Here is a 131,005-nt window from a genome sequence, read left to right as displayed (position 1 = left end):
ACAGTTCAGCACAACCAGTAAGTAAACTGTACATTTAGCCTGTCTATAAACAGATCAAAGAAAATAAAACCCTACACACATCTTGCTACAGTCTAAACACATGTAGTAGTTTAACCTCCTCCGAGCGCTCTGATAATCTTAACCAGCCAGCAGCAGCAAGCCATCTTTATCCAGCTGAGGCCTCGCGAGCTGCTCAGCCAGCTTATGAGAAGTTATGACAATGTCGCGCTCACATCGGGCTTTGATCCTGCTTTATGGGACAGCGTGGGCCTTTGATCTGGGATGGCCATCTTTATGGGCTTTGCTTCGTACTAAGGGACTGTACCGTAAGACTGAGGGGGGTACAGACAGAAATAAAAATGGCTGCAAGAAAGAAAGAAAGAAACATGAGAAAGGAAGATGGTGTAAACAGAAAGAAGAAAGAACGCTGCAAAAAGAGTCGGAGACACCAGGTAAACAGGGCCAGCCTAAAGACAAAGTACCAGAAAAGTCTTCACTGAGGTTTGTTGAGTACAAGCTGTGCTCAAGAACAACCCTCTTATGGGTTTTTATTTTGTTTGTATGACATGTAAGCATGTATAAACACAATACACATTCCTGTAGATGGTTTCTCCAATGATAAGAAATTATTTGCAAAGGGTTTGTAAAAAGCAAAAAGCCTGACAAAAACAGCCACAATGGATTTTGGTACAGACAGAACTTTCTTTGTTTACAAGGAAACTTTAAAGGGTAAAAACAACTTTGTGTAGCTTCTGTGGAGCATCAGAACGATAAATTTACAAAAAATGCTGCACATTCAACTACAGTGTTTGAAACAAGTATTAGAAATAAGTATAATTATGGCAGAGGGGCAGCCAAAAAGACAAAAAATATGAGGTTAGTCAGTCAGCAATGGCTCTCTTTCTTTATCACTCTTCATAAAGCACCAAGATGCCTGTTTTCTTGTCATCTCACAATTCTCTTCTTCGCTTTCCATGAACAGCTTAAGCACAAAATAATTATGAGTGAGGGGTTTTTTGGGCCATCTAATGGGAATTTTCCTTTTTTTTTTTATTTCAATACATCATATTTTTCAACATAAAATACTGCATTACTGAATTAAAACAATACTTTTTCATGTCCTTTGGAAAATGCTGTAATTTTTAACCACTATGTTATAATTCAAACAAAATGATCAATACTGAGGGCCTGTGGTGCTGTTAGGGGTGAAACCAATATCAATTATCAGTAATCAAGGAGAGCAAAAATGAATATTTGGAACCGGCAAAAAAATAAAAATAAAAATCTTGGTGTCAAAATTTAGAGTCTCCAAACAAACCTGTTGAAATGCCTTTGTCATGTTTTACAGCAATTAATTAAAAGAGAACATTTCAACATTTAACCTTCACAGTTTATAGGTTAGAATTCCTGATCAAACCCAGTGTATCGAGTTTTTAGATAAATTGGGTGATTGTAAAAACAAACAAACAAAAAAAAACAATGCCAATACTCCTAAGAACACAGAATATCTAATCATCTTGACCCTTGATGTATATATTTATTTACGATGTTGTTTATTTGGACAAAAATCAGAATGCTTATGCAGCATCGAGGACATCTGAGCTAGTGAGCTGGTAAATACATGAGCTTACTAGACTGTACATACGGTATGAACTCCTATAAAGCAGGAAAAAGCACCTGTAGCTGCCATTACAACAGCCCATCTGAAGCTGGGTTTACATTTATAACGTTATTTTTTCCCCTCGGTGCCACAGACCACAGTCTTCTTACATAGTCCCGCAGACTTCAAACTGTGAGCTGATGTTAGTCAGTAACAGGAAACACAGGCCTTTGTGCATAAAAACGCAGAGGGAGACTATAAAACGCAGACCGTCTCTCCAGACCAAACTTAAATTATGGAGTAGAGGCAGAGAAATGACACGTGTGTTGGACAGCATTAAAATCACTAACCGGTGCAGGACTACAATCGCTCAATCCTCCTCGGAGAAAGTGGACGTTTCATCTGCAAAGTGAAAACTACTAGATGTTTCCCTCTTTATTTTATAAAAGAAACTCACGCATGCAGATCTTTGGCTTTGTAGTGAAAATGCCTGCATGTATGTATCCTGGACTAACCTTGTAGCTCAATGTGCTGCTACAGTACAGAGAGGATTAGACATGCAGGATGTTAGCAAATCTCCCCCATCCATCACAGAGCTTTCACACAAAATACACCCATACATACCAGCATGCAATCCTCTCATTGGAGTTGAGTTGAACATGCAACTCAAGCTAATAGGGGGATAGTTTCTGAATACGAAAAAAAGTACAAGTTCAGACCCAGACTTGGTGCAAAAAACTCCTACAGTCTTTGTGTTGAATCCTATATTTATATAAAGTCTATCTGACAGTATTCACACACATCTGTGGAGGAAATGTTCTTTAGAAAAGAGCACGGCTCATCGGAAACCGCAACAGGCCTTATGTGGACGAGACAATTGACAAAGCTCTCCAATATCCCCGCCCCAAAGGCCTTGCAAACAGTTGTTATTCTTGATAATGCGCAAAGCCTCGTCAAGCTGACACCCTGAAATACAGAGCACACAGATCACTTTCAGACATATTCATGCCGGTTGAGGCTTGCAGCTGTCTGGCAGAGAGCAAAAAGACAGAGGAAGGTAAAAGAGACGGAGGAATATAAGATGTAACAGAAAGAAAATATTTTGTCAAGAACTGCAGAGAAATTTAAAAAAAAAAACAGCCCAACACTGTGCAGACACGCACGGTTCACCAAAAATGACAGCTAACTGATAAAAAGTTGCAAAATAACACAAGATGGACTGCTCTACACTTTGGAGTTGTCATGTTTTCATACAGTTTTTGCCATGTGTCATAGCAACCGCAGCACCTGCCGCTCGCTGCAAAATTCGAACTTGCTCGAGATGATGAAAGCTGACCTTTCCGAGGAACGGCGTCGGAGGGAGTGAGAGGCAGGAATTTTCGCTATCTGACAAGGCATGAATCTAAACCAAACTGGTGGTTGCCATAAACAACAGGAGCCGTTGCGAGAGAGAGAGGCGTCGGTGAGGAGGGCAGGAACATTTAGCTGCAGGAGAGCAGAGTGCGAGCCGGGGAGAGGTTAAATACTCGACGTGACCCTGGATGCTTGAGTGCCGGTGAGCTGTTCGATGGCTGTTGCGGGGGTCGTCGATGCAGGTAGAAGCAGGTCGGCTGAAGCTCAGCTGCCCTGAAGCTACGCATAATGTGTTTAACGCTTATTCTCTCATGACACAGCTCTCAGTCTACCGTCAGCGTGCACTTATACAGCTCTAGTAAAGCCTTCAAACTGCGGCTGTGGTCTAAGTGTGCATTCTTATCTGCAGATTAACACTCGTATTTCATGCCTCAGGCCTCGGGCTCAATGGCAAATTAATGATTGTGCTCCAAAAACAAATTGATTCTAATTGGCCAGTGTTGGGCGTGCTACATGCTATCATTCAAAAAACAAACATTAGGCACATTTACAGGGTTGTCGTTATACTTTCGGGGTTCGACAAGAAAATGTTTACCGCAATTTTCGGACTATGGAGCGCAGCTGAATATAAGATGCACCCACGAACTTTAAAAAGGAAAAAAAATGTGTACATATGCAGGCCGTACTGGTCTATAAGCCGCAGGTAACATGAGCTATTTACACAAAACAATTTTTTTAAACTTTTAATTAAATACATACCGGTAACACACAAATACGTATCATAAATGCTTTTTTCTGAACAGTGCCTGTAACAAGGCTGGTTTAAAAAACATTTTAAAATACAGTAACCTACCAGGAAAAGTCATTTATGGCTATCTTCATCTTCCTCCTGCGCACTACAACCACTAAAGTCGTCTTCTTCAGTGTCGGAATTGAAAGGCCTCAGAATTACTTCGTCACACTTCCTCCGTCTCTCTTTCGTTGTCGCTCTCAGTGTCACTTTCGTCTTGAGGCAAAATCCATAAATGAGTCGCATCCTTGTATCAGCCGCAGTGTTCAAAGCGTGTCAGAAAAGTTGCGGCTTATAGTCTGGAGATGACGTTACATGCTCTAATGTTCAAAAAGCACAAAATTCAACCCGATTGTGCCTCGTCTTTAGGAATACGTCTATTTTGACGGTTTTAGTCTTTAAAAGTCTGTCTGTCCTAAAAATGTAAGCTCCCAACTAACACCTTATTAAAAAAATTTGTCATGACTCAGTCTCCTCACACATATCATATCCACATTATTTGGCTGAACGTTTTGCTTTTAGGTAGTTTTTGGCTACTCAGGGACACCGTAGAGACTCGTTATACCTGAGAATGTGCCCTGCGACAAAACTCAGAGGACGGAAAACTGGACCCTAATGACCACAGATGGAGAAGTGGCCTCTTCTAAACCCGGCAGAACAAACCGTTCGCTGCCAGAACATGCGTACATTCAACAGGTGCTTTGTAGATGAGCTCAGTTTTTTGCTTTATTAGGTGTAGTTGTCTTGATGGCTGCTCTGTGGCGCTACTTCCACCAGAAACCTGCGCTTGATATTTCCTACAGGTCACTTCTCCAGAGGTAATGGCTTTCTAGGGGGACCTTTACCATGAGTGCCTGTGGCCCCCAACTAAAACAGATCCTTAACAGCTATATATATCCTTTCATGATGTTTATGAAGTGAAATTTCAACTAACTCGACAGAAGTGGGGTAACTTTGATTTAATACCGTAACGCGAGTAGAATCGACGGATAATGGCGGATGGCGAGGAAGCTACTCTTTCTTTGTTTTAAGGCGAACCAAGCTGGAAGATAAGTAACAGAAGAAACGCCTGAATTTACCAATCTTTGGTGTGGGCTTCCTCATTTTGTAGATTTTTTAAACAAAGAGCTGCGACAATTACTTTATTCTTCTATTAGTTGTCAATTATTACATTAGTTATGAACTATTCTGATCATCAATTTGAGGACTTTATTTGAAGGAAAAAAACGTTGAAACTCTCTATTTTTCTCTGCTTTCCTGTGACAGTAAACTGAATATCTTTGGGTTGGGAACAAAAACTAATTTTAAGACGTCATTTTGTGCTTTGGGAACCGCTGAGTGACCTTTCTCAACATTTTCTGACATTTCACAGGCCAAAAAAATTAATTGACAAAATAGTCAAAGGATTAATCAACAATGAAAATAACCATTAGTTGCAGCCTTATTTACGTGCTATAAATGAAGCAAACTAAAGGAAAGGGAAAAAACTCAATGGGTAACGATGTGGGCTTTCTTTAACGACTACCTGCTCTACCTCAGTGTCGAAACAAACAGCTTACAAGCTAATAAGCTACAATCAGAGGCAAACTGGGGTTCAACCAGTTTCCTTTAAACCGGCTGGCGCTGAACTGACGGAGGCCAAACAGCAGCAGACATCCCAAGGACGCTCCGTTTCCGACCAACTTTAAACACATATAAAATGGCTGTGATAGATAATCTTACATCGCAGACGCAAACTTGTTCCTAATGAGTCTAACAGACCAGAGAGAGAGAAGAAAAAAAATTACACAACGGATGGATGATTCTGTACTTTTTCTATATTTTTTTGCAGCGTTTTACAAAACTGCTGAGTTGTGCTTCGACCTTTCCAAAGATTTCATACGTGGATAAAGACCCCGGCGGCTTTTGATCGTTTCTCAAAATAGAAACATTAGGAAACAAAGCGCCGGGCTAATCTCGGTAAATGGATTAATGTTTTGTGAAGCCGAGAACAGGGGCATAAAAATCCCCTGTTGTGAAACGCACATAAAAAGGTCTCCCCGAAGAGCTAATGTTACGACTTATCAGTGTGTGAGAGAGTGTGAGCGAGACGCGAGTGTGCTGTGATCACAGATGTAATCCCTCAGCTAATCTGGCAGATCACAGCCCCGAGGCAGATCAAACTGATATTCGACACCATCTTGTCTGACTTCATACCCTCAAATTATCGAGGGTATTAGGAATATGCAGTGTATTGGGTTTACGGGCAAATGTGAATGTGTGTGTGTGTGGATCTTTAACTGCCGCTGAACTCCAGCAGCCCTCAGCAAAACTGGACGGGCGAAAAAGGAGACAAGGTCTGAGGGTTTTGGGTTGCTTTTTTTTTTTAGGGCAAAACTACACAATCGAGACAGGTATATGATTTCCTACATCTAATCTCCCCATCTGAGACACACACACACACACACAAAACACCACTGTACAGGAAAGGAGGTGGGGAGTCGGGGATGCAGTTTTGGAACCAACTCAAGCCCTGTAATTCAAACCTGTCATCGCCGAACAAGAGGGACCTGTTTGGTAAATAAGAGAGTGGTTCAACATTAGAGACGTCCCACGCCACATCTGCTCTCCATTCTGATGTGGAAAGAGAGACGACGGAGGCGGGAGGGACGACGAAGAGAGGGGGGGAACGAAGACAGAATGAGAGTGTTAATAGAGTGAGAGAAAAACTGAGAAAGAAAAAAAAAAAGAAAAATGAAAGTACCAGCAAGCGAGGAGGGGAGGAAGAAAAACCGCAGAGGGGGCTGGTGGATGCGTCTAAATGCCAGCAACACAATCCTATTTTGCTTCCCTTCTGCCCACCCAGGGTTTAATGTGTGCACACCGAGTTTTGGTGTACGTACCCGCTGCGGCTGCACAAACCTCATCTTTCAACGCCACCCACAACGCCCCTAATGAAACTTATGAGGAGGCAGCCAAACTTTACTCGAGTGAGGAAAATTCCATGTTTGAGAAGCAAGAAGAAATAAAGTCTCATGCAAATCAGATTCACCCGCGACGATGTGCTACCATAAAAAGGAGCTGACATGAGTAAATAATTACTTCTGCGAAAAAAGAAGAAAAAAAAAAATGCACCTCCTGCCGCCTCCCCTTCTCTGCGGAGATGGTAAATATAGGATTATGCAAATGATTATGCAAGGCATTAAATGGTTCCAGTTTCAAATGCGGTGAAAAGCCTGCGGTTTGGGAGCAAAAGGGAAAGAACCAACTCACTAAATATGGATCAGTTGAGGAAAGGTCTGCCAACAAATGAGCTGAAGTTCTGCTTCAGCTGGGGAAGGCATGGCCACCACGTGTGCACATACGCTTGCATGTGTGTGTGCTCGCATGCAGGTTCCATTTAATTAAGAAAATCTTGCTAAATTCCCGTCTCATCTTTGCTTTGGCAGTTTGTATCCCAACAGTCTGGAGGGTCTGGCAAACGCGAGCTGATGAAAAACTTTTCAAAATACGACCGAGTACGCTTGAATAAGCACAGCAATTACCATCTGAACCAGCTTTTAGACGCAGGCATGCACATGCCGAAGATGTCAACGACGGGCTAAAACCTCGCCTACTGTGTGTCACCGATCTGCAGCTAACTTCTACATGTAGGAGCTGACAGGAGCTGTGTTCAAGGAGAAAATCTCACCATGTATCAAAGGCTATGAAGGGTCAAAAAGATGGCTTAGAGAGTCATATTCTTTTATATGTTGAAGTGGACAAACAGTGAGCAAAATTACTGGGCTGACCTGTCACAAACTGTTAGAAGAAAAAATCTTGTCATTTTTACAAGGCGTCAATAAAGCAGAAGTTGTGCTAAAGTTGTAGTCCGTCATTTCTATGGTCAAGTTATTTGTCATATTGATTTTAGGCTAAGGCTTGGTATGGAACTTTTTCAACAGTGCCAAATGCTGAAACTAATTTTTTGTCTACTTGGTTAGGTCTGCTTGTTTTTAATCAGTTTCCACTAAAAATCAAGTTTTCTATCATGTTAACATGTCTACACAGTGTTTTTTATACACTAGTAGACACATCATGGGGAATGAACAGTTAACACCGTGACTGAGCAGTTCCATCTTGGAACTGCAGCGTACCAATGATGGTCTGAAAAACAAAGATTCTGACTTCCAGAGTTTCATACATATAAAACCCAGTGACAAAATCCTGTCAACTTGCAGGGTGAAGCTTTCTGTATCATTCTTCGTCTTCTTCAGAATCAGTGCCTGGTTCATTGGTCATTTTAAGGTAATACTGGATTGTTTTAATGCAAAACCTTTCTAAACATGTACCTTTGACACACAGATGAGTTTATAGGGGCTCAATCGATGACTTTGTGGTATGTTCCAGCAAAATTAAACAGTGACGTATTTGAGATGTTTTGAAGTTAAAAATGTTTGTGAGAAATCCTAAAAAATATTAGAAACACAAGCATCGCATGGGAACCAGTATTCAAGGTTGAAAAGGATCACAGAACTAAAATTTTGCGTCACGGATCGGATCATTTTTCAGATTTAGGGGGAAAAAGGAATAAGAAAAAATGGAGACAAATAGCACCGTGACTAACAGCTGCTTTTAACATGCCCTCTTCATGTGAATACACAACTGCTTTGTATCTTGTGACTGCATTGAGGTTCAGGGAATTATCCCTCACCGAGGCATGTTTTCAGTGGTGTTTCTTTGTCTGTAAACAAGCTTACGCAAAAAACTATTATGAACCTTGGTGGAGACACGAAGCATGACCAATTCAATTTGGTGTGGTTAAAAATCCCTTTCTTTTAAAGTTGCGAAACACTACACTGGCCTTAATGGAGGACTGTGCTCTCCAAGTGCCCTGCTAGTTATGTTAGAAAGTAGCAGTAACATATGGTACAACTGTATTTCACTCTATGATGCTGGAAACATGCAAATTAATCCACTGATCACATGCATGTCCAACACCTATGCCTATTGTGGGTACTACCAACACTTTTGCCTAAACTATGAAATTTCCACAATTCTATCTATTCCACAACAAAACTAAATGTTGTTGCTTTAAACATAAAACATTTTTGGACGGGAAAAACACTTGACTCGAGGCACAAAGCGCTCATTATGGAGTTACATCAGTCAAAGACAATGAAAAATTTTTACTTGCTTTCATTCTTTTAATATGGCTCTTTGTTCTCTGTAACATATTGGCGGTGACATTGTGTAATGGGCTTCTATTTGGGAAAAACTCTTGGTAAAATTACCCCCTGCATTGCTCCAAAACACTGGTCCCCAACAGCAGGAAACGCCTCCAACTGCATTCCAGACAAACACGACCCCTGGATGTGACATGTTATTAAGCACCGCGGCACAAGGAGGCGGTTACTGGAGACTATTAGAGACCCTCTGTTGGGCAAATTGTGGGTGTGTTTGAGGTAAATAAACACACAGTCAAACATAATAACACACTTGAGCGACAACAATTTGTATGCGCGGTGCAGAAAACACTCTCTGGAGCAGGAGCTAAAAAAAAGCCACCACACGATGATGGTGCCTCAATCAGTTTAGTTGAATAATCTGAGATAAAGTCTGTTAAGGTAAAAATTAAAAAAAATTTAAAAACGTACCTGATCCCGGCTGCATGCGTCTGACTCTGGAGGTGCTCCTGCCAGCGCTGGTGATGGTGGTGATGGAGAGCGAGGGGGGAGGATGGGTGAGGAGGGTGGGGGTATGTGCAGGCGGAGAGGCAGCAGGGGCAGGACGAAGCGGCCCCCGGGTGGGGAACAGAGCCGGGCCCTGGTCCTGTGGCGGGGTTCTGGAAGAGGGGGCACTCCTGCTGTCCACAGGGGCAGCACAGGGTGGAGTGGAAGTGACAGTGCTGGCAGCAGAGCGGCGGCGGCGGCTGGAGGGGAGGCGAGGAGGAGGACAGCGTGGAGGGGAGGTGGCGTCTGGCCAGCCTCTGAGAGTCTGTGACGGCAGCAGAGGAGGATGAAGAGGAAGAGGAGGAGGAGGAGGAGGACGTGGCGGCGGACGACGGGTGAAGATTCCTCAGGGAGCCGTTCTGTTTGACCACGCTGCCGTTCTGGCTCGGCCTGTTCGCTCTCTGGATGACGTGTGATCTCTGCTGCGTTTTGGACGCTCCGTTCTTAACCGCAGCGTCTTCATCTCCGTCTGCTGAGAGGCAGTCGCTGCTGGAGGCGGCGGTAAGGGGGTCCTGGCCGCCGCCGACAGGTGTACTGGTGTTTGAAGGCGTGTTTCCATTGGCACTGAGAGGATGGTGGCCTCCTTTGCTGAGGGCCAGAGGGTCGCCGCTCGCATCGCTCAGGGCCATGGTCCTCTCCCAGTGGGCCTGGCACAGACGCTGTCACTCCTCTGGGGAAGGAGAGAATAAATATTAGGGCCTTTTCTTTCTTTTTTTCTTTTTACAGCTGTGAATGTGCTAACCAACAGGCTAAAAAAATGACCCCATTTATCAGAGCAGAAACTGTAAAAACAGAGAGAATCGTTGCGGAAATTTAACCTAATCTGACCGTAAGAACTGCAATATTTCATCAAAATGACTTTCACTCTACGGTCTTACTTTAAAAAATAAATAAATAAAATGCTCACTCAAGCCAGATTCTGTAAAAAACAAAAAATTCTCCCCTCCTCATTGCAACCATGAAGCATGAAGCCATTAGGGATGCAACCAACAATCCTGTGACAAAAATTCTGCGACTTTTTGGCAGAACTGGGCTGAACTGCAGGATGTGTCAACACAGAGCAGGGAGGAGACAAGTAAGGAAACAAATTAAAAATACAAATAGTAAAATAACTCCAGTACACAGCCACCTTTGTTTTGGTTTTTTCTTATATTGCTAACAGCAGCTGATCATTTTAGTTTTGTTAAAAAAATCATCAAGAAGTTTAACATTCGATTTTTCTCCTTTTATGATTAATGGTATTCGTTACAGTGTATGAAGTTCATTGAGTTCTCTCCGCTTCTAGCCATGGTTGTGCTCTTTCCACAAAAAGAGAAACGGGGTTGATTCAATCTTCTGTCTCGAGAATTTCTTAATTAGATTTCATCAATGGACTTTTTCGCTTTTTGATTATGAACCATAAACTGTTGCTTAAGTTCCAAGTGCTGTCAATAAGATGCATTATCATTCATCTTAGACTTGCCAGTTTCACATTAAAGGAACAGTTCGATGTTATGGAAAATATGCTGAATCCTCTTTCAGTCCATTTAATACAAACTGAGAGGAGACAGCTAACTTTGCATAAAAACTGGAAGAAAGGAGGAAACGCTATCCCTGTCCAAAGGTTAACGAATCCTTCTTCTTGTTTGTTTAATCTATATAAAACCAAAGCATAAACAAGTTGTGCTGCATGCGTGCAGTTAAGTGCTGGAGTATTTCTTGGCCAGGAGCAGCGACTTTGTGGACCATCGTCGTCACAGTGACAGTCTCAGCAGAGACCGGCGGCTCCAGGAAATCACCATTCCTTGGCAAAGAAATAGTCCGCAAATAACAACCACACAGTCACTCCTACTTTGGTGTTTGTGCAGATTACAGAAATGAGAATTAACACATTAAATAATGAGCTCTGGAGGCCACTGCAAGAAGCTCTCCTCTTGTTTACATTTTTGATGCTAAAGTAACTTAACTTTGACTCCATCCAGGAAAGCAGATTACACATTACCACAATTTGGGTCGAATGTGATCTATTTTTTTTTTCCATTCTGCCTCTGCTATTTGGCACGGAAAGCTGCTGATTTAAAACAAATGAGTATTCGTGATGAGACTGGGCCTACTGGGTCCTTATGTACAGTAAGTTAGATAACAGTCCAACTTATTTATAACCGCAGCAAATGTTGATTTATCATTGTTTTTTTTTGACTGCAAAGTTCCTTCAGGCTGGAAAAGAGATAAACAAGTGATAAAGACATTGTGTTTTGCGTTTTTTTTATTCCTTTTGACTTTTTTAAAATATATTTTTTACATTTTTTGTAAAGATGTCATGTGCAAAACTGGTTCCAAAAGAATCTGGTCTTTATTTTCAATGGGATTTCGTGTCAAAGCTGCATTTTCTCAAAAAATTCTGACAGTTTTCAATCAGAATTGATTTTGACCATAGACTTATAAGAAAAACAGTTCAATAAATGTATTAAAAAGTTCAAGTTTATCATTAGCATCTCCAACATAATGACTGTCTTTTTTCACTTTCAGCCATTTGTCCCAAAAAATTTGGCGTGGGTATGAATAATTTCGGCCTTAACTGTATGCGCCTCCAAAAATTGCAAGGTCAGAAAGCAAATAATGGCAGAAAAGCTCTGAAAGTTAGCAGAGACGGCGAGCAATAAAGAAAACAACAACATGTGATTAATCTCAGCTTTTAGTGTTGCTCAACTGATTCTATTTCGTCACAGATTGGAGCTGGACGGAGCACTGAGAGGACATTTGGGTAAGATGCCGTGTACATGTGTGATCGGTTCATTTGTATTTAAGAAGAATAAACAACTGGGATTGATTCGAATACAACAGGCTTGTGTGTATTTTTTTTTTTTTTAAAGACTGGACAATCTCTTAAAAACCCCCCAAACAACCATTCTTCAGAAACTGAGCTGCAGAGCTTTTTCCGTTCAGAATGAGGGGCGCCAAGTAAGGAAAGAGAGGGGACGGAGAGTGTAGCTGGAAACACTATAACCATGGACTCAGCAAAAATAACCCAGGGAGCACACTAATGACATTACAGATGCAAAAACATTCACGCTAACTTCTCAGAAGTGGCCTTTTCGACTGCGATTTGTCAACACATAAATTAGAGATTAATACTGGTTGCACAGGGTCCACTTTGGCACTGAATCACCACAAACCTAATGAAAAGATGGCTTTCAAGAGGGCTAAACATGCACTTCACCAAGCAGGCTCAGCAGAAAAGCCTCAAATTTATTTCACCGTGTAAAGAACAAGGTGACTTTCAGCAGTCGCTAGATGGAGATAAAAGCTCTTCAGTGAGTTGGAGAAGATCTACAAAAAAAAGAGGTCAAGTAAATGATTAAAAAAAGGTGATTCAGGTTCTATCATCTGTAAAAAAAACAGCATGTAAAGGTTGTCGTGCAAATCAAAGAAAAACATCTTCAGACACCTGCCCAATAAAGTTAAATAGGGAGGAGTGTTTTTGATGATCAGCTGAATCACTGTTGAAATTCTTGGCAAACTGAACAAATTTTTCTGTCTTTTTATTGGAGTCACAGCAGCCACATCAAATACAGGCCGTTTCAGATCAATATGATTTACGGAGCGTGAATTGGCAGCGTTTGCATGGATTACAAAGCATGAGGCTCTCTTTATTAGGAGGCAAAAGAAAGAGGGTTCCAACAGAGAAAGAAAGGAAAAAAAAACCCAGAAGGTTCACGTTATATTCTACAGTTTCAGCCCCTGTGTTTCAGCTTAAATTACAAAAATATTCACAGGAGACCGCAATGTGAAAATGTGATTCTGTGGTAGCGTAGCGGGGTGGAGGGAAGAGAAAAAAGAAGAAAAAAAAAAGATGTGTTTGCAGTTTTGGGCCATGATATGCTTGACACACTTCAAAAGAGTCGTGTTTCACAGGTAATGCAGGGTCGAGGTGAGCCGTGTTGTTGGAACTGAGCCCGAACTACAAACCCCACAGTGGAGGGAAACCTGACGAGAGCCGGGTGAAACAACTGTACTACCAGGCTTTAGTGTCTGCGGGAGATGAAGAAAGGGGGAGACGGACTCCCGCGAGAAGGGGGTGTTTCCATTCGACAAATATCCCGAAGTTGTAGAGAAGGCTGAGAGGAAAAACAAGACGAGCTTAGTGATAAAACTAACTTTTTGCGTTATATAAAACACTGGGGCTGGATCAGTGTTTTCATGAATGCGTGACTGTAGCATCCTGGTGTATTTCATATATAATAACTACAACATCTCTTTAATTAGCTGTGGGACACACATCATCTCTTTTCACCCTGCTTCTTGTCAACATCAAAAAAATTAACACAAGGTAGGTACAGTTTTGGAGAAATATCCAATTAGATGAGTGTGAAGTTACTTTAAATGCACTTCAAATAATATTTGTTTGCCTCCAAATGCTTTTGTCAGACCAACAGTCAAAAACTTGGTCATATGATATCAATACACAATGATCTAAAACTGAAGAAAACAACAAATGGTTATATTTAAAGCTGAAACAATTGAATCTTGCTCACTTTTGCCTGATTTAATGATTAAAACAATTCAGTCTACATTTTTTTTTATGTTTACTTTTTCTGAATATTGGTCACTTAACCATTACTCTTGGCATAACTCAGCTTTGTCATGAACCGAGCTGCACGATTAATTGATTAGTTGTCAGCTACTGAATTGACTTCTAACTATTTTGGTAGTCGATCAATTGGTTTAAATGATGTTTCTGGCTTCTTAAAATAGCGTTTTGTTTCTTGTTTCTTTCCTCCTATATGACAGTAAACTCTGTTTGGGTTGTGGATGAAACAAGAGATTTGAAGATGCCATTTTTGGCTTTGGGAAACACTGATTGATAATTTTCTCAATTTTCTGACATTTTAGAGATCAAACAACTAAACAATTAAGCTCTTTGTGGTCTGATTAACAACCAAAAGGGCCACCGCTCCTTCTCCATAAGATGTGATGTCTCACATTCTAAATATGCAGCAAACATTACTGCATTTTCACATTTCCACACAGTGTAGAACTTTTAAACGAGTTTGCATCAGCGTATATTGTGAATAACTCACTCGTGATGCATGAAGAATCTGCTATCTGTGATGCCATCGAGAGATAAAACCCTGAACTCGAGGCTGATGACGTGGAAAACAGTTTCAGAGGCTGCAGACCTAAACTGATTAATGCAGTGCTTCAATAACGCAGCCACACTCCGGCACGGTGCCACTCAGAGTCACTGAGGCCATTTCAAAACTACTTTGAAGTCTCTTATTTATGAAATTTAAACATATCTTTAAAGAATTTGGACTCTTTTAATATGATTTGGGATGAAATGATCTGAAATCCTAAAAACTATTTACGCTCCCACACAGGTTTCCATTTCACTTGAACCTTGACCCCCGGAGAAATATTTTGCGTCGCTTGCATTTGAGCGCCAAAGCGATACATCACGTCGGCCTGTTTTTCCCATCCGACACTGAGCGCGAGACATGCGGCGTATGCGGCCGATGCGCTCTGTGACACCTCAACATGAGTGAGTGGCGAAACATGAGCGTGACAGCCCCGTCGGGTCATGAGGGGGAGGCCGGGAGGAAAAGGGGAGGAGAGGAAGAATAACTCCGGAGCCCAGAGAGCTCAGAATAGCAGAGTGCTGAGGGAAACCCAGATGAAGTCATTAGTCTGGCTCCCACAGCTGTCAAAAGCCTGTAATGACTTAAAAAGGCTGGATGGAAGCGGGAGAGTTTAACGGAGATTAAATGGAGGGGAGGGGGGGAAGAAGGAGAATATGGTTCAGTGTTACATCAGTCTGTGTGCTGTTTGTTTCTGAAGGAATTCAGCCTCAGCACTGACAGGCAGGTGAGACATCCAGGCCAGACTGTGCGGACACAAGCGAGGTCTTGTGTCTCTCTTTCAAAATAAAAGCTGACAGCTGGACCACGAACAACTGGGAGCAAAGGCTTCAGAAATGGAGCTACGGTTCTTGATCAAAGAGACGCCACAAGAACTGAATGAAAGCAAATTAGCTTTGTGACAAGTGTAGCCTGCTGTTAATCAGGTGTTACAGAAAAGAAGACGACAAAGAGAGGGACGAAATAACAGTGTGTTAGGTAGAGAAAATAAAATTCATGACCGGTTGGCAGCATGAAATAAAACGACCTTGAATCCTCAACTCCTACTGTCTAGACTCAAAGTGATGAAGTGCCATTTCCCTGCTCGTTTTCACTATAAAACCTGCAGCTTTGAGGGATTTACTTGTGCCAGTGGGGATAAAGCTACACTCCAAACCCCTCAGGTCGGTGATCAGGAGAATCATTTAGCACATTTAACCTTCAAAAATCCCCCCCAAAAATAAGAGGATGAAGCAAATACGTGCAATGGTTCCCAGTGCAAAGCGGGTCGGGAATAACGCAGGTGATGACGAAGCCGTCTTTCATGTGAAGTTTATGATTATGGGGTGTGAGAGAGACGGAGAGACCTTGGGCGACAGGCAGCTACGCAGCACAAGGCAAGGCATCCCGCATCCCTTTAATTAAAGCTAATAGGCGGCAATTACCAGGAATCAGTCAAGAGACGCTTAATAACAACACAGCTCCTAATAATAATAACATCAACAGCAGGCAGTCGTCCCTGCGAGGTGCCTGACATGTCTTCAGGACACATATTCTTTGACATGTTTCTGGTTGTCAGGAGAGATTTTGGACATATATGACTCCCCCTCTCCCCTCCTCTCCCCTTCCCTCAGGGCAGCGTACTCACAGCTGGGCTGTTAAACATACCAGTTGGACGGGAGAGGGGGGGGTTTGGCTGGCGGCTACGGTGCAAGGTAAATTAGGTGAACACGGCGAGTCAGCCTGCCGTTTCTGTCATTCCATCAACTCAAACAATCCTTAACATGACAACTGAGTAAAGAAAATTAGGAATTAACATTAAACAACGACAGAAATGAACTTCTTCGTGCACTAAAGAGTTAAAAATGAAGCGTGCATGAGTCCACATAGGTAGAAGTTACAGTAGGAGTTTAAAGTTCCACTAAAAATGTAAAGCAAGCATCTTCCTCCCTCAATATTTGCATCAGATTCTGACTAAAACAATGAAAACATAAGAAAGTAGATGATGAATGTATTCTTCTGTGTGATTCCAGGTTGGCATATGTGCACTTAAATTGAGTTTTGCTGCTTTCTAAGGGGCTCACATAAATCTTGCTGATAGTGAGGGGAGCCATACATCATGGTAACTGTGTCAAAGTGAGCTTACATTAGGGCTGAGTTATTCTGTGGGACACGAGCGATAAGGGAGGATCAGTGCAAACACGCTCATGACAGCTACATTCATAATCTTTGGAGGGCAAAAACATAAAGCTGCTGATTGGAGTTGACACCGATCAGTTCTTTCATGTACACTGGTTTGGATGCTTATTCCAGTGGTAACATCAAAACGCTGGAGGGGGAAACGTTGCCATCCGTCTGCTCTGCTTCCAGCCAGATCTCTTGGACAGACACACTGACGCTCAACAAACGGAGACGCATGGACCCAAAGAAACTGCACACAACTCCCAACTTCTACTCTCCCACCGCTTCTGATCACACCGAGGCTGAAACATGCGCGCTTCCTCGCCAGGAAAGCTCTCCAAAGTCCGGATAAAAGCGCAACAAACATCGCAGCAGACAACAACTGTCTGAGGAGTGCTCGTAGTATCCTACCGTGTTTTTGTGTCTCCCGGTGCTTTGGGGGATCCGCAACACGCGGCGCTTCGTTACCACCGAGAGGATTTAAATCAAACTAAATCTTGGTCCGGTTTGCGTAAAAGAGAAAAAAAAATATCCGCAAGCGCCGTTAAACGAACAATACGAGTCCGAAAAGGCAGCAACAAGTCTCGGGGAGAGCGGGCTGTTTCTCAGGGGAGTGTGTCCTGCCAGAATGACAAACAGCCACACACACACAAGCCCCGGCTCTCTGCTCTCCCCGGAGGGCCGGAGGAGGCAGGAGGCGGTGGGCTGGGACTGCGCCGAGCACCACTGATAGGACGGTCACAGCGTCTGCGTTAACCCGCTCGCTGCCGCGCCGCCGGCACGCGTCATGGCACCGCTGCTGCGCAGAAACTCAGCGTTTCACAGAGAAAACTTACAAATGTCTGCCTAAGGAGAAAGTTAGCACGATGGAAAAAGATAAAAAAAAAAACAAACACTGGAGTGATTGAGATGAAACGTTGCTATGTGTGGAGATGGGGTGGGACATTCACATTTCAGATGTTTGCTTGGATGATAGTGGATTTGCCAACAGTTCAATAGCATTTAAATTATTTTACTGATGAAAGGGAATCAGAAAAAAGTGGTTTTGAGGTTTTGATAATGCAGAGATCACACAGAAACAGACTTTTGATGGTTAACATGACGATCATAAGGATGGTTGTTCATTACTTTCATGAAAATAAATGATAGATAGATAGATAGATAGATAGATAGATAGATAGATAGATAGATAGATAGATCGTACGCATTTTACATTTAAAATAGATAGTAAGGGAACAATTTACAAAAGACTGTGCAATTAATTTGCAAATTGGGCCTAAAATGCTGGTATTTACAAAAATTGTAGGTGAATCGTAGGTGAGCTGGTGTGCTCGAGTTGCAGTTAGTTGCCAGAAAACAGAGGTGGTGACTTTAGATCTTTACATGACGTCACGTGTAGTTTCTAGGTTTTTAATACGTAATGAGGGATATTCACAAGTGTAAAAAAAATGAAGTTATCTATAATATACAGCCAGCAGGGGGCGGTTGCAGAAAGAAGTCTGATTGTATTGAAGTCTGTGAGAAAATGTCCCCTCTTTTACTTGATCTGTTATCTCAGAAAACATTTTCCTAATGAGTTCATGATTTCACTCGCAAGTTTCAAGACTTTGATCACCGTTGTTATGTTCACCCTTTACAGAAAGACACTTAGACACTGTCTAAGTTAGGTAGTAGCAAAATGACATATTTTATGAGATAGTTAGCACTTTTGGGCAGTAACGGGCTACAAATAATTAGGATAATGTAATCAAATTACAAAAAATAAGTAAATATTATGAGCCCAGATTGCATTAGAAAAAAATAGTGATTAGAATATAGATGTATTGTCAAGAATTACTTGATTGCAGTTTGACTACAACAACAAAATATGAATTTTCTAAAATTAGGAAACTTGCAAGAAAGTGCCAGTTTTGTCAATGACTTATCCCAGCTGAGTAAGGGTGAAGGCAGGGGACACCCTGGACAGGTCACCAGTCTATCACAGGGCTACACTTAGAGACAGACAACCAAGCACACTCACATTCACACCTACGGACAATTTAGAATCACCAATTAACCTCAGCATGTTTTTGGACTGTGTGGGAGGAAGCCGGAGAACCTGGAGAGAACCCACACTGCACGGGGAGAACATGCAAACTCCACGCAGAAAGATCCTGGTGTCCTCACTGGGATGTGAACCAACGACCTTCTTGCTGCGAGGCAACAGTGCTAACCACCGCTTCACCTTGCAGCTTAACTAATATTCCTTTTTTTAAAATTAAAATTCATACATAACAGAGTTTTTATTTACAATAAAAAGATTAACTTTTTTTAGTGAGTGCGTCTCTTCCGTGACCTTTCATTAAAAAACAACAGCAACAAAAACATACGCAAAAGCAAACAGCATCCCACATACTGTAGAACACACACAGTCCACCTTTAGTTTGTGCCAGTACAGTTTTTATCAAGTTAACTTGATTTGACCAACTGTAAATGCAATTTTAAGAGAAAGAGAATGATTTATGGAACTCAAAACGTTGTCACTGCGTCCATTCTCTTAGTATGAGGTATAATAGTTTCCATGTTTGATTTTGAAGTTACCCAGATTGGACTACATTCTTATGTTACACAATGGATTGCATTACTAATTACAAAAGTTGGCTTCTAACACTAACATTACAGAGATTAAACAATAGTTTTAACATTAAATGTGCTTTTATAAATCGAATGGCCAAAGTGAGCTTTCATCAGCCTCACTCACACAGACAGCGAGCAGCCTTTAATTATCTGAAATCCTACCACATAATTCCTTAATAAGGTCGCACCCATTCTTAACGCATCAGTTTACTTAAATTATAGATTACTGTTCAGATGTGTTGGCTGCTCTTCTAGGTTTAGTTTAATAGCTACTTTAGAAAGACTCTCCTTCCTCTCTGCCTCCCCACCCAAAGCTACAAAAGCACAGAGTATCTGTGGTTACACTGAAACCTCAGAGGGAGGAGGACTGCTCACATCAATACATCCTCCAATTCACATTTTCATTTTTACAATATACGACCACCTTTCTGATTCAGGTTAAAGACCTATTCTTCAGTCATGTTCTAAAGGAACTAGTTTAACCTAGTCATAAAGTATGAAGCAGTTTTGTGTTTACTTGCTAGATTGTTCAGGGCAGAAAATATTAATTGAAAGAAAACTTTAGCCTCTATGCAGGGAAGATAAATGTGTTTTCATTTTATGTTTCATTGCTCCTTTTGGAATTATGATATAAACCGTGTAGTTTAAATTAACGTATAATTAAAGATGATTTATGCAGCAGATGAAGTGGAGTCGACATGGTTGCAAAGCCAGTCAACATGCTCGATACAACGCATGACTTTATTTAAAACCAAATTTGGCACACACAAATTGGAAGCTCATACTGGGCACGATGCAGGAAATCAAATCAGAATTAACTGGCGCATGTAATCTCCATCTTTTCATTCGATCTGCGGTCTCTGATTTGCTTAAAAGATGCCTGTTCTTTACAAATCCTTCTAGAAAAGCATTTTTTCTTTGCTCACAAACAAGTGATTCTTCTCAGCAGGGGAGGAGGTTTATCACAGGGAATGCTGGGAAGGCAAAGGGCCGTACCTGGCTTTAATTTCAGCTGTCCGCCAGGATTAGGACACAGTTCATATAGAAGGCTGTAATCATCTGCAGTAGTGAGACGCTTGTTCACAGCTGGCCCCGAGGCCAGTCGAAGCCTCGGCCATTCAGCTGCTTCGTAGTTGTCTCTAATAATAATAATAATACTAATAATAACCTGGTACTAATAAGTCTGTTCATTATATTTTACCGAGCTTTTGCTTGAAAGAAAGTGCATTTAGCTCTCAATTTGTCTGCACTACACTTTGATTTGTGGTATTTTTCACTTTGTGTTGGCTGATTGCTTCCTTGTTATTCAAGAGTCAACACACCAACCTTATCTTCAGAACACAGGCTCAAAAAGACAACTTTAGCCTGTTGTTTTCAAATCCCCAGCGCACTTCAAACCATGCTGCTGAGGATCTCAACCAACAGCATTGTGAATCACCACACAACCCGTCGCCAACCCGCTGACGGTGGTCGAGCAGACGGTCATCTCAAGACAATGACGCATCCCTCTAAAATAAAAGGCGTTTCGGCGCCAACGCCCCTTTTTCTAGCTTTCTACGTCCACCAAGATCAACATGCAGTTGATATGTGGCGTTAAAAAGCATGATGGAAAGCTGGGGTTGGGTTTAGGCAGGCAAGGCCATGGTCTGCCCACATGGAGCTAAAGAAGGAGCTACTTCAAAGGCTGCACTGTCCCAGGAAGGACGGAGGCCCTGGTGAAAGCATAACGGCCCCCGAGAAGATTGCACACAACTCATCAAAGTGACAGGTTTAGCGGACAACAACAAAAAAAAAATGTAGAGGGGAGTAGGTAAAGGAGAAGGATGGGAAAGAGCAGGATGTTTCTAAACCACTTAAGGCTTCTGGTGTTGCATGTCAAAAATAATTTTTAATATGTCTTCAGACTCGCTTTTAAAATCATTTTTCCAGGAAGTAAGTCAAAATTTTGGGGTTAGAATAACGACCGTTTCCTTTCATTGTGGATTTGTAAAGTGAAGCGAATGTGGTACACTGAGCAGACATGCAGCCCAAACAGCAAATTGTTGTTTTCTCTCTGTGCCCGACGTAGAGAGAGAAAGGCATAAAACCTCAAACAGCTGCAAAAAAACAAGAAGAAAACAGGGAAGGGCACAAAAAAGAAAAAGAAAAGGAAAAAAAAAAACGAAGCTCTCCGCAAGGCTTTTGTCCTGTAACTTTAAACATGATCCGACTCGTAGTGTGATTTGGAAGCACATTAAGGGTGATCTAATAGCAGAGCGTTCAGATGCTGGGCTGTAATGTGCTTCGACGTATACGCAGGAAGGCGGCAGGTAATCCTAGAAGCCCCCTGAGCATTGCAGCGACCTCTGCATGTGATAACGTCTGGCTGACAGGAAAGGAGAGGGCGAGAGGCAGATGATGAAAGACAAAATTAAGAAATTGAGAGAGTGCTTTAGAAGCCTGGGTTGGACTGTGGATAATAGAATGAACAAAAACAAAAAGAAAAAGGTGCGACTGTAATTGAATGGATGCGTAGGAGACTGAAGGGGATGAAAAGCCTGGAGCCGCTCTCAGCGTGGATTTCTCACATCGCTCGCTGGCTTCTGAAGGTGTGAGTTTCGAAAACCGGGGGGAAACCCAATCCCTTCCACACCTTGGCTGTGCGGATGGACATCTCACACCCGATTAGCACACTGTAAAAAGTGTTTTTGAGCTGCATTGAAGTGAAGTGCTGCTCTAGTGATGGCAGTTTAGGTTTGTGGAGTTCATCAAGTTGAAATGACGGCTTTCACCTTTAAACTGTTGCTCCTATTTTAGCAAAAGTGTAAAAATTAGTTTTACTGCTGCTTTAGTGTTGTGCGTCCACTTTTCTTCACCCTTTTTCCTGCAACTTAAGGCTGTTTTCTTAAAGTAGCATCACAACAATGTGTGTAATATCAGCTTTTTTATACTTAGGGAAGAATTGTGCACTATAGATAACGTTTTCTTTCATAAGTCAGTACTTTTATTTATGGATGAATCTCTGCTATACCATTTATACCATGTTTCACATCCACAGTGATTTCTTCTGTACAATACATGAATATCCACACATGACAGAATTAGTACTTCAGTGTATTTTTGGTTTATTTTTAATTTCTACTGATATTTTTGTATGATCGCCTTGCTGCTGTAACACTGCAAAGTCCCCCACTGTGGGATAAATAAAGGCTTATTACAGAGGAACATTAAGTGTATTGACAAAATCATGTTTTACGTTTGGGTGAAACGAACACTTAAGTTGAAAAATTGGAAACTTCAAGATGACTTTACTTAAAACAAAGTAGTAGCAACGCAAACTGTTCACGTAAGAGAGCTCAAATGATTATGTATGTTTACCCTGAACAAGCCACATTCATATTACGTGTTAACTCAATCTGGACAAACTTAATTCAACTGCATGTTAGCAGTTGAAACAATTTGTTTAAATCGATCCAACAACTCTTTTGTCTGAGCACTGAGCCCCCTGAAAACACAAAAAAGGCCAGAGGAATGACTGAAGCTCAATTCAAAGCTAGCAGCAGATTTACAGTATCCTGCTCTTGCTAAACCAACATATTCAAATTTCGGGCTGTGAGTATGATTTGATTTGATTTCTGCTTCTCTGCCATGAACTGTAAAGTTGAACAATTTATTACATATAAAATGCATGAGGAAAGCTTGAGTTAGCGCTGAGGAAGAGCCATGTGTCTCACACATGTGCACATGTTTGTTGTAAGGAGAAGGTCTTTGGCAAACTACTGTACATTTCTTTGTAATGTTTCCAAGCAGAGAAGCCACTGTAGCTTTATATATATATATATATGTGTGCGTATACACTGGATAATGTATGGTGTTTTTAGATAAAGATGTACGGTACAGCTGTGGAGTCGGCTTGTCTTTCAGCTCGTTTTCCAGATGTGGATGAAGCCTGAGAAACAAGCTGAAAGACTAATTTATCATCTTTTGATCAAAAAATAAAAGAATTTCTTCGTCTAGCACTATGCTTAGTCCTTTGCAAGTCTTTAGGTTTGGGATTTAAAGTTGACATCGACGCTGAAAATCATCAACATCGATATATTAAACCAGCACATTTTTTAATTTGTTTCTAAAATGCCTCAATTCATCAATAAATGTTTTTGGGTTTTTTTCCCCTCAGTATCATTACGTATCTCGTTTGTCATGTCATTTTTACCGCCATTCATTAAGTCTAATTCATGCTTTCTGCATCTGCAGAGGTACGCATGACGTAAATTTCATGATCCACCTAAAACTCATGGCTGCGCCCAAGACTTGTGATGGCACCATGCCTACTGCGCATATGCCGGGAAAACAACCGGTGTTCAAAACAAATGTTTGGCACGAGGAGAAACTGTCCCAGATGAATCTCTGTAACCAACACCTTTATAATTTATTACTAAAAGAGTGGTCATTGTAGAAGCTGCCTCCGAACTTTGGAGGTGCTTCGATTTGTCCGTGCTTTCCATCAACAGAGCCCAAAAACAGCAGCAAGTTCTAAATTCTCCAGATATCCTGTGCTAGAGTACTTTTCTCCGGCACGGGAATCCTCACACTAACATGGTGCAACAGCGTAATCTGTGTTTTTCTGTGTTTGATACGAGCGGCTTTGTAGCAGAGCGATGCGTACCTATTGCAGGATGAGTAGCACCGTGCCCTCAAAGACAGCATTGGTCTGACACAGAAAGCATGAATTGGCCGTTAGGTGGCTGCAGCGGAGACCAACTTTCAGTGTAAAAGAGTCCACAGGTGGAAGGTTTTGAAAGTATGGGAACACATCACATTTGTACGCTGTGCATGTTTGATTGCATACAACCACAACAGTAGCTAAATGAACAACCACCTGAGGCACTACGCCGCAAGAAAAAGCATTTTCTATTCATTAGTAGCAAGAGCTTTTTAATATCATTTGTCTCTGAAACTTCTGAATACACTCCGAAAATAAACCTGAATAAAATGGGCAATTTGATTTTTTGGGGGGAGAATAATTAACTGTTTATTCGACTCATAGTAAAACAGTTGATTGATTTATTCATTTTTAGTTGCGTTTCACTGAAAAGGCACAAACTGTCTGTGGATTGACCCCTGCCCTGCGTTAAACTGTGGCCTCATGTAAAGAATTGTGCCTGATCTGATGTGGAAGCTGGGTGCACAACAAGTGAGCGAAGCTGCCATGTTGTTGTGGTTGAGTAGAGACATGCTGCATCCAGATGACCTATCTTGTCTGTTTCTTATCATTTCCCTTCATACGCAAGAAAGAGATGAAAAGAAAAGGAAAGAGACATGAGTTGGGGGGGAAAGAAAAAAAAGGATAAGCAGTTGGCTGGAACTATAAGAGATTGGCAGGGCGGTTTCGCTGCACTTCTAGTCAACATTCTTCTCCGAGGTGTTGACTGGCAGCTCCGAGGTGTGAATGACATCACATGCACATGTTTGACTTGCGCTGGTTGGCAGGTGCAAAACCCCGAAGGCAACAAAAGCTGATGATTTGTGAGTGCTGAAATAATTTTAATATGCCATGATTTCAAAATTATTTAAGAATATTGTGTTGTTTCGCCAAGCCAAAATGCTTCCCCTTCAAACGATGAGCTTCCAGTTGACAGACTGCTGAAAACCCACCGAGCTGCTTTGCTGTTGTGTGCAGCATCTAGAGGACGTGCTGCCCAACAGGAAAGAAAGAACCTGAGTAGAAAGTAAGGCGGTAAATATATAAGAATTTGAAAAAACCTCTCCGATTCTGGGTGTGGAGCCCCTTTTTTCTGGGCTTCTTTAATCTTTTCAGCCTCTTGGTCATAAAATATATTTTTGATCACAGCTTGACTGTTGTGAGAATGTTTCCATCAGTGCAAAATAAAGGATTGTAAAATCGCCTAAAGGCCCTAATGTGCACAGTTTATGTTTCCACAGTAAATAGGTGAGTACTCAAGTGGTTTTAGTTGCATTTACTATAAAGGAGTAGGTCCTAACTTGGTAAAAAGGACCTCTTTATGCAACCTAGTCTTCACAAAATTACATTTAAATAAAACTAAACTGCTTTAACGGTCACATATTTTTTGCCGGATTATGTTTGTCTGTATCTTATCACAACTATGTTTCTAATTAAGGTTTCCTTGACATTTATTTGTTTATTTCCAATCATATATTAGACAAGATAGGACTTGTTACCATGGTAACCCAGAAAATGGAGGAGATGTTTCAAACATGTCATGAAAGGGTCTTCTTTAGGCTCTACTTTAACCCACACCATGACATTTTTCCGCACAAAGTACATTTTTAAAGCCTAACCTCGGATTCTAACACTTCTTAAACTGAACCACATCAGTTTTGTGCCTAAACTTAATCGGAACGCAAGTGGAAACCGAAACTAAGGATGCAGAGACTGGGTTGGCTCTACAGTTTGATTGTTGCTAATTGATTTTGATCGATTATTATGTTTGATTTTTACTTCTGAAATGATGCAAATAAAAAAACCATAGATAAGAATGAATCCTCGATTAATAACCGATTGACATGTGTCATTTGTGAAGTTGTGACGGCTGTGTTGTTTGAGGACGTTATAAGCCAGAAAGGTTGGGAAACACTGGCCTACAGCTGCATGTTAGCTTTAGATGTAAAATCAGGGATAGCAGTGATTAAAAAAAAAAAAAAGATGAAATGACATGAAGTTTCTCTGGGTAGTTTTCTCCGAAAGATAAAATCGTTAGAGGACAGAAGATGAAAGGTTTGTGTGAAGTTAATTTTTTAACATATGCTGTGATGGAGCAGCAGTCGAAGCACAGCAGTACCGTCCGGTTTTCAAACTGCATGCAGAATCAATACCGGCCAGGTTCTACTTGGCCCAAGAACAAGACAATGTTTAGAAAAGAGAAACAGAGGCTTGTTGTTGATTTAATGCATTCAAATATGCACACTTTTGGCCCAAAACTAAGCCCAGCCTTCTAATTACGTCTGTTTTTCCTGAGGATCTCACATGGTGTCGGGGCCTTCGAGGCAGCCTTTGTCCTGCTTTAACACACATCTAGCCTCGTCTTTTTTCCCCCCAGCTCCTCTTCACCTCGCCCTCTTCCCTTCTTTCAAGAGCCTGAGCTACTTCCTAGTCTGGGAAAAGGCGCAGTTCAATCAAAACTCCTCTTTCTGTTGTCTTTCAGAGGGAGAGCGGCGGGGAGGAGGGGTGGGACGGATCGAGAGAGAGGGGAAAGTAAAGAGGGGAGAGTGGCGGTGTGCAAATGAAAAGTGCTTATGACGAAGGGAGGAAGCAGCGGAAGAAGACGAGGCCGGCAAATGAGGAGTGTCTGCAAAATAGAGCAGAGAGGGAGAAAAGAGATCTTAATTCGTCTGAACAATCGCAGTTTGATCTCGGACACAATGGAGGCGACGGGGAGGTTCTGCAGAACGGAAAGAGGGAAAGTCCGACGAAGGGAAGGACAAGAGGCAGACGGACAGACTGCAATTCACACAAAGGGCTGTGCAGGAGGAATTTGGTAGACAGATGTTTGTGTGCGTGAATTAATGGAAGAGAGTTCCTCTTTGAGGAGACCAAAGTTAGCGTTTGCTCATCAGGAGGAGAACAGCCTTTGAGGATCTGCCCAGACATCCACACAGCCAGTTTTTACACTCAGCTCCCCCTCAAAGCCCCTTCTCAACAAACACTATATAGAACCGTGCGTGTGTGTGTGTGTGTGTCGTCCAGCCTCCCAAAACGGAGCAGCAGTATTTTTGTGAAATTGTGTGTGTTTATGCCAGTGCAGTCAATGAGAGACTTCTGCGACGCAATCAGATTCTTTCATTCACTGTAATGAAGAGCAGCAATCACAGTAAGGAGGACGACTGCAGCGGAGATGTGTTTCCAAGATGTGCCTTTTCTGAAAAGTAGATGATTACGGAGGCTTTCTGTTGTCGTTATGCTCAAAAATTTCTACTGGCATCGCAAATTGCAAAAGAAAACACGACTGAACCCTCTGAACCCTGAGCACGTTCTGGGCGTTTTTGGCTCTGGTTATATTTTTACTCACTGTAGACTCATTTTGCACTCTGATATCAAGTGCTGCACCTCAATGGAAGCAGATCAATCATGAGTAGAAGAGGAGAGGAATGAAAAATTGTGTTTTGTGAAGTACAACAAAAGTTATGCTGCCATAAATTAGAATAAAGAAAATTAAGCGAAAGTTGAATTTACCAAAAAATGAAAACACCTGGAATCAACATATCAACATTTTTTATATTCTAGGGAAAAAATGGTGGCTCTAAGGTAGATACTTTATTTTTAATTTGTTTCCTATATTTATCCTATCTGCTCTGTGTAAACACAGCCTGCAGTTCAGCCCACGTCAGCAGAAAGGTCCATGAATGTTAAAGGTAACCGAGTCACTCTTGGCTTCAAGATAGCGCAGAATGTTTTTTTTACTTTTTGCAGAATCTGGTTGAAGCCAGTGGCACATTTTTGCCAAATTTTGAAACAACACTTGTAGAATAATGTGATTATAATGAAATATTACAGTTTAAGGTTTACGTTTGGTTAATTTAATAATAACTAATGACTTAAAAAAAAGAATAAAAGTAGGGCTGAAGTTAACGATTATTTTCCAATTAATCTCCATTCCTTTAATCTCTTGCTTATTTTCAGCATTTAACTTCCAAACTGCTTGGCTCATGAATCATTACACAGTAAAATACACTAAAAATGCTCAAAGTGACACCTTCAAAAAGCTTATTTTGTCCAACGTTGTAAACCCATTTTTGCAGTTTACTACTTAAATAATTAATTTATTGTAACTCATTCATCAAATGAAAGTATCGGCTCTAATCATATTGTCTTATTTGCTATATAAATATAAACATAAACATACAGCAAAGAGTGTAAGTAAACAGCCTTCCCATAATTTAGCTTTGGCTAGTTAACTTATTTTTGTGTGCTACGCCCTCACACAGATGAACACACAAATGAGGTATGAAAACATTTACAGTATTAGAAAGTATTAAAACATGATTCAGATTTCATATTTATAACTTAATAACTCTGTTGCTGTCTTGTTGTTCCACTAAGCCTTTGTGTGTTTCATGTAACCAAGACAAATCCCTTGTGTCCTCAAGCTCACTTAGCAATAAAGCTTTTTCTGATTTCTGATTTTGATTCTGATTAAGGACTTGAATTGAAACCAGATTCGGGGCATTTTAAGGCAGCAGACAAAGGTGGAAACACTGAAGCTCATACAGTCTGACAGGAAGAATCTATAGAAGAAACGCACTGACATGGCTGTGAAGAAAAACTGTGATAAAACCTAAAATATCGCATCCGTGTGTCAAATTTCTCTGGGTGCCTCTGAGGGCCTCTGAGGGCCTCTGAGGGCGGAGGACTGCACGGCCTCGTGGAAGGAAAGACGGGGGGAAAAATCATGACATTTTTTTGTGTGGTTGAAAATGTTGGAGGAGGTGTGAGATCACATCCTGCTGCCCTAAACCTTTCAGAAATCCTGAGATAGCAGCAGAGATGTTGGGAAGAGGGAGACGGGGTGAGATGAAGGAGAGTGTAAAGAAAAAGGAAGAGACACAAAAACACTTTCTCTCTAATTCGAGTGTCGCTGAAGTGTCACCACAGTCGGCAGCTGGAACGCAGCCGAGGCCGGTCTAGGAACGTCTCCTTGACGTCGAGGCCACTTCAAAGCACTTTCTCCACCTCAATCATCATCTGCTCTGCTAGGATCTGCACGTCGTCGGCCTTATCTCGGACACGTGAACGTAACATACGAGTTGAGCTTTGCTTCGCGGGACGTTCATCAAGCACTAATTTCCGCTGTTTTGTGTGCGACTGTTTCCCATCAAGTGTTCAGATCTTATCCGTCGTGGCGTTTTCCAAAGAGTTCCTGCTTTTATTTTTGTCTGACCACAAGAATATGATACAGCGTCGCCGCAAAACATATTTCTAATACCAACTGTCTGTGCTGTTGTTGTTGTTGGTGTCGTGTTCTCCCCAGATGCAACCGCCACAAATATCAGCGGGACGCAGTTTAGAAGTTGTTATTTCACTTCTGAGTTTCTTCTGTTAGACAAGTCTGGCTCCAAAGGTCAGTGGCCTCGTTGCGCAAAAAGTCTGTTTCAGTTTGCTGTTTCACTGTCAGAGGCACGATTAGCTTCAAAGCCTGTTTCCAGCTTTTATTTAAACAAACATTTCATGCTAGTTTCAAGGACTGCTGAGGAGTTCCTCAGCCCTCTTTGTTCTGAGCCTTGAGGTTCAAGGTTTATCGTGTACAGATACAGAAAACCTTCATGCTCATCAGACCTGCTTTGTTTAAAATCTCTCACCAAATGCATTAAGGATTGAAATTTAAACAACTTAGAGTGACAAAAGTCTTTATAAAATAAATCTCAGACATTCAACTACATTCTAATATAACTGCATTCTTACAAACAGTGATTTGTTCTTTTGCAATGTTTGACTGTGAAACTAACTTTACTAAACTTTCCAAAATCACAAATAATAATAAAAAAAAGTATTTTACAGACATGCTGCTATTTAAAACAAATATTACAGTAACGTTTGAAAGCTGGTACATCATTTTTAAAATCGTTATTTTACAGATTTTCTCAGATATACTCATAAACTAATGAAATTACAGAAGAAAGTATTTATTTATAAAGCAAATCAATACGCCATGTCCTCATGAAAATCTGCATTTTTACAACACGTGACAGTAAAATTACACTGTGTTGAAATCGGGTAAAAATATTGTTTTCTTTTAGAGACTTTTTTTATTAATTAGATAGTTTTTACAGTGTAGGAATCAGGAATCTAGCCAAAGAGTTCTGACACAAGAGCTTGGAAACAAACTTCCATCCAAGTAGGCATTCCAGGTGTTTAAATACAGCCAATAGTTTACGTTTGTTAGGTGTTCCCTGTCAGTTGCATAACAGACCAATGACAGGTTGATGATGTTTTTTTCTTTTCTATATGACTAACAGCATTATAACTTTGTCTCGCTGCACTAAAGACAGTTTGGAGCTCTCACTACGTCTTGTCCTGGTTGTGCCGTTTCCATAGAGGTGCAGGACTTTATATTGCAGTGATTAAAAATGTGACAGGAGTGGGGGGGAAAAAAAACACCTACTTGGGGATGAGATGGTTAATCTAAATGTTTATGCTGTACTTCTTGCTGGTGATTTTCTGTACTGCTCTTTGTTATTAACTAAAGAGGGAAAAGATTCAATAGCGAATTTTAGACTGGATGAAAACCCAAATAAATCAGCCAACTGTTCAACGACACCTGGCCAGTAAAAAAGGCAATATAGCTGTATTGTGCAATGTACTTGCCTGTGTGAATAACAAACACACACACACACACACACAAAAAAAGTTTCCTGCCACGCGAGTTTGGCACGCTCTGTCCTACTCTGCAATTTGTTGAGCCTCACAGAGGACACTTTAGTTTTTATGGCCTCGTCCCTCTCACAGAGCAGTGGGCAGAACGCTCTGCTGTGAGAACATAGCCCTTGGCACATCACCACAGTGGCTGAAACAAAGATGATGGTGCCAAGGCAAACGGAGTGACTTCATCCTGTGTCATCTCACTGAAGGACAAGTGGGCTCTTGGAGGGCCTTCAGAGGGCCGAGGAAGGGGGGCAGAGGCTGCTGGGAAGGAGTGAGCTGAAGTAGACTCATGAAAAGAGTGTTCTGGCCTCAGATAGCTGCTCTGAATGCACGTAAGAGATGCAGATAAAATGTTTTCTGGCTGTTAATCCTCTGAATGCCAAGCAGCTTCTGGGCGTCGTGTCACATCTTGACTACAACATGAAGTCTTGTACCTCTATGGAAGCAGAACCACCGCGGCTAGCAGCAGAAAGAACTCCCAAATGCAGTTTTAATGGTGTAAATCATAAATATAAAACCACTTTTTTCACTTAAAAAAATCTACAATCAACATGTACAACATTTTCATGTTAACAGTCCTTCAAAAAAAAAAATGGTGGTTTTATATCTATAGATACTTTACCATTTACACTATTTAGTTTCTATATATTGTCTCCTCTCTGCTCTGTGTAAACACTGCCTCCAGTCCAGCCTCACTCTGCTGAAAAGTCCCTGTATTTTCATCACGCAAGTGTTGGTCACAGTTGAGTCATTATGTTGCTGTTTTTTTATTTTAGTTTTTGTTTTTTGCAGAATTCTGTTACAGCAAACATTTTAGATTTGTTTGATATCTAAATTAGACATGTAAAATCAAGTAGTTTTAATGAAACATCTTGATTTAAAGCCTAGATTTGGTGAATTTACCAAACATACTGTTGGGTCACAGATGAGTGCTTTAAGGACAGTTGGAAAGCTGAAAATCTGACAAATATTTAAATTTTTACAGTTTCTTGCTGTGATAAATGGTGGAATTTTGGCAATTATTTAAAAACTCTTTAGTCTATTTGTCTAAATGCAGTTGCAGCACTGTGTGTGCCAATAAAAAGCCTCTTGAACGAATTGAAGTGGGCCAAACCACTGAAGTACAGAGGAAGTGAGGCCGAAAACAAGCAAGTGACGGGGCCCTGGAGTGTATAAGGCATGTATGCATGTAATGTAGGGTATGAATGTGTGTGTGTGTGAGGGAGATGGTGGGTCTCTGGTTCCGGGGGGTGGTGAGCTCCGGGCCCTTGGAGTCCTTCCCGCTCCCTGTGGAAAGAAGCGGGGCCTCTGCAGCTGCTCTCGCCTCTCCTCTCCACACAGTTAACATCTCAACACGACGCTCACTTCACATCTCTCTCATTAACTCCATCTCGCAGTCTGTACCTTAAGTTCTCGCTTTCACTTCTATCCGAGCCAACAAGATAAAAAAGAACAAAAAAAAAAAACTAAGAAGCTGTGCTGCATTAACTGTGAGGGGGGGAAAAACGAAACTGCAGTGATAAATGGCACACAGCTGCAGCACGGATTTCTAAAGCAAACTACATCAAATAAAACACTACATACACCAAACACTGAATGCATTTGTGCATGACAGCATGAGAGTCGATTTATTCTTCTCTATATTATCTCTTTTTTTCCCCCCCAACCAGCTGTCAGGTGAGTAACCGGAGTGATGGAAAGTTTAGGAGACAGGCACCCCAGGGGGCAAAGGCCGGTCTGATTTAGAGTCGGAAACCTTCGTTGGTAAATCAAATATATTGTTGTGCAACTTGTGTAAATAAAATAAATAGTTTCAGCCAGTTATTAGGTTAAATTATCCAACATTCTTAGATATCAGCTTCTCCAATGTGAGTTTTCTTCCTCATTATATAACTATAAAGCACTGTCATAAGCTAAGCTAGCAGCCACTCTGCATTAAATGAAACAACTATACTGAAGCTAACACCGGAGAAATGAAGCGAGCTAAGCTACGCCAACATAGCGAAAGTATTTTACTACATGAGAAGCTACTTTGTTGATTTATGTATTAATTTGTACGTTTTATTTTATGCATTTGCTGCTGACGGTTAGTGAAATACACAGAGCTAGCTGGTAGTTAGCTGTTGCCAAGCCGCTAGCCGATGTTTTCAGATTTAAAAAAGGATTATTACATGATGTCACGGTCACACAAAACTGCGTCTTTCGGCTACAAATATAAATTTCATGTATGACAAGGGCGTTATAAACTGATCCTTAGTTTTATTTCTCTTTAGAAATGCTTGCAAAGCTACCGCGATACTTTAGCGATAAAAGAGTAGTTAAAGTAGTGAAACTGCTGCTTGTAGTAATGCAGCTGCCCACACAGCTCTAAATTAAATATAGATTAATTTTAACATGATTGTGGTACAAAACAAACAACCTGAAAATTTCATTTTGGATTCTGGGAAACTGGGACAAGCATTTTTATTTATTTATTTATTTTTTAACTTCTTTTTAAACTGACTTTTATTCATTTTTACAGATACCGGTAGACAATTTGCCAGTTTTAAAAGGCTGTCAACCAACTGGCAACCAAATAGCTCAGCTTCTCAATACTTATTTTAACCCTCTAAACCACAAAACCTACCAGTAGATTTGAATGACATCTTTTCTTTTAAAAAACAATCATCAAAATGACACCATTTATCTGAGACAGAAACTATAAAAACAGAAGGAATAAGGGGATTTTCAACTTTCCAACGGTTCTTGAACTAATCATGTGTCATGTATGGTTCTGTCTAAAGAATTAAACAAATCTAAGCTTAAAATCTTGATATTTCATCTCAATCAACTTATTCTACATGTTAATATACGGCAAAAATGAAACGCTGGGTTCTAACCAGACACTGCAAAACAAACAAGCAAAAAAAAATTCTGTGTTCCTTTGTGCAACCAAGAAGCTATGAACGATTCATCTGCAACTAATGGTCACATGAGCTACATATAGGGATTTTTTTTCAGCTGAAATGCAAGACCAAAAAATAGTGGGCACTCAGAACAATGTCTTACATTTTGATTGGAGTTTTTCCATAAAATAAATAATGAAAAAAAGTTTAACTTTGGTGACAAAATGTGACAGGAACTAAAAAACACCCAGAAACTCCTTTGCTATCTGAGGGTTATAAAAGATTATTAATGCGACCCGACTATTGAGAGTAACGCAGAATTTAATCATGAGAAATGCTCCAACAACTTAGAGCAATAAAACCAAAACAAAAGCAAAAAAAGGGTCAAAATCACGAGCAGAGTTCTGCAGACTACAGGAGACAGAAACACAACAGAACACTTTCTCAGGCAAGGTGAGAGACGTGATGGTTTTTACAGGTCTGCCGGGACGACGCGTCGCCCAAGGACACCTCAGCAGAGCGGATGTTGCTGTCATGACAGCTCCGGCTCAACCCCTCTGGTTAAGGAGCGGCTGAAGGATGCTGCCTGAGTTCATGGTTCTGGTTCACGGTAATGAGCACAATGTGAAGGACAAAAATAAGCCGGGCGGAATCCAGTCTCATTACCGAAATGCACTGCAGGGACGGAATACAAACAAGCCTGCGATGTATTTAAGGTTTTAAAGCGGTCCGCCCCTAGCAAAGCATGGGAAAGAAGGGTAGGACTGTAAGCTGTCTCTCTCAGGATCATTCCTCCTAATTCATTTATCTTCTCCGCCACTTGCAAGAGAGCTGGATATTGTGTGCAAATGTGTGTGTGTGTGTGCGCGACTGACTGCATGTGTCAGGTCAGGTGTTGAGTGTCTCGGTGAGTACCAGCAGAGCGTAATGGAGACGTGGTGGGAAAGCAGCAGGTCTGACACCAGTGGGCTCTATGATAAATGTGCTCTTTGACAAATGGGCCCTAGCAATAATTCCCATATATGCACTGCAGCCTCTTTCATGTGCACGCACGGAGGAACGCGGTGGATTGCGCGAGTGGTGGGCTTGCTTCTTCCCTCAACCCTACAAGTGTGGTATGAAATCCTGATGCCACCTTAAAAGATAAAGCGCTGAAACAATAATGGTGCCCCCTTTCTCCTCCTGACAGCTCGTCCTCGTCACGCAGCCGCTGAGCCTCGACGACCAGAAACAAACTCCACATCAAAAGGGAAAACTGATACAGTACCACAAGAGGGGAAGAAAAAAAACAGCCTACAGGTGTCTGTTTGTGTGTGTACAGGTGTGTGTGACACAGCGCACATGTGGGCATGCACAGGTGTGTATGCGTGACAGGCCCATGCCGCCACTTGCAGAGCAGACACATGAGGGTATGTTTATCTCCCGCCGGGCATGTAGATGCATACTTATTGGACCGAGGGCCTGTTTGCAATTTTTATTTTTTTTTCCCTCCTCCTTTCTTACGTGAGAAAACAACTTGTTATTATTATGACTCAAATGGCGGGTACAGCTTTTTGGCACCGGGAAGCGGGGCGGCAGAGGGAGAACAGTAATGCTCAAAAAATGAAAATAAGTGGAAAGTTGTCCAGTTCTCTTTCGCCAATGCCGACTTTATTAGCTGTCTGTATATGTCCATAAATATTTATAAACAGTGCAAAATTGCTGTAAAAGCACACGAGGGGGAAAAGAAAACTCCACACCCTGAAAATGACGGGGGCCCAAGTCTTGGTCTGGCATTAATCTCGGAGTCATTAAAAACGGGGGGGAAATTATTAGTGACAGGCTTATGGAATTACATCATGCTTTGGGTCAATGGGCCTCCCCCAAAAGGCATAATAATGGGAGGACCAGAGGTACACCAACAATATCTGTAGCTGTGGGATTGGTGCTGATCCAACCCTGTGAAGTCTCAAGTTGGGTGTAGAGTAAAATTAAAATTGAAATTAGGGGTTTGCAGAAGTTTGAGAGTCAAAAAAGCACATCCTGCATTGGGCTGTAGCTGCCACAGAACGATGCAACCAATTTGTTCCATGCACTTGGGTTAAAAAAATGTGATTTGTTTTTACTGTACACAAACTGTAAACCTGGGTCACATACTCCCAGTTTAGGTTTTGTATAAATTATTCCCACATTGGCTAGACAGACAATTCCAGGAGCCTTGGACACAAACACATCCTCTAAATCTCATCCCCGACCATCTGCCAACACAGCGGTTGTTGATGTTTTCCACATTTAAGTGTATTATACTAAAGTATACTGCAGCTGCACTTGTGCATTCTTGCTAAATTGCTTTTAATATAGATCACCTCCTTCACGCGTACCTGTGACGCTTTATCCAAATTGGGAAAGATGGTTTTCATATGTTTTGTTTTGCTCATGCGTGTACCTCTGCTGATTCTTTAAAAGACAATAAAAGAAAACACAGAGTCAGTAGAGCTACAACAGATAATCAATTAAACTAGCTGTCAACAGTTTTGATTATTTAAACACTGAGCTGAGTAGTTTTATTTTTTTTTTTTTTTAGAAATAGTGTATTTTCTTTATTTCCACCTTCTTAAATGTGAGAATTTCTTATTGTTTTTCTATGAACTGAACTGAGGACGTCATTTTGGGCTTTGGGAAAACTTTCAGATATTTTATTGACCAAACAACTAATTGACTAATTGGGAGAATAATCGACAGAATAATTGACAATAGAAATAATTGTTAGTTGCAGTACCTACAGCCACTTCCTGTAAGAACAGAAAGAGAAGCAGACTGCCAAACAAACATTTTTCTTCTTTTTTTTTCTTTTCTTTTTTTAATTAGTCACTTCATCTTCTGATATCTTTCAATTAGGGATCCCATATTCAGCATTTTTTCCATATTATCATTAATTCCAGATGAAATAAATTAATTTAAAAATTATCTCTAATCCTGCAGCCTCTGTCCATCTTTGATAATTTTGCACAGTACTATCTGATTGGCTACATATCACCAGTAACAGCCCATCCACACTAGAGAATATATGGTAAATTAAACACATGTAAAACTAAAAAACTTTTTTCATCATGTTTTGGATTGAAATTAGTGTTATTCTAAATTTTGGCATCCATATTTGCTTTTCTTTTTACAGCAAATGCATGACACATATTGCTTAAATAAATGTACAATTTACCCAAACCTTTGAGTAAAACTCGACTCTCCAACACTAGTTGTGAGTTACTGCCAAAACAAGAACACATGCCGCATCCGTTTACGTACGACTGGTATCAGTGCACCTCTGCTGCTGCTGTTATATATGCTTCCCATAAATGTAGGACGTTGCATGTGGTGGATTAACTCCAATTATCCTTAAAATGCACACACACAGAAAAATAAAACATACAAAAACATTGAGTCACATACTTCTACCAAAGAATCCCGTAAAAACCACAGAGTCGAAGTCAAGTGTCTCATAAAAATCGCAGTTTTCTGGCAGCCGCCGGCCTCATCCTTGCCAGCCCTTCACCCGCCACCAATTCACACCATATCTGACATATTAGTGTTTCACGGTGGAGCTCCGCCAAAACAAATCTTATTGGGTCAATTAACGGGCCCACGGAGAGGCACAGCACGCCAGCAAGCAAACTGATAATGATTTGATTTGGTTGCTGCCTTTGTAAAAATGTGCTGATTCACAGGATAAGTTAGCTGAGAAATAAGACTGTGTGCAGGTTTTCGAAATACACGGGACAACCTAAAGCATTTAGGAAACACCCAGACTATATCCGTATATAAGGAGAGTAAGGTGTGATAATCCTGTCATGCAGCTTTACGTCAGCTTGAGCAGGAAATGTCGTTCTGCATCAGTTTACTCTCATCAGAGCAAAAAACCCTCCTGCAAGCCTTCACTTGCAAAACAACATCTTGCCTTTGCTGACGACGGCATCTCTTTCTATTGTGTTCTTGAATGTTCTAAAAACGAGCTGCTCACGAATTCTGACGCATTGCGACACGACCACAGCCTTTCTTCTTACAGCAGAATATGTATTTTTTTAAGCTGCACCAGCCAAAATATTTCTATACAAGACCATAAGGAATGTTTAACTGCCTAATTATCCCTCAGACTGAACACGTGTGGAAGCACCTGCTTGCAATACACTCTGTGTTAGTCATTTAAGCAGGTGTTTCCTTGATCATATATTACATGAGATGGCCGTGCTGGATTTTTCAGCGTCATCTTTGTACAGCTGCTTGAATACTGCCTTGTAAACACGTGCAAAATGATACAGATCGTATCTAGACAACACAGCTCTTTTGCTATGTCCTTTTTATTCCTTCTAAATCTAAGCCAGTCTTTCTCCCCAAATACCAGCTATCGTCCATCTATCTGCCAGCTTCCACGCAGGCCGCCGGGCCTTCAGGCCATTAATGTCACTTGCAGAGCGGCGGCATGTGATGCAGAGAACAAAGACGCTCGTCAACACCGTCTGTTTCCCTCCAGCCAGAGCCAGGCCTTCTCCTCAACACATGGCTGGTGGTGGTGATGTACTGGAGCTGGGTTGAACAGACACTAACCTCAATGAGCAGACAAGAGGAAGGGAGACGAAAAGAGCTGGCTCGTGATGTTCATGATTTTCTTTTTGTTATAACAGCTCAGTCTCACTGTGGGCAGCATTAGTTTATGAAAAAAGCTTTGGTGAGATGCCTCCATGTTTTAGTAGCTGTCCTTTGACGGGATTCGCCACCGTAGCAACACAGAAAATAGAACTTCATGTTTCGGGCTTTTGCAGGTGGATTTTAAACCAAACCATACTCTTATCCAAAGTTCAACTAAGAGATTTTAGTGTGTACACTTAATCAAGTAGTTTTGTAGCGTAACCAAAAGCAAGAAGTGACGCAACAGTGGGTGAAAACATCACAAGATGATGGCTCCAAATCAGGACTCCAGCTCTAGTTTCATGAGTGAAAATCCTTCCTGCATCCTAACGCACACTGCTGCTCTTTTAATATTCAAAATGAAAGAAACTCATGAGTCACATGATGTGGATGCAGGTCAACAGAAAAGGAAAGGACAAAAAGCATAGGCATAAAGAGCGTCAGTGTTTTTGCTCTAAACTTTTGCTGCTTTTGGTGTAAATCTGTGTTGACCGCACGTCAAAATAATTTATTTTGTTTAATCCCCTCATACTTTGACATTTCTTGATAGCAGATATGCATATATATATGAAATAGAAGCAAAAGTTTGCATAATAAAGTGCAAAAGTTGGAATTTAACTGGCAACTCCAGCTTGGTAAACATGAACTAAAAACATGGCTGATGATTGACATCGATGTATTGATGTATTGACACGGTAGATATTTTACAAGCACTCTGTGGCTGAATATTCAGTACGAAGACAATAACTGCTAATAAATAAAGTATTAAAAATTGAAGTTGTTCAAATAATAAACACACAGTGACATTATTGAAATAGTGATCTTAGACCCGATGCACTGCCACTCAATTAAATCTGAATTAGCATTTTCTTGTTTTGCTTTTGCCAACTCACCCTTGGACTGAGTCTAACTCAAAGTGCCAGCACACGGGACAACTCTGGCAATGCAGCAACTTATGGAATGTAATTTCCCAAAATATTCAGAGCCTCCGTCTTAATCTTCCTGCAACCCATCTTTAAGCCCCAACTGACATCAGCTTCGCCTGCAGGCCTCGCATGAGCTCTGGTCAGAGCCTCTTTCTCCTCCGAGCCGGCCATTGTTGTGGGGGGCTGATAAATATTTACTCTTCCCAGCTTGGCAGGGAAATGAGTGGGAGGGGAGAGGGAGCCATTGTGACAGAGGGGTCAGAGACGCTGACAAGCCAGCAGGGTCCTTCCTTCCCCACTGGCACCTAAAAACCCCAATACGCTATTAGCTCTGCAGCAGGACAGATCCACCGCCAGCAAGCTGGGATGTTTGTGTGTGCGTGGGCATGTGATGGAGATTGGGGTGAGGGGGGGGAACTGAGAGAGGGGATGGGGATAAGAGAGCGGGACAGTCAAGAAGGTGACCACAGAAAGAGACGCAGACCCGGAGGAAAAAAGAGAGGGCGCTTTTGAAAAGGAGAGTGGAGAAGGTTCCCCTTTGAGAGCTGTTTACATGAGAGACCACCAGCGGAACTCACAAGACAATAGAGCAAAGAGGATCCACAACAGCAGACAATGCCGACTGAAAGAAAAGCGGCACTGGTGTTATGAATACACATGTCCCTCCAGGCTTCATCTCCCCACTTACCCACTTCTCGACAAAAGAAACCCAATAGTCATTTTTCTAAGGCAGAACAAAACAGGGCTTTCCAGGGGCAGCCAAATTTAAATTGTCTATGTCAAAGCAACAATATTTGTTTAGTTACAGTTCTTTACAGAATAGGAGAGAAAAGGGGGGGAAAAAAAGAATTGCTGCTGGTAGTAGTCTGTGGGAAATCCAGTGAGAAAGAACATGAGTAAGTCCTCGCTAGTCTGAGCCTTCAGGTCAGAGCTGTAGACCTCAAATGGTCCAACCCCCCACTTCCCCCGTGTGAGTTCAGTGGCAGAGGAAACCTCCATGTGTTTGGATATCTCTTACTGAAAAAATAATCTTTCGTGTACGCACATACAGTGCGTGTGCAGCGGGTCGGCCGGGTGTCAAACACAGACGTATAGGTCGAGCTTCCTATGAGCGCGATCAAAGCAGGAAAAAAAGCCTCAGCGCCTACAACAATAAACAGAGCTCAGATGTACACTGATCTGAGGCGGTGCGTCGGAGCCTTTACTTCATTTATCATTTCCTCGCCCGCTCCCTGGTCACAAGATCTGTTTCCTGTCTGAGAAAGACGAATTCAAACAGAGTCGGTGGATTTAAAGCAAAACTTCTCTCAGACGATGGGCTGAATTATACATGAGATGTAAAACTACATGTATAAGAGCAGAGAGTGCAGCTGATACAACATCATGAGCCACCGTGTGTGACTACATGCACTCCAAACAGAAGACAAGAGCCTGCAAGAGAAAGTTAATTTTGTTGAAATGTATATTCTTGAATCTCATTAAGGCTGCACCTGATCATTTTTTGTCATCGGCTCCGTCTTTCTATGCAAAACTAAAAAAAAGTGATCATCATAATTTCCCAGAGTCAGACTGAACATATTCAAATTGAACCATGATGAGCCATTTGTGGATTTATTTCCAGGAAGAAGGAGAAGAAGAAGAAGAAGAAGAAGAAGAAGAAGAAGAAGAAGAAGAAGAAGAAGAAGTTTTGTCATCGTACAAGAAAACAAAAAAAAACATCTTTGCAGCAGCTAATATTTTAATGTATTGTGTACTTTATGCACATTTAAATTATCGCAACACAAAAAGTTAATGGAAAGGGCAAAATTCAACCAATTTCACAAATTTTGCTAAAAAAAAATTTCATATCACTTCAGATGGTTTTTAACTTTAAAAAAAAAAAAAAAAAAAAAAGAGGTCATGAACTTTTTCTAAATACCTAGCAAACATTTAACGCATGATTGAACTGCTGTCTCTGCTGCCTTGGCCTCGGAGAGCACGAATAACAACTCACATGAAAGAATAATTACAACTTGCTCAATTAAAAACAACTGCTGAAGACTTCTCTCCGCTGTTCTCTTGTATCCGCCCAAAGTTTTATTGTTCTGTCCTCTTCTCTCAGGTTTTTTGGCCACTTAGTTTTGTTTCAGGCATTACAGTCACCTGTCCATACCTCCACCGTCCGATAAAATTATGCAGCCTGGTTTATTTGTCCCAAAGCACTGAATGAAAACAAGCCTAATTCGATTCTGATTTACTTAACAATTATATGGAAACACAGCTAGTGACTTTTTTCTGAAGAACAAAAATTTTCCTCTATGTTTAGGCCTTTCATCCACATGCACTCACATTTTAGGCCACTCCAAAAAACATAAGAAAAATGAAAACAGCATCTAAAGTTCAGATTATGTTTATCCATGTAGACATGTTAAAAAAAAAAAGAGAGAGTTTGGGAAGCAATAATGTCACGTCTCAATTCATGCATGCCTGTTGTTGCTTTACGTCATGTGCATGCTCCGAGAAAAAAACAACAGCAGATTTGCATACTGGTTTGATCACACTAGCAGCTACGGGTTACAAGGTTGAATTGGCTTTGTTGCACCAATCCACGATTCTCTATGTCGGCATCCACACTTTAAACACTGCAGAAACACTAAAATGGCACAATGGTCTTCTTTGATATTTGACATATTGCTGCTGCTGACAGGCTTTCATTCGTAGTTGTTTTTAGTGCTAATGTGTACTTGGATATTTTGTAATGCATACATTTTCTTTTAAAGAGGACAGAAAATATCCGTCAAGCAAAACATCCACATTAATATTGACAAAAAGAACCCAGCCGTCCCTGAACCCTCTTGTGAACTGGGATCACGTCTGGCTGGGACAAGCAAACATGGAAGTCTGCATCACAATGTGCATTATATAACCACTATTATGTATAATATCTGGATGCAACAACTTGGCTGGTATACAACATCTGGGATGAATCCATCTGTATTAGAGACCCTGATGATTCCCTCCGCTTCATTAAACTCCAATTCAATAATACTGTATATTTTTTCTCTAATAACCCCATGAGAGTCGAGTCAGATGGATTATGTGTCACATTTTTCATTTCATTATATAACACGCAGGAAATGCTGAGATATGCTTGTAATACAGCGCTGGTAATTAGTCATTTTTCTTGTGGACATATCTCCTGTCCTCTGCCAACCACTGGTGGTGCACAAATGCTGCTTGTAGAGGTTCATCTACGTGTCAAATTTGATCTCTAGAACACTAATAAGGTAGAAATGTTAACACTTTGGAGATTTATACCAGTTTCCCAAATCTAATAGCAATACTGCGCTTACATTTGACTTCGGCATGTACCAAATATTTGGAAAACCAAGACCGATTTTTTTTTTTTTTAAAGCATCTGTTATTGATCACTAACAAAGATTTCATTCAAACAGGCCAAAATGTTTCGACATTAGCAGTTTTTCATTGCATTTACTGTCCCTTCGTATTACTATGTGGTTTTATTACACGGAGCAAGGTTAATCATAAATCAAGCTGGGGACGTATTTCGAGAAAATCATATTTTGGCCGGAGAGCCGCCTCCAACTGAGCTAATAAGCTGATGTCATTATACGACACCTGTGTCTTGTTATCGCAAGGAGTGGTCTTCTCCTAATGCCTCCCTAACAATCACATGAAGAAACACAACAGATTATTAAAATCAACAAATCATAAACTTTAATGAAGACATCATCCCGCAGCTGAAGCTTCTAATGAAGAACATCGCATGTCTGCCAACGTGAGATTATTGGACATGAAGCGGCTGCCGGAGGCGTCTTCAGACAGACATACTGTAGCATAGATAAACATCCCCGAACCGTTCATTAGGCTCATAAAGGACGGTGGATAACCTGAGGCCTTGGATGACGGAGCGGCAGTCATTTACAACTCTCCACGATCAAAGTTAAGAAAGGCTGTGTTTTGTGTGCGTGCTGGCGAGGGGAGGCACAATGAGCTGGCTGCCAGGCGCAGCCCAAATGTACAGTCAGCCTAGTAATCAAGGGTTCCCAGGCACAAGACAGTCAACACAGCTGCTAGTGGAGAGCAGGGAGGGTGGATCGGTCTGGTTACTGGCAGGCTGCTAGAGTGAGCAAGCTAAGAAACATCAGTAGAAATCACGAAACTCTGCATAAATGCTTCCAATGTTAATTCCAGCCACCTTCCTCTGGGTTGAGTACATGCGGCCAGTTCGTTAGGCGGCAATTACGTGAATCCGTCTGAGACTGGTTTGACGAAAGATTGATTCCAGGGGGAAGTGGGAATTTATTTCTGTGGCGATTCGAGTTACCATGATTTTTTTTTTGGGAAAAGTTGGAGGTTTCGTGCAACGTTTTATAGGGGAGGAGGGCCGTCACCTGAAATAAGAATGACCACACTCACACGAGAAGAAATGATTGCAACACTGGCCACTGATGGAAAACAGAATGTACGCAACACGAGTGAGACAACAGTTCAGATCAACTCAAACATGTTTGATCTGATCTTTAACCAACAGCTGGGCATCCAGTGACGACAGGCACTTAATTTAAGCCACATCCCGAGCGAATGGATGTTTGAGGCTGACACCAACGTTTAGTTTATGTTTATATGTAATATGGTGGCTCTCACTTAAAATCCCTCACTGGTCATTGATTAAACCCCTAAAAACTCATCTTTGTGTATCAAATATTAACAAGTTTTTTCCATGTAAATAACCACGTTTGGCCTTAAAATGGCCAACTGTGTATCATCTCTCTGCAGCATTGATCTTTTGTATGCTAGAGCACATTAAACATCTAAAGTACTACTCAAGTAGAATGTTTTGCAAGAATGTGTAGAGATATTAACAAAGAAGACCGTAGTGTGACTTTGTGGGCATGATGTGAGTGGAACTGATGATGATTGTAAAGAAATCCACGACAAAAATGAAGAGAAAAAAGGTGTAAACTACTGTTCAGACCTGTCTGAAGCCTTAAGGTTATTCTCGCAGGGACTACTTTTGTTTGCTTGTTTAGCCTTTTATTTAAAACTCTGGTCACATTCAGTTATGAACATCCAGCAGTGTAATGTTATATATATGGTGGGAAAAGCAAAATCGGTCCCATTTAATAAGCAGCTGAACAGGTGTGCCTAACAAAGTGGCCAGCGAGGGTATACCCTGATACCAATACACTGGCTGTGTTAGTAGCAGTATGTTGTTTAAGGCGCCAGTGAGACGGGAAATACAATCCAGGAAGTCCAGTTTGAGTAACAACTGGGGTTTAAGGTTATCAGATGCCAAAAATCTTTAGAGCAATCTACATGAACATGGTCACAGCAGCAACTATTTTATCTTTTGTTTGAGTCAACTTTGTTGCCGGACGCAGCTGTTTGGTGTTTGGGGTTCTACTGAGTCACTTCGGTATGTTGTTGCCAACACCCAAAAACTAACCATAAACTAGAAAAATAGCCCGTGGCTTGAACCTAAGTTGAGTCGAAGAATTTACACTGGGACATAAGTTAATAATTCTGCTGACAACTCCTAATGTCAGTGGAATTTGTTGATTACATTACATTTAACTCGTTTAACCAACCACCTCCAATTAGCTCCCCCCATGCAACCACCATGTTATTCAGTGTAATTTTGGTTGACTCGATAATGACCGCAATTTCCTGCGTAGGAAACGATGACAGTGGAAGGGGAGGACGCATGCGGAGGGAGATGATTCAAGCTGTATTTAAAAAGTACCGAGAGTCTCAACACGAGCCACAAGCTGCTCAGCGCCACACTTCGCCAAAAAAAATGAATAAATAAATAAATAATTCATTAACGATTATTAATTGCAGATTCCCACTTTAATGATCAGGTCAGTGTTTACTTGTGCCGGGGCTCTTATAAAAAGCTGTTTTCAAAAGGCTGCGAAGTCTATTAAAGGGAGAATCCAAGCAGCTGGGCCGGGCAGCGTCGAAGCCACATCCAGCCGAATCAACAACAGACGCTTCCCATGTTGTGGAGCAGCCACAGCTGCTGCTTTCTAGCTGTTCTCCAAATTAAACCGCGATTAAACACACACTCACAATTATAAATGAATCCAGGCACGCACATTCTGCACAGCCGAGCCTTCAAGCGTGTGCGTGTAAGCCGCTCGCGAACGAGAAATGCATCCATCTTATGCGTAGGTGCGCAAACAAGCATAAACGCCGGCTTGTGTTCGTCTCATCTCGACATGACAAGGCAGCCAATGTGGAGGAATGAGGTGGGAGAACAGAGCAGCGTCCAACTCCAACCTGACGAACAGAGAGAGATGTTGGCTGACTGACGTTGCCCTGAAAGCCTTTCAGCAGGTCAGGGCAGAACGAACCAGAAAGACAGATTGAGTGAGTGCAAGAGAGAAATGTGTGTGTGTGTGTCAGAGTCAACCGAGTCGAGAGCAATTGGGTTAGTGAAAGAAGCATGTGTGTGTGTTTGGTGATTACTTGTGCGTGAAAGGCTGCACGGCTGCCCGAGCTTAGATTTATGCTTCAACATGAAGTCATGTGTTGGACAGAGTAACGGGACACAGTTCACCCTGAACTGTTGATACTGTTTTTCTTGGTGGGGATAATTTGTGAATGGTCATACACAATCACACGCTGCTGTAACCGCAAATCATTTGATCTGTTTTGAGAAGAAAATGATCCTCAATTTACACATCTGTGTGGTCGGGATTTAATTTTTTATTTCTTTTAAAAACCAGAAAGGCGTATGAGAGTCGTTTTTTTCCCCCGATCGAGGCTATGAATCAGTTTTAAAGGTCTGCGAGGGCACTGTGAGCTGTGAGCCGTAGGTAAACACCTTTACCTTGCTCACTGACCCAGTTGTAGCGAGGGGAAGAACAAACATCCTCACCTTTTACCCGAGGCTTGTCTGGACTCGCCAGACGGAGGCGTGGGGGGAAAGGAAGGGGACCAGCACTGGCTTCTTTACAGAGCCGTTCTTAAGTCCCTGCATGTTTTCTTTATTAGGCTGCTTGTGATTAAGGGACACTGATGAAAGGGCAGCAGCTTTTCCGTCAGCCATCCCGATTGTTAGTTGTCTGTGCAGCACGTAAACCAAAAGGTGGAGGGACTTTGCCGTGGGATCATGACAAAGGCTTTGAACATGTTTACGTGATGATGTCAGACCGTGACGTCAAAATGAGGACCCAAGGAGTTTGCTGTTTTGAGAAACAAATTTACTGAAATTAAAATTGATATAAATGAAACTGGAAAGCCTTGGGTAAGTCCTTGCTTCCAGCTTAGTTGTGAACATTCACTTTCCACTGCATGAACTTTGGACAGGCACAAGGCAGCGCAAACGTTTACAGGAACAACCCCATAACTGGACATGCATTTTACAAAATTAACAGATAAAGGAGACCTGAAACTAACGATTGAGTTAATAAAGTCTTTAGGAAAATGTTTACCAAGGTAACAGATCAAGTGAAAAGTAGTCATTTTTTTTCCATAGACTTCTATACAATCTGATCTCTTCTTCCAACCAGAGGAGTCTCCCCCTGCTGGCCAAATGAAAGAATGCACCTTTTAGGCCCTCCAATTTACAGATCTGAAGACGATGTCTGCATATCATATATACTCTTTTTAAATGTTGAAGTCACATAATGTTCATACATATTCTGTGATCAATCAAGCCAAGGATTCAAAGCCTACAGCATCAAAATAACACAATTTATAAGTAATTAACTGGTAAGTTTATTCAAATATTTTTCCCAAAACAAGACCGAATACTTCCAAACCTTGATATTTTTTATTCTTTTGTGCCAGTGACCTCCTATTGTTGTCATTAAACCACATCCTGATATCACACTTCCCATCTTAATGATTAGAGAACGTTAGCGTTTTCTCTTTTGCTAAGTTTTTTGTCATACATTTTTCCCACCTTTATTTTGGAATTTTTAGGGGGAAAAAATTACCAGCAATGACCCCAATAAGCTGTCGTAAAGATTTACTCAAGAGGGAAATATGTAGAATCGTTAGGAATTCATGTTAATTAGGAGAAAAATATCTGTCAAAGCTTAGTCACAAGTAAATAATGCTCTATCTGTAAACAAAATGGTGTTCGCTATTGCTCAGAGAACACATCTGAATCCAGAGTTACATGTCTTACCTGTAGGATGACAATGGACCATGCTCTGCATCTATTCATGCGTTCCGGCTCTTAAAGTCCTCACAGAAACTGGTAAATCTGCAGAGAGACACAAAAAAACTATTCATCTGGTGTTTTTTTTTTCCAGCATATATTAGAATGATAATTCTGACAGACCATGAGAAGATTTTTCCTGGCTCAGAAGCAGCCTATCAGGGGGGTGACTACACATGACAATGAGCACGATCACTCCACAAAAAGTAAAGTGACAGCAATCCATACATTTTCCTAATATTTCTGACTACTTAATAAGCAAAAATGTCTGTTACGTATGAGTAAATGGAACCCTGATTAACAAAACTGGTAGCAAAATAGAATTGTTACTTTTTATTTTCAGCTATTTTCCTATTTTCTCTTGGAGCTCGTTGAAACCTCTTTGAATAAAACTTCTTCCTTTATGCAGGAAAAACCCTGCTTGGCCAACTTTGCAATAATCAATTCCAGTGGAGTAAAAACTATGTTTTCCAAAATGGGTGCATCTGTACCTTAAAGAGGAAAAACAATCGGTGCTTATTTCCATGAAAACCACTTGGAAACAATCAATTTAAAGCTTTCCAGTTACCGAAAGAGGCCTGCAACAAATAATGCCGTGGAAGAAAAATTGTTTTAACTGGCAGAGAATACAGGAGAAAGAGCCTCTAATGGCTGCAATGCACACATACAAAACAACAGCAGCAAAACACACACATGTTCTCTAAATCTGCAAGTCTTTTTCGCCTCCCGACTCTCCAGCTGAGAGGTCATGCCACCGCCGGGTCCCTTCAGTCTGTTAATAAGGTCTGAGGGGGTCAGTTAATGGTGAAGAGTACGCACACTGACAGATCAACGCCCAGTGTGTCCACAGGCTGCAGGTGATGATTTGACAGGTAAAGAGACGAGCAGATGAGAAGGTCTGATAGGAGGACAGGAAGGCTGTATCTCCCCACCGGCGACGCCAGTCCAGGAAGGGACAGGTAGCATAATAACCAGGCCGTGCTATGTCCTTGAGTGCGTCTAGCAGCTCAACGGAACAGAAGGCCATTCAAGCCCAACATATGGTCCACATCACCAATTACTAAGGTGTGTGTCGATAGGGAGAAGATGAAGAGAGTGGTAGCCACAGAGGGAGTTTAAATATGGACAGATGAGGAGAGGAGGAACTTTTAGCCAATTTAGAGCGACGACCTGAGGTCAGAGGGACCCATTTTACCCGCCGTAATGGCTTAAAGTTGCTCCCCAGTGGAAGTGCAGACAACTGAATTATTCAAACCAGAAACCTAACAGCATTTACACCTCGACAACATCCTATTGAGAAATAAGTGCTCAAAAGTTTTGCCTCTTGGCATACAGAAGGCCCAAAGGTAATGCAAGCTTGTGCTCAAATGGCTTTTTAATGAAGAACATGCTTCCTGTTTTCTGCTTTTTTTTTTTTTTAAACTTTACATTTAGTTTTATGTTTCCTACAAATCAAGTGTTTACCACATGCCATACGGGGTCTGTTACAACCACAAGAAAACAAGTTAGGTTTTACATCGTTTTACAGCATTTACACAGACGCACAAGCATAAATGGAGACAATATATTCAAGAGCAAACAATAAAAATGCTTGTTTCTGAAAATTAAAAATAACTATAAAGTCAGGCTCATCTAGACACATATACCTGTCCTCCAACACAGATGTTGTGTGGGTTTCATTTTTAAGTCACCGGATGGTATTGGAAAGAAAACCATTGCAGTTAAGGCTCTGTAGTGCTATTTTAAGTGTGATTATACCTGAGAAATGTACACATTGGGGATTAAACCCAACAAAAATTATATAAAACACTTCCTGATTTGACATATATATTAAGCATAAGACTCAACAGGGTTATGAATGATGGAGATTAACCCAACTGATGCAATAGATGCGCTAAACAGGGTCAAAACAAAAATTAAAATTAGGAGCATAAGATTTGCTCACAAGGTTCAGGGTGAAGTGCTTTAAGGGATTTTGTTCTTTGTCATTATCCTTCCAGCTTCTTCCCGATTCCTTACTACAAATACAGTGTATTGAAGTGGAAAAAGCTCAGGCTTCCATGCTGATTTGGTCCCAGTTTGACCCTAATTAATTCGCATACAACCATCTCCTATCTAGCCCAGTTCACTGGTAAGCCCAGGCCAAGCATGCATGCACCAATTAATCCAATGGCTCGAGTCACCGTCTGCTCTCATTTCCAAAACAGTCACTCAACTTCTGGGGGGATATAAGTCCAGGAATCTCTTTCCTTATGCCAAACTCTTTTTCTAAACCTTTTAAATGTACAGGCAAAGATGCTAAGTTTTTTTGTTTTTTTTTTGAAAAGGCACCGTTCCTGTGAGGGGAACAAAAACTCAACTCAGAGTAAAAAAAGGAACTGCTCCCCCAAATTCCTACCTTTCCACAATTCTGAAAATGTTCCCTTTGAGCCAGTGAAGACACAAACAATCTGTTGATTCAGTGGCAGAATCCTTCCCCCTAAGCCGTTATTTGCTTTAGCGGCGATGACACAAGGGGAGGAATTTGAGCAATGCCTGTGTATCGTAGACTCATTTCCTCTGAGCGAGAGCCATCTCCAGACAGACAAGACGGCACTGAAATCTGGTTTATTCCTGCTCCGGTTCCGGGTCGGCCGGCGTCTTGCAGACATGTTGCACGCTGGTGTTTGACAAACATTCACATATACAGGCTACTTCCTAACCATTTATCCCTAACAAGCGGTGAACATGTAATGGCAAGACGCATTCATACATGGAAACACTTTCAATCAGGCATGAAACTATATTTTCCAATGACCTCATCAGACACAAAAAAAAAAAGATGAACGCCCGTCACTCATCACTTGTTTTGTCTGAATAATACTTGCCACCCAATCACCAGCTAACGAGACAATAAATTCAATTGAACTTGCTGCAGAGGAAGACACCACCTATCTATGAGCACACCCTAATCCCTGCTCTTTTATGGTTTTCAAACATTATTTTGTGTTGAACTTCGCAGAAACGACTAACAGCTACAGGATTCCAAAGGGCTTACTGTCACATTCTATACAAATGGAGGTCTCTCGCGATTGTAAGGGATCAAAGTAGCTTCGCAACTGCGCCGCTTTCAAGTAGAAAATGAAAAGCGTGAAAAGCCGGAGCATGCTCTCTCCCTGCGACGGGATCAACTCAGCCTTCAGAAACCTTTGCTTGTTCAATAAGAGATCAATGCCAAGAATTATCGTGGCACTTTGCCATTTTCTCTCGCTCTGTTCTTCCTCCCTCCTTGGCCCTCCCCGATATTTTTCCACTGGCAAAGTCAATGATTTGTCATGAATTTACATGCTAGTAAAACGCTATGTGAGTTTAAAGAGCACTGAAGGATGCCCTTTTTTTTTTTTTTCTTTTTTCTCAAGTGCTCCAAAGTCCGGGAAAAGAGAAGCAGAAGGCGCTGTGCAAGCAGATTAGCGATCTTTGCAATTTGTGGATGCCGGCCAAGAAGCATCTACCCGCTCCTCTCTTGTGTCTTTTTTCAGCTGTTCGATTCCATGGCAGATATGTAAATTGCTTCTGAAAGTCACACAGGAGTTAATACGGGACCGGTTGGTTTTTAAAAAGGCAAGAAGAAAAAAAATGTAAGCCTGTATCAAATGACATACGGATATCAACATGGGAGATCTGCAGTGATGAAAGCAGGAGTGTAGGGAGAGAGAGTCGGGAAAGGCAACAGCGAGATGAAAACAGGCTATGGTGACTAAACAAATTAAATGATCACAGGATGGGGGGGGCGGGTTGGTTTTAAAAGGGATGAATAAACTTTAGAATCAAGTCAGCCCTCGATTTTAATCCCATTACAAACTGTAAAAGCTGCCTGACTGAACCTACCTTTAAAGACTTTGTGAGTACTTGTACCAAAGTGCTAGGGGTAAAAAACAAACCAAAAAAACCCCCCACAAATGAATACCCACATGCACAGACAAGCACACATCCACCCACATGCACACCTGTCACCTCACTCCTGTGTGGGTGGATCAATGATTTTACCCAAATAAACAGAAGAGTAAGTTGGTCGAAGCTGCGTTTTATAAATCACTACAATTCTTTTAGAAACTTGGTGGTCAACAAGGAAACTCCTGTCAAGGTTGGCTTTATTGAGAAATTAATTATTAACATGCAAACTATTTGCAAAGTCTACCTCACTTAAATCCTTCTTCAGACACCGGTGTGCTCTCACATATCACATAGGAGTTCAGAGCAGAGTGCCCAGTTTCCACAAAATTACGTTCCTATCCACTATTTTCTGTACGTTTGTTTGTAACACATCACAAACACATTTCTAATCAATGCATCCTTGCCATTTTATTTTACATTTACATTGCATCAGTCACGCATTAGATGAGATGGGACTTATCATCCTGGTAAGCCACAAAATCTATGTCAAAAAACAAGCTTCAAAGGCGATAGTGCAAACATTAAAAAAAAAAAAATCAGGAGAAAATATTTAAAAAAAAACAAAAATATACAGAAGTGCCAGTTATTATTCATTAATTGATTAATTGCCATGAATAATTTAACTGGTTAAAAATATATTTACCAATAAGGCAGCAGACAAAGCTGTAGTACCTGCTTGTGCCACCAGGGGGAAAGTCTTACTGTTTACCACTATGGCTATCCAAAAAGGCAGTCACTCCGCCTTCTGTCAGATCCGTGTTGACAAGCGGAGAGCATTGTGGGAGTTTAGCCAGTAAAGTGCAACCATGACAAATTGCTATGTGACTCTTAATGCCTACCAGTCAGAAATCTCAAGTTTTTAGGAAGAGAAAGTGCATTAATTGAACAATACTCTAAGCAATTGGTTGGTGACATACATTGCTCTGACAGTGTATGCCACATGACTCAAACCAGAAAGTTTTGTGATAACTGGGTTAAGTTCACTTTATTAATTGATCAGCCATTGATTGATGAGGCTTCAGTTAAAGAAGTTGTTCAAAATTTGCATCCCTACTTTAAACGTGTAGAGAAAGGGCTGCATTTTAACTCAAACCATGACACTTTTCCTAATCTTTACCAAGTCATTTTGTGCCTAAATCTAACCACAAAGTAAATTAAAACAGGAAGGAAACAACAACAATAAAAAATAAACTTATTCCTGAGACTGTCCTTGAAGCAAATGCTCAAAAATTCCCACCGCTGGTACATGCCACCGACCACCCGTCCGACCTCCTTGCTTGGACTTCTCAGTTCTTTCCCACCATGTCACGGATCACAAATTATGTTTATTTCAAAACAAATTTAGGTTCCCTTAAAAACGTAATTGAGATTTGTATGGGAACGAAATTTTGTGGAGACAGGGTCATGCCCAGACACCTGAAGAGCATCAGTCAAGGAGATTTGCCTCTTGTTTATATTTCTGTTTTTCCAGTGAAATGACAAATGGGTATAAAAGCAGGCAGGAGCACACAAGACAGCAGCCTTACAGCTGTTCCTGTGTGCCTTAGTGCCGTCACTGTTTGTGTTCCCAGGAGAGGCGGACAAAGCGCTTCCAGGTCACCCACTAACCTGCCTTCTCATTACCAGAGGTCATCCTGCTGGAACACAGCGCTGACCTCTCATGCCAAAGGTTACTAATAGAAGAGGAGGATGGGGAAAAGGAGGGGAGAAGGGATTAAAAAGGAAAAAGAGAGGAGGAGAAGGTGAGCTAAGAATAAGAGCAATCCTGCCTCACCTTCATTTACCCTCATCATTTATCTAGGGAGTAGTTCTTCCTGGATTCACAGTCGTGTCAAAAGTTATCTTGACTTCCTCGAGGCACTTCTTGAGGCCAAAACTAGCAAATAATCTCATTTAAATTTGCCAAATAAGGCCTCCTTTTAAGGCTTTAATGGGAAGGTTTTTCAGGGTTTCCAAGTATTTGGCATTTGGCACAAGCTGGGGTGAATGCCTATAGATGGCATTGCTCTTAGATCACAGCAAGCTCATTAGCTCTGACCTGCTGTTGCATTCACTCAAACCAGACCAAAGACATGATGGGGTGGAAATTCAAAGAGGGTGGGGGGAGGGAGCAGATACGTTTCCTCGGACAAGGCAGAATCTAATAGAGATTTCCTGTGTTTTGCTTGGAAAACAAAACAAAGTGGTACCACAGATGATGGTGTGAACACGAGTGATGCCCAAGAGTGCTGTGATGTAGTCGGTGCAAAGTAATCCATCATGATGGTTATGTACAGTAGACATGAGGATGACGGGGTTGGGCGTATGGAGGGGGGATTACAACATCTGGATCTTGTAGAACATGCCTCTGGAGTTTTTGACAGTCCTTCTCATCTGAGCAACAACCCCTTTTCCTGTCCATCCATGCTGGCTCCCTCCCCCTCTTGTTTGCTTTGTCCTCCTTCCCTTCCCTCCATCCTCTATTCTTTAGCCCTCTCCTTCAGGACCATGTGAAAACTCCCAATTACCAGAAACATGAGACGTGCTAACGGTTGGACATGAACTTGGGATATGCAAAACACAGGAGCCCTTAACAAGGGCCATACTGAAATGTGATTGAATGCGTCAGCAGGTCGTAAAAGGCCCCCTCAAGATCAATGTAATTATGAAAGCTTTACGTGGAGGACTTTCCGGACTGGGGAGTGACCGGCGACAGGAGGAGGAGGAGGAGGACGAGGAGGAGGGTGCTGCCAGCATTATGTTCCACCAACAGAACCCCCTTTTAAACCAACAAGTGGAGAACAAGCAAGGTCTTCCAGCTGCCTTCCATCAGCAGCTATAATAGAAGAGGGAAAAGAAAGACGGGACGAAAGAAAAGAGGTTTGTAACACCTGCAGCAGGGTGCCAGCAAACATTCCTTGGTCCTCCGGCCCCTGGGTGATGCACTCTATAAATCCTTGTGATTAGCTACAGTAGCGGGCCTAAGTGCCACTTAAATCAAACCCCAAAGGGGAAGTTGTTGTGACCTTCAAGCTTTGGAAATGTGATTTAGGCGCAAGTGATTATTACAAAAACAAAGCTGGCTCTGTTTCTCTGCTACGAGAGGATGGAAGGAGGAAGGGTGTGATGGAGGTGTATGGGCAGGAGACGTGAGCGTGACAGCAGGTTCGCAATAGTAAGCCATTATTTGAAGGATTCATGAGAGTCAGGAGAAATAACTCCCAGTTATTAAGCTATTAAGTAGCCTCCAACTCATAGTAAGTCTATTATGCTTTGGTATTGTGGGAAGACTACACAGCAAAACAAGACACAGATGTGAATACAGGAGCGAAGCCAATATTTTTGTACAGTTAATGTTAAAACCGTCCAGTTCGTGATGTCTGCTTTTGCTCTGAAATCAAAATCAGCACCTATGCATTTATCAAAGCATCTCCCACTGGACGGCATCTCCTAAAGGTAACAGCAAAAGATTGAAAAGAGAGTCCAAGTTGTAAATCAGACTCGGAGCGGCGTCACAGAAAAATCTACGGATGTCGGGGTAATGACGACATTAACCCGAGCCACAGTTGGTCAATAAATGAGAATGTGGTTGACCTGAAAGACATTGACTCCACAAATCACAATTAAGTCCACCAAACGAAGCAGTGGGCCTCCGGAGGTCTATAAAGCTGCTGTGCTTACGGCAACAGAAGGGATGGCACAGCTCAGACCAGACCTGCTGCTGGATTGCTGACAGGTGACAGACACCAGACCCAGGTTCACTCCAAGTGGGGCTGGACAGGGAGCGAACTGTATTTCTGCATACAATCTGTCAGTAGCATTATACTCCAACATCAATAACAATATCCTACTAATACACTGCTGTGAGGAATATTTTGCAGTCATTATTTTCTTTATCCTGTGATGACACATACACAAGAAGTTATATGGCTGCCCCAAACCAAAGAGTTCCCTTGTTGACTAGTAGTTATTAGTTCAAGCTATAAGTCAAATAGTAATGGTTAAATTATGATATTATTTTAAATTTTTTTTAAATGCAGATTTGTTTTAGGGGCATCAGAAAACAGTTTGAGCTCCTGGGCTCAGAAAGAAAGTTTAAAGTAGCACTACTAACACTGTTCTGGATTACAGAGAAATGTCTGAAAAAGTAATAATTTGATCATTTGAGTCTGTATGTGTTGAAAAACTAACAAAGAGACAATCTGAACAGTATTTAAAAGGGCTACCAGTGCATATTTATCTATCTAACATTAGCATGAGCAGCTATGCCAAGCATGTGATGTGAGAACACTTAAATGTTTAAAATTATAAGATAAGCTTGACGCCGATGTATAATAGGCAAAACATGATAAAATCCTGAGAAGTTCAAAGTCTTGATAGACAACCCTGTCCTAACAGACATCACACAATGGAAAAAATAAAACTACTAATTGCAGAAATAAGTTTAAAAATGTGATTCAGTGAAAGTGCCAATACAGTAACAAATAACTAAAAATGCCATTGTACGAGTTTTGGGTTTTAGATTTAGTGCAAATGGAATGCATTATTGACCTTGTTTTACTTTCTTGTGTATAAACCAAACCTGAGAGAAGCAGGCTGTCAGAAAATTATTTGGAAACTATTTCAATCACTAATGAACATCTGTGGTTGCAGCTTCTCTAATTACTGCTTGTTTCAGTTTCATATCATTGTAAAACTGAATATTTTTAGGTTTTTGGAACCTGAAGGCATCACCTTTGAAAATGTACATCTAAGCTCACTCTTTGTTAAATCTTCTTAAAAGTGAACATAACTGGTTTCAATCCTAATATAAACTGATGACACTATGAACTGTTATTTATAGAAAGCTTGTGTTTACATATATGCATATTACTGTATCTGACTTACTGAGGAGGTCATTTATGTATCTACTCAAAGCTACATTTTCAATACATGGCCAACATCTACAATTTGGTTTCACAGATAGAAAGTCACCTAAAAAAACATACAGCTACGAAACTGCTACTTCATGAGTACATTCTGCATGTCCTGTGTGATATGTGATGTCTTTCATGACAGCGACGGACAAGTTGTTTAGAAACACTTGAGCACAGCACACGCACTCAGAAAGAGAGAGGACACGTTGAGGGTTGACCTGAAATCTTCACAAAGAACAAAAAACAGGGACCGGACTGACGTCATCAAGCCTCGACCCTTCACCTCAAATATACCAAAACACACAACCGAAAGACCGGAAAGTATGTGTTCACGTGCAAAAACTACAAGGAGAGGCTCACAAGCACAGCGATACAACCGTGTGTTTAGTCACACGCACTAACACGCACATCTCTAGTTAAACATTATGCAGTGAAACGCTCTCGAGCTGACCTTGACAGCTGAGGACATCCCGGGAGAAAGCTCACGTCTATACTTGGCAGCCAGGGACGATCCGGAGTGCAGTCCTACGGGGTGACGCAACGCTTGGACATCTTCACCAAGAGCCGTGCACGTATGGACTCTCTGAAGCCCCGTGTCCGAAAAGTCAAATCAGTGTTATTTATATAGTGGCGAATCCCAGCATATGCCATCTCAGGGCACTTTATGTAGTAGCGTCAAGGACTAACAATATCATAGAGAGAAAATGAGCAATTTCAAATGAACTTGGTGACAGTGGGGAAGGAGAAAGGCTTTGGTTTCAAAAGAAAAATTCTAGTCCTTGGTTAAGAAACACAAAAAAAACACAAAATTATGGAGAGGGCTGATTAACTTAACGACAAAGTCTGTAACTGTTCGTTGTGTTCCATAACAGACAGAAAAAACAGCATCCAAGCAAGAAATGTTTGCATTTAGAAGAATAAAATGCTAAATGTACACCGTGAAGGTTGCATCCATTGCAAAAGAAAAAGGCTAAAATGTACCACTGACAGTCATGGACATACTGCTTGAATGCAAAGTGATGTTCAGGAAGTCATATGCAAAAAAAAAACAAAAAAAACAGCAGCAATACTTACTGACTAATACTGAACTGATGACATAGATCTCCTGAGTGCCATGACTCAACACTTAAACACATATCTAGAAGCGCTTCCTGGCATTGGAACAAGTCCCACTCCTAATGTTTCTTTAATGATATGCTCAGAATTGCTCAACAAAGAAACACTGGAGACTCACAGATAATATTATGTTATGGTGACTGGTTTTAAATATTTCAATTATGTTTCTAGCTCTGGATGCTACCATATCCTTGGGCCTCAGCTGCTGTTGCAAAGAAGCAGGTAGCCAATGAGAGCTGAAGCGAAAGAGCAAAACACTGACATTTTACTGTCTCTCCTGGTACATGTCACCCAATTTTAGGTTTAACTCTCTGAAATGGCCCAATGATGAATAACTCAGGTTAAGCTTGTACCTTAGACTTTTCGTCACATAATCAGATATTTTCTAATATTGCTTCACACAAATGTACGAGCCACATGTCAGTCACCTCAAAATGTCGAAGGGAAACATTTGTGGTAGATGTGTGGTACATGTATATGATATATTTATCTCTAAGTAGCAGCTCTTGGTGCTTGCCAAGACACGTCTAAAAAACTGTTTTAGCACATTAATTAATTTCAAAATAAGATCTGACAGATTATAATAAGTCTTGCACAGTCATTTTTCATAATGAAATGGCTGGGTACACTATTTCAACTGGTGCCAAGACATTAGATTTAGATGTAGAGATAAACAGTGAATAACTAACAGTACTTATGATGATGCAGTCTTTTCCCTGGCTCAGAATAAGACCGTTGGGAGGTGACTACGCATGAAAATATACATCATCAGTCCATGAACACCTTATTTGATGTAAATCTTTGCATTTTCATGTTATTTCTGAATATTTGATGAGCAAAAATGTCTGCAATGTTTACGTAAAAGAATGGCCAAATAAGAAAACCAGTTTAAAAAGAAAACTTGAACTAATTTCTTTATTCTTAGTTAAAATTTTGGCTCTGGTGATTTTTATTTGGAGCTGGTTAGACACTCTTTGAGAAAGATGCATTTCTGCATAAATTAATTTTTGGTGCCCTTCTAAGACTTCGATTTTCGGTTAAGAATATTAATCCTTTTCCATATAATACAGGTTTTGCATGTTTCTTAACTTTAGACCGGTCTGTTGTTTTTCTCTCTTATTTAGAAACCAAAGCCGTTTTCCCTCCACACTGTCACCACTGTACTGTTAGTGGTAAAACATGCTTTGTTCATGTTCATTTATGTGCTCATTGTGTATTTATAACTCTTTTTACCATGCCATGAGAAAAATGGAGAATATATCGTAATAAAAAAGCACATGAGCATCAAACATAGGCAGCTGAAAATAACTAGTGACTCAGCTACAGCTAGGATGTTAGATAATGACAAACTAACTGGACAGAAAATGTATCAGCAGATTGTTGGTTGCAGCCCTACGCTGAATATATTGTGGGAGCTACAATAGCAGGTACGGGAAATGACAAAGGAGACCCGAGAACCGCTCAGCGTGCCTCAAGAACAGGCCTGTGTTAAAAGCAGCTCGTACATCCTGCCTCTCCCCTGTACAATCACGCTGCACGGACCACAGAGACCATGTAGCGGGGACTGAGGACTTGCCAACACCCCAACGAGTGCCATTAGTAAACATACCCGAACACAGAAACCAGACAGGCGGCTCTGCCAGAAGCCTCAGCCCCCACAGCCGCGATGCCTGGAACTGGCCAGGGTCACACTCAGCCACTCAGAGCTCTGCTCCGTCCACCAGGAATCCAAAACAAAATGAGCATTAGTGAAACACTGTACTTAAAACAGAGAACTTTGAAGTACCCTTTCCCTAGTGGGTTCTTATTCAATCTACTCCACCCCCCTCTCCAGAAGAAGCTGCCAAGGAAATACAAGCCAAATGTTGCTGCAGTTCAGTTAAGTTGACATGTAGGGGTGTATATACATACATCCACCTCCATCCCTGTGTGTGTGTGTGTGTACATATGTACCATATGTAATCGTTTGCATGCAGGTGTGTCTTTATAACTTTATCAAACTGGCATGCAGTGCAGTGAACATGCTTTTTGTCAATTTTAATCCACACGGAATACGGGGAACTCACAGGCTGAGAAAGAAAAATATCTGGTTCTTCAGTAGTAGGCTAAATAAGCAAAGCATAAAACAAACACAGGCATAAAACTTAGCAAGATTAAACATGATTAAATCTTCATTTAAACAATGAAATTCTGCAAAAACAACATCTGTCGCTCTCTAAATCAACACAGAGGAGGAAAAGGGAACGTGACAGAAGAGGAGAAAGAAAGAAACGAAAGGAACACACATGGTATTGTCTAATCTTATCAAGAGTGGTGGCGAGAATAATAAAACAAGAGATGCAGAGGATACAGAGGGGAAAAAAAGAAAGAAGGAAGCAAAGAGGGATGAAGGGACAAAGAGAAGGAGAGAGGAATATTAAATGTTGGCAGCAGCTCGACAGTCAGCCTTTTAGTCCAATTTATGGATGGATTCAAGCTACGCTACGGTCTTTGTCAAGCGAAACAAAAGAAATGGATTGAGCTAACCCTCTCCTCCAGCCCCGTTCCTCCTCTCCTCCCTCTGTTTCTCCATCCTTCCATCCACCTCTGTGTTGTGGCCCAAACAACAGGCCCTCCAAGGTCAGCGGCTTGGGCCCGGGCCAAGATTGCTCTCTTTCTCCATCCCTGAGAGCACCTTCCCGCCCTTAGAAACCCTCTCTGGTTTGTGTCAGTCTAATGAACAGTCTCTTAGCTGTTCCACGGCAAGAAAAGCAGATGGAACTCAGGGACAATTTACAGCACGCCGGGAGAGAAAACGAGGGAGGGAAGAGGGCAGTTAAGTTGCAAAGGGGAGTACGAAATGCACTCTAAAAATGTTCTCCTGGCCGACGAGACGAAGATATGCCTTACATTTGCACATTTTTCCAATTTATCTCTTATTGAATTAAGGCTTCAGACTCCTGGACGCCTTTCAGGAGAATATAGCAGAATGACAGAGTGAGAGAGGGAGATACACATGTCGGAGGAAGGACTAAATCTGAGCCGTTTCTCAGATGATAGGGAATATATAACAATGATGGCGTAAGGAGCTCAACCCACTCTGAAGCTGCAATCACAGTGAAACCCTATGAAATCTTCATGCTTCACGATAGAGACGCAGCGTTAGAAAGCTGAACTGCAGCCAACAGGAAATGTTTCACTCATATTGTACATCAGATACATTCTGTTTCCATGAGGTAACTATCGCTAATGGTTCGAAGTTGTATTTCTAAGTTAGTTCTGACCCCTGAGTCACAGCTGATAAATACAGTCGTGGACATAAAAGGGCCTCTACAAGGCGACACGTTCATAAAATTATCATATTTTATGTTTCTTTGGGAATATTGAGAGTGGCATAGCGATGAACTCTACTTTGGCATCCGTTGTTTCTCTCTTTCTTTTCTCTGTTATCAGCTTTTAGAACTGCAGGATCTGCTGTGTGGTTTGGGGTGTGATTGAGGATGTTGATAGCTGCAATTATTATGAGACTGGGCGACTCGATTTTTTTTATGCCAATAATTGCCTTGGCTCGAGGGCACATTGTTCAGAAAGTTTAATCTGGAACAGAATGATCTGGATTTGGAAATCCCATCCCGTTTTACTTTTGTGTCTATGTTTTAAAGCAAAATTGGAATACCTGATCCTTCATTTATTATAAAATCCAAATTAGTAGTTCTCTAAATGGAACAGCCAGCATTGGACAGTAAAACAACAGCATCCATCTATTATCTATACATCGCCTAATCCTCACTAGGGTCATGGGGGGCTGGAGTCTATCCCAGCTGACTTAAGGTGAAGGCAGGGGACACCCTGGACAGGTCACCAGTCTATCACAGGGCTACACTTAGAGACAGACAACCAAGCACACTCACATTCACACCTACAGACAATTTAGAATCACCAATTAACCTCAACATGTTTTTGGACCTTGTGGGAGGAAGCCAGAGAACCCAGAGAGAACCCACGCTGTACGGGGAGAACATGCAAACTCCACGCAGAAAGATCCCAGGTGTCCTCACTGGGATGCAAACCGGCACCTTCTAACTGCGAGGCAACAGTGTTAACCACTGAGCCACCTTGCAGCAAAAAACAACAGCAATGAAACAATATCCTGTCATTATTCATTTCTTTTAAACATTCAGACCCCTTTTGAAACAACACACACTGAAGGTTCGATCCAGATTGAAACCAGGACTGGATTACGTGATCTGATCTGATTTCAGAATCTGTCATTTGTTTCTGAACAACACGTTTTTGAGATTTGATGCAATCCAACAGTCAAAATCCAATCTGATTGCTTCTGAACAGCTGGGCCCAGATGTTCCCACATTGTTTTATGTTCACTATCTGGATTAGCTGCAACTGTTTTCAAAGAAATGTAATAGTGTGTTTTGGTCATGTAAGTGCTGTTTCAATGGTGGATAAAAGCAGTTTTCTGTGGACAGCAGACATGAGGTAAGTTTTGTTAGATAGTATAGTCTCCGTTTGGTTATACCATCAAACGTTAGTGTACTGTTTAGTGTCTACAGCATTTAGGTACGTTTTTAATGCAGCCTATTGGTTTTAAATTGTCTTTGTTCTCATTGCAGCTGTGGTCTTCGGCATTTTGTCTTACTTTTAACCGCCGAGGTGAAATAAAGTGTGATGTTTACTGCTAGTAGGAGGGATGTAAGGCGTCCACGGTTTAATGCCAACCTACATTTAACAAACAAGAAAACTTAAAAAAAGAGAATATTCAAATCCCAAAATTGAAAACCAAATACCCATGCAAACAACATTTAATTAGACAAATTATCGAGTCCCGCTCTAGATATATTACTGTGAAATTACCCTACATTCAAAGAAATACACAGTACACCGTTTTACTTCAATTCTCTTTTAGATGAAGCTGATTTTATAGACTTTGCATGCTGCTGAATAATTAAGTCTATATAATGCATTATATTTTATTTGTTGATTATATATTTTTTGTGTGAAAAATCTTCATCTGTATGAAAACCAGTGGGAAAGGTGCAAGAATGATACTTATTTACAACATATTCACCTTTAAATAGGCAGTAAATGAGGTTGTTAAAATGGTGTTAGTAATAATGTTCAAATTTTACATACAGGCGACCACATCAGTGATTCTGATAACAATCAAGTGATGATTTTAACGTGATCATTTGACAAAAGTAGATGTTGAAAGTAAGAATCTCTTCTCTTTAAAACATTTTTTTTCTCTTCTTGCTTCTTTCTTTCGTGCAGTTTTCAGAAATATCATCATCTTTGTTTTCATGAGCGTCAGGTGGAAAAGGGAGTCGGTGCTCCCATCACCTAACAAGTGCCTCCTAATGGCTCTGTTAGTTGTATCAGGAGGAGCAGCAGAAAAGTAGATTATCTTCAGGAGCCTCACAAATGGATTTATTACTTTTCCTCTCGTCTTTTCGACAGGAATGACTGTTTCATATTATACCAGAGATTCTGGCAGAAGTTCATACAGGGTGTATTCAAGTTAGAATAATATTACATAATTAAGACATATTCATATAACTCAATTTTCACTCTACAGCCAAACATAATGAAAATATATGGAGCTATTATATGCTAGGGCTCCCTTTTAGTTGGGGGCCATAAGCATCAACGGTAAAGCTCACCCCTGATAATCACTTTCACGTCTAGAGAAGTGGCCTATAGGAAGCTTCAGGTGCAGGTTTGTTTATAAAGTGACATGAATGCTAATAGTTTTCTGATGAACATAATGCCACAGAGCAGCCATCAAGGCAACAACAGTTACTAAAGCAAAGACTGAGTTCCTGGGCACAGCCCTTGTTGAATGTACCCAAGTTGTGGCAGCGAAAAGGAAGCCAGATTAGAAAAAAGTGGCTTCTGAATCGGCCACTTCTCCATCTGTGATCATTAAGGTCTAGTTTTCCGTCCTTGCTGCCTCTGAGTTTTGTCGCAGGGCACATTCTCAGGTATTACGAGTCTCTACGGTGTCCCTGAGAAGCCAAATTTAACTCCCGGACTAAGAGCGAACGGTTCAGTCAAATAATGTGGTTATTGTGTGAGAAGACTGAGTAATGACAAAAGCTTCATACGGAACGTCAGCTGGGAGCTGACATTTTCAGGACAGAAGGATTTTCAAAGAATAAAAATGTCAAAATGTGAGTTGTGCAGTTTTCATAAACACTATGTCATAGTGCCTCCAGGCCCAATAAGTGGAGTTAAGGGCACACAGGACTCTCTCTTAAATTCCTCATTTTCAAACATTTCTTTCTTTGAGTATTAGCCAACACGGGATGACTTACAGATTAGTCACATACTCATTTTTTCCTTCACCTGCGCCGGTTTAATATCTTGGTGATCTGCCATGATGTGAAGTGCATCTATTGAGTAGGAGAGCTGGCGCAGTCGGAGGCTTGTCAGTAATGATTAAGCGGTGTGGTGCAATTCGGTGTAAAGTATTAGGGGAATTTGGACTTGTTCTGCTTGCAGAAGGTCAGCGGTGCAGTGTTTTGAGGTGCAGCTGTGTTCTGAGCCATTTTTCAACTTAAACAAACTACAGTAAGTCGTCCTCGTTTATCAGATGACATGAGATAAGAATAAGATTATTAAACCTTTATTAATCTCTCACCAGGGAAATGCATGCATTGCTTAAAAAAACAGAGAAAAAACACAAAAGTAGAAAGAAGATAAATAATGATAAAGACTATAAACACCTTTTACATGTACAGATACAAGATGGATAATTGTACTTAAATTATAGGATGCACACGATGTGTAGGATTGTACTATCAAGATATAAACAGTAACAGCGCTCAGTTTGTTCTTGCACTTGAAAAACTATGAAGAGAAAACCACAGATCATGTTGACTATATTTATGCATTTCCCTAAGGTATGGAAAAGTAAGATTTCACATGTCATGCCTTTATTATCCTCCATGCCTCCTGTCAGTATAGGCGACAATGGAAACAATGGGGATTGTGGAAACAGACACATTCTCCAGAAATGTCAGGAATTGGCTGGTGGTTCATTAATCATCCTGGGGCCAGCTTTAGTACCCAATATTACTGGACTATTACCAGTCGTCGGTGCCAGATATCGCAATACCAGACCAAACTGTTAGAGAAATATGTTTTTGTCTTCTTTGTCCAACACTACCACATTTACAGTGTTTTCTCGAGGTCTCTGAAGGGGTGCTGTATGTGGAGGGGGGTGGGTTCAGGTTGTCATTTGTGATCGTCCTGCTGGTTGTGAATTTATTTCCTTCATGTTGTCATAGGAGCCTTCATGCTCTCTTGTAGGTTAAACTGGACTGACTGAATGCTTTTAAGGCTGATTAACAAGTCCTGAGTGGTGACAAATGAATACAGCACCAGAATCTGCGTTTTGTTTTTGTTTTTGTTTGTTAAGATCATGTTCTGAAGCTGTAATGATTAAATATGTTTTTTCTGTTTCTCAGTTAAAAATGCCTTTTCATGCAGAAGAAGATTACAAAGGTGCTTTGACAAGGTGTGGGCTGCGAAGTCTGTCGGTGTGTCCATCATTTTGGTGCTATAATGACACATCCCAGCAACTCCAATTTCGTGCAGGCGGCATGGTCCCCAAAGGATACAACCTGAGGACTTTAATGATCCTCTGACTTTCTATCGAAGTTTACAATCAAATACCTGTTGAGACATTCTCATTAGCCGCAGCTGCATTTTGTCTTCAAACACTAATTAGAAAATGCTAGCATGCCAAAACACTAAACTGTGATGGAAAACATAGTCAACATATACCTGTTCACCATCTGCGTGTCGTCATTGCGTGTGCTGATTTTAGGATTTAATTCAAAAACAACACATAACAGTGTTGGGGAAAATACCAGACACAGTCAAGACTGGTCAGAAAATAGCTGCAGGGATGGTGTGCTGTTTTGTTAAACCCAAACCAAAAACATGTCCATCATTTGTCATTCGTCCATCAAGGTAACCTCAGCCTGATTGAAAACATTGATCCAATTTTATATGTCAAAGTCAGCTAAACTCTCAATGCAGCCAGTGAAACGTGTCATTACTTGAGCTCAGAGAAGCAAAAGCGAACTCTGTCACCCCTCTTTGCCTTTTTTTTCTGATGCCTCGTGGCATGATTTTAGCTCTGCCAGCTGGAGAAGAACACACAACTCAAGGAGATTGAAACTATAAAAGCTTCCTTTGTCAATAAAATCGAAAAAGACAACAGAATAGGAACAAATACAGTCGTGTTTAACTTGGTTTCTCATCTGGATCTAATATGTCAAGTGGCAAAACAAATGCTTCGGGAAAGCAGAGATTAGGTGTTGAGAGCTTCTGAGACTTAGTGGTGAGATACATATTCCATATGTCCAGCATTTCTCTGCACTGGCTCGAAGCAGTTCTTATGGGGATGAGGCCTTTCAATCATTCAACAAAGCACCTTTACCATATCCTCTATGTTGTGTGAGAAACAGGAAGGTGGTGGGAGTCGCTAGTGATGGATGGAAAATAGTGAAGAGGCCAGAAAAAAAAAAAAAAGAACAGAGCTGCCAGAGATGAAAATGATTCAACAGAGCAAAGAAGTGGACGATCAAACCCTCTGTTTTTCTGTTTCTCATTACGAATGACACCCTCACAACAAGTCATTTTTTTCTGCGATCTTGTTGGTGGTAACCCTCTGTGACATTGCTTTTGTGTCACTCCTCTTTCTCGTCTTCATTCAAGGTGACACCGCGCCGTCTGACAATTCATTTATCCGATCCACCCCTTTTAATCAGAATCCGTGTCACAACATGAATGACAATGACATTGCACAAAGAAAAGACGTGATAACCAGGACACCCCCCGTAATGCAAACAGGAAGAGGCCTAGCTGCGTGATTAAATGGCTTTAGCTTTATCAGGGCGCCAGCATCCGACCAGTTTGATCACAAATGGAACCAAAAATCTGTCAAGTGTGACCCAACATCTTCACCGGTTGTACTGATGAGCCTGACATTTAGCAGGTCTGTCTGCATGTCTCTCGAAGGCCTGTCCTGGTCGTTAAAATCACTGTTAGAACTAAAGTAAATCTGACTTCCGAACACCTTATTTCACTCTTTTCAGTCCTGTCGGAGTTGATGCGCAGCAGTAACTGAGTGGGGACTAGAGGCTTCTCTGTGCACAGTCTCATAGAAGCATCAGAGGCGTTTAGAGGGCATCAGTAAATTGCAGCATCTACTAAGAAAGAAACTCTCCACTCTCCTTCTCTAAACTGCGTCACCAACACAAGTAAATTCCTCAGTCTTTGGGACACACTGAGATAAGATCAACAGCCAACATTATGCGCCGCACTTATTGCAATGAGTACGACCAGTGCCTGGCTGGGAACTTTGTTTTTGCTGTTGAAACACTGACGTTTCAAATTATAACATTGAACTGAAACACTGTTCACAAAACAGTCAAGAAAGACCTCCATTGTATTAACTTTAGGTCCCAGTTCATCCTAATTGCATTAGACAAATTATTTCATCGTGATTTTTTTCTGGCAGACACGTTGCAATGTGAGTTGCATTATAATTTTTCAAAGCCAAGCTTCAATATTCACTATGTAATAGATTTAATACATGCGATGGAACACCAAGACTGCCACACAAGGAGGAATTTGTAAAGCCATTGACAGTTTACACCCCGGGTCAGGTACTGCACAGTGCTGCACATGCAACTTTAATAAATTGTCTAAAGTGAGAAAAAAGTACTGATTGCTTCATTTCTTTACATTTGGCTTTTTTGTGGATCACTGTGACTAGAACAAGGAATCATAATGCAACATTTGGGATATGTAGTCAGTTTAAAAGTATGTAAAATGTCTTGGTTTCTTCAAATATAAAGAAGATAAATCTCGTGCTTTTGGCAGCATGTTTGGACTTTGTAACTCTGCACAATGTGGATAAGAAAGTTTACATCTGTCAGGAAAACACTCCCTCCTTAAAACACCATGACTATTAACTCCCCCTGACATTCCTCCCTATAATATTTAGATGTGCAGCCTGCTATGTTGCCACGTGACTCTCGCACTCCACCTTCAATCACTAAATTAACAACTTCAGAGGCAGTACAGGGTGCCATATACACAACACTATACCTCGTGATGGCAACATCTGCCCTCTGTGTTTCCTCAACATGCTTCACATTTATTAAAACCTTAAGTTCCGTTTTGCATACAGACCTCAGTGAGGCTGGTTCAGAGGTAACCGAGCCCATGACCGGGAGGCACATGAGCCAAATATGATTCGACAAGGCCCAGAGCTCCAGGGTCAGGCCACAGCGAGGAACATGTGTCCCTGGGAGATGAGGCCTTGCTGCTCCCTCAGCCAGGCAACATTCTCCAGTTTGTGCAACAAATCCTAATGAAGCAGCTCTCTGTGGGGGGAACCAGGGCCCTGTCTGTGGGGATTTGTCTGAAGAGCTGCACAACCGAGGGAGGATGCAGTGAAGCAACGCACTCGCTTATGATCTCACACACACAACAACAAAGACTGATGAGGTGAGGGAAGCCAAATGGTATTCTGCAGGCCAAGGCACGGCAACGGATTAAAAATGTGTCCAAGCAAAGTATGAAGGTATGAAAAATTAACCAGCAAATAGAGGCTGATATGTGGTCAGGGCCCGTGACAAAATATCTGTTTTGTTAAGCTACTGGCAGGAGGTCAAGAAAACACAAAACCACAATGTAAGGTCGTAAGTTTGGTGGTTTCATACGTGGGGTTAAGATTTATGGTCAGTTCAAATAAAAACTTGATTTTACTGCGGCAACAAAAAAAAAGCAATTAGTAAGAAGACCAACAAAGTTCGGGGATCTTTCAAGTGCTTAATTAGACCAGACTGTGGAATAACATCTATCTTTGAGAAAAAAAAAACACTGGACATAAACGTCAAAATCAAATATCGTAAAGTTTCCATCTGTGGTTGATATTCCTACAAACTCAATACAGTCCAGCAGGACTTACTGAGAAGAGACAGCAGGACGGAAACGGCCCACGTTCAAAGACATTCCCATGTTTCTGATGTGTCTTCGGGGTCAGTCCACCTGAACCACATTAATTCATTTTCCCTCTCTGCGCCCCTTCCTTTTCCTCAGGAAAACTGTGAAGGTCCTGCTTTGTAGCAAAGCTCAGTCTAAAAGACAGATTGTCATATATTACAATGATACACTCTGACAACTCTATTGACCACAGTCCACCTTTTTTTCTTTTTTTTTTTCAGAGGGGGGTGGTAGAATAAAATAGTGGCACTAATACGCAACACCTGTTCCTTTTTGGCATTCGTCAGTATATCAAATATACAAACAGTGACAGCTGTAGTGCCGGCAGTGATATGGCAAAGCTCTGGGCCCGCATGATGCAGAAGACAGAGACCGGGATTGTTTCTCGGAGCACTTCTTCCCACACAGGGCCCTCTCCAGGTCAAATAGCTGAAAGCAGAGTGCAGTGGCCAGGGCCTGTAATATTTCACATATGCTTTTTGAGGAGCGCCAGGCGCTATCGATTTCTTTAATCTAAAGCCCGGGAACTAAAAGGAAAAGGGCCTATCAGGCAGCCTGCTTTTAATTACGAGGTCCATAAAGAGACGGAGATAGAAACCGATGTGATGGATGGTCTGCGAGATGCCATGATAGGAACCATGCCTCCGTCTGCTGAGGCTCAAGTTGGCCCGACACACCCAAGACTTCAGTCCGGCAACAATCAAGAAGAGGGGGGTCATTAGGAAGCAGAGGTATCAGGATTCAGCACTGAGGATTTGTCTTTGTGCCTTTTCATACTTTGGTGTTATTAAAGTATCATGGCATTATTAAGAGATCATCACAACACAGCGACATCAAAAAGCAGCTGTTGTTATTTACTGGACAAATGAGGGTTTGGGAAAGACTGAGATGACAGCAGCCAGGTCTGCAGCCAAAAGTAGTTCGAGTTTAAACCAGAATTTTTTTTTAAATTGGCCAAAAAATGCTAATTTAATATTACATGAACATTAATGTTTGGGTGATTGAGATGGGCAGTTCCAGTTTTGAAGGAAAAGGGAATATAAGAAGATGACAAGTTAGTCATCTTAGTTAAGAGAACAGTGAATTTCATGTGCAAGACTTCATTTTTATTTGCAATATTTAATTATAAGGAGCCACATTTCATTATAGGGTGCAACATTCTTCTTGTACTTCAACTGCATGTGTAATATTTTAATTTCACATGGGTCATCTCATTACCATGTGCCAAATTACTTCACTACTTCAGAAATAAAGCCAGCGTTACTTTTCTATTTTAGTCTTATTTTAGCTTTCTTACTTAAATTTTTAGCAACTTACATCTTTGTTGTTTGCTCACAAGCACTGCATTTATTCTCACGTTATGCAATTTTTCTGAGCAACATCATGCACAAGAGTTTCTTTCGGGACTAATAAGGTTCTATCTTATCTTTCAAAAACTGAAGAGAATGTCATGGAAACATGACATTTACAGATTGTTTCATGTATTAATGTGAGTCTCTTCAGTGGACCAGAAGCTTAAGTGGAGGCTTCGTGCATGTCGTGGTTTTAATCAACATTTTGTGATCTCTCTGCATTGTCACTTTTTGTATTTCCAAACTAAAAATGTCGCTAATGACAAAACCTGGGCCTCTTCATGTGATCAGAGGATTCGGTCGTCTATTAAAAGAGGCAACAGAGGAGGACATGGCAGCTGGAACATGCTGAATTTCCTCTAAATTGCTCAATATGCATGCGTAGTCGTCAGGCATCAACTGTTTTAAAAGGTCATCTGGTGATTCAGACACTTAGATTAGAAAAATAAGAGTCTATTCTCAGTTCACACGGAATGTAAAACTCACTTAGACACCTTCATTTTAGAAGTCCTCTCCACATCCTTGGTTTTAAGACAAATATGACACGCGAGGGCACACAAGGTGAAGCTATTTAGAACGCAGGCCTTGCAACTCGACCGTTCCCCTGCCTGTTTTATTTACTTAGGGTTTTTACTGGCTCAGAATGGCTTTTGGGGGGCGACTGTGCACAACAGCAATCAGTCTGTGTACAGTTTGTGTTACCTTATTTAACAGAAATCGATGCATTTCTCTGTTATTTCTGAGAATCTGATGAACAAAAATGTCTGTTACGGTCGATTAAATGAATGATTTCAAAGTTTAACACTGTTTGTGCATCCTGTGCAGGTGCTCTAAACTAATAATTTACCAGCTATAATTATGAAACATAATGTGTGTTTATGGAAGGTGATGCAGCTACAAGCACATTTTTAATCATAATGTGTAAAATGATGGTGTGACAACATGAAAGGGTTCGTGAAAGGCAATGAAAGAATTATTAGCTGAATTTGTGCGATATCCAAATCACAGGAGCTGCTTTTTTTTTTTGATCAGGGTAAAATGTGTCAAAACAAAGACGTCCTGGCCAAATCACATTCTCCAGACAGATGCTTGTGTGGTCGCGACTGCAGCAAAAATCACAATATCATCTTTAAATATTGTTTTTTTAAGTGGAAAAGAAACAAAAAATATCAACAAAAGTTACCATTCTGACTAAAACTGTGACTTGTGCTGTCAAAATAATTGCGATTTTTTTTTGTGCATAGTTTAGCCTTATGTGCACCTCCATTGCCTTTCAGTTAACTGTGTTGCTGTAAGTCCTTATAGCATCATTCTCAGCACAGAGAAAAACCTCTGAGCGGTTGTTACAGTCTATTTACGATTCTCACAGACTCCTCAGTGTGTTCTCCCAGGCCGAGACTAAAACTTTGAAATTTGAATCCCGGGTTGGATTTCATCCGTAGTGAAAGCAAAATATTTATCTCACATAAATCTAAATCCGTGTCCTTGACAGGCCCGATAGCGAAAGGCTTTGTCTCCTCAGAACTATGACAACATCTCAGTGCCTCAGAAATCGTCGGTGGATCTGACCAGCCGGCCTGTCAGCACCGAAAAGACACAAATCCATACTGTGTAGCAGTTTGAAGTCTCTACAAAGACAGACAGAGATTAGGCATGCTGGTGCCACAGGGGTCCGCGAGATCCACCAGCGTCTCCATCCTTCAACCCGACATCAAAGACAAACCAGTGCAACAGTTTGAATTATAGACCGCAAGTGTGCAGTCATGCCTCCGGTGGCACCCAGCTCCCAGCCCGATTAACCCCGGTGCCACCCCGAGGAGGAGGAGAAGCAGAGGATACAGCTCACAGCGCGGCTGGATAAATTACTATACCAACAACTGCACATCGGCAAAAGGACAAAAGGTCACTCGCGTCGTCAGGGAATGTGATGGCTCAATCCTTCAGCTGCAAGTGAAAGTTACAGCGGGTTTCACCTCTGCCGTATTTAAAATGATTTGATAGTGAAGTTAAACCAACCTCCAACCACCTGTTAATGCAGTATACTTACATAAACTGTCAGTAATCCTTAAAAAAAAGACAAACACATAACTTACTAAGGTTTATTTATTCACCTATAAGGCAGTGATATTAGTTTTTGATGTCCTGAGAGACAAATCGACCATTCATTGCCTCTTTCTGGCCTGTTGGTGCATGACCTCACTTTCCTCTACCGTCACTGCTCATGGAATATTTCCTTCAACCAAATGCCAGCGCTTACAATCGGGAAAGATTACGGCATATTATCAACAGATGGACAAAAGACAATTCAGACCGGCCGGTTATAGCTCAGATGGCACATGGGATTCATTCTGACAATGAATGCCGGTGTTGTCTGGAGAAGGTGACGGCGGTAAACAGAGCAAAAGAAAACAAAGAAACCACTGATTAACGATGCAGATGCAGAAAATAGCAGCTCTGGGAAGTGATACTGGCAAAAAAAAGAGGAAAAACAAATCAAGGCTACAAGTGCAATCGAAGGCATAAGAAATGCTCCCAAAGAAGCATAAAAAACACTCCGTATTCAGCATTCAATTTGCTGAAATGGTGACATAAAGATGGCATAAAAAGACTGATTTAGAAACAGAGAGATTGGCTTACAAAAAGGACAACGCTACGGGAAAGAAAAAAAAACTTGCCCAGATGCAGATGGAGGCCAAAACGAGATGGCAAGCAGCTGCTACAGCCAGCTGTCCGAGCCAGTTGTTCATAGCGGCTGGGAGGCCAGGATGGAGGGATTCAGAGACATTTAAGAGAGAGGAGGGAAGGAGGGGGGGTGTAGATCTAGCCAGCAGACGGTGATACGATGGTGATGAGGAGGGAGAAAAGTGGAAAAACCTTTGTGAAAAAGGTTAAAGAGGTTCAATGGGGAAGGAGATTTTAGAGTGTTGGCTCTCTTCAAGGTTACAGCTTCTTTTAAAACTGCCAAAAGTGAACAGATAACTGCTTTGGAGCTCCACGTCTTTATTGATGTGTGAGGAGGAAAAGCGACAAATCACAAAGGATCCACGGAACGAAAAATAACTGAGGCATTTTGTTTAACAGCACTTGAATGACTACTGCCCTTCAAACAATATAGTACACAAACCATTGATGTGCTGTGTATGGAACAACTCAGTGGTTCAAAGACCCAACATATTAATCATGTCTTGGTAGGACCTGATTTAATACATAAGTACCTTAGCGTTACAACAACAAATGTTTTATAAAGAACACATCATGCTCATATAAACTGCTGTATATAAAATCCTTCAGTACCTTCAGCACCTTCTTTACCTCCTTCCTTCAGCTGGCAATGCAGAGTCGTGGCTAGAATCATTTTAAGTTGCTCATGAGCAGCATTCAAGTGTGATTTTTTTAGTTTCATCACAGTTCTGAAAGGACCTTCAGTCATCAGTCGTATTACCACCATTATGATTGTAACATTCAGTGTTACACAATGCCATAGATCCAGATACGGCACACATTTTTATCTATATTTTAAGATTTTTGTTGGGGTTTCGTGTTAATGACGGCCATCAAAAGCCAGCAAGTAATGCAGAAGAAGTTCTTCTATTTTTTTCCAACAGTAAAACACACAGGACGTCCCAACAGGAAACCCTCATTACAATGTGGACTACAGGGCTGATTTGGGGATTAACAAGCATAAGAGTGACCCCTAGTGGCCTTTTCTGAGGGATACAAGCGTCTACAGGAGCATACAGAGCTGAAGTATGAAGAGACATGAAGAGCGAAAAGCATAGCTTCAGGCGATGCAAAGGATTGGCGCCGCTAATCTCTAAAAACCATCAGGAGAACACAGGTAACACACTTTAATTAGCTTTACACTCAAATATAGACAAGTTAATCTTGCGACAAATGATGCATGAAGCATCCTCGATGGCGGTGGGAGTGTGTTCTGCGTGTGTTGCATATTAGATTGGGATGGAAGCATGTGTGCTGCAGATACTTACTGGGATGATCTCTGTGTTTGTGTTTCCTTGTTTCTGTCAGCAATGAGATCAGCTGGTCTCCTCCACGAGAACTGTGATGAGAAAAATAAGAACGAATCACTTAAAGAATGTGAGCAAAAGACTTCATGATTCTCTCACATAACTTGGACTGGCATTTTTTGCATTTGTTTTGTATGTAGGGCCTTCATCAGTAGCAAAACAGCAAAAACCTTTCAAAATAAAACCCGCTACCTATTACGACCACCCAACAGACCAACCAGGAGAGTGATTTCATATTATGTCCAAAGTCCTGAAGTCGTAAGAAATCTGAAGCCTCTCTCTAAACTTGATCTACTCCCCAGTCAAAGTCTATCAATTAGAGTTTCATTAGCTCTAATTATGCTGTGCAGTGTTTCCTAACAGAACATCAAAAAAACCTTTGCAGTACGATTGCTAACAACACCACTTCCATTTTCCACTTGTGTTTCTAAACAAGCATTTGGCTCGAGAGCAGCCGGTCACGTTCATATGTCGCTGAGAAGCTATAAGAGGAGGATTACTTTGCTAATGCTCGTGAGAACACTTTCACAACAAACTAATGACATAGGGCTTAGTAACCAGTCTATATGCACACTGTATTCAAGATCTTTCTAAGTTTTTTTTTTTTTTTTGCATAAATAAGCAATTTCTCCTATTTCATAAAAAGAAAATGTTAATTTGTCTCACAATTAGGGTTCAGTGAAATGTTGATTTTTACTTGTTTGCGCTGTCAGAGGTACATATTACACCGTCTCTACCAGAAGCTTTAAAACCAACAGCCATGACAGAATATTTGTTTGGCTGATCTGAAGGATTCAGGAGGCCAGAAGAGACAGAGAAGGTTGTGAGTAAATAATAGTAGATGAAATGATGAGCATTACTATACTAAGTATTACACAAAAGAGGGGAATAGTGAGTCAAGGTATCAGTAGACTTTCAGGTATCTTGGATGGATTCAAGAACCAAAAAGTGAAGTCTAGTTGGCTTCTCCTAAAGCACTTAGCAGTGAGCCATTGTGTTCTTGAGAAACAGCAAAGACATCAAAAAAGTTCAATTAAATAGTAAGTAGAGCTGCAGCAAGAAATATCAGGTTAGCTGTCAAGCATCTAACCAGTCGTCAGCACCTGAACAAAAATACGAAAGCATGCTTCTGTTATGGTCACAACTGGTGAAGAATCCTCCACGACTGCACCAACCCAAGTCTAGTCGAGTGTGACTTTAAAGGACAATAATCATACGATGTCACCAATATACAGCCACTCCTTTGACTATAAAAGGCCTCCTTAAAATGCAGCTTTATTCAAATGACCCGATGAGAAGAAAAAGACAAAAACAGGCTGTTGACAGCTGGATAGTGATCCTGTCGGTTTGTAGTCAGACACCTCATTTATTCTCTAAGAAATCCCATCAGACAGCTCCGGGTGTCCAATAACATGATCCTGTCCCCAGAAACATCCCTGAACTTCACCAAGTACTTCAGAAAAAGAGGGACAACACTCAAAATGTAGCATCGAGACAATAACCTTAACTCTATCTATGCAGATGTGTAACACTAAAGACTTCAACACACTTGTGACTGACTTTAGATTTCTAATCAATGACCCCAGTTCTCCATCTGCCCGTTATAATTCCCAACATCGCGTGGCTGTTTCATGATGTTGTAGAGATGCTGTATGCTTGTTTCATGATGTTAAACAGAAAGGACAGGATTTAAGGCAATATTACATGCTGCTTTTATACTATTGTTGGGTACATTCGGATCAGTGCGAGCAATTTTCCTGAATAAAAGTTTTGAAATCTCTGCGTCCAGCTTCTTAAATGTGAATATTTTCTGCTTTCTTTCCTTCTCTATTACAGTAAAACCGAAAACCTTCAGCTTGTGGTCAAAACAAGACATCTGAGGGCCTCATCTTGTGCTTTAGAAAACAATGATGGGCATATTTCACCATTTTCTACTGTTTTGTAGATGAAGCAACTCAGCAGTGCATTTTAAAAATGAAATTAACTGTTAGCTATGTGTCTCATGAAGCTGGTACAGATAGATAAGTTAGAAGGGTAAGTGAAAATGTGCCAAGACGACAGCCTCAAATGTCTTGTTTTGTCCCAAATATAATCATTTTACTGTCATACAGGAGGAGGGATGTAAATCAGCACATTTAAGAAGGTGGAATCAGAGTTACCCAAAGTGATTAATTAATTATCAGAAAAGTTGGTGACTAATTTAATAGTTGCCAACTAATCAATGATTTGTTCCAGCTGTCTGCTAACACATTTCACATGAGTGCTGAACACAACAACAGTGTGGACCTGCAGCTCGTCCTCATACTGTGAATCAGACACGTTCAGGCGACCTAACTTGACTCCTTCCTGTGAACGTTGCACTGCTCATTCGGGCCAGTAAACATAGAAAATAGCTAAAAGTAACCACAAGCTCTCCTGGGTGTTACGTTCAGGGGGTCGGTGTTGAGTTTTTTTGCTGTTACTTCGAGGCTGTCGTTGTGTTTTCGTGTCCGTGAACGACCCACAGATGACGTTATCCTTATAGCTTCGGCCTTATGTCAAAATCACAGCTGACCCTATCGAGGAGCTAGCTTCACCGGAGCAAAACCTGAAGCCCCCCTCCTCTCACATCCAAGACAATCCCCCTCCTCACCCCCCGAGAGCTCCAAACTCTACAATATTAGCTTCTTTAAACCACCGAAACACCGCAGCGCTGAGGTTTTGTAGCCCCCCCCTCTCACCAAGCTAGCTAAGTTCACGTTAGCTGGCTGACGCTGCTAGCCAGCTAACCTCGCTGACCAAAACAGCTGGCTAAACAACAGCGGTTCGTCTGTGGCTTCTGCGCCGACCAGGCAGCACACTCACCGGGGGGAGAACTTACCAGGTGGCGAAGGGCGAAAGACGCGGAGAGCACTGACGGACGGAGAGAAAAGTATTCCCGGTGTTCCACTTTTAGTTTTTGCCGGATGCTGCTGTATCCACTATCCAAGCATCAAACCATGTTGGGTGGGCAGCTGCGCACTGAGGTCCTGTTTGCACTCTGGGAGTCTTTAGGAGGTGTATGGAGGAATGTAGGGAACTTCGAAGGGCACTAGGAGGGGACTGTAGTCACCTTCGCCTCCTATCTCCTAGTCGTCTGAGTAGTTTTTGCTATTATTATTTTTATTTTCATAGGTAAGTAGTTTTAGTATAATTTTGCACTTATATATTTAACCAAGACTTTCAATTACAGTTATTCTTATAGCACATTTAAAGCAACAGTTGTAGAGGAGAAATAAGACTTAAAAAGTTTAAATAGAAAGACTAAGACCCAACAATGTTATTTATGTTGTAAATTTACCTCAATCATTTAAATATTACGGTTAAAACGTTACAAAATGATGTACAATACAAATGTACCTGTATAAATATCATGGCTCTTTAAGAACAATTTCTATTTCCATGTCATTTTTATATGTCAATATAAAATGTACATAAAAATAATCCAAGTTTAGAGGGCAATTGAATCATATTAAACCGCAGTTTTGTTATTTTAAGACTAAATGTTGTAAAGTCACTTGCAAACTAGCTATTTATGCATAAGATTGTTTGCTACCATATTCTTAAAAATTCAGCTGCAACATAAATGTTAAATAACACATATTGAAATAATAATAAACTTTTTAAAAGTTTAATCATTGTCAACCAGTTTCTACAAAAGTTATAACTTTACTAAATGCAATCACTTAAATTCATGACTTGAAAATAACTCAGCGGGGACATTAGCTGACATTAGCAAAGTTTTCAAACTAGCAAGCTTGCTAATGTAGCATGACATTACTAGCTATATTATTATTAGCTTACCTTAGATTGTTAGCATTATTTAAAGATAATATATTTTCTCTGCTGGTTAGCTACAATGTTACTGTATTAGATGATGTTTTGATTATTGCAGATTAGTTTACCATTTAGGGACCAAAAACAGAAGTTCTAACTTTTATTGTCATTGAAGTTTAAATTTATGACATGAAAATAACTTAGCAGGGATGTTTAACCTACAGTAGAAAAGCATTCGAGCTAGCTAGCTAGTGCTACAGCATATAGCATAACGTTGTTAGCTTAGCTTAAAGTCAGCTAGTTAGATAATAATGCATTTTCATTGCTGGCTAGCTGTGTTAGATGGTGGCTTGATGGTGGCTTGATTATTGTCAATGATATTTAAATTCATGACATGAAAATAACTCAGCAGGGATGTTTAGCCAACATTAGCAAAGAATTCAAGTTAGCTAGCAAGTGCTACAGCAAGCTCACATAGCAAAACATGATTAGCTTAACACAAAGTTAGCCTTTCAGTCAGATAATACCTCAGAACCATATATTTTAATTTTCCCCCACCTGTAAATTGATTTTAATACTATTTAGAGCTTAGTAAAGCTTATCCATATCCCAATTCACCCTCTTATCAATTCTGGATATTAAGTTGACATTGAAATGTAAGACTCGACCAGTGCATTCTAAGAAATAAAATAAGTTGAAGACAGTGAGGAAAAATTCCCAACAAAGTTCATGTTTGTCTCACATCACTTAAACAGCCAGTTATCACACACTGAACCAACTGTCTGGACATCTTGTAGTAATACTACCTCCAATCAGATCAACCATTATGGTGATTTTATATCATTTCTATTGACAGAAAGTTGCTTGAACTCTGAAGCTTCTCTCTAACCTGATCTATTCCTCAGCCAAAGCCTGCCAAGAGTAATACCAAGGAGAGAATCGGCAAAACCGCAGTTCTCTCAGAAAGTACAAGCAGTTTAAATGGCTGTAGCATCCCTCTGCTGTTCAAAAAGAGCTTTACATGGCAGTACATCAGGGTCAGCACATAAATACCTTTCAGTTTTTTTTTCACCATCTCGATGCTTCGGCTTAAATGCAATTAAATTTGCTCCGACTGATGCCATGTTCAGATTGTGTTTCACAGCTGCAGCGGACTGCTAACAATGTCACGCAGGGTCAGATCATCAAATTGGATGCTGGAAGTTTAATTGAAATGATAAAAGAGGAGAGGACTACTACAGTGAATTCTTGTTCACAAGATTAAAACAGCTGGCACAAGTGTTGGTATGAGTACAGAACTATCACCCATAAACAGGACGGAGGATCTCGGCTCCTCTTAATAACACATGAGCTGATTGGTGAAATTTTGAGAGGGCATCTTTAAAATATTGATAGCATGCTACTTTTGCCATGCGTCTCTATTTTTCTGCATTTTCATCTTCATGGCTGATGTGTAGAATCAGGCTGGTACTGATGTATGATTCATGCATGAGGCTGATTCATCACTTATTCACTTTCATGAAGACGCATGCTGTTCTTGCCATCGCTATGGTGCAATATCATAAACTTCACTCATTTTAACTCAAAGAGCTGGAAAAAAACTTTTTTGATGCCAACTACCATAAACAAAAACTGAAGAACAAAGCGAGGTGCTGAAATCAGGCAGCAGCAGCCACTTCCCATGTGTTTTCGTATTATTATTAATCATATAAAAAAGCGAGATCAAGTTAAGTCAAATTAAATGAAAAACATAAAGGAAAAAATGTGCAGTTCATGCTATAAAATATTTGTGTATTTATGCACATGTAGTATGTTTAATCTCCCATTTGCACAATTCTATGAATGTAAGGAATACGCCTTAATAGGGAAAAAAAAGCAGCATTTTGACTCATCAAACCAGGAAAGTGTTGCTGCAGTTAATGCTGTTCCATGTAGGGGAGTCAGTGTCAGTGAATCAGGTCGTGAAAGTGAATATATCTGCTGTAATACATCATTTTCGAGTGACAACACCACAGACTCTTGTGGCTTTACAAGCACTTACGATAAAACAAATTACAACAATCATGTTTGGGGTTGTCTTTGGAAGAAATTCTGACTGAACTTTGAAGTTTTTTTTTTTTTTTTAACAAGCTTTACAATGCAAGATACTTATACATATAATGTCCACATCACATCAAGCTGTCAGCATTGTTTTTGAATACAGCACAAAAGTAAATAAATGGAACAAAATAAAATAAAAAATAGTAATAGTAAGTAAATAGTAACAATAGTGAACATCTCGGCAAAGTGGTGCCATAAATTCTTAACTATTTAGGAGTTTTTCCATTTTTTAAAATTTTGTTTGTTTTTCTTTTCCATCCTTTTTTCTCATTAATCACCTGTTCAACCCACGGACTAAGATCCTGTCAAATGCAAATATAACATCAGTGGCTCCCACCTAACTTTGAAATTTTTAAATGTGACATTTACTTCTGCTTTTCCAAGCAAATTGCCAAGATTTCAGGCTCATGTTGGTAGCAACCTCGTTTTGTTTTGGAGCATCCAGTGCCGTCATTTACAAATGTGTCATTTATTTTTCTACGGACAAATTGCTTTTTTTCCAAACTTGGAAGACAAGAAACAAAGAATTGTCCTGTTTGATGTTTGGTGAGCTCTCCTGACGAGTAAACAGCGTTTTATTTTCATCATGCAACACTTGTGATTCTCTAAATGGAGAATTTAGAGAACAAAGTGGTCACTGAGTGCTTGGTCAAATGGGGAAAACTCCAATTATCTACAGCTGATGGGCAAAAATCAGTTTGTTTTATGAATTTCACAGCAGTGGCACAACAAATTTAGCTTGACTTTAGTTTAAACTAAAACCTTTGTTGAGGCGAGTTTGAGCTTTTTATCCTCCGAGCTGCTGGAACAGCCCGACTCAGGACCTGAGAGCGGCTGAAGTGTAGAAACACCTCTGCAGCCTGGCTTTTGACCAAGTTTATTTTATTTTATTCATTTATCTTATTGTTTTTTGAATTCTCTTTAGTTTTATTTCAGTCTTGTCTTTTTGATCTATTTAAAGATTTTATGATTTTATTTACATATTTATGTAAATTCTTTTGAAAAATCAAGTCGCTTTTTTCCGTCTCTACTTGTTCTGTCTCATTATTGGCTTATTAGTCGTCTGTTAAACACCAAACTGTACACAAGGTGCTATAAAAATAAAGTTAGATTGATGGGTTGATTGATACTTTACATAAAAGACATGAAAAATACGCACACTTATTCAAATGTCAGCCATTTAGATCTTAAAAACAAAACGTAACCTCGCTTTGTTTCCACCTGACGTCTACACTGATTTAACTGTGAAAATACCTCACAGGTAACTTTAATGTATTCAGGTACAAAACAACACACAATGACAAGTGCAAAGTGACTTGTTTATTGTGTTATTTTTGGACAAAACTTGTCACATGGGGGCAGTATGACTTCCAGACTGTAGGTAAATTGTACAGATTCTGCAGAGCAGCGTTCACACTTCATTTACAGGATCTCTGGTTGTGTATCTTGAGTGAACGCTGCAGTGCATCACATATAGCTCAATGTAAATATGGCACCATAAGAACCTTTTATGAGCAACCGTGAGTTACCGATGCATTATTCATGACTGTTAAGTCATAGACAGCTGCTTTAACAGCATTAATATTCATCATAGTCCATTGTGCAAATGTTTCAAATTGCATCAGACTACTTAACACCTCCACTGTGGCAGATTAGGTTTAACTGTCTCGTTCAAAAGCACTTTGTTAAAAGAGAGCAGAGCACTTGTCACTGGCTTTGACTGCGCGTTAGAAGATTATCATCTGTGGGATTTTACCTGACGCACACCGAGCACCTCTGTTTGACAGTTAATTTCAAATTAAGCATTTTTTTTTTGGAGATTTGATTAGAAGCCGTAACAGTGAGTTAAAGAGTAAAACAGTGAAATGTATTAACAAAAATGTCAGCGCTGAGTGTCACTCGGCGTGCTTTTGTGGAGGATAATATGAAGGGTGTAATTGCGACGACTCTGCAGAAGCAAAGCAGGTGCAGGTTGAAATGAAGCAGAAACAGCACAGCAGAAAAAAATATTAATGGTTAACTTAAATGGGCTGTGTTTTTCAGTGGAAATGTCTAATGGATGCGCATGCTAAGTTAGCCACCTGGATCCATTTCCCCTCCAGAATTAAGCCTCTTTTAATTTCTCCTTATTGCTGACCTTCTTCCTCCTAAACCAGCTGAGCAAACAGCTCGGTCCTGTGCACATCTGAAACATTCAAAAATATGTAAATAGGTCTTAACGCTGCAAGATTTGTCACTTAATCTGAGCTTTGTTATTATAATAACACTGTATATGACTGTTTATGAGTCTGCATTAAGCCTGCGTGGGGTTGTCTGTGCATGAGTGATCAGTTTTTGGTAATTCAATTAAGTTTAAAAATGTATTCAGTATGTAAATGAGATAAGCTCCAAGATGGGGCCTCAGTGTTATGTAAAAATGCACCTTAAGTTTCATGTAATTTCAGGTTTTTCTGTGCGTTTTAGTGGATTTACATTTAATCAAACTGCCCCAAACACCACAGAGTTATCAGGAGTGAATCTGGACTTGGTTCTTGTGGTAAATTCCTATTTTTGGAATCCTGCATTATTAATATCCTTGAAATTAACATGAACAGCCTTTAAGCATTGATTTGCACCATAAATATTATGATGATAACTGAGGCAGGTTCATTCAATTTTGTGAAATCTGGGTCATGACATGTGCTGATGTGTTTTCACCAAACCTATCTAGCTGGATACTCGTCTAATCGTTCTCCTTGGTTTGACTACAACTTCATCCATTGACAGAGATTTCAGGGGGATGCCGGCGGTTGTGTTCTACCGACAGAATAACTGCTACAGCGCATGTCGTTTGGTTTTAAAGGCTTATTTCACCCAGACTACTTCTGTCCTGCAGTCTAGCTTGGTTGTTAAGAGTTGCATGACGATTACATTTACTAATTAGCTTAATTAGTTCCTTGTCAGGTGAAATAACAATGGTACGGCCTTTGGAGTCTTTACCAGATATCAGAAAGGTTGAACCGAGGCCGGCACAAGGATGACTCACTGTCATAAAATACTGTTAAAATACACACAAATGCTGACAGTGGTGTCCTGGTTTTCCCAAAATATGATGGAAAACTGTAAAATCTGAAGCCCAAAACCAAAAAACTGGCGTGAATTGGAAAAAGAAATGTTTAAAACAACGAGTTATGAAGCCCTGTTCATAGGACTGACTTTAGTTAGGCAGCTTAGGATATTATTGTTAACTTTACAGCGATAGATAAAGGCTTTTTACACATCAAATTTGATGCGTTATTATTTTTTTGTTCAATAAAAGGACTACATTGTGTCATGCATTCCAATCTATAACATTAAAACTTGCCATTACCTTTATCCCCTATGTGTTTTAGGGCGATATGCATTTTTAGATCTCAATTCTAGATCATGTAGATTAAAGACACACTGTTATTTATGAATCGTATCTATCTGCAACTTCAAGTACTGTCTTTCAAAAGAAGAAAATATTGTAATCTATAGGTAACTGCAGTTAATGTTGATTATAGTTATAACAATATATGAATACAGTGTTTTACTGGAAAGTCTTGTCAAACTGTAAATCTCACATTCTGCTGTAGAATAAGGTCCCAATAGATATGATGAGTACAAATCCAGTAACTACTGTAAAAAAATGAGTCTGATTTTTTTCTTGCGCATGTTTTAAATGAATAAAGTGTGCATGCTGTAGGTTTTAGATGTTGCATTTCTCTATTTCTGTACAGCTGTTAAATGGTGTATTTTTCCCCTCTACTTTATAGCTTTGATTTACTGCACTTGCTTTTTCTAAATCATTTTGTGTCCTTCTTTACATTTTTCTCCTTCAAATTCCTCCTGTGTGCAAACCGACTTGATAACAAAACAGATTCTGGCTGAATGAAATCTACTTGGAAGAGTTTTGGAAACAACTTGCACCACTTTATTTTCATTGCACTCTGGAATAACTTGGTGCCATTATCAGATTAAAATCTTGTCCCTGCTGGACCGGGGCCCCCAGTGGTTCAGGACCCTCAGACCGCCTCTGACCCGGACCCTGCACCGCTCAGCCCGGCAGCAGCAGCAGCAGCAGCAGCAGCTGTGGTCACATTAAAACCAGCATCGCCGTTTTGTGACAACTGTAGATCAGCGAGCCATCAGCTCCCCCTCGCTCCTGTTTCAGGGATTTGTAGTTTTTACAGTAGAGGACGCCGCCGCGTGTCGGAGGCCTCAGTGGCAGTAAAACTACAGTTCCCTCGGAGCTGCTCGGAGGTGTTAGTTGTCAATATGGCTGTTGTCAGACAGACAAAGCAGAGAGGCAAATAATTCGCCTCTGATTAGAAATCCTTGGAAAAGGGTCGGACAGGGCACTGTTATCAAACTGCTTTGTCGCTCGGCTGCAGTAAACGACACAGCGGCTCTTCGCTTGAGTTATAAAGTTAAATGGTTCAGTGGACGTTTTGAACCGAGGTAAGTCATGTACTTAGCTCTCTTCAACACTGAAAGTGATGTTATTAATATCAAACGCTAGCCAGCGACGGCGGCTAACGTCAGCTAGTATCGGCGCTGGCACGGCTAGCATGTTATGCTAATCATTCCACAACGCGACCGAAATAGCTCACGTTAAGTTGCTAGCCGTCCTCCCCGTGATGCCAGCGGGACTGTTGTCAGTGTAAAATCAGCAGCTGGGGGCGCAGAAAATGTTTTGAGATATTTTTTGTTTTGTTTGGTGCGTGTGTGTGAGTGTGTTAAAGGAGGCTGCGTGCGGGTTTTCATTTAACCGGGCATTGTCCGTCTGCCACAGAAACATTTGCTAACGTTAGCTTTTGGGCAAAGGGCGTGAAAGCTGGCATCACCAGCGGTTCGCCCGCAGCGGCAAAAGGAGCGACAGATTTTTTTTTGCGCTGGTTTGCACTGCGGGCCCCACAGTCAGCAAAACAAAAACACATGGAGGCAGAGGAGACACCGCGGACTGTGGTCAGTTTTGGGACGATTTCGAAAACTACACCGCGAACGAGGCGAGAGTTTGGTGGGGAACATCTGATGCATGCAGCCCGTGTTGAACGGTAGGGAAACCTCGGCTGTTTCTGGTCGCATGATGAGCAGACGGTTCGGCGAAGCTGTGATTTATTCCTGAACTTTGCTGAACTGATATGCAACCCGATAGGATTGTGCACAAAAGGAAGTTTGCATTGCCGTTTGTGCAAAGAGAGCCCCGTTCGAACTGCTCCGAGGCAGTAAAGAGCAGTGTTTCCTGCAAACTGTGTTTCCACCAGTTTAACCAGCTTCTTGAGCCGAAGTGAATAGTTAACTTAGTCAATGCTTCATCGGACTAGGTAATGATTTCAGATGCTCGGTTTTGTTTGCAACACGCAATGTGCCAACATCACTTAAACTACTGAAATACTTCAAATGCATCCAATTGCATGTTTAAAAAGCAGTGATGTTCTAGTTAAATGAAGCAGTCAGACAGTTGTAGTTTTAATTCACCTCTCTGGGATGTGACAGATCTTGCAGTGTAATTGTGCTTGGTAATGATTTACAGCCAGAGCAGTTTGCCTTATGAATTTATAATGATAACTTAAGGGGACTAGTTAATGTTCACCAGTGCTACAGAAGTAATGTATTTCAGTGCTGACCCAAAAGGACTTTTTTTTTTTCTTTCAATGTGCTTGAAATCCTTTTAAAGACCTCTAAAGGCTTATATGCACCGCACTCCTATTAGTTTTCCTTCATAATAACTTCAAAACACTGCATGCACTGTGGAGTCATTTAGTTTTTTTTTTCCTGTCCTCTGCACAGTAACACAGATGTAGAAAAATGCCAGTGACCCCTTTTAAACCATTTATCATATCAGCATAGGTCAGGCTGGCACAGAAGATGGAAAATCTGCCGCAGTCTGATTCCAGTTGCATTGATTTTGAGCACAGCAAATTGCTTATGAAAAACATACAGCGTGGGTGGTGTGCAGAACCGGGGATATATTGTAGCTCTTAAAGAACGACAGTCAGAATGTTAAGATAGCATCAGCTGTCAAGGTGACTCTGGCACTCTGCGCGTGTTGCCTGCTGGTTCCCAAAAATAGCTGATTTTTATGCCCTGCCCCTCCCTCCCTTTTTCTTTCACACCTCTATCTCTCGCTCTTGTCTTCCTTTTCTTATCTGCTGCCTCTTAATTTTCTACTTGCAGTTTTTTCTCCTTTCCCACCCTTTTCTTTCCACTTTATCCCTCTAACTCTCCTCCACTACCTTTTTTTTCTGCCTCACTCCTCCTTCCCCATCATTCTCATTTTTCTCCCCATCTGCAACTGCGTTCCTTTTCACTCTTTGCTACTTAATCCTCTCATTTCCTCTGTGCCGCCACCATCCCTTCATCTGTCTCATTTATGCCTGACTTTCCTCCTTGCTCCTCCTTTTCTCCCTCTTCCTTTTCTCCTCCAGATCTTTAACATCCACTTACTTTCCTAAGGATTCCTTCCTACTTTCCTTAACTTCACCCTGCATTTCCTGCCTCCTTTCCCCTCCTCTTATTCCTCCTCTGTTTCACAACCTGTCTGTCTTGTCTCTCATCCAGCAGCAGGATGTCTGAGTTCAGCGAGGAGCCGCGCTTCACTATTGAGCAGATAGATCTGCTGCAGCGGCTGCGTCGCACCGGCATGACCAAGCAGGAGATCCTGCATGCACTTGACACTCTGGACCGGCTGGACCGGGAGCACGGCGACAAGTTCGGCCGCCGAACCTCTTCCTCCTCCTCCTCCTCGTCCTCCTACGGAGTAGGCGGGGCGAACAGCTGCACCAACAACTCTGCCTCTAATACTACTACCACATCCTTCAACAATAACAACACTGCCTCGGCAACCACCACCTCTTCCGTATCATGCAACGGCAACAGCGGCGCCATCAACAGCGCCGAGGGGAGCACCGGCGACCACTCGGCCGCCGCCGCCTCTTCCACGACCTCCAAAATCTCTACAGCCACGCAGACACAGTTCAACAGCGGCGGGGGGCTCTCGCCATCACCTAGCAACAGCTACGACACCTCCCCACCTCCAGGGCCGCCGCCACCTTCTGCCATCCTGCCATCACCGGTGGCGCTGGTGGCGCTGTCACAGAACGGCCGTGACAGTCTAGCTGCTACGCCCAACGGAAAGCTGTCTCCTCCACGGTATCCGGTGAATAGCGCAGCAGCAGCGCGAGCGTTCGGGTTCGAGGCCACAGAAGAAGACCTGGACATAGACGACAAGGTGGAGGAGCTGATGAGGTCAGTAGTCACAGAGTTAAAGTGAGCTCTGAAACTTTGTTGGGTAACTCTTTACTTTGCAGTTTGTCCAACTTTAGTTGAGTGCTTGTAGAAGTGGGCAAGTAATTATCTAAGATTGTGGTTGTCTCATTATAGTGACTTATGCTGATTTCAAAGGCTTCATTCACTTGAATATAAGCTTAAAAGACTGTCTGACATGAATGGCGATTGAATGAAGCATAGCCACAGTAGTAATGATCTTTTCACAGAATATCCGCATAAAAACACAAAAAAACGCACTATAGGTGTTTCAAAAAGCAACCTTGAAGGCTATTTACTGTTATCTTCTGAGTTTTTCCGCCTTATGTTTTCATTTGAATAGCTTGAGCGTTACAATGGTCTTCAGCCTGGAATTAGGGGCATCGTCTTTATTGGCAGTAATGTTCGTAATGAAAAAGCAAGAAAGCGCTGTTTATGTCGGGGCTAATTAGATAGCACCAAATGGAAACTCAACTGAAGCTCCATTGTGCGCAGCTGCTGTTGGAACACATTCATGTTTCACACGCTGAGCTTTAGAGTTCATTCTTGACCTTGGAAACAGAAGTTTAGAGAACAATCTCACCACGAAGTCAGTTTGGCATCACATGATCTTCATCAGCAGATGGCATTTGCTCTGTCTCTCTTATGTTATTCCTAATTCTAATTGTTGATTTTATGTTTTCATTCTGTCTAAGAACTTTCATGGCTTCATGTTCCCGTTGGCTTTAGAAGTGAGGTTTAAGGTGCGTTTTTGACCTTGAAAGCAGCAGTTGGGGAATTATTTCCATTTGACAGCTGTGATGCAGCATTCAGTTCCATGTTGTGTCTCTCTGTAAAATAAATGTGCTTCTTTTATTTATTTATTTATTTTATTTAAAAGTTTTTTTTTAGGTCTGACACAGTCCAAGGTTAGTTTATCTGTGCTCAGGTGGTGTAAATTCATATGACAGCTGATGTTCATTAGACTGCTTGAAAACAGATTTGTGATTTTCAGTTTGAATATCGTCTCTTTCTCTTGCATTCAGTATTATTTTTAGGATGTGGGCTTGTGTGGAAAAGCTACATGTAGAAATGAACCGATCGTTGGTAGGACACATGCCAAACCATTATTATCTGTTCGCTTCTCCTGTTGCTGATTGACTAGAGGTGGTAGATTCTGTGTCACATCTTTCAGACAGGCATTTAGTCAGTTTTTAAAAAACAAAAAAAGGGGTCGTCACAGTTAAAGGTCAATATCTCTAGTTTATTGTGTTGACAGTTATAGTCCAGTCGCCCTTTTGTTGGACGTTTTGGCTGCAGCCATTTCCGTGTGATGTCTTTCTTGCCAGCGGCCAAGATTATGCATCAGGTGCTCATCTTGAACTGTGAGTTTGTTTGGGTTTGTGCCCAGGTGTAAGAGTACAAAAAAATCATTAGTTCCTCAGCAGTCTCCTTTCAATATGAAAAAACTGAAGAACAACCCAAAAAAGTTGAGCTGGTAGTTTTGATCTGCCAAATCTCCAGGCCTGATAGTTTCACTTGTTTCTGCTTATATTCAGATCTGTGCTTATTATGTTTGATTATGCATTCACCAATTAATACATTAACCAAGTTAGGTTCATCTGTTTAATTTGCTAGCCATCTCTGACCTGAACATGTAAGAACTAAGCTTTCTTTTCAAGGTTTCATGTATTTGGATGCTGTTTTAAGTGTCTCGCTCACATTTTACTCACTTTGTCCAGCTGCACATAAATGCAAAAGATGACAGAATGACCCAGAGCACAGCCACTTCCTTGTGTTTGCAGTCACTAAACAGGAATGTAATTTGAGCTCTGGGTTTAGGTCTCAAATTTGTCAGCACCACTTACATGCCTTTAGGTGTTTAAAGATGGTTCAAGATCCACTCATGCAGACCTCAAAGGGCTCCCATACTTTTACCTGTAGTTGTTGTGGTGGTCAAACTGTTGCTATAATATCTAATTTGCCTTTCATTTAAGCCTTAAGTATTTGTATTAGTACTGTAGCAAGTTTTAATAATATGTCATAAGCATTTCAGCAGTGGTGCTTTAATTAGATCTCATACACCAAAGTTGTTAAAGTTTAAACCTGCGACTTGTTGTCATCCTTAACCACCGGAAAGAAAAACAGTCCAAGTAGGCCAATTCCAGTGTTTTTCACCTTTACACCGGTTATGTAGCCCTAACACAAAGTTAAACTTTGACAAGGTGTAGTTTCTGCAAAACTGTAACTGTGAAGCGTTCACACGAACAGTAGTGATGAACAGTTCAACGTTTTTATACTGAAATCTCATTTTTCAACAATGCGATTAGCAAATTGTAAAGGATGCATGTTGGATATATGACATGTGACCACTAAATAATGATTAAAAAAAAAAAAACAAACACATGCAAGCTGACTTAAACTTTGAGGGGCAGTTAATGTTGCCCATTGATCAGCGGATACGACTGCGTTCACCCATTCCAGCTGTTCAACTGACATAAGCCCAGTCTAATTATTAAATTCTCTGGACCCCAAAAACCTGTCAGCAGGTTTAAAAATAAAGCCCACATTACACCATTTGAGAGAATCAGAAACTGTAAAAATAGAAAGAATTGTGTCCTGTGATGGGAAAACTGGAGAACCTAACCAACCCTAAGCTGAAATTTGTGATATTTCAGTGAATTCACTCTATTCGACACTACTCACTTAAAAAGAAAAAGTGTCTGCTCCAACCAGCCTCTGTAAAAATCTACAGATGCTGTGTTCCTTGGCACAACAATAAAGACATTAGTGACTTGGCTGCAACCAAGAGTCATGTGATGAAAATTCAGGGACTGAGTTTACACAGAGCACGTAAGGGTCAAGTATGGAAACAAATTAAAAATGCGAGCAGTGAAATGTCCATATTGTGGAGAGTCGCCTTTTGTGTTCATAATTTGTGGCATTCTAACTTTATTAGACTTCACAAAGGACATTTTTTAGGTTCCTTCTACTTCTAGTCATGGCTGTGCTGTTTCCATAGAGCTGCAGGAGTTTGTATTGAAGTGAAAAATGAGACCACAGTGAGTAAAAATGTGATGGAAGCCACAACCACCCAGAAACGACTTGGAGTTCAGAGGGTCCGTAGCCACACCTCGTACATATTCCTGCACATCTGACCCAGACTTTAAACCGTTGTGTGGTTTTACAAATTATTGCTGTCCTCCTCGTGTGACATTTAGTGGTATCTCATGTGGTAAAAATCTACTTTTAAATCTACGAGACAGTGAATCTTGAATTGTGAACCCTGACTGTAAAAAGAAAGTGGATCACAAATCAAGTGATGCCTGTCAGAAAAAATCCCCATTAGATATTTCCCTCAAATCATTCAGCCCAAACAGACACTAAGTGCCTCGATGCACGGGTACTAATTAACCATTAATGAATAGCAACTCATATTTAGAGTTATGCAGTCATTAGGTAGGTAATTAAAAAGACTAATAACAGTCAAACACCTAAATAAGAGACAGAAAAGGTTGGCAGGGACGCTTTCATTCCAGGAGCACCGAACTGGCTTTTTTTTAAGCACCAGAACACATGACAGTTGTGATTAGTACATTTGTCTTGTACACAATGTACCACATAAAGATGTTCGTCCTGTGACGGAGTATCAAAATAACAGACGGGCATAAAGGCGTTCTTGTTGAGCTTTATGCGTACAGTCAACAAAGACTTGGTCGCATAAAAGGGGAAGTATTCTGTGGGAGGCATTGGAAAAGCCTTCAGGGTTCAAGATGACATTTTCCAAGAGGGAAGGGAAGGAAGAAAAAAAAAAAACCAGGCTTTCCATCATGCACCTCTGGAAACATTACATGAAATTACATTAAGCAACATCCAATGACATTAGATTTGAAATCACATGCTCAAGTAGTTGCTGAGGCCCATTACTCTGACAGGTCCAGTGTTCTTAATCTATCACAGTCCACATGTTCGCCACCTCCGATCTTCTTCTTCTTCTTCTTCTTCTAAGCACTTTACACATTAGCTGTGGGCTCCTGCTGCCTTCCAGCTGCCCTGCACGAACAGTCAGAGTAAGAATAGGCATTTAGGGCTCAGGCTCTCTCCTCGGCGCTGCACTAGCTGTCCCGTTGCTCATTCACGCTGCCTCTGCATTAAATTACCCGTCCTCTTTAGACAGCCCGAGAAGTTAAGTAGTGTTCAAAAGCCCTCGTCCTCTCTCGCCTGTAGGACTCTCCAGCGTCTCGCTCGGCGGGGCTGCGGGGGCGCGACACGAGGCTTCAGCTTGTCAACAATCCCACGGTGCCCTTCCGATTTTCCTCACTTTAAAGTGCACATTTCCGTCTCTGCGGGGGTTCGGCCTTTTGAGTTGGCATCCAACACATCTCTCCCCCTCCTCCTCCTCCTCATCATCCCTCCTCCTCCTCCTCCTATTCCTCCTCCTCCTCACCCTCACCCCACTCTTCCTCAGTCTTGTACAGCAGCTTGTGCTACATTGATTCGCTGGTGTCGATACAAGCAGCGTTTTTTGAGCTCTAATTTTAGCTGCGCCGCAAGAGGCTGGTGTGGAGGATATTGATGCTGGATGTCAAGAGTCGTGACGCATTTTCATTTCAGAAATATGCCAACAGAGCGCTCAGGACTTTGATGCGTTCTCCATTTTGACTGTGCGAGCCTGGGATGCTGACTGGTTCAAAGGCTGCTGTGATTGTATGTGTGTTTTTTATTTTTTTTATTTGAGCACTAGTGCTGGTAAAGTTGGGTGGGGGTAGGCGCCCACTGGAAATGCTTTCACATGGAGCAAAAAAAAAAAAACTAACTGTATGGATAAATGCACCAAGCAGTTTACACATCTGACAAGTGTTCACAACCCGTACCAGAGGAGGAATCGGGCCAAGACAGTCCTAAGCGTGTTGGTGTGTGTGTGTGTATGTGCATTATTGTGTGTATATATATATAAGGGAGGGGATTGGGCTCGACGCCAGAAAGCAGGGTGGGTACACTGTGTGACTGCACATCCTCCATTCCTGCAAGTCTGTGCATGTTTTATGCTTTTTTTCCCTGCTGAGGAGTGAGATAGGGGAAACATTTCCGTTAGATACATTTTGGAAATATAGATTCTCTCGATTGTGGCTCAGTTCATACAGCCGTTGCCTTTTGTGTTGGTCTGAAACGCAACGCTGATTGCGCGGGAGCCGTATAAAAAGAACAATACATCGATAATGCTGTCAAAATGCAGCCCAGATTAAAAAAAAAGAAGAAGAAGAAAAAAAGGGAGCTGTGGTTTTGTAGTTTTCCCACGAATAGATGAAATACAGAAACACAGATTCGCTCATCTGACATGAAAAGAGGGACTCAGTTATTGTACAGCATACCAAATGAGCGGTCTGAAACGAGCACAGCGTCTGTGACAAAAGCATAAAACATGTATGTGTTTGCTGTTAATGCGGGGTAATCATACAGCAGCTTGCACCGAAGCTGAACATACGTAAATCCGTCTAAAAAGCACGAAAATAAAAGCTGTATTTTTTTTTTTCTTTCCATGCAGCAGTTCCGAATGCCTCTTATCTCCACTCCATATATTTTTATTTTCGCTTGCCAATTAGTTGTCACCACATCTCTCTAAATGTATACAAATGATGCATTTCTTGAATAAATTGCTGCCACTTCATTTCGGTTTCCGTAAAACACCAGCAGGCTTCTTTGTGTTTCGCTGCCGACAGTGTATTAAGTGGTATCGCTGTGTTCTCTGCGCTGTGTGTTTGCAGGAGGGACAGCAGTCTGGTGAAAGAAGAGATCAAAGCTTTCCTGGGGAACAGGAGGATTTCTCAAGCAGTGGTGGCACAAGTTACCGGTTAGTAGCAGACAAACTGACTCACTCCTGATGCCATCGATTTTTCTGTCACAAACATGCTGTCACTTTGTCGAGCACGTTTATCGATTTTATATGTATGTTTTTTTTTTACATTTACATAAAATCTGTGTTGCTGCTGACTCTTTTAGAAACCCTTTTTTTTTCTGTCCCTGGATATACGTCAGGCAATCACATCATGATTTACAAAGGCTGCCTTCTGAACACTGACGAAGCAGCTGATTTGATGTGCAGTTTCTCAGTCAAACCACTGCACTTCTATTGTCTGTCACAAGATAACAGCACAGCAGGCTCAAAATCACCTGAACTAAAAAAAAAACAAAAAAAACTGATAAAAACAAAAATAGGTGATGAAAACAAAAATCCCTTTTTGTTCACTGCCCTGATGCTCTCAGCTTCAGCAGTGAATGACTGTAAAGTTAGTGAATCTGCTGGTGGAGTGTTGTTTCTATTGTCAGCAGCCAGTAAGAAGAAGTGGTGCGATTGGATTGTATAACTAATCTTTATAGCTGATCAGGACACACCGTTTTTTTTATTACTCTGACCGTGTGACGCTCCCATATTTAAGATCTCAGATAATCAGCCAAGACATTAACCCTCTGAACTCCAAGCAGTTTCTGGGCATTTTATGCTCCTGCCACATTTTTATTCACGGTGGGCTCATTTTTAATCTAAATTTAAAGTCCTGCACCTCTATGGAAACAGCACAACCATGGCTAGATAGAGAGAACTCCAACATGTCTTTTGTACAGTATAAGGTTATAATGTCATAAATGTTGAATCTCTTTGATTATATCTTTTGCAAAAATTGGGGAAAAAAAGGTAAATGTAAGTATTTTAGATAGCTCACTAATGTACATTTAAAATTTGTTGCCACACTTGTCTGAATAGTTAAAGGACTGGCTTTGATAATTGGTGTAATTTTAACAAACCTTTCAAACCCGGTGGCGAGTTAACATGTGACAGTTGTTACCAATACTGGAAAAGTGGCTCTAGATATTATAGATATTGTTCTATAACATTTTTAATTTGTCTCTTTACTTGTCTCCTGTCTGCTCTGTGTAAACACAGCCTGCAGTTTATCCAAAAATTCCCTGAACTTTGGTCACATGACTGATGGTTGTAGCAGAGTAGTAGTATAATGGCTGCACATATTTTAAATGTGTTATTGCTTTTTTTAAACTTGAAAGCTTTTTTCCATACTTGTCTGAGTAGTTGAAAGACGTTAAAAATCTGCAGATTCTCTCTGTTTTGGCAGCTTAATGATTGATGGCTTTTATTTTATTTTTTTAAAGGTGACATGCCCTTCAAACTCACTGGTCTGTTCAGAGGGTGAAAATGTAAAATCTGTAGATAAAACCAGTGACTCAACATGTAGGAGTTCTAGTGTGGGTCGCTGGAGTGCACTTAACTTGACAGAGCTTGTGACGAATACACTTCTCTTCATCAAAATAAAATCAGGGTGCAAATACTGGTATCAACCTTCCCCAACCCCTCTCAGTGAACTGATAATATCAAGTTTAACCGGGAGCCACTAAAAAAAACAAGCATCCTGCTGTATTTCTGTTACCGCTGCTTGTGCACCAGACAAGTGATCGGAGAAGAAATAAATCCAGGAGAGAGAAAACCCTTTTTCCCCCTCTTTTATTCCCCTTGAATTCTTCCAAGGGCTGTATACAAGTTGTGGTGGAGCTTGATGCGAAACACTCTGTCGTAATTCAGCGTCTGGCTGCTTTCCAGGCATCAGCCAGAGCAGGATCTCCCATTGGCTGCTGCAGCACGGCTCCGACCTGAGCGAGCAGAAGAAGAGAGCCTTCTACCGCTGGTACACGCTGGAGAAAACCACACCAGGTACATCTGGCTTCATTACCCCACACACACACACACACCGCTCGCTTCTTTTTATATTTGTTTGGCGTTTTGCCCTTATTTGACAGTTGGCAGTCCAGAGAGGGAAAGGAAAGAAGGGCCCCACGGTTTGTTTGTGCGTTGAAGGGCTGTGGTTAAAAATGGTGGCAAAATTTGGAAGCGAATCAGAGTTTTTCCTGCTCCATGCAGTTTGTGCCAAGATTGGGCAACGAAACGAAATATTTAGGATGAACAGAGCAGTGCCAGAACGACTGTTTCAGTCACCACAGTCAGTACTATTTAACTTAATCTAATCTGTCTAATCTAATTTAATGCATAGATGTTGGAGCCTTGCACATGTGGTTTTCATTTGTGATTGTTTTCTTTTTTATTTGTCCTGCATTCAAATGTGCATTGTGTATGTGCTTTATGGTATGTACATGTGGCGACGAGGTACCTGGTGTGCAACATAAAGTTTCTCCGTGTTATTATGTGAGAAACCAGTTTCGTTTCATTGCTCATGTGAACGTCTGCTTGACCAAACGAAGAGAGTTTGAAGCTCTGTTGTAAAGCTAGCAGTAGAGTTTGCCTCACTAATTGCAGCAGGGAAAGAAAGTTAGCACAGTAGGATAACACTCCATTCCCCGCAGTTTGCTGTTGCACCGTTAATGAGATAAGTGGCGAGCATTTTGTGGTATATGTGCTGCTGGGATGCGATCTATATGATGCCGCCGTTCTATGTAGTATCCTAAATGTCAGCAAAAACACGAATTGGAGACGGAGGAGGATGATAAGACAGTAACAGCAGCTGTTTGTTCCTGCTAAATTTGAGTGCTGTTGTGGTCTAACAAATATCATTAATGTGCAGCTCCAACCAGAGGATATAAAGGAATGTGCTCTCCTGCCAACATAGCAGCACTCTGGGAAATCAGTCGTTTAGCAGTTTGTCCTCGGACCGAACAATAATAGTAATGATGAAAATATCACAGAAATATGGCCAAGTGTTATATACAAATTGCAGTAGCTGCAATTTAGAGATTGTATTCACTGGACTAAAAGGAACATGATGGTTTGGTAGATACTGCAGCAAAAATCGTCTTTTTAATTTACATTTTTTTCATTTGAAAAGACATGAAAAAACACAATCATTCTGACTGCAATTATGAGTCTTCTTGCAATTTCTGACAAAAATGTTCTTTTCAATTTTTTTTGTTCAGCTTTGGTTTGTCTGGTAAAATATGTTTTAGTTGTGTTAACTAAGACCACCAATGTTCCAACAAATACCATTCCTACTTGTCCTACTTAGTGTTTTTTAATCTTTCAAAACCATATAAACATCAGCAGCCTAGAACAGAAGCGTACGCAAAAATACAGCTCAGTCAGTAATGATTAATAATAACATAGTAATAATCCTGTATTAACATAGTAAAGCTAAAGAACTAACACTAATCGCACAAATTCATGTTCTAAAAACTGATACCAAGCTAGCTTTCTTAATAAATACTGTGCAAAAATCATGTGTGTTACTCATGTACAGCCTTCTAATGTGTTTTTTCTTTTTTTTGTTCTTCCTCCAAGTTCAAGTTGAGTCACTCAGTCTGTCCCAATAACCACAAGTAGCAAAGCTGTAAAGTGCTTTCTTGTGCAACATATTTCCTGTAATTATAAAGTCAGACAATCTCAAGAAATGAACGTACTGTACTGAAAATGAAACAATCTAATAATTGGCTGGTTTTGGCTGATGCATAGGCACCAACAGATGTCTGCGTATTTTAACTTGATGCTAATGGAATAACCAGTCGGATCAAGATGGTCTGTGTTACTTTAAGTGATAAGTTCTGCCATAATGACACAGTGTTGTAATTACAAGCAATATTTCTACACTGTGCAGGCTATTATATCAGTGTCAGTGTACAGTGGGACCAAGATTTTATTGTATTCGACAAGAAAATAAAGATAGTGGTATCCCTCTACACACAAAAATTGGCTCGATTTCAAATAATAAAACAACAAATCCACGATTTAGAACGAGCATGTAGACACACAAAAGGTGGCTTCAATGAAAACCATTATATTTCAATATCTAGTTTGCCTGTTTGCCCGCTTGCTGTACTTTTTGACAATTTCTAGATTTGAACAGCGTCTGTAGCTGTGATGAAAGTTTCTTCCACGTTTTAGCTTTTAGTTTATCCAACCTAGAGCATCAATGAGCTGACACTTTGCTCCACGGCATCCTTTAAGCGCTCCACGGGATGTTTTTTTCGGGGCTCTGGAGGTCCATCGTTAGACTTTGATTTTCTCCCAGGCAAAAATATTCAACAGACAGCATTTGGATTCTGAAATCTTTATGAAGCCGTTTCAATATATTTTTGGCAGATTTCGTTAGCTTTGCATCCAATAAATCAATAAAAAGCAAAAGTTCACCTGCACAGCTACGAGAATAAACCCAGATGCTCCCACCTGTACTTTACCCACAGTGCAGCCTTGAGTTCTTCACCGGGGTTTCTCCACACAAGATTTTTTGTTTCTTCAATTTAATGCCTTCAGTTAATAAAAACAGTGGAGAGAGACAAGAAATGTGGGGAGCAGCGGAATGACGTGCAGCAAATAGTCTCCAGCCGTGAATCGAACCAGCTGCTCAGGACGTTAGTGCTCATGTGGTATCAAGTAACCGCTCTATCATGTCACACCCACACTAACTTTTTATTGACTTTCATCTGGAAATGACACTATTCCTTTTTCTTTTTTTTTTCGCATGGCCTTTTGCAAATTTAATCTTAGCTGTCCTGTTCTTTTTATCTTCTGAATGGTTTCCGCCGTATCGCTCGCTCCCTCGGTGCCGTTTCAGATGGTCTGTGAACTTGCATTTAGCGATTCCGGTTGATCTCTGAAGCGTTACTCAAGTCTGTTTCTTGCCCGTTTTTCTTTATTTTACTCTCAATTAGCGTTATCCTGTGGATCAAATCCCAGTTTAACTAATATTTGATGAAATAACCTCATGAACCTCACAGAAGTCGGAAGAAAGTTTGACAGTCTGAGCTGAAGAAACTGCAGTACAGAAATGTTTAGAGGCATTATTTCCGCTATACAGTTTGCCACCAGAGATTACTGACAAGATGATTACTTCTGGTTGTAGTTCTGCTTATTATGCATCTTGATTACACATCTTTAAAAAAACCAACAAAGAACACATGGCACCCTGTGAAACCTGCTGCATGCCCTGTTGCCCTAAAAGAAAACTACTCTGTTGTTCTTTTTGTGGATGCAAAATGGTGGCAACAAGCGAGCCATGACTGGATAATTATGACACCAGACCACCAGAGAACTAAGGCGATGAAGCGTTTTAGATTCAGCGCCAGAGGTGGAAAAAGACTGATTGCTTACTTTTAAACATACAGCTGTCGTGCAGTAACACAATAATAGAACCGAATCCTGCAGGGAATTTGCAAAATAAGCTCCATAATCACTTACACGATGTAGTTTGGGATTTAGCTACATGTGTATTGTTCAGAATAGTTTAAGTTATTTGTCATTTGTTGACCTGCCTGTTGCTGTCTTATTTTCTATTTAGTTGTTGACTCGGTCAGAACCTGAGACTTGAATGTGCTTGATGTCGTCATGTCTTTAGTGAGTCAAGTCTCATTTTTGTGACGTAATTGCTGCAATATCTTTTTTTATTAAGTATTTCCTTTCCATAAGGTTGTTAGGCTTCTGAGATGTGGACGGAAAAATTGTCCAAGAACTCCAAACTCTGACCTCTTGTGTTTCCCAAAGTGCAGCCGTAGTGTTATCCTGTGATTTTTAAAAAATTCACGGGCTATATGTCTATATAGATACAAAAAACAACTTGGTTTGTCTTGATAAAGTAATATTCAAGGCTGTGAAGAGACACCTAAAGGCAAACCAATGACAAAAAGGGCCACACTGGACTGTAAATGGTTAAAAAAAAAAAAAACCCAGCCGGACAGATGCTTTCTCTGGATCCAGACTGTGCATGTGTACATACAGGCCTGTGCGCGCTGTATCAACCTATAGCCGGGCAGCAGACATCCCACGCCTCGTCCTCTGCGGCATGTTCCTCGGTGGAGCCCTGCCAACACCGTCAGCACTGGAAACTGCTCTATGCTATTTATGGCCAGACTGAGCCCGGCCCAGCTCAGCCCAGCCCCGCGCACACGCCTCCATCACTGCTGCAGAGAAAACTGATGCCCCATTCATACTGTTCTGATAACCTGGGCTGTGGCAGGGTTGACCCAGTTAGGCCTCGCTGACAATGTCCGCGTCAGATTATGTTATGATGCAGCACGTGAGCCTCCGTGCCCATAATGTATCCAGGCTTTAAGCTGTAATGCGGCTAGCTTTATGCGTCTGAGAGCAAATCAAACCTTTTGTGTGGTTTTCTTTTCTGCTGTGGTCATGACTTGAGACGAGGCAGCGCCGTCCTCGTCAGCACTATTCAGTCCAGTTTATAAACAGAATATATTGTGAGATTAGCAAAAGGCGCTGTACGTTCTCACATACATTTTCATGAGGCGGGGAAGGGCTTCTTGGCCGAGGTGGTGCTGTGCTCAGTTCATCTGTCAAAACAGCCACTAAACACATTATTACTACATTGTTCTTAGACTGCTACTGGCACAGTTTGTGCTTCCAAACCACAAGCACACCTGCAGACTGTGTGTTGCTGCTTATTGTGGCTTGACTCTTCCTGACAAGTAAACCATTTTCAGTTGGAACTTAAAGGTGGAGTCTGCAGTTCTGGAGAAAGATTGATTTTTAGCTACTTAGCATATTTAGACATTTAGCATGAAGCAGATTTACTGTCTCTGTCACTCCTACCTCCGTCCTCGTTCCTCTCCATTTCCCCTCTGTTTTTTACAACATGGCTCGAAATGATCCATTGTGTTCAGATCTGGATCAGTCCAAACCACATTGTTTGTGTTCTATTTATAGACAAAAGCTGTGTACACACCATGTAAACACCATGATGAGAAGTGTATGAAACACACAACACCAAGGCATTCAGACATGTGCCTTGTGAATATTTTGTACATTTAGAAAGTCTCTGAGTAATATCAGTTTCTTTTGTGAACAAAAGTGTACACACAGTTGTAAAGCCCATGTGTACATCATGGCAGTCTTGAGTTTTCAGTGACTCCTGTAACTCTTAATTTCGTATAATGGAATCATTGAAACCCATAAGATTTTGTCACAAAGAACAGTCATGCATTTGGGTTCTTTCATATATTTATTGTAGATGTTTTGGAAATATGATAAAAACTGCTGTGTATATTAGCATACATACATACTTGGTATATTACTAACGTAGCACTTGGTTATATCAGGTTAAATATCTCGTGGCCATTTTCACCTCAACTAGGCGCTTTTGGTAGCCATCCACAAGCTTCTGGCAAGTTTCATGGATCTATCTTTGAACACACTGAATTTGTGCAGTTAAATTAAATGTGTTGGCTTTCAGCCACAGACTTGTTTCTTTTTCATGGTCCACACTATTAATGGGTTTTCAGTCAAGACTGTTGAGCAGACCAGTCTAAAACCTTAATTTTAGCCTGATTTAGCCATTTCTGTACCACTTTTGATGAGCTTTTATGGTCATTGTGTTGTTCGAACACACAGCTGTTTTTAAGATCCAATCTTCTGGCTGATGATTTCAGGTTTTCCTGTAGAATGTGGAGATAATCCTCCTCCTTCATCATTTGCTTTGTGTAAAGCATCAGTTCCACTGGCACCAACACAGCCCAGAGCATAATACTGCCACCACCATGCCTGATAGTACATTTGGTGTTGTTGGGGTGAAAAGCTTCAGCCTCTCCGCTCCAAACATAATTCTGGTCTGTTTGGCCACATAGCTCCATTTTTATTTCATCTGACCACAGAACGTGCCTCCAGAAGGCCTTTTCTTTGTGAGTGTGATCAGCAGCAAACTTGAGTGGAGTTTTAAGGTGCTGTTTTATAGAGGAAGGGCTCCCTTCTTGCACAGCAAACTCAAGACTGCCATAATGTACTTGGTTTTTACAAGTTTCTGCAAACTGTTGTTCACAACTGTCTAGGAATTTGTGCGAAAGAGTCTGTGCAATCATTCTGTACAATATCAGTATTGTTGTTTGTTTTTACACTTCCCCCTTTGCGGCTCTAACACTGCAAGTTTCCCCACTGTGGAGTTAATAAAGGGTTATCTTATCTTATCTTAAAGCCGCATATTGCAAATTTAACAGAGATTCTGCTGCTCCAGGTGCCACTCTGAACATGCGACCGGCTCCGTTGCCTCTGGAGGAGATGGAGTGGAGGCAAACCCCGCCTCCCCTCACCACCGCCCCTGGAACCTTCAGGTTGCGTCGGGGAAGTCGCTTCACCTGGAGAAAAGAGTGTCTGGCTGTGATGGAGAGGTGAGGGCAGAAGAAAATATGGAACTTAGCAGAGGATTGTTTCATAACTTTTTATTTCCTCAAGGAGTAACGGAGACACTGCAGCCTGGACAACGAGGAAATAAAGCCTGTCATACACTCTCAATATTGGCTCGGTTGTACCGCATACATATCAAACAGCAGTAACTCACGATTGTTGACATCGTCCTTGTGTAGTGAAATTAATTTAATCAGTGTGACTCTTCCGCTATTTATAGCTACTTCAACGACAACCAGTATCCAGACGAGGCCAAAAGGGAGGAGATAGCAAACGCCTGCAATGCTGTAATTCAGAAACCAGGTAACAGCACAAAAAAACCAACAAGGACACCGTGTTATAAGAATAACCCTGACATTGTAAGCATTTTAAGTCCTATGGATGACACGATTCATGTATGAAGCTTCTGTATTCTAATATAATCCGTGCAACTTTGTGAAGAGCTCTTCACGTATAAGTGTTATGAAGCTGAAACAATTACTTCATCAGCTGGAAATGTATGTGCAACAATTTTATTTAAAAAAAACAAGTCACAGCTTGTGGGAACAGACGGGTGGCAAAAAACAAGCACAGTAAAATAAAACGATTAGAGCAAACGGAGGGGGGGGAAAGGTCGTTGTCGTGACAGTCGGTAATTAATCGTCATCATGCGATTTTCTTTCTTTCTTTTTTTGTTATTTCCAGGGAAGAAGCTGTCGGATCTGGAGAGGGTCACCTCCCTGAAAGTTTACAACTGGTTCGCCAACCGTCGCAAAGAGATCAAGAGAAGGGCTAACATTGGTAATGTGGCTTTGGGGTGGGACCACTAAAGTCCATTGAGACTGTTAGTTTCAGAACTCTGCATGTTTAATTACATTCCATTGAGCTAACAGCGTTTTTTTCATATTTAATAACAACAATTAGAACAATTTTCTTGTGCTTTTCTTGATGGCTCACTATTATTTGCATCATTCTAGCGGTGTAATTAGGTTGATAATTGTTAGTCACCAAATATCTGTTATGACCTCTGGCTAACTATCCTCATAACTGCTGTGGAATTAAACAAACCACACACCTCGATGAAAATTAGATTTTTAAAATAGAACCTCCATTACTTAGAAGCCAAAGGGCTCATTAGAGAAGACGAAGAAGAGACTCGGTGTAATTTGGTCAAAAACTTTGTTAATGTGTGGTCATTTGCATCCTCGGTGACAGGCCTTTCCAACCTGCTTCACGCCTCGGTGCCCACGATATTCTGTCAGACTCAAGGATGAACCGATTAGAATTTGGTAATTAAAAGTCAAAGGTTACTGTAACCTCACAAAAGAGTTTATTTTTTTCAAGAATTCATATGCTAATTATGACAAAGTTTCCCACAAACGTCTATTATACATAAATAAAATGTTAAAGCGATGACATTTTAGTTCTAAAAGGTCTGAGTTTAACTTCCCTGTCACATCATGTTCTGCAAAAACTCTTTTTTTTGTTGCCATTATTCAATATCATAACTCAGGAACAGAATCTCTGTGAGCACATTTCACATCTGGTGGGGTTCTGCTCCACCGGTGTTGTTGCATTGAGTCACTGGTAATTACATAAGATATTTTGATAATCTGATTTTTTCATGTAATTAAGCTGGTGTTTAGGATTGTTTGATTAAATATCCATACTACTCAGAGGAACAAAAGTTGGATGTTTTAGCCGCTTATCCTCAACTTAAATATGGAAATCATTAATCCAGTAGTCGTGTGTTTCAACCATTTAATTACTTTTAGTTATTTCCAGCATTTATCTATTCTTTCAACTATTTAGCCATTGATTTGCACAATTTTCAACAATTTTTCTACTTCTTCCAGCTTGATATTAAGTCTGGATTTTATTTAGCTAACCTCGTTTATGCTTTAAACCCTTTCCGCTGTATATCCATTAGTTTTAGCAAAAATAGTTCAACCACTTGTCCACTACTTAAAGCTGTTTGTTGCAACCATTAATCACTACTTTTAGCTCTTTAGATGTCTGTTTCAGCTAACTTACTTTCCCTATTTTAACCATATATCTACTCCTTGTAGGTATTTACACCACTTAGCTGTGACTTTTAGATAAATATTTCATTTATTTATTACATTTAACTACCTTTTCCAGCCATTTATACACTCTTTTAGCTATTTCAACTGTTTATTTCAGCTATTTATCATTACTCTTAACTAAATATGTCAGCCATAACATGGACCCATCCAATCTTTCCGATGTTCATTTTAACTACATGTCCATTACTTTTAACAGTTTCAGCCATTTAGCTACTACTTTTAGGTAAACATGTTCGCAATTTACCCATTATTTTAGCTCCCCCCCACGTATTTTAACACTTGGCTACTTTCAGCTAAATGATTAAACTATTTATCCATTGATAAATATGTGCCAATAATCTATTTCTGCCAGGTTTCCATTACTTTTAACTATTTCCAGCATTTAACTATTATTATTTTAGCTTTTTCAACCATTTAGCTAAAACCTTAAGCTAAAGATTTCAACCATTTCCTTAGCATCTTTAGCTAACTCTTTCAGCCATTTATCCATTCTTCTAGCTGTTTCATCCAAAAAGTTTCATTAAAAATATTTTGCATATCCATGACTTGGAGCTAAATATGTGGAACATTAATCCATTGCTTAATATCAGCTGTCTGTTTTAACCATTCACCACCGCTTTTAAGTTTTAGCATTCATGCGTTCCATTAGCTTTCTTTGTTAGCCGTTTAGCTACAACTGTTAGCCAAATATTTTACTTTAGTTTTATCTGTTACTTGTAGCTTTTTTAATAGCTTATGTCGCACTACTTACCCAAAATGTTGACAAATCAATAAATATTCCTCTAGCTCTAGCTATTTCTACCATTTATTCATAATGTTAAGCTTTTTCCCAGGTAACGGTTCAGTTCACTTGCAAGCTAGTTTTTGTGTAGTTTTACACAGTGGTCAGGTGTTTTAGCTGATCCAATAGGTCAGTATACATTTTTAGATCGAAGTTTTCTGAGCTGCTCTGCAACCACAAACCTCTGGCTTGGATTCACTGTGCTGGAGAATGTATTGATTCATCGTAAATCTAATGATCCATCCTCTTCCTCCAAGAAGCCACAATCCTGGAGAGTCATGGGATAGATGTCCAGAGTCCAGGGGGACACTCCAACAGCGATGACATCGATGGCAACGACTTCTCAGAGCAGGTAGAGAGCGATTCAGGATCCCTAAAGACACACAAATCAGATTAATGCGCCACGCCGTAATGTGAAGGAAGGAGAAAGCGGTCACTGCTTCTTACGTTACAGCTCCATGTTTTCTTTTTATGATATACTTTGCAAGATTTTAATTTCTCCCACAAGCATTTATATTTATTTCTTTGGATCAGCCTTTTACCCGTCTTTCATATCCATGTCCTCACCTTGGAGAAAGGCTCAGCAACTGTTAAATTCAACTCTGATCACACATTTTACATGTCGTCCATTTCAACCAAACAATGCGCCAGTTGCCTTTTGCTGCTTGTGTATTTTTTTCTGTCTGTATTTGTCGAAAGCTGTGTTAATAATTGAAATCGGCAGTGAGCCTCGTGGCCTCGCTGGCACATTACTGTCCACAAATTCGCATAGAAAGTGCGAGAATATTTGAACTGCTGTTTTCCTTCTGATTAATATACCCATCACTAAATATAGAAAGAACATAAAGTTCTGTGTTTTGCGAGGAATCGTACCTTAATTACCAAATTCTCCCTCTGTGCTTCTCTTGTTACCAATGGAAACAAAACTGAAGCAAGTAGAATTGCTTTGTATTATTAAGCCAACCTGCAGATGAAGAGTGTTTTTTTCTCTCTCTCTGGTTTAAGCTCTCTTGCTGTGCTCTTAATTGCACAGCATGCAAACGGGGAGTGATGAACACGTTTTTTTAAGCGCTGCTGTCAAACTGTAAAAGTAATTGTGCAGATTTTGAAGTATTTATCGAGCTACACGTGAGCTGACTGAGTAATCCTGTCCTTTTGAAACGCCTCCAGGCTTGTGACCTCCCCTATTTTGACAAGAGACCTCTCAGCCGACCATTTGGCCTTTATCGACTGGAGCCCACCTCACCGACACAGGTAACCCCCACACACAGACGAGCAGAAACGCGACACTGATTCTGTATGATCTGTGGATTAGATTGTGACCCTTGGAAGCCCAGCATTGGTTCATCAATTATGCTGCTGTATGTTTCCGCAAGAAGCTCCGCTCTGCTTTAGAATCCAAAAAGGAGACTCACAGTTAAATCAGATGGAGGTTAAAAGAGGCCGTTCCTCCTCCACCTCAATAATGCTCTGATTGCATTTCTTTAAATAGCTGTATACAGTAATCAAACGGCACGTCGCTCAAAACTTGATTAGACGCTCGGTGTCACTGCTCGCTGATTTTCTGGCTCCTGTCACCTCAATGTGGTCGAAAATCGTTTCTTTCTACAAACTTAAAACCCATGAAGAATTTACTGCAGGAGATCTAATGGAGGTTATTTACCGCTTTGAGCTGCGACGCCATCGTGTTGAACCTAAAATAGCTCGTTTTATCATACAGAGTTTTAGGCCACGATGATTGATTGTGAAACAGAGTTTCAACAGGATGTCTCCTTTGAGCTGTTGGGCTGCAGGAGTCTGTTAATCAGCTGACACTCTCAAACATGCATCTTGTCATGTAATTGTGAATAAAGCCCGTGGTCATCTAGTTTCAATCTGACAAGGTTAGACCTCGCAGCGTTTCTGTAACATTTTCAACACGGCACAAATCTCAATTAAAGCCGGGGTAGGCAGAAACCTGGAGCCTTTCTTTCTGTCCTAAGCTCCTACCAACAGACGAGCACGGACTCATGCATGTGCTTCATACACATGTGCAACAAAAGCTTTATTGTAAACATGAATATACATACGGAAGTGACTTATCCACAGCTGCAGCTATAAGGAACATTTAACTTACAGTGTAGGCAGTTGTTGCCAGTTTTCCACCATCCAGGCCCATCTGCATGTGTAGAGAAGCCAACAGGAACTCCCTGATCAGCAAAAGTCTAGTGTTTTTCTCAGATTACTCAAATGAAGTGAGTTTTTGCGCAATGATGCAAAAGAATGCTGCATACCCCAGATTTAAATGTCAAAAAAAGGCCCCATAAATAAAGGCAAATCTAAGTTACTAAAGATAGATGTCGTTTTTTTCAGTCTTGTTGGCAAATAAAAAGAAATCGTCCCCTGAAAGAAGCAGCTTTCCATTCTGACACTTTAATTATTCCTTAATGACATCACATACAGCCTGAGATTCTCACTTGTATAGTTTGTCGTCGTGCGTTTGTGCTGTTATGAAACACAATATAGGCCACAGAGTCCTTTGTTAAATAAATGATGAAGCTAATGAGAAACAGAATTGGTGGATTGACTGCACAGCGGCAGGATTGGCTCAGTAATCTCCATGTATGGAGTTATAAGGTATGGATGATCCCTGCAGTGTGATCATCTCAGTCTTTCCCACCAGAGTTCAGTCTGTCCTTCAGGTCTGACACCCACACATGTTGGATGTTAGTTCTTTCATGTTGGAGCCTGGATCATGTTTGCTTTCTCACATTTATGTTTTGTTTCTTCATGTGTATCATTGAGCCCTTACACAGAACTGGACGGCTGCTTCTCCCACTGCATAGTTTTAACTTTTTACAGGCGGTCGCAGCGTACAACCTTTCAGCCTGCCGTCCCTTGTCCATTTTATCATCGAGCTCGCATGAAAGATCCCTCCTGAAGGCATGGAGAACAGCAGACTCCAGCAGCAGGACCTGTAGCCAGCGTGCACAGTCCAAACAAAGCAGAGAAACACTTGTTTAAACATTGCTCTGTAGCGGAACTCCTACTCTAAAGCCGTGTCTACACAGAAGGTGTGAGCATATGGCCTTTGTGTAAAACACAAACTGTTGTGCCGTCAGTGTCGACAGTTGGTTTGATTAAAATAGGAGCGTTTCTGCTCCGTCAGACGGCCGCGAGATGGATGACTGAAGAGCCTCCTGTGCAGACTTGCAGTAAAACTCCACGGGGGCCTTTAACCCTCTGAGCCCTGGGCAGTTTCTTATTTATTCTCAACACGTTTTTACTCACCGTGGGCTAGTTTTTTATGCTGATATTAACTCCTGCACTTCTATGTAAAAATCACAGGAAGGAGAGCGAAATCAAACGTGGTTTTTGTGCAGCATAACAAATGTAAACTAATAATTGATCAGATTTATAAAGCGCTTTTCTAGACACTCAAAGACGCTTTACACTGTTAGTTATTCATTCACACGCATTCATTCTGGTGGTGGTAGATTGTAGCCACAGCTGCCCTGGGGCAGACTGACAGGGGTGTGGCTGCCATTCTGCCCTCTGACCACCACCTCAAACAATCCGTTCATACGCATTCACACCAGGCAAGGTGGGTGAAGTGTCAAGGACACAACGACCACGACACAGGTTACATCTAACCACCGATCATTGACCGACTCGCTCTACCACCTGAGCCACTAAAGTTGAATTTCTTTGTTTAATTATTTTACAAAAATTGAAAAAGCCTGCCATTGACATGTACAACAGTTTTCAAGTGCCCACAGGTGTTACTATTACTGGGGGAGATGGTGGCTCTGTGGATAGACATCTTACTGCTCACATTCGATTTGTGTCCAGACTTGTCTGAATAGTTCAAAGACTTAAAAAGTAGAACATTTGAAGATTTTTTTTTCTGTTTTTATAATTTCTGGCTCAGATAAAGGAGCTACTTTAAATACAATTTCAAAATAATAATTTATTTTTAAAAACGTAGCGTGCCTTTAAAACTCATTCGCGTCACAGAGGCTTAAAATGCGACTACTTACGTTCTGAATTTGTTTCATTACTTCTCTCCTACCTGCTTTGCGTGTACACAGCCTGCAGTTCAACCAACAAGTCCCTGAATTTTTATCAGCAGTGTCATTAATGGCTTTCTGGTTGCACCAAGGAGCTCAGAATTATTTTTTTTTTTACAGAATCTGGTTTGAGGAAAATGTTTCTTTTGACAGATATTTAAATAAAACATGTAGGTTTAAGTCATTTTTAAAAGTATCACAATTTCAAGCCTGGATTTGGTTATTTTTCCTGATCAAACGGCACCAGACGGATGAAAACCTGACACGTCTTTCAGTTTTTTTAATTTATGCTTTAGCTAAATGGTGTAATTTTGTGTTCACGGGAGTGAAGAGTGACTAAAGCCCCGGACATTTCACATTCTGCACCTTGATGCTGTGATAAACGAAGACTTTGAGACAACAGAGCATCATCCTTGTAACACTGAAACTACAGCGTGCAATGAAGTCTTTGGTCTTTTGTTCAGGCAGTCCAGTTTAACTTATTAAGGATAGACGTTTTGTTTTTTTTCTAGTTTTGTGAACAGAGGAGCTGCCAACCAAAGATCCTCCCAAAACTAATCCAACCAGCGCTCCCGTCTGATATTTAACATTTTCAAACACAGGAGTCTTGAAGCTCCATATAAAAGTCACAGACCAAATCCCGATGAGGTGAAGTCCTTCTAAACCTTCTTGTTTTTTCCCGTTGGCTCCAGGACGACAGCGCAGCACACAGCGAGCACCAGGACCCCATCTCTCTGGCCGTGGAGATGGCCGCCGTCAACCACACCATCCTGGCCCTGTCCAGAACCGGAGGGGTCCCCAACGACATCAAGACCGAGTCCCTGGAGGACGAATGAACTGCACAGGACCTGGAACGACCGGGGAGGGGGACGGGGGGAAGGAAGAGAGAGAACCGGAGTCGCGATGGGAAAAAAGGGAAGGAGGAGTTAGAAAGATGGTGGGCGGGGAGGCTATAAAAAAAACAACAAAAAAAAGAGACCAAAATGATGCTACTTAGTAAATCTGTCCCTCAGCCAGCCCCCTGCCAACGTCTCTCTCTCTCTCTACCTCCCCCCTCCTCCTCCTCCTCTCCCCTCCTCCCTCGTGGTCCATGTAAACAGTAATTACCCTCCTCCCCCCACCCTTCCACCACCCAACTCAATGTATTGACACAGCTGGAGGAAATGGGTCACTATAGGACCTCCTCTGTGGAAAGAAGAAAAAAAACGGGGGGCGACCCAGGCCTCTAACCTCCCCCAAATGGGTGTCTGGGACTCTCTCTCTGTCTTTCTCTCTCTCTCCTCTCACAGGATACCTCTTCTCTCCCCCTCTGCCTCCCCCCCTTACCTCCCCTCTTCCAGCCTGGTTGTCTGAGCCGATTCCTCAGTCTATCTCACCTCAACGTCAACCTCAGAAAAATAACGTGTACTGTATATATGATATATATATATGGTTCTTATGGTTCTCAGTCACACTCACCTCATGGTGCGCTACCTACCTACCTACCTACCTACCTACCTACTTACTTATCTTACCCCTCGAACTCACCTCCTCATCGTGCAATTCATCGGAAGAGCAGCCTCCAGCCGTCGTCTCGGGGAATAAAGCTTCCTCCCTCTCTGGCTTCGAGGCAGTCAGCAGGAATAATATCGGCAGACAAGAACTGTCCAGTCACTGTCTTTTACCCTCTATATTTATCATTCCTCCGTGGAATGGCTTTTTAGTTGTTGTTTCCCGACAGTAGAGCTGCTATTTTGGATTTAAAAAAACAACAAAATTTCTGCTGAAAACGAGAAGTCGCCTTAAATTCCAGACTTCAGCCAAAGCCGACGAGGATCTGAAAAATTAGTCGGTGCACAAAGAAACACTTTCAGCACACGTTAATAAGAAAATTCGGCTTCTATCCAACAGCAGCAGCACTGGTTTGAGTTCATCCACTCGCTCTTCCTCTTTGTCTTTCGGCCCAGTTTGTGACTGGATTAACAGTCGTTCTGCCTTTTTTGTATTTAGCTCCCTGGTGACACTATTGTTAAGTACTCGAGGCTGTGAGGATCAGTTTAGGATCAATGTGATAATCAAACTTTTTAAGCTATCTAATAAGGGGAATTGTGCTTTTTATTTCTTTTGTTGTTTGTTTTTTTTGTTGTTTTTTTCTTTTTAAATGTCATCCATGCCAAAGGAAAAGACGGCGCTAAGCTAAGACTGATCTGAGAAAGGTGTTAATCCAAAGCGATTTCAAAACGTAACTCCTTTGGCATACGTAGGGTTTTTGAAGCCTCTCGAGCCGGCGTGGGCTCGACACTACAGCAGGCCTGTGTCGCTAAAGATAATAGGTATTAGCAGCCAGATATGTTACGATAAAATACCCCTAAGCTATTTACTACTTCTGTGACGCTGCCTCTTTATAATAGCCTAAGTAATGTGCTTTTTTAAAAAAAATAAATATCTAATTAGACTAAATCCACACTGGAAATGGTTAAGATTATCAGAAGAGCTTTTGAGGCGTTTTGTTTTTTTTAATCATCTATGTAGCCTCAAAGGTAAAACCACCACCTTGAAGGGAATCAAAGACACTTAAAGTGGTGATGCTAGAAATGACTTTTCACTGTTTGTTTTTTGTTTTTTTGCCCGGAGTGGAACTTTTCCAAAACCATCTCTGGCTGACAGTCACTCTGCTCTAAGCCCGCCACACTATGGTCAAGTATTCAAGTTTTTATTGTTGACGGGTGTCGAGAAATTTGGGTGAAGAAATCAAAATTATGGTGTGAAATTTTTTGGGAAGGTGGGTAGAGTTACATGAGAAGATGGACGCCTCTCTTATTGGAACAAAGGGACAGACTTACCACATCCAGAATTCTCCCACAAGTTTTAATTCAAAATTCTTGAATGCCAAAGATGGCGGTCGGACGACACACGTCGTTCTTGTTCCCCCCAAAAAGTCTCAATCTTTGGAACAGGTGAATGTGTCGTTACACCTTGTAGAAGTATCACTTGTGGGGGAAAAAAAGCACCTTTTAAACCATATTTTGGGACAAAGTCACCAAACTTCCTAATCATTTTTTAAAAAAAAATCCGATGTAACTGGTGATTCAGTTGGAATGTGTTGTTCTGGCTCTCTGCAGAGTTTGTAGCCCAGAATAGGATCGCTGCTGAGCGGGAAGACTCGCCTACAAGGACTTTAGCATAGCCATGAGAAACACGAACTTTTCTTAAAGTTTTAAAAAATCCCGTCTAGCAGCACCTCTAAAGCTCCTGAATAAACCCTCTGAACCCTGAGCAGTTGTTCCTGCTTCTGTCCCATTTTTCCTGTGGGCTCATTTTTCTGTGGAAACAGCACAAGACCAGAAGTACAGAGAAGTGACTGTATTGTGCCATATGACACAGCAGTCATACCATAAATCATAAACAGATGCACCCACAAATGTTACCAGGACTGGAAAAATGGTGACTACATACGAATGATATGTCACTGTTTGCATTGTTGGTGTGTTTCACTTCTCGTCTCCTCTCTGCTCTGTGTGAACACAACCTGCAGTTCAACCGAGAGTCACTGAATATTTTATATTACTGTATGTTGCAGCTAAGGAGCACAGAATTGTTTTCCAGAATCTGGTAAAAGCGATTCGTTACCACACCTTTTAAACCTGCCTGTGAGTTTCAGGGTTCAGAGGGTCAACATGTGACATTCAGTCTGAGTTTATAAGTCATGAAAGAAAGTCCACAGCGGCCTCCTCTGCCTTCGTTATACCTCAACAGATGATGGAAATGTGTCACTTTGGGAGCTTTTGAGGTGCTTTCTGCTCAGCTAAAATTAGCATTAGGTAGCTTACAGCGCACAACACGTGAAATAGTGTTTTAAGCTACTGTTTTGTATAAAACGTACAAAATCCAGTTGGATAACTAATGAGCTGTAGCATCACAAGGTGGACGATTTAGTTTTTATCTGTCTTCAGTTCAAACCAAACTAGCAGATCTTCTCACTTTAACATGAGAGCAGGTGTTGATCTTCTCATTGAATTCTTGCCTTTTCCCAAAAAGTCAGACTGCTCCTTGTAAAGGAACCCCTGCCTTAGCGATGGTTTTGGAGAACTGGGACAATATTCTACAAAGCAGGATTAAACCAAACCAGAAATCTCATGTAGTTCCTCACGTCTGAAACAGTCCGACCTGGACGGCGGTGACGTACCTGTTACAAACACTCAAAGTGTTTTTTCTTTTTTTGTTATTTTTTACGTCCACTTCTAAAGCTGTTAACTTCTGGTTCCTGCTTGTATAATCGCTCCCAGTCCGGGGCTCTAGTCTAGTTAAAGCTCTATTTAAATCTACTGCTTCAGTATGTACGAAGCTGCGATACAGCGACTCAGAACTGGGACCTGTGTTTCGAAAAGAAAGGGTTGAAAGCTAAAAAAAACAAAAAAACAATATGTATTTATACTCATTTTTTTATGGTAATGTACAAAAAAAAAAAAAAGAATGACATATGTTTTGAAATGAACCATGCTTTATTGTTAAATTGTTTTAATTTCTCCTGACTTATTTTTCTATTATCATTTTAACTTTTTTTTTTTCTTGTCATCCCTTATTTGACTGAACAACAGTCCCCCCCTCTTCCTATTTGTATCCGAGGTCGTAAGCTATTTTATGAAAGACGAACGATATGATGCACCTTATGAAAATTATCGCTGTTGACTAAGCTTGAAACCTTCTCCCTCTCCCCCCCCCGAGCCTTTCGTTGAAATGGCAAACGTCCAGTGTACAATAATGGGGCTGGTGTGGAAAAATAAAACATTTCAGTTCAGCTGCTTCACACTATATCACATTAAATCAAAGCCCCAGTGTCTCTAAAACGACGCCACACCAAACTCCTGAGACAAATCTAGCTTTTTGTTCCCTCCAATGCCGATCTTCATACACTATAGCTTAGAAGAATAGTAAACTACAGTTGCATTATTTACGACTAAATACTGATTCTATTATAAAAAGTTCCTTCTTCTCCGACTGCTATTAGAAACCAATGTGTTTTGGATGATGTGGGTTTGTGAAATGTGTGGGCTAACTCGCTGTTGACACCCAAAACTGCTCCTTTAAGGCTCTGAAGTATCTCTAAAGGAGCACATAGCAACTTTACAAAGCGTATGTACGATAAAAACACTATTTGAAGTTAACAGGCAAACTGTTTTTCTATTTTAGGGATTTTTCTCTATGGAGTTTGGTGTGATGTTCCCGTACACAGAATATTGTACGTTAGAAAGATCAGACACGCGTGTGTGTGGGGGGGAAATAAGACTACAAAGAGTGCATTTAGAGATTATTCTCTCACTATAAGACACTTTTAAATGAACTGCCTTCGACTTTGAGAGATGCCATGGCCCAATTAGCAAGTTTTAATCCATTTTATGTGAGCTTGACAGAAATGGTAACGGGGCGGAAGAAAAATAAGAAACCCTCAGGCGCTCCCAGACGGAAGATTCTGAGCTTCTTCCAGGAAGAGAAAAAAAAAACCTGGAAACCGACTGAAACAGGCTTTTCCCTCAACCCGATGTCGTGTCGGTGGTTACTTTTTTCGAAGGGGCGTCCCTCTCGTGGTGTGTCAGGGTCAACATGTCTACATGTCCTTCCGTGTTTCCCCCCTAAACTCCCAAGTGAAACACCATCCACCTCATCCCAATATAGCTCAGAAAAAGAGGACTGAATGCTGTTGTATCAATCTCGAATCTAGTTATGTTCAAAATTACTGTATTGCCCATTTCAGAATTTAGTGCCTTTTTTGGACAGTAGACTGTTCTGTAATTAAGATGTAGTATATATACATTTTTTTGTACAGTTTCTTTGTTCATTTTTTTAACTTGTGTTTATTTTAGTATGATATATATAATGTACAAGAGAATAAAGCTATATCAATGACACGATTTCTGACATTTTTTTCCAATCTGCACCAGATATGAAATTTATTGAACATCATCAATATAAAAACTTGTTGCTTTTCATTAACATCACCTGTCTTCATCTTTTAATAAATAAGCATCCAAGAGATCAAAAAATGGTCGACTTAAATGCATATGTATAAAACACCTTAAAAATCAGCGCTACATGCGTTACAACAAACAGAATCCCTCACGTATCCTTACAGACAAATCAACAGCAGAATTTGACCATTCACTAGTGAAAACAAGTCACGTCCAATCCACACTTGCTTGGTAAGAAAAGAGACAAAGCTGATTTAAAACTTTTGCAAGATTTCAGTAGAATTTACCATAAAAGAGTGCAAGTTTGTCCAACAGTAGAAAAACACATTCAAGAGCCATGACAGGCCTCTTTAACAGCTGGTGAGCAGTTTGCCACCTACCAATAACAGAGCTAGGTGGTGTATCACTAAGGCACATTGGCTGAGTAGTAGTCATAGCATTTAAAAAGGCACACGAATAAAACGACAGCATTCGATCAAACTTTACAAATAGAAACTGACATTAAAGTCGATGTGTGGCGTCTGTCAAACTGTAGAAATGTGAGCGTGTAAAGATGTTGTCTAACCTTTGGAGTTTCATCCAGTGAACTTCAGCTACTTTTTCCAATAATTGACTTGCTTATGCAAATACACTAAAACTGTGCTGATTTTGAGGCAGTGCTTTGATTGTGATTTAATGTCACCGGAATAAATACATTTAAAAAATGACATTAATTACAGAGAAATGGTTATTAGCATTTACAAACCTAAAAAACATTCACAGTTTCTGATGAAACATTCAATATTTCTCTGTAGTTTTAAATTGCTAAGTACACTAGGTAGGAATGGAAACAGCTAACAGGGGACCATGAAGTGACTCATCCAAACTTACAGAGCATCATGTAGTAAACCTGCCCAAATTAAAACTGCTGTGCCTCCACTGTCTCTACGAGCTCACCCGATAATCCCATCAACCAGCTGTTGGGCATGATGATGGTTGACCGGCAGTTAGCGCTTTAGCAGACCTCCTAATTGTTCCATGATTTGCGGTTCTCTCCTCTAGCGCGGCCGGTTGATGCTCCACCAGCCTCACCTTTGGCCAGAGCTGTAAGAGCTGCCAGGTTTGGGCTGGAACCGGACAGGTTGGCACTACGGCGCTTCTGCTGCTGCTGCTGGCGGCGGCGTTTGGCACCTCCGCGGGTCACTCTGTCTGGTCTCACCAGCACCCCGTAGCCAGGGTTACAGTGGAAGTAGTGCTTCCCTCCCACCGAGCCGTCGTTCTTTCCTGGAGGAGGACCAATAAAGGTTTGTTTGACATTTTTAACTGGCAACATGAGCCTGGGTGATGCATCAGATGTAAACTGCAATGAAAATACAATGAAAATGCAAAGTTTGGTTGTGTGGAGAAATCCCTGTCATGCTCCCTCACTGGCTCTTTATTAGGGATACCCTAAGATTAAGATTTAAGATCAGGATCAGACATTTTAAGTGATTGATGTTGGCACAAACCCACTTCTTTGTATACATCTGTTGTCATATGGAAACATGAAAACAGCCCTAACAGCTGGCGTACGATGTTCCACCAGGTTGTAGATTGATATCTTCGTTTACCCAAGTGTAATGTCATACCTGTTCACTGACCTGACATCAATACGCCTCATTTAAGTCTTTATCACGGTGCTCCTTTATCAGCACAGCTCCCACAGTGTTCTCCTGCTTGATGCCTTCTCTGGTCACGAAGGTATGAAACAGTAAGAGGCTCCACGTGGTGGTGCGACTCTGTGCTACAGCCAATTTACAATACTTGAGGTGTGTATCATCTAGGAGGCGGACTGGGTGTCGGGTTGCTTGGAGCGACCAGTGTGGTCCTAACCCACCAGGAGGAACCTGGTCCAGCAGCTTTACCCTACTCCTTCAGGTTTTTAAAAATATCCTTCCTTTATCTTCATTTGTTTTTATTTACGAGGGTAATTTATTAATTTGTGGTTTACATTGTTATGCCAGTGCTAAAAGGATTACCTGTGTACCTTGCTAATAGGCTCAAGTAGTTACATCTAAAGTAAACCTTTTACTAATGTTCTCTAGAAAGAACAACTCATTTGAAATAATCAATAATCATTTACATGGACTAAAATTAAACATTTTGTTATTTTCAGCTGTATCACCCAGCCTATGGCAAAAAGTAAAGGATTAGCGAAAGGAATCAAGTCTCTAACTCACCTGCTGGTACCTCCAGTTCTACTCCCACCCAGGTACCTTCTGCAAAATCTGTGGGTCCCACATATCGCACTGTGCCACTCTTATTGGATCCCACAGTCACAAACTCCCCTTCTTTCAACCAATCAGGAAGGATGGCAGAAGCAGCAGCGTCTCCTTCTTCCGAGTCAGAGATGATCTCCAGGCTTTCCATTGGCACAGAGAGGTTGAGGCCAGCCCCGAGGCTGCTGGCCCGGCCCACCTGTCCAAGCATACCCTCCTCCTCACCCAGGATCCGCTGAAAGGACTTGAGGTCTGAAGACTTCACTTTCTGGATCTTGAAGGGGTTTGCCGCTGAGGATTTGGAAGCCTGAGTGTCGACCGCAGGAGGTGCAGGACCTGCATCAGCTTTGGCAGAAGTATCAGAAGGTGCTTTCTGTTGGGCCTCATCTGTGGCCAAAGATGAGGGCAGGGTGGAGGCACTGTTAGGGTCAGAGACTTCAGAAGTTGCTTGTTCCTTTGATGAAGCTTGAGGAGCAGATTCTTCAGGTGGTTCTGGAGCAGCAGGTGAAGCTTCAGAAGCTGTCTGATCTTGTTTTGGCTGCAGTGGGACAACTGATTCCAACTGACTTTCGCCTTCTTGGGCTGCTTGTGTTTCACTGTGAAGTGACGGATCACATTCTGTCTCATTCATAGCAGCCACCTCAAGATTTTCAGGCGAAGGAAACTCTGGTTTAGAAAGGTGTGTTTGTGGTGATTCTGCATGTTTGGTTTCATTTTCTTGTTCATCCACTGTATCTTTAAGTGTCTCTAATTTGTCTAATTGTTCTGATCCAACTTGACCAGTTGTCGTGTCTTGTTCTTGTTTGATCTGACCTGGTAATTCTGTTTCTGCAACTGAGTCAGGCTCTTCTACCTCCCTCAGCTGGACAGCTGGAGACAGATTTGGTTCTTGTTGAGTCAGATGTGAATCTGGCACAGGATCGTTTGGTTCTGATGGAGGCTGGTAAGTCGTTTCTGCAGGCGCCTGCTCATTCAAACCCAACAATGACTCCTGAGGCTCCAGTTCAGCATGAAAAGATTCAAGACCAGTGTCGCACTGTGAGGTGACAAAAAGCGGTAAGTCTTTTTGTGCCACTTTACTTTCCTCTTCCTCTTCATCTGGCACTGCGTCAAAGCCATCTGCTCTGCTGCTGCATGATGGTGGAAGGTCCCAGCTCAGAGTGTAAACCTCTGAAAGAGTTGCCGTTGATATGCTGGTCGACATGTATCCACTGGACGCTTCGCTCACCGGACTGGGTGTGGAGTCTTCTGTCTCTGGGATGATCGGGGGTGGAAGGGGCACAGAACTGGAGATCTCAGTTTGGATGTCGGGAGGAATTACTTCCTCAGTAGGAATCTGAAGGAAGACCATGGCAACAGTGGTGTTAGTGACCCCCAAATGCAGAAAAAGGTTCATCCATCCATTATCTATACACTTAATCCTCACTAGGGTCGCGGGGGGCTGGAGCCTATCCCAGTTGACTCACAGCAACAACCAAGCACACTCACATTCACACCTACGGACAATTTAGAATCACCAATTAACCTCAACATGTTTTTTCTGCACTTTCTGCCTTGATTTCACTTTTTAGATCAGGAGACTACATCCATCTATTATGTGCAGTCTATGGTCATGGCAGATGTATTTGATAGGTTAGCTAGTTCCATGGACCTGGTATTGTGCATGCTGGTCGGGCTGTTGCTGTTTCTATCCACATCCAGTGGACACAAAACTGCAGTAGCCTTTATCTAGATGCTAATTGGTTACCCCTCTTGTTGCCATCTTTGTGCATTTACTCATTTGTGAGCTGTGTTTATCTGTTGAGTCTGATGCTGATGAGAGCAGTGAGAGTGAATGAAAACAGTAAAATGATGACGAAAAACAAAACAACTAAAAGATGCTAAAAATCCAAGCAGAGCCGAGTGTTTAGAGATAATTATTTGTGGGTTCATTAGTACGAATGACTTGTTTGACTCTACAGGCTCAGTAAAAATAACATAATGCCACACATAACTGTGTCTCTAATTAAAGTGAGTTACTGGCTGGTCTGTTTAGAGATGCTGTTTTTCTTAGTTATTGCATAAGTATAACAAAAAGCCATAACCTTCATTGCTTTCAGACTACAATTTAAAATCCTCCTCCTGGTATACAAAGGCCTTAATGGCCTGGCTCCACAGTACATTTCAGGCAAGCTCTCAACGTACAATCCCAGCAGATCTCTCGGGTCACAAGGTGCCAATATTCTCCATATTCAGAGCATTTTCAAAATGCGGGGAGATAGCATCCAGCATTTATGCACCTGAAGAGTGGGACGCTTTGCTTGCTGATCTAAGACCTTTGACACCATATTCTTACAAAAACAACAACAACAAAAAAAATCAGTCAAGCACTCTTCTTCAGCCTTTACCTGGGCTTTAGGGTTGCTGCATATACACCGATCAGTCACAACATTAAAACTGAGGACAGGGGAAGTGTAGAAGATCGACTATCTGGTTACAATGCAGTGTTCTGCTGGGAAACCAGCTATTCATGTTGATGTTACTTTGACCACCCACCTAAACATATCTGCAAATCAACTATACCTCCCCATGGCAGCAGCTTCCCCCAGCAGGACAATGAACCCCACCACACTGCAGAACTATTCAGAAATGGCTCGAGGAACACAACCAAAAGCCCAAAGTGTTGACCCAATCTCCAAACTCCCAAAATTCTAATCTGATCAAACATCCATGGGATGCTCTAGAACAAGACCAATCCTTGGATGCCCTACCAAAGGGTCTGCTGCCAACTAACCCATGCTAGGACCCCCCAGAGGTCCCCCAATGGGTCAAAGTTATTTTATCTTACAGCCGATAGGTATTTACAGTATAAATGTAAGTGTATATATACATTTATGTATTTTGCCTTTTGCAACCTTTTGTTTGAAAGTCAAACAAAATTTAAATTGGATATACAGAAACATAGAGGCACAAAAACAAGTGTCCAATCTCTTTCCATAAACCAGAATCTACTATCCAACTCATAGTAAAGGACCGAAGAAATTACAATACAAGAAAAGATAATAATAAAGGCCTACCTGAGACAATAACAATTCTTTAATGTTACTCAGAATAATTTGGGCTCGAACTGTCTCACTTTTTGCACATTGCATCCTTGTTAGAAGCAGATCCAAACATATTGGAAGTGTTTGGGACTATGTGTGGAGGTTTTTGATGTAAAACGTATTTTAGGAAAACAAGACAAATCATTGCCGATATACTATCTAAGAAGCAGTAGTGTCAGGTAAAGAAGAATCCAAAGATGGTTTATGTTCCTCCTGGTATTCACAGACACCTACAACACCATTTGTGGTTGCTGAACTTACCGGCTGCTGATGTTTGCTCATGCCGTCTTCGACGCTGGCCGACTGCACCACAATGCGAGGCACATCCTGCAACAGTGAAGCAATTCGAAAGATGTCATAAGTTTGGATAAAACACTGAAAACATCTTAAAGCTGTTGATTAGCACGGGAAGGTTTTCAAGCAGATTTCCAGATGAAATCACGAGCAAGTCTGGTTGTCATTTCACTCAAACCTGCATATCGAGCGTTAATGTGAGCCTAAAGATTTCCAAATGTGTTCAGTATACACGGCATGAAGCGGTGATTAGCTGCTGTGGGGGGATTTAAAGCTCAGGCTTCAGCGTGACAGTGAGACAAAGCAGGAAAATCTATGATTCTAATGAGAAGACAGATACTATAGAATGAACATCATACTGTGCTGCTCCTCCGGCAGCTTTGAAGCAACTACAGTAACCAATTAGACCAGCTGACCGTCTGTTTCAGTTCATTATGGCGGCACAGACATGTTTTATAATTGCGTATAATCAGTTCACTATATTAATGTATTAAAAAGGAATCGAATGTTTCATTTATTCTAATAATCAGCAGTCAAGATGTTGACACGAGATGCAGAAGGTGCAATAAAAATATTTGTTTGTCACATCGTGCAGACAGTTAATCATGATAAACTGGTAAAACAATCAGGATAATTGCACCTTAATTATAATTGCACCCATAATCATTTATCCCTATTCAGTATTCAGTTACCTCTTTAACGCTCAATATGATCTGTCAGCTGATTAAATATTCAGTGATTTGCTTTTTCTCAACACTATCTTTTAAAGATAGCAAAAAAAAAAAAAACACATCATCTTATATCTTGAGATATTTAAAAGATAAATTAATAAATGACGGCGGTTGCTCGGCTGTGTGCTGAGCAGACGCAGTCATGGGATTTAATCAGGATGATTGTTTGACTCTCATGCATCTTTGATACCATATTCTGACTCAGTTGATCAAAGTTAAGCAGTTTGATTCGGGTCGCGTCGTGCTTTGGCTCCGAGCAGAGCGACAACGTACGTGGGCAACGGGTCTAACGTCAGAAAACAGGTCAAACACATGTATCCTGTTGCGCTCTGGCTCAGGACAGTAGACCTGCAAGTCAACACAACATGTCAAGGTGTGCAACGACTGCTGCTGCTTCTCCAAACGGCTAAATGTCGACACATACATGTTGTGTTTTCATGGTTCTTGAGGGCAAGTTCAGGCTACATCATAAGTCATCATAGGAGCACTGCTGGCCTTTCAAGTCCTGAATGCTGAATATTGAAATGAAAGTTCACCCTTCAAATCTGTGATATTTTTTAGTTTTAATAAATCTTATTGATAATCACTGTCTGATACAGGTTAGTCGTCTGTGTCATAAAGCTCTATTATAGCCCAAAAAAAGACAAACCACAACAGTAATCCTGTTAAAGTCAAGTCAGTTGAAAAGTGTGGCCCAGTAGTCAATACATGGTTCATTCATTTACAGTTATTCGGTTGACCTAAGCCAAATGTTGTCATTCAATAGACACACCACATCAAATTCTGGGTTTGAACTGTCGTGTTCATGGTTTTACAAATTTATGCCATCCTCCGTGTGTCACACAAACAATGACAGCCAACTAGATGTTGTTGTTCTTATACAGTGAACTTTGAACTAAAGCTTATATTACAAATCAAATCACAACATCTGCCAGAAATATCACAATTAGATATTTTCCCCTACTCAAACCCATATATATAGCTGGTGGGATTATCCTCTGGGGACCATGCATGTCTGAACCAAATGTCAATCAATTGAACAGTCGCTGAAGTGTTGTAAGTACTGATTCACCACTTGACTTTTCCGCTTTATGAACCAAGAAGCTAATGTGGCTGAAAATGAAACGTTATATATGTAACTATGGATGCACGATATTGGGTTTTTTGCAGATATTTGATATTTTGGCTGACTGCTGAGAATATCAGGTCTCGTCTGTGGTTGAAATACCTGAACTTGATGGCCAATTGGCAAGTGTAGCTATAAAATGCAATGCTTTTCAAAACGTGCACATTAACTGAGAATAAGCAAACTACTTCAGCCTTCGTATAATATTAATAAACTATACTTGTAGCAGGGCAGGTGTTATCTACCTGTTAGATATTTTATCTTAGTCTTTAACAGTCGATACTGATGAACATGCTGATATCATTACGCATCCATACTTGCAATCCATTTTCAGTGTATTCAAAAGAGCCAGTGGATGAATGAAGACGGTGCAGAAGTTGGAAATGACTGAGACAGACTTATTCATGGTTGGTTTTTGTATTTTCAGTTGTAAACAATAGTTTTATTCTTCCAAAGAAGCTTCTGAGAATAAATACCTGCAGCCTTAAGGTCTAGTAAGTCATTTTTTGTGTGTTTCTGGCTCACAGCAGTCAAGTTTAAGTCAAGTAAAATTTTTGTTACCGCGGTCTGAGTCCACATCTCTGATATGTACAACATTTAGACAGTTCAGATTTGCAGCCATGAGGTTTTTTTTCATGGCACCAACAGTAATATCCAGCCTGAACACAGACTCAAATATTCAAACTGCAATTTGTGTCGGTGGGATTTGTTTTGCGATCACGGCTACAAACACTTATCAAATTACACCTGAACAGCCTGCTAATATTTGCAACACTCGAGGCTTCTGTTTTCGTGTTGACCTTTGCAAACATCTGTGGCAGGTGGGGTGGAAAGAGCACTAATTAGGGCAATGGCCTCAAACAATGCGCCAACGAGGCCTGACGGGTTTCCATCCCCAGCCGACGCCGCGGCACGTGATTTCCCCTGATTAGCTTCCCCTCCGCAGCTCAAGGTCCTAATCAGTCAAATCAGATGCTGTAGTGTTTGGCTGCCACGAACAAGCTGCAGACTCCCGGGTCTCGATGGCACATGATTGGAGATCAGTGGATGAGGAGGTGACGACGGAGCGGGGGCGACGTGTCGGGGCGGCGAGCTTCACCCGCTCCTAATTAACCCTGTTCTGCACACAGTGTGCTGCTGTCTCAGTGGGGGCTGTTTGTAGAGTCGCTGCTGTGATCACAAATATTATGCAGCACGTCAATCACTCAGGAGGCTCCTGCGACGCCTGTACTGTATGTGCTGATAATTTCATTCTTAACTCAAGCAACCTGGTTTTGATTCAACAAACTTAATGTTGTGACAGTCAAGTTTTTTTTCTTAATACAAAGATTTCAATTTTCAGTGGAAGACTGAAGCATTTTAACAGGAGAGCAGACAATTTCAAAACACAACACTGAGGGGAACTGATGCTATTAATAACAATGGCTTCTTTTTTTATTAGCAGTAAAAACTTAGAGGAAGTTCTTAGTTAAATAACACTGTTTCCTTTAATTGAGCCGAGACGCTGCAGACAGAAATATTTTATTAATTGACTTATTCAAGTCAATACTGAGCTGGTTTCAAAGGGAATACTTCAAGAATTTGGTGCTACTCCTCCATAAAACTGGTAGATGCAGGACACAGATTTAAAAAAAGATCAGTCACAACGGATGCACCAGAGAATGTGACATCCTGACTACTTGTTCTTCATAAAATGTAAAGCAATTCTAAATTTCCCATATTGCAACTTATATGTTGTTATGCTGTACATATCATTTATATCATCATACGCCAGCAGGCTCAGGAACAGCTTCTTACTACATTTATCTGTCTTTAAATTGTTATCACAGCTCATTTATACTTTAACATATTGTGTTTACTCCATACTACATAGAATGCACTTTATGGCTTCTTTTGCATTTGTGCTTTGATGCTATATTGCATTTTGATGTCTTGATAAAAAGATTTTAAACATAAATGTAGCATTAATATAGCAGCGAATGGCTGTGTGTTGTGTAAAGACATATTGGATATTAAAGCATGCAAGTCCTTCCTTTTTAAACTGTCGGCCCACCTTGTGTTTAGAAACTGACTCAAAACGAGCTCCCACATTGCAAACGTAAAAGTGCAGTCTGGAGAATTCAGGATGTGCTAGAAAAAGCAAAGATTTTAAGTATTTTATTCATGTTTTTGACCTAATTTGTGTTGACAAATGACAAATGAAGAGTTAATTTGCAAAAACAGACAACTCCATTTTTTGTAGATTTTCAGAAAACTTATTGCTTTTGTTGTTTACTAGAGATGACATCAATCAAAGTGAAGTTGAGTGGATTTGACTCAGTAGAAATGACATGACAAAGATAGAGATAACTTCAGTTTGGTATTGTCTCAGGTCGACGATGGAAAAGTCGGTTTTCTGAAGGTTGGTGAAGATGGAGTTATCCTTTTTTTGCAATTGAACTCTTCAAACTATTGTCAGCTCCATTTGAGAGCTTCTACTGCTGTTTCGCAGCTCTCTTCTGCTTCTCCTTCTGTGGATGAACCAGGTGTGGAAACAAAAACAAATTGACCGGAGCCGAGCACAGCGAAGGAGAAAGTAAATATAAAATGGTACTAGAGTTGAGTAACTTGTCACGGCTACTCAATGTACTTTACAATGCTAGCGTGACCCAACGGTTACTGTTGGATTATGTTTTGTTGATTCTTGTGTACACAACTTCTGTGGTTGCAATTGAAATGCAAAGGAAGGGTGTAACCATGGTGGTGCTCTAATGACATCAAGTAAATGTGACTTTCACACACAGCACCTTAACAGATGTTGTGTTATACTGTCAATGCACGACGCCTTCTTATAGTTATACAACAGTCTTAAATCACTGAGTATTGTTGCTCACAAGTCGTAAAAGATATCTTTCTTATCTCTACCAATTTTTAACTCTACGCTTCCAGTTTGGTGTTCTGTTATGTGTATGTAGTCCAACAAAACAAACCTCCCTTCATGCTTTACTCACTGAATTCTTTTGTCTAAACGAAAATGTTTGTTGATTACAGCATGGTTTATTTGAAAAGAATTCTGTCTCAAAACCTTAAAACCACAAGATGTAAGGGCGACACAAAGCTACACTTTTTTTTTTCCATTCCTTGTTTATTTACTTGTGAAAAAGCACTCATCTTGAGCACTGAGGCATTTATATTCTTTATCTATTTATTATTTGTGTTTCCATCTACATAAGCTCTGTTTCCATGGTAACAGATGAAATAGGACTTGGCGCTGATGAGTTAGAGGGGACATTTAGATTCAGGTTGCAGCGATGCACGTAAACTTTAAATCCCTGATAAGGCGGCGAGCAGAATACGAGCCTAAATCCAGAACACGGCGAGCTGACTGAATGAGTGTACCTGCTGATGGACAGCTGTCTGGTCCCGACTATCTTCCTTCCCACCAGGAAGCAGCGACTTCAGCAGCTTGGGTACGGCCTTCACTGGAGGGAGATAAGATGCAGCAAAGCCTGAATGCACTGATGGAGAAAAGAAGAAGAAAAAGAAGAAGAAGTTGCAGGAGCAGAGATGGAGAAAACAAGGGCAGCAGAGGGGGGAAAAAAAGAGCATGAACTGATAAGGTTTTGGAGGCAGGGAGGAGGGAAACCGAGAAATGTGTTGGCAAAGAAGAAAACAAGTGCCAAATTGAGATTCACAGCTAAAGGATAGATATAGTTGGCCACCGGGTAAAGCATCAGAAACAGAGCTGATGACATTAAAGGCAGCAAAGGGAAAAGGAGGGGGGGGGATACTTCAAAGCCAGAGAAAGAATCCATTAGGAGATAAAGGTTTTATCAGTCGTACCTGTCTCGGGGTTCAGGTTCTGGGATATAGAGCTGGGCAGCGTTCGTCTGGATGGAGGAGGAGGAAACACGGAAAGGTCCTGATGACTCTCCCAGCCCTGCAGGGGAGGACACACATGTGGCTTACAGGAGCGTTTCAATAATATGTGACCTTTAGCAGCATCTATTGGTGACCTGAGGGAACTGCAAAAACTCTCATGGGCATTTGTTTTTGTACAGCAGCTGTTGAGGTTTTTCATCATTCATCTGTTACTTCTACCTATTTAATAACTTAAACATGAGATTGAGCTGGATTTTCCAACCATGTATCCACGATTTTGAGATTTTTCACAATTTACCCAATTCAATGTGTAGATATCCATATTTAAAACATCCCAATTTCATTTTTATTCAAAACTAGTGACGCTAATTAGTTACCCGTTTGCTGTCATGTTACAGCTTTGGATTTTGTCTGAGTGCATCATGATTGTATCTATTTTTTTCCTCCTTTAAAATGACTCCCCCTCCAGCTCTCAAGAGCAAAAGTTGCTTTTGTATGCAGGTGACGCAGCTGAATTGTGATGCTGCCTTTTCATGCTGTTCTGACCGTTTTACAGGCCTAGAAAGGTCAAACTCCCCAGTATTTTACATTAAAAGAAGTTTAAAGGGGGAAAAAAAGTCAGAGAAAATTACAGTAATTTGTCATATTTAACCTTTCTGCATTAGAATGCTTTATTGCCATTTATCTAATACTTATTTTTCCTGTTGCAAAATGTTTTAATATCTTTTATTTTGTATTTTATTATTTAATTTTGCTACTCTTCACATCCTCTGCTCTCCATTTAGGGTTTGTATTTGTGCTGTCTTGTTATCAGTCACTTTAAATACAACATTAACATGCATGAAAGATGTTACACAAATAGAATCTGATTGAGAATTTATTGCCAATTTACTTGTAATGTTTTGTTAATCACTGTAGCTTCAAAAGACACCATAATTCACCCAAACAAAAGTTCTGCATCACCGTTAACCAGCAGAAATCATCATTTCTAGAAGAGTACTTTATTCCTTTGAGTCATTTTATTCTGTATTATAGATCAAGACATGCAAATTAGTAAAAAGAAAAAGGCATAAACAGAAAGTACATGTGAAAAACAGGAGTGCATAAGAAATTTTATGTTGGTATAAATAAGATTAGCACATGTAACATGTATCTCACCTTAAAGTCACTGAGCCTATGAGTGGAGGAGTAGAGATCCAGACAGCTGCCTGACAGCTAGTTAACAGGTTAGAGGGTTGAGTGGTTAGGTGTTAGTTAGATGGGTTAAGAGACTGGTTAATAGTTAAGAAATGAGCTACAAAAACAAACAATGACTGAACCCCAGAATATAAACAGTTGCCTACATGTGGCCTGAAGTAATGTTAACCCAAACCTCCAGGGAAACAGTCTGAGAGCCTGTGTTTAAGAATGAGGGAAACGATGATCTGAAGTCTCATAAGTGCATTAATATCACAACCTGTTACACGCTATAACCTCAGTATGAGAAAAAAATAAATAAACCGAAGCAGCCCGTTAATGTGAAGAGCAGGATCATTAGAGTCCAACTTGAGGCCTCTTACCCGGTTGAAGTCTGGAGAGCTCAGGCAGCGTCTGGCGGCTTTTCCTCTGACTGCCAGCTGTTCTCTTACAGCTACCTCCTACACAAACACACACACACACACATACACAAACACGTTCTGTAAGCATTTCTAATTGTGCGATTTGTAGAAACACTGTCACTTCGTGTCTCTGTTTGGATGCTTTGTGTTACGCGGATTAATGATTAATTAGCTCTATCTGTTTCTTCTTTTGGCAGAACGGACAGGAAACGTGTTCCCATTCTGGCTCTGGATGAGTTTCCCAAATTGCACGAGGAGCGAAGACGACAATGAGGATTTAATTATGCTCATGCTCCAAAGAAACATCAATCAAAAGGGAAACAGTGAAATGAGTGACTGCTCAGACATTCAGGGGATGGCGAATGAGCCAAATGATGAATACTGCGGTGATTTATTGCGATTTTAAAGGAGAGACTCATATATCAGGTGTATTCTCTGACCTGTCTGAGTCTGTCCAGAGTGAGGACGTTCTCCACAGCCAGGATGCTGCGGAGGTATTTCTCTATGGCTGCCTCGCTGTCGGCTGATTGGTCGTCCTCGGCGCTGGCAGCCAGCCTGGCCAGCATCTCCCTGTCCTCTGGACCGTGGATATCCTACAGGGGGTTAAAATACAGAAGGTAGGAGACAGAACCTTAATTCACCCCCCTGGGGATTTATTATTATCCCACCTATCATATTACCACCTAACAAAATGTTTCGCATCCCTCACAAAATGTTGATGTCCATTAAAAAGGCTTTATCTTAAGTCTTTCTCAAGCTTCTACGGCAATCATAAAATAGCTACAGATAAAATCTATGAGCTGCACTGTAGCAGAAATGTAATTACAGCTAAATAAACAACAGATAAACTGATAATGAGCCTCTGACCAGTAAACTTCTTCTCAGATCTGTTAGCTGGAAAAAAAAAAACAACAAAAAAAACAATAGGACTCTGTTTGTCTGTTTATACCCCCCACAAGAAGTCAATATGTCCTCGCACCACAATGAAAGCTTCTTTTATTTCCCTTTCTATAAAAAACATAACACTCTATACTTACGCCTGGGATGTTAGAAACAATTTCAAAGGTGACTCCACAGCCGGGGATGGTGCTGCGCTGAGACATCCTCCTCAGCAGGCTTTGGGCAAAACCCTGCCAAACAAACATGCAATTGTTCCCTCAAATCAGCTCCCCTCCGAGTTAGTGGACACGTGACTATGAAAGGGAGAAAGCAAACATATTGTGTCGGCTCGCCCCCTACCCATCATGCCTCGGGGCCACCCACCTGTCTCCCGCTGACGTTGACACAAATGCGCTTCCTGAGGACCAGCTGCATGTGGGCCGGGTGGCTCAGCTGGATCACAGCGCGGACCGTCAGGTAGACCCTCTGGTCGGTGGACGTCACGCGACTCAGCTGGGAGCACTCGTGGACTGTCGAGTCCCAAGACGCCTCCACCTTCACCTGGATTGCATTCAAAAAGCAGGGGATAGTAAAACCTTAAGAAACCTCTTCATTCTGCACCAGTTTTAGCCTTTAATTGCTTTTCAACATTGAATTATGGCCTATTTCATTTGGCTTTTGGACAAGAATGTAGTAATTAATTAAAAATATAAAATATAAAACTAGTGACTGCATAAGTATTTACCTCACTGAAGTCAGTATTTGGTAGAAGTACTTGTGGCTGAGATTACAGCTTTAGGCAAGGTTTCAATCAGCCTTACACAGTCTGGACACTGAAATTTTACGCCTTTCTTCTTTGCAAAACTGTCAAGTTGCACAGCGATTTTGAGTAAACAGCCCTTTTCAAATCCAGGCACAAATTCTGAAACGGACTGAGGTCTTGGCTCTGACTCAGCCACGCCAGAACATTCACCTTGTTGTCTTTAAACTATTTCTGTGCAGTTTTGGGTCATTGTTTGGGTGGAAAACAAACGTCTTACCAAGTTGCGGTTGTCTTGCAGACTACATCAGGATATCTCTTTACTTTGCTGCATTCATTTTACCCTCAATCTTTACAAACTTCCAGGGCCTGCTGCCAAAAAGCAGCCTCACATTATGATGCTGCCACCACCATGCCTCACGTGTGACTGCCAAACACAGCGTCTAGTCTGATGGTCTTTTTTTTTTTTGTAAGCTCTTGTGAAAAAATCCAAACTAAATTGACCACGACTCAATGTTGGAAAGCAATAAAAGGGGACAATTCCAACGGGGCGAATACTTTTTATAGGCTCTGTAGCAGATCAGCTATTTGCAGTGACTCATTGGTTGGCAGTTGTTTAGACATTTTATCATATTATCTCCAAACTGGAATTAGCAAACTCCAGGGTGCAAATTTGTGACTTGTAGATAAAACTAGAGGACACAGTCTCCTACGGTTTCCTTACCTCTGGGTCGCAGTGTTTAACGATGTGAAGGTCAAAGAACTCGTCATCGTCTTCCCCGCTGAGCAGCGCATCCAGGCCCCCGGCCAGCGGGGCAGAAAGGTTGGACTGGAAATCATCAGCTTGTGGGAAAACAAACACAGAAAAGCCATTAGGTTCACTGGCTATTAAAAGAACAGAAGGGTTTTTGCCAAATTTCAGCCACAAAAGACAGTGAGAACAACATACCACTGAGATCCAGGAACAGGACGGGAATGTGTGTTTCCATTCCAGGTACAGGAACCCTGCAGAGAAACACTGATTAAACACCTAGTTCATGATACAGAGGGGGTGATAGCTCCCTCGACTCATTCTCAGTTAAATTAGATGCTGATTCAGTTACAAAATGGCTCATTTCTAGCAATGCTTCACAATTAACACCCAACTAAATGGATGTGATGAATAGAAGATAGTTGGGGATGAAATGTTAGATTAAATGTACTATTTCTGACTAGAGATGAAGAAAACAGAAGGTTACAGTTTAGTCAGATCAAACGTGAATTTTCACCTCAGTTTTCTAATAATAGTCTAACAGCCACTTCTTGCATTGAAATTTGAGATATGACGCAGTAAGATGTGGAATTGTGTTCAGTGTATGTAGGTACTAACAAAACTTATGTATAGACAGTGTTCAACATTATTAGCTAACAAACGATTAGTGGGAAAATAATGTGAATTTCAGTGGTATTTAAGTAATTTGTATAGTTAAATGAAATCACTGCAAAGCTATAAATACATCATAAGTACAGCAAATGCCTTCAAATTTTAGTGAAGAGTACATAAGCTCTACCAGCAACATGCATGAACTGTATGTACTATGCAGTAGTTTGTTCTATAACCATGTATATCTTCCAAACTAACTATATGTTTTGAACCCTTTTATCTACTAACTAAGCTGTCAGATAAATGTAGTACATATTTGTCTCTGAAGTGTGGAGGTGAGGACGAGGTATCCAGCGCTCCTGTTTTACCAATGCTGAATTTCCAACGGTTGGTTTTAACAGGGGGGTTCCAGAGTGTTCTCAAACTAAAGCCCCTTTCCCAGAAGATAGAATTAGAGAAACATAAACAGGAAATGCACTCAGAGCGTGCAGTCCTCCGCCAAGACCAACGCTGTATCTTGCAGCTTTGAAGAAAGTGATGGAAGCAAATCACCAAAAACATTTGTTGCTCTACCTCGCTTCAAAGTTTAGTTAAATTTGACCTTATCGTTTCTGCAACATGTTGCTAGGATCTGGATCCCCACCAAAATATAACCTTCTGAACCCTAAAACTCACCAGCAGGTTTGAAAGACATGTTTTCTTAAAATAATAACAACGAAAAAAGCCCTGATAAGAGCTGAAACCTGGAAAAACAAAAGAAGTTCTCACATTTTCAACTTTTCAATGGTGTTTGGATGCACTGACTGGAAAAAAAATTCTGCACAAATAAACCGTTTGCACCAGATATGGTAAAAAACAAAACAAAACTGTGAGCTTGAGAGAGAAATAAAATGTCCTCAATCAATAAAATAAACACAGCATGGTTTAAAAACAGTACACAGAGGAGCAAGTTGTTGGAAGAAACATTCAGCATGGTGAAATCTTTCTAGAGTTGATGTGCAGAGAAGCATGAAAACCACCAAGTTGTAAAGGTTGTAACACAAATAGGCCTGTCATATAGCTTAGTTATAGCATGTGGAGATTAAAAAGAAAAAAAAAAGTTTGTAAAATGAATAATCAGACTGGTTTCCAGCATAATAACTGTGTCATACTGCAAAACTTGCTATATTACAGGAAGTGATGCTTATGGGGGTTCAATGGGTTCTGTCGTTGCTCTTTCTCCACCTCTCCACTGAGATTCATGAAATTTGGCCTTGTAGT

General features: G+C 41.0%; 3 protein-coding genes across 5 annotated transcripts in view; 1 reads left to right on the top strand and 2 right to left on the bottom strand.

Annotated features, from left to right (window-relative positions):
- Nucleotides 1–9,358: 9,358 nt before the first annotated feature.
- LOC103362997 (sericin-2-like) lies at nucleotides 9,359–76,684 on the bottom strand (the record flags this gene model as incomplete). The annotated part of the gene is made up of 4 exons (XM_008289564.1): nucleotides 76,553–76,684; nucleotides 73,654–73,724; nucleotides 47,317–47,394; nucleotides 9,359–10,103 (listed from the first exon to the last, which is right to left on the bottom strand). A coding segment is annotated over exon 4 (704 nt), but the record flags the coding sequence as incomplete, so codon positions are not given.
- Nucleotides 76,685–83,845: 7,161 nt separating this feature from the next.
- Nucleotides 83,846–113,751, top strand: hmbox1b (homeobox containing 1 b). 3 transcript variants are annotated; one of them, XM_008289561.1, is made up of 10 exons: nucleotides 83,846–84,048; nucleotides 86,155–86,838; nucleotides 92,601–92,686; nucleotides 94,445–94,555; nucleotides 100,803–100,956; nucleotides 101,193–101,275; nucleotides 101,657–101,752; nucleotides 104,077–104,171; nucleotides 104,990–105,073; nucleotides 108,561–113,751. In XM_008289561.1, exons 2-10 carry the CDS (start codon nucleotides 86,159–86,161, stop codon nucleotides 108,702–108,704), a joined length of 1,533 nt encoding a protein of 510 aa, XP_008287783.1. In that variant the 5' UTR covers nucleotides 83,846–84,048; nucleotides 86,155–86,158; the 3' UTR covers nucleotides 108,705–113,751. The 3 variants fall into 3 exon arrangements, with proteins under 3 accessions (XP_008287783.1, XP_008287782.1, XP_008287781.1); XM_008289560.1 differs by having other exon boundaries at nucleotides 86,152–86,838; XM_008289559.1 differs by lacking the exon at nucleotides 83,846–84,048 and adding an exon at nucleotides 84,305–84,644 and having other exon boundaries at nucleotides 86,152–86,838.
- Nucleotides 113,752–113,765: 14 nt separating this feature from the next.
- Nucleotides 113,766–131,005, bottom strand: part of LOC103362996 (kinesin-like protein KIF13B) — a 53,846-nt gene continuing 36,606 nt past the window's right edge. Inside the window, exons 30-41 of the mRNA XM_008289563.1 lie at nucleotides 129,332–129,387; nucleotides 129,107–129,225; nucleotides 128,007–128,183; nucleotides 127,781–127,873; nucleotides 127,184–127,336; nucleotides 126,705–126,782; nucleotides 126,304–126,360; nucleotides 125,107–125,203; nucleotides 124,663–124,745; nucleotides 119,395–119,460; nucleotides 116,012–117,386; nucleotides 113,766–115,076 (exon numbers count right to left, since the gene is read on the bottom strand). Of these exons, the coding sequence (XP_008287785.1) occupies nucleotides 114,820–115,076; nucleotides 116,012–117,386; nucleotides 119,395–119,460; nucleotides 124,663–124,745; nucleotides 125,107–125,203; nucleotides 126,304–126,360; nucleotides 126,705–126,782; nucleotides 127,184–127,336; nucleotides 127,781–127,873; nucleotides 128,007–128,183; nucleotides 129,107–129,225; nucleotides 129,332–129,387 (2,611 nt within the window). The 3' untranslated portion in view covers nucleotides 113,766–114,819. The remainder of the gene's footprint in view (nucleotides 115,077–116,011; nucleotides 117,387–119,394; nucleotides 119,461–124,662; nucleotides 124,746–125,106; nucleotides 125,204–126,303; nucleotides 126,361–126,704; nucleotides 126,783–127,183; nucleotides 127,337–127,780; nucleotides 127,874–128,006; nucleotides 128,184–129,106; nucleotides 129,226–129,331; nucleotides 129,388–131,005) is intronic.

Source organism: Stegastes partitus, unplaced genomic scaffold (assembly GCF_000690725.1).
Source record: "Stegastes partitus isolate 25-593 unplaced genomic scaffold, Stegastes_partitus-1.0.2 Scaffold621, whole genome shotgun sequence".
Lineage (NCBI taxonomy): Eukaryota > Metazoa > Chordata > Actinopteri > Pomacentridae > Stegastes > Stegastes partitus.
This window is presented reverse-complemented; position numbering and strand designations above follow the sequence as displayed.

What these genes read in the sequence shown, in the direction of transcription:
- hmbox1b (XM_008289559.1), top strand. Translation starts at nt 84,526, where the DNA reads ATGGAGGCAGAGGAGACACCGCGGACTGTGGTCAGTTTTGGGACGATT. An exon ending in CATGCAGCCCGTGTTGAACG is followed by an intron (nt 84,645 to 86,151) that starts GTAGGGAAACCT and finishes TCTCTCATCCAG; the next exon opens with CAGCAGGATGTCTGAGTTCA. An exon ending in AGTGGTGGCACAAGTTACCG is followed by an intron (nt 92,687 to 94,444) that starts GTTAGTAGCAGA and finishes GCTGCTTTCCAG; the next exon opens with GCATCAGCCAGAGCAGGATC.